The 144,179-nt window shown below is 42.3% G+C and overlaps 5 protein-coding genes and 3 long non-coding RNA genes across 11 annotated transcripts; 7 read left to right on the forward strand and 1 right to left on the reverse strand.

Moving 5' to 3' along the window:
* Positions 1-21,285: 21,285 nt before the first annotated feature.
* Positions 21,286-22,398, forward strand: LOC144932232 (uncharacterized). Its single transcript, XR_013636870.1, has 3 exons — positions 21,286-21,332; positions 22,017-22,129; positions 22,355-22,398. It is a non-coding gene; the product is annotated as an uncharacterized LOC144932232 (long non-coding RNA).
* A 719-nt stretch (positions 22,399-23,117) lies between these two features.
* LOC144932324 (uncharacterized) lies at positions 23,118-42,355 on the forward strand. The gene is made up of 12 exons (XM_078856264.1): positions 23,118-23,221; positions 23,846-23,939; positions 24,089-24,242; positions 26,878-27,055; positions 28,642-28,767; positions 29,697-29,765; positions 30,590-30,712; positions 31,794-31,949; positions 33,071-33,124; positions 34,949-35,121; positions 41,456-41,532; positions 42,194-42,355. The coding sequence occupies exons 1-12, from the start codon at positions 23,118-23,120 to the stop codon at positions 42,353-42,355; spliced, it is 1,470 nt and encodes a 489-aa protein (XP_078712390.1).
* A 1,593-nt stretch (positions 42,356-43,948) lies between these two features.
* Positions 43,949-47,437, forward strand: LOC144932234 (uncharacterized). Its single transcript, XR_013636871.1, has 3 exons — positions 43,949-44,027; positions 45,420-45,529; positions 47,323-47,437. It is a non-coding gene; the product is annotated as an uncharacterized LOC144932234 (long non-coding RNA).
* Positions 47,438-59,319: 11,882 nt separating this feature from the next.
* On the forward strand, positions 59,320-63,075 carry LOC144932571 (uncharacterized). Its single transcript, XR_013636918.1, has 3 exons — positions 59,320-59,574; positions 60,217-60,309; positions 60,424-63,075. It is a non-coding gene; the product is annotated as an uncharacterized LOC144932571 (long non-coding RNA).
* A 219-nt stretch (positions 63,076-63,294) lies between these two features.
* LOC144932570 (uncharacterized) lies at positions 63,295-77,677 on the reverse strand. The gene is made up of 5 exons (XM_078856778.1): positions 77,484-77,677; positions 69,078-69,211; positions 68,218-68,286; positions 67,710-67,853; positions 63,295-66,881 (listed from the first exon to the last, which is right to left on the reverse strand). The coding sequence occupies exons 1-5, from the start codon at positions 77,530-77,532 to the stop codon at positions 65,862-65,864; spliced, it is 1,416 nt and encodes a 471-aa protein (XP_078712904.1). The 5' UTR covers positions 77,533-77,677; the 3' UTR covers positions 63,295-65,861.
* Positions 77,678-94,482: 16,805 nt separating this feature from the next.
* NPLOC4 (NPL4 homolog, ubiquitin recognition factor) lies at positions 94,483-117,945 on the forward strand. The gene is made up of 17 exons (XM_078856779.1): positions 94,483-94,585; positions 96,799-96,879; positions 98,048-98,160; positions 100,490-100,756; positions 101,714-101,762; positions 103,421-103,515; positions 104,068-104,191; positions 104,427-104,606; positions 105,184-105,270; positions 107,971-108,042; positions 110,867-110,993; positions 111,687-111,847; positions 112,396-112,467; positions 112,989-113,084; positions 113,500-113,616; positions 115,534-115,636; positions 116,051-117,945. The coding sequence occupies exons 1-17, from the start codon at positions 94,574-94,576 to the stop codon at positions 116,212-116,214; spliced, it is 1,920 nt and encodes a 639-aa protein (XP_078712905.1). The 5' UTR covers positions 94,483-94,573; the 3' UTR covers positions 116,215-117,945.
* Positions 117,946-120,875: 2,930 nt separating this feature from the next.
* On the forward strand, positions 120,876-131,460 carry LOC144932235 (ras-related C3 botulinum toxin substrate 1-like). The gene is made up of 6 exons (XM_078856181.1): positions 120,876-121,111; positions 125,072-125,143; positions 125,757-125,874; positions 127,081-127,143; positions 129,518-129,677; positions 131,285-131,460. The coding sequence occupies exons 1-6, from the start codon at positions 121,077-121,079 to the stop codon at positions 131,416-131,418; spliced, it is 582 nt and encodes a 193-aa protein (XP_078712307.1). The 5' UTR covers positions 120,876-121,076; the 3' UTR covers positions 131,419-131,460.
* A 2,733-nt stretch (positions 131,461-134,193) lies between these two features.
* Positions 134,194-142,952, forward strand: LOC144932573 (small integral membrane protein 10-like protein 3). Of its 4 annotated transcripts, XR_013636920.1 has the most exons (4): positions 135,185-135,546; positions 138,386-140,418; positions 141,315-141,367; positions 142,922-142,952. XR_013636920.1 is itself a non-coding variant. In XM_078856780.1 (3 exons), the coding sequence occupies exons 2-3, from the start codon at positions 135,382-135,384 to the stop codon at positions 138,410-138,412; spliced, it is 192 nt and encodes a 63-aa protein (XP_078712906.1). In that variant the 5' UTR covers positions 134,194-134,544; positions 135,324-135,381; the 3' UTR covers positions 138,413-141,866. The 4 variants fall into 4 exon arrangements, 2 of the variants coding, with proteins under 2 accessions (XP_078712906.1, XP_078712907.1); XM_078856780.1 differs by lacking the exon at positions 142,922-142,952 and adding an exon at positions 134,194-134,544 and having other exon boundaries at positions 135,324-135,546; positions 138,386-141,866; XR_013636919.1 differs by lacking the exon at positions 142,922-142,952 and having other exon boundaries at positions 141,315-141,866.
* The last annotated feature ends 1,227 nt before the right edge of the window (positions 142,953-144,179 follow it).

A 144,179-nucleotide genomic window follows, 5' to 3' on the forward strand; every position in this document is an offset into this window, starting at 1 on the left:
CATTTGGCCAACGTGGAAGAGTAGGCCAAATAGCCTCTAGAGGGGCTCTCATGAGCTCCATTTAGTGCAGGCCCTTTCACCAGCATGTATGTTGAACCGTGCATAGCCAACTACGCTAACTGGAGGTGCGGGTAAAGGACAACAAACTAAACACAAAAAGCAGTCCTAAAGAAATTAGGTTTCAAACTAGATTTAAAAGTGCATAGCTCCAGTGTCTCCCTAATATTGGAACGAAGAGCATTCCAGACGGCCGCAGAAGCACATCTGAAAGGGCGCGATGCAGTGACCGTCTTTGTCCGATGGCTAGCCAAACGCCGCTGCGAGGATGAGCAGAGTTTGCGTGATGGTTTATGCTCCTTGACGAGATCAGCAAGGTATTGTGGTTCATTTGTGGCAAGCACTTTGTGTGGCACAAGCAAGTAATGGCAGTGCTGCACCTTTACCTTTGCCAATTATTGTGGGTGTCCTTGCAGCACTCAAACGAGCCCCCAGCACCATTCACTCAGAGCAGCCCCAGCACGAGACGCCGTCGGCGTGGGTTAAATTGAGCTATCCACCACCTTAATTTTCACAGTACAGTATTTTCTAATTTCGCATCAGACTGTAATTTTCTCTCGCTGCAGGGAAAGGTGGCTCTTGCCGTGAGTCATCATCGGTCGACAAAGCAGCCTACGCAAATGCAAATGTCTGAGTCTGTACCGATGAAACGATTTTCATTTCACTATAGTCAAATCGCCATCATCCGTCATGAGCAATCCACTGCTGAATGATGATGACCTCCTCAAGCTACCACCAATTCCTGAGATCCTGCAATGTTTTACTATCATAACAAAAGTGTAATATAAAAAAAATTAATGCTTTTGCCATGCTACTTTCAACTGCTATTGGATCTAGCAGCATGCGAGATACAGTAACATGTTGATGCATAACACACGATGAAGGCACTTGATTTTAGACAGCAGGAGATTGATCCATTTATCGACACCCCACTTATTTCTGACGCTCCTCTCAACAGGTAATTAGCTGCAGTCGACAACGCTTTCTCTATATCAAAGTATATAACAATACATCCTCTCTATTGAGATTAGATGATAGACATTGTAGAGACTTTGAAATACAACTTTGTTTCTTATTCTCTATACTGTACAGTAGTATCCCCCCCACACACACCATATTTCCTGAGTAGGATATCTATTAATGGATCGCCCTGCACAACGAGGACCCACTGAGACCACTGGGAAGGGGAGTGGCTCACTTGACAGGTGCCATGGTGCCTGGTATTTCTTCGGGGCCCAGTGGGATACTTTAGGGGCCTGGAATGGTGTTCTGGGGGGTGGTGGGGTGGACTGGAGGGTGGAGAAAGAGTCCCCTTTACATAATTTTTTTTGCCCCCCCCCCCCCACCAGGTCTGGTTTCTGTTCGCTGTGGGTCTGAGTGGTTCTGATGTTTGGAATGTTGTAAATACAATGGTAACCTACGTAGAAACGCAAAGACGAAACTCAACAACGGTAACACGTGTTGCTTTGCAGAGAGTAAATACGTAGCACGGTGCTGTGGGCTCCAGTGCATGCTCTTCTTGATTTCAGTTATTTAGAGGATAATAGCACACAAAGTACAGTTCGCGCAACGTACGCATTACAAGGGTAATTTTCTAGAACCAAAAGTGTACTGACCATCTTAAGTTAATTGTAAAGTAAAGGCTCAACGTTGTGTAATACTACTTTTATATGGAATAGGCCTACAAATATGCTCAGAAATCTATGTGAAATAAATAAAATATACAATCATGATTATCACAGTATAACATACACATCTTACAACTTTAGCATTTCATTTCTAGTCATTGCTATGATCTTGGGAGTTGTCTCTAATACACAAAAATATAGACTTAACCTTTTGTACTTAATGCACAGAGACCGATATATCGGCCTCACCTGGTATACAGGAGGGTCGTGGGTTCGATCCTGACCCTGATGCCTGTTGTATATTTGAAGTTTGCATTTTCTCCTCATGGTCGTGTGGATTTTTCTCCGGGGCCTCCGGTTTTTCCTCCACATTTAGAAGCATGAATTTAGAGTATTTGGCTGCTATAAATTTCCACATCATAAGCCACTTCGTTGAGCTATCATTTGTGGCTAGCTCACTTCTGAAAATAACTATATAGCTCAGTGGGCCTTACTTGGTCAAATAAAAAAATGTTTAGTTTAACATCGCTTTCTTAGGCAAGTTTTGCTGCTGATGAGCACCTTTACTTACGGATTGAACATTAAATGCCAGGACTGGAATAATCCGCGGCAATATGTGGGGGGGATCATATCATGGATCTTACAATCCACGTCACACCACGGTGGTTAGACTGGAAATCTGGAAATGTGTGTTTGCACTGGCGCAGTGTGCCACGGATTTCAGGAGGAAACGGCTGCACCGTTAGTCCACAAAAGATTGCGTGTTTCTACAGTATTTCCACACACATGTTAAAGATTTTCCTTCAGACAAAAGTGTATTGTGTGCACCTTCCATCTATTTTGTCTTATGTTCTCTCTTTCCACACACACACCTGTTAAAGGTTTATTTGCCTCCATTTCCATGTCACATAAAAGTATGTTGTGTTGTGTAACCGTGAAGCGGTTATTGGTATTGCGTCTCACTTATGGAACACAGGCCAACAGAAAACCTGCATTGGGCCTAAAACAGAATCCATGTGTGGGCCCCTAAGCTTCCTCAGAACAACCCCAATTCCCTGCCTCCTACCAACCCCCCTCAAAATCATCTACAATCCCCCAGGCCTCTACTTTCCACTCTTAAAACTCATTAAAGATTATTAAAAATCTGAGCCCACTCAGAAGGCCTGTCAACCTGGAACATACAGTTTCAGTTATTTTGCATGTATATAACATTCTCTACATTGTGTCACATGCATTGAATCACATTTAAAACTGTATTAAGTTAACTATTTTCGTAAAGATTTGGAAGGATTTACAGTAAATCATCTTCCAATTGCCTACTTACGGGCTTGTTATATTGTTTTGTGTTCCAAGTTCTCAATGCAACCGTGTAGAGTGTGTGTACCTCATTCAATAGTTAGCAGTGCATGTTTTGCAACAAATCTCAGAGTTGGAAATAAACATCTTGTCAATCAATGTTACTTTGTTGAAACAGGTTTAACATATTGCCAGTTAGTGAAGCTAATTTTAGATATTTTGAGGTGTTTTACAGCTTCGCCACGTAAATCATTTTCTTTCAATCTCTGATTCCATTGTGGAATTCTTTCTCAATCAGGTGTTCAACTAAAGGTAAGGCCCAATGAACTATATAGCTCTTTTTCAGAAGCAACCTGGCCATAAAGGATCGCTCAACAAAGTGGCTTATCATGTGGAAATGTATTGCAGCCAAATATTATAAACACATGTTTCTACATGTGCAGGGGGAAACCGGAGGACCCGGAGAAAAATCCATGTGACCACAGGTAAAACATGCAAACTGAAAATATACAGGCGTCAGGGTCGGGATCGAACCCACGATACATAGCGGACGAGATATTTAACATCTCACCACCGTGGCACCCCGATGTTTAATTATTTCACTGATTTTAAATTTTATCGACACTGTGCAAGATTGCGATTAAGTTGGGTTACATTATTTATGTACCTTGATGTGATCTGCTATTATTGCACCTCAATAATAGTATCTACCAATGGGGTGGAGCAGTGGCGCATTTGTTCTCACACTGCACTATAAACCTGGCAGTCATGGATTCAAGACCAAGACCCATAGGCCAAGACCGAGGCCTAAATACCTTTAGGTTGAGGCCCTTGTCAAGGTCAGGTCAAGGATGAGAGCTGAGGCAATGTCTCTGAGCTGGTCTCAAGGCCGAGGACTTGGCTCGAGAACCCGAGACTGGGACCTGGCAATTTGAGTTAAATTTGTGGTCACAGGTAACATGTGATATCTGAGTGATCCTCGGCGCCCCCTTTACTAATCTGCACTTACAAGTGTGGTGAAGTATGGTCAAGAAATCCCAACGACTGACATGGCATGTTGACCCCTCATGCAGCACTGTATTAACAAAGGGTTGTAAATAATTACAGTATTGCTATTATTATCTAAATTACAATACAGCATTACCTTCAAAGGAACATTAAATGGCAATTATCCATTTAGTGTAGTATCACTGTTAATTACTCTGCATCGGATATCTTCCTTTTTCTGAGCACTGCTAATTTCCTAGACGTATTTATTTAGAAGAATATTACTCTAGAGGCCATCTAATTTGTGCATAGAATAGAGGTCAACAAACCACTCTCTTCCCTTTTTAGCAACAGTCAACTGCACTGTAATAAAGTAGCATTTGTAAGCACTACTACAACACACTAGAACAATTCTTTGGAATTTATTTGACTATTTGGATGGAAATTGCCTATTGTTGAAGTAATTTTTACGTCCATAGTGCAGTTTAGTATATCCTCAAAGTACAATTAAAGCAACGTATCTCCTTACTCAAACGAAATGTAATACTGTGGTGCCACGGCCTCGAAGCCACTCTGCAAGCGCCACGACCCCCCCTGGCCCCCACACTGAGTACACACACGCAGCGTACACACGTAGTGTCCTGGTGGGGGATTGCTTGGCACAACGGGTTTTAATCCGAAGGGTCCCTATGAGGAATGTCCCACGGTTTCCCGGTACCAGAGGATTGGCTGACCCTCGCAGGACAATTTACATCGCGGGGCCCCTGAGTTGGCTTAATAGTGTGTGGGCGCAAAGATGTTTACCAGGCCAGCCGCGATGAGTCATTCACGAAAACGGGAGAAGCTGGAGTGGAATAAGCGAGAACGGCAGACCATGAGGTCAGGGGTGCGCAGCGCCACGACCCCCCCGACCCCCCTACCGACCCCCCCTACCAAATATATATTCGCAGGGTATATATTCACCAGTCGGGCGTTATTCCGAATTAACGAGGGTGAGCAATGCATTCCTGAGTACGGACGGGCAGACAATGGATCGCAGAAGTACCGGCCGCGACGCTCCATGTAAGGGCAAAAAAGGGGGAAAAGCGGAGCTGGTACCACAGGTCGGCACACGATTGGCCGCGCGGTACAACACGACCCCAGGCCTTTGAAGTCAGTGGGGATTAAAGGGGAACTCGGGACCGTTCGAACAGGGATCTTCAACATCTTGCCCCCCCCCCCTGCTGTCCTGCCTTCTCGAGCCGCTCGCAGCACCCGTGTGACGCCAGCGAGTATCGCTACGATGCAGTGATAGGCAAGGCGTTTTCGTCCTCTTCCCTCCGCCTCTCACAGCGTCCGTGTGACGCCGTGAGTACAGCTACGAGTTATGTGGTAGGGCGTTTGAGTGACTGGGGACTTAGGCAGCAGTATCCTCCCCCCCGAGTAGTGCGTGGTTTGTGCCGAGAATAAAAGTTAGCACAGAGCATAGGTGTGGTGTCTGTGATTTCTGTGTGGAGCGACTGCGTGGGGGAACGCGCGGCGAGAGTGATCGCGGAGCCGCAGTATGCGCGCGCGTTAAGAGGCAATAACTCGCAGGTGCGAGCGCGTTCGCGGCCCCCTTGTGTTAGTGATAGCTGCAGTGTGCACGGGCGTGTGGTATAACTCCATGTGGCTCCACAGCCAGCAGCACGAGTATGTCCCTCGGAGAGGGCACGAGCCCGGCGGGTGCCAACCGACGCGGTGGAGGAGGGATCGGAAAGGGGGCGGTCGTCACGCCCCACTTGCCGAGCGAGGGCGGTGGGGTGAACGTCGTGCCCCACATTACTGTGCAGTACTGTTTTGTAATTATTAGCACAGTGGGTAATGTATATGGTGGATGTCAAACTCGTCAAAATGTAAATAAACAAAGTCAGTTCGTGTTACTTCGCTGGAGTACAACCTCCCCATAGATCAACTAAGTGCCGGATTAAGCTAGTGCGGGACCTGTAGCATATGTTATGAAAGGGCCCTACATTTTTAAAAAACACATAAATATTAAAACACAAATTTTGTACTTGCATAGTAAAGTAATTGTATGTTTTCATTTGATATACAGCCAGATAATACGACAAATCTATAACCTTAAACACCCAGCCGTTCATAACAGTTGAAGGCAATATAGTATTTAGTGCGGGGCCCTTGAAAGTGCGGGGCCCGTAGCATATGCTACTTTTGCTACTAGGATAATCCGGCACTGGGTCAATTATTGGATCTCCATCAGGCAGACGTTGGGATGCTGCCAGGCTGTGTAATGGTTAGGACACTGAACTTGCAATCCCAGATGTCACCCGTTTTGATTCAGTCTTGTGGGATTGGCAGTTGAAACAGTGGTGCAAGTTTCTTAATAACTCTAGATTTGAAGCTTTCGTGACTGCAAGGATTCATACTCTTAGGTTTACTCAGTAAAGGCACGTAGGTAAAAAAATAATAGAAATAAAATAATAATAAATGAAAATAAATCAATTAAATCACGACGTTTCGGAGACAACACAAGTCTCCGTCTTCAGGTGGGACCGTAACAGCTAAATTTACTATTCACTTGATACAGAAAATTTGGCTGTGACAGTCCCACCTGAAGACGGAGACTTGTGTTGCCTCAGAAACGTCGTGATTTAATTGATTTATTTGCATTTATTATTATTTTATTTCTATTATTTTTTACATACATGACTTTACCGAAAAAACCTAAGAGTATTTCTTAATAACCTCCAACGAGAATATATGGATAGACCCTAGCAGATCGGTATAAGTTGCCTGTGGTGGGGTAATGTGTCGGTACCACTTCCAAGACGTCTGGCCAGTGTGAAAGTAGTGGTCGAAAAACCCGATGGAGGGGCTCTCTAGAACTCCCTCTTAGTGTAGGTCCTTCCGACAGCAATGCCGTGAGAAAGCAATTGCAGGGCTGTACTTATACCTTTTTCTTTTTTAGATTGTGAGTTTTCAGAACCTAGATTGATGACACTGTATATAGCTAAACATGAAAGAGACATCACTGTACCTTAGAGTACTTGTTTTATTGTTCGCTGCTAAGTTACACATTTACTCAAAGTGTACAACGTCAGCTTCACAATTTATGCCCTCACTTTTTCCACAGCACATCAGATGCTTCACACCTTGTACACTTTTCTCCACTTCATTCTCTGCCGTCCATATCTCGAATATCCATATATCCTACCAATGCCACCAACTTTTCACGTATTCATAAGCATTCTCTACACACACAGACATGCTTGCAATGCTCACTGTCCTGTCCACTTTCCTCACATGTCAAACATTAATTCCCTTAAGCCATCCAGTCCACTTTTCACACATTTGACTGTGTCACCACCCAAATCATTATACGCTCCACACACTACACTGCTCCCAACCAATTCACACCTTTCCCTCACTCGTGTCACAGGTTAAATGTTTTCAGTAGATTAAACTGGAATGTACATATTCTTTATGTATTGCACTGTACTGTATATGTTACGGCACAGAATACAATGTTCACATTTGAAATATCACATTTGGAATATCATTAAATCTGGAGGATTGCTTAATCTCGTTGCTATGCGATCAATGTCATCCTGGGAAGGAAGTATGCTGTCAGCATGGCCATCACGTATTTTATCTTTATGTCATGCGCCACAGATTATATATGATGTTAAAATTACAGCGGGAAGAGCGGTGCCACAGTGGTTAGAGCACTGCTATCACCCGAAGGCCTGTGTGCTTCCCCTTCACCAACTCGCACTGACCAGTGTGGTGATGTTTGGTCAAATAAACTCTCATGAACAACCGAGCAGTGGATTGTGAAAGGGCTGTAAATATAATAATAAACATAGATTAAGAATAATGTTACAATGTTACCACGTAAGCACTCTCACAGAGACACACGTTATAGGCAAGGTTACCCAGTGGTCAAGATAAAAACAAAGTACTTGGGTAAATAGACACGTTTGGCATTTTGTAGTGCAATGATAATTTGGTTGCCCAAATGGGAATCAGATGCCAATTATGTGCGTTTGCCTTGTTTACGTAAGATCACCCAAAAAAATACCGCATGGTTACAGCTGTTCATATGTGAATTTATAGATTCTCTACTCATATAAAGTGTGACAATGAAAGTAATGATGTACTGTATTATGTAAGTATCCCTAAGTATGTAATCAATGTATACAAGGCCAGCTAACCATTCAATAGCATTTACAACGCAAGTGCAGTAGCGTCAGTGCATGTTTGCTGCTTGTTATTGTGGTGCCACGGCCACGGAGCAACTCTGCAAGCGCCGTGACTCCCCCCTGCCCCCACCCTGAGCACACACACACACGCAGCACACACACGTAGTGTCTCGGCCGGGGATCGCCTGGCACAACAGGTTTTCATCCGAAGGGTCCCTAGGAGGGAAGTCCCGCGGTTTCCCGGTGCCAGCAGATTGGCCGACCCTCCCAGGAATAATCACATTGCGATGCCCCTAAATTGGCTTAAAATTGTATGGGCGCACAAAGGTTCACCGGGCCAGCCGCAATGAGTCACACACGACATCGGGGAAGGGGTTGGGGTGAAATATTAAGCAAACAGAGCAAACGATAAGGCCAGGGGATTCCAGCGCCACAGACCAAGTACACACTAGCCGGGTGTGTATTCGCTACGGACGGCCTTCCAGATTGAACAGGCTGAGTCAGGAATTAATGAGGACGGGTGCAGAGACAATGGGCCGCAAAAAAACGTAATGTAACGCTCCATGTAAGGGCAGAGAAATGTTTGAAATATCACAGGTAGGCGTACGATTGGCTGCGCCGAATAACGTAACCCTGGACTTTTTTTAAGTCAAGGGGCCTAAAAAGGGGAGCCAAAAACCGTTCAGGACAGATCTCATCTTCAACAGCTTGGTCGCCAAGACCCCCCCTGCCGTCCTGCCTCCTCGAGCCACTCACAGCATCCGCGTGATGCCAGCGAGTGCTGCTACGAGGCAGGCAGGGGCGGTTTCTTCATTAGGGCGATTGGGCGACGCACCACCAATGTAATTCAACCACAGAGCTATGCTAGCCGTTACTGTGCCTCTGGATATAGTCCAATCAGCGTCATGTCATGTTCTGTGGAGTACCGCCTCTTTTTGGGCGATTTCACTCCGGCTGAGAATCGCCCAGAGTGGTCCCATAGACTTACATTCAAAGATGTTTTTTTTCGAACGGGGGGCGCTGCAATGCATTCTCTATGGCTTCCGGGAGGGCTCGCACTAACGTGCTTACGTCATCATACGTAAGCCGCCACTGGAGGCAGGGATAGGCAAGGTTTTTTCGTCATCCTCCCTCCGACTCTCACAGCGTCCATGCGACGCCGTGAGGACAGCTGCGAGGTACGTAATAGGGCGTGTGAGTATCAGGGTTTTGCGCCGTGAATAAACGTTAGCACAGAGCATCGGTGCAGTGTGATTTGTGTTTGTGTGTAGAACGGCTGCGTGGGCGGACGCACGGCGAGAGTGAGGGCTAAGCCGCAGCACAAGCGCTCGTTAATATAATTGCCTGCAGGTGTGCGCGCGTTCGCACCGCCGCTGTAGTGTTAGCTGTGGTGTGTGCACATGTTCGGTGTGTGTGTTCGGATATAATCGCTCGCAGGTGTGGGCGCTGTCGGACTGCTGTGCGCTGCGTTAGCGTGAGTGGTGGTGTGCACACAAGAGTGATCACGGAGCCGCAGCGTGCGCGCGTGTTAGAATAAAATCGCCAGCAGAAGTGCGCACGTTCGCGCGACCGCGTTAGCGTTGGTGTGTGCGCGTGGTAGGACGTAATCGCCGGCAGGGGCGCGCGCGCATGCTCACCACCGCGTTAGCCTTAGGGGTGGTGTGTACGAGTGAGTGAGGACTAACCCTGTACGGCGGTAAGCCAGTGGTTCAGCCATGTCTCTCCGAGAGGGCGCTAGCGCAGGAGGGCCGATCACCCGATTGGCGGGAGCTGAGCAAGGTGGTGGAGGAGCAGAGCCGGCCCAGCCACTAAGCGACCCTTGCAATTGCAAAGGGCCCCGTGGCCAGCAGAGGGCCCCCTAGAGTCACTGCTAGCTAGTGGGTGAAAAAAATCATACATCATAGGGGCCTCCAACCAAATTTTGCTTAGGGCCCCCAAAGGTCTAGGGCCGGTTCTGTGGAGGAGGGAGTGGAGGGGGCCAATGTAGCGCCCCACCTGCCCAGCGAAGGCGGTGAGGCGGACGTCGACCCCCACATTATATTTAACATAAATGTAATTCACCATTGGAACCTCATTTGCCAGTAAAAAATATGATAATTGGTTTTTTACCCTTCTATCTGGCAACAAAACTGACACCTTTTTTTTTACAAGGAGTCATGTTTGCATAGACCACAATACCTGCAGTCATAATGCAAACAAAAAACATAACTCTGATCATGTATGCACTATAACAGAAGCATTATTTTTACGAAGTGTTTTGCACTTTTATTAGTAATTTATTACTGCCAGCCTTGTGTTTGGGATACAGTGTAACAGTTTTGGTGCTACTGTTCTGTAATGTTTTGCACACTGGACTTGCAATCCAGAGGTCACTAGTTTCATTCGATCACCCAGCAATATCAAACGAAGAGAAAGGTCCGACTGTTGGGGAAAGTGCTGTTAGCGAGCACTTATGAAGGTCGGCACGGCACACGAGGAGGTGGGTGGCTAACACTACGCCTGGCCACCTTTGTCTCTCTTCAGGCGATGTTTAAACACCGCACTACATACTCATTTGAAGCTGAGTAAACCTGGCGGAGGCCCAGCAATATCAATAGGTACACCACAGTCAATCTGTAGGTCGCATGTGGTATGTTAAAGTATGCATTCTCTCATATATTTAAAGTCGTCTGGGCAGTTTGGAAGAGTAAGAAAAATGCCATCCAGAGTGGCTCTCACGAGCACCCCACTCGTGAAGGCAGTGGTGTGAGCAAGTAAGTGCCTTTACCTGCAGTGTAGCTGTAAGGGTTTTAGAGTATTTGAGCATGCAGCACGTAAAGAACTACGTTGTATTAAATTAGTTCACGGACTCCCCTGCACTCACACTTTATATTGCTTCCTTATTGGCGTCAACGTGAACGCGTCCTTATTGTTACAGTGCAATCTCTGTTTGTGCAGTCTGTGTGCACATCTTACGGTGACTGCCACAGCTGTTTTCCGATCCACGGAACATCATTGAGGGCTGATGGCAGGCTACGTAGAGTGTGTCATGGGGTGGGGTGGGTTGTAACTGTGGAAGTCGTCATGCATGGTTCAAGCAGTTCAAATCACTCATTTAGAGCTGTAGACCAACGTCCATGGGTCACTGACCAAACACTGTTGATGTCACGTCATATACGGTAACTTGACAGTCTCTCTGGAATTAATTAGAATAACTCTGGTCTCGATGGGTGTAACTATTCACCCCTATACACCACCTCCCTGGCGATTCAATGCATTTTCACAATTCAGGGTTGCAATTAAATTTGTGGATTTTTTTTTTTACAATGTAGTGAATGGTCATCATGTGTAAGTGTACGGTATTCCCTCGTTATTCGAAAGGTATACGCTCTGGAGATGCATGTGAGTGGATAATGATATTGGCCTATGAAAACCTATTTTTGTAATGCATTATCTTTCTCTCTCACCACTTTATCTCGTCACTTTATCTCATCACTATATCGCTCATCACTTTTTCTCTCTCTCTCGATGCAGTCGTGTAGAGTTCCAGATGCGATTAGCGGATATCCAAAATCGCGGATATCAAATTCATGAATAACGAGGGAATACTGTAATGCGCCAGTGTAGCCCATTGACATTTCTTGTGAGCTCTCCAACCTTGTTAAATTTTTTAAGTATGTTTTACGACAACAAAACGTGCGCCCGATACAACGCGCTGAAAAATTAGGGACCTCGTTTCAAGGGCAAGATGAAGATTTTAATGGGGAGGGAAAACAGGCGGGGGGGGGGGGTGAGAAATAACCGGCGTACTAAGGGAAAACCGGGATAGGGGGGAAGAAGATGGGAGGAGCGTAGAACAAAGAAAAACCCTAAGAATCAAAGCAACATACAAGCTGCTCTTCCATCATTCCTAATTCCGCTCCCGCTTGATCCCTCAGGGGCTCTGTCCCTCTTTTTCCCATCCCTATTTCCTGACCTCGTCCGGCCTGGTTATTTAAGACTGTATAGGAAAGGAGATAGCCTGGCTTAGAACTCCCATTCCCTCCCTTTAAGATTGTGGCTTCAGTGCTCCATGCCCACCTGTGCTAGGAAGGTAATCATGCCACTGTTTTCATGAAGGGGATTGTTGGTCCTTCCAATTGACCAATATGGTCTCCCTGGCTATGATGAGTAAGGATTGGAGTCGGGCATGCTGATATCTCGTAAAGGTATCCGGGTTTCAGGCCCCACAGAGTCTCGTCGACCAACGGAAAGAGGTTAGTGCCACATATGTCGTTGAAAAACCCGTATAAAATGTATACAGTTTTGCAACTTCCAGACATAGCTAGTCAAGCGTGGAAGAAAGTTTGGACCATGTCCAGTTGGGCGCCTTGGACAGTCTGGGGAAACCTCCATAATTTTTTCTCCAACTTTTGTTGAACGCACAGGATGTTTTGGTTGGAGAGCTGAAGAGAAAGATTAATGGTTTGTATTGGCACATTACACCTACACAGGATGACCGTGTCATCTCCCAACTGCCAAACGACCAATACTCCAGCAAATGGATTTCAAGTTTAGTTCGCTAATCATGATACCACAGGGTATATTCGTTGAAAATAACTGATTCTTACACGTGCTTTGATGCATTTAGTGTGAACTTAATAATCAATATTAATCAATTCATTAATCAATTCATTGATTGATTAATCATTACAATCCTACTGATCTCCAATCATTTCCCATTTCATCCATTAGTCCATCACCCATAAAAAAAATTAAGATGTATTGTATTGACGTGAAGGACTGCCACATCATACATGAAGTCACTGACTCACTTAGTGTGCAGTTCTAAAGGTCACGTAATTCTCAGAATCAACAGGAGGTTGTGAATTTAAAATGAAAGAAGTGTTGTTGGTCAGTCACGTTTATAAGTGTTCAAATATATGCAACGACTGTGAAATGCTTTAAAGTGAATTCTGGACACAAATATAAACTGATGGTTACACGTGGTTTGGAGTTCTGAAACAATGTGTGTATTGTGTTGTAAAGCTATCTGTAAATAGAATAAAAGGGGCCGTCCATAAATGACGTCACGCGATTTTAGACGATTTTTGACCCCCCCCCCCCCATCGTCACACGGTGTCACAAAAAGTCAGACCCCCCCCTCTCAAATATGACGTCACAAAGCTCTGCCCCCCCGCCCCCCAAAATAAAACATGCTTCAAATCGCTTTAAACTATTGTCATTGTAGTGCGTATTTAATGTGGCTGTGACATCATATTTCTCACCCCCCCCTCGTCACACATCGTCACAATGTCTGACCCCCCCCCCCTAGGTGCGTGACGTCATTTATGGACGGATGGATCAATTCTGTGCGTGATAGATTCAAATTGTGGTGAGGTATACCTGATCTTATTCTTTGCCCCCGGTTTGTGAAATCTTGGCTGACTGCATAATTTTCCACCGAGTCGAATGCCTCTTCACTTGACATAATTTGAAAACAGTAGTGCATCAATAATTATCCGGTGGCTTCAGGGGGGAAGGGGTGGCGGACTTTCAAAAGCGCTGGATAATCACATCATTATTTAAAATAGCTTATTTTTGGACATTCTTGGATAACGTGTTTTAGGTGTTGTGTGTTTTTTTAGTGTTTTAGATTTGTTTACTTATGAAATTGGCATAAATAAGCATACAAATCGACACAAATAAATATCCCACTGTACAAAAGTACTGTATTTACTATACCGTACTTTACCACTCCAATCTCGAAGACTCTGCATGGGGTGATGATGTACATACTTGGCTCTTAGTTTAACAACCATGTATTTGATGATCGCTGGACTGATGTTTTTCCGGGTTCGCCGGATCGGCCTGGGATCACCGGATAATGTTGGAAAGCCGTATAATCAAGCCCCGGATAAATAATCTATGGTCTATTGTATATATGTGGTCAATGGTGGAAAATCCTTTCCTAAACCCATCTTACTCAAGTGGTTTGATGGCCTCCACACTGTCAATTACGTTTAATTCACCATCTTGAATAGATGGGTCTGTAATTGTTAAGGTCAAGTTTGTCTCCTTTTTGAATAGAAGAATTATTGATGCACCATTGCATGATTGAAGCATTTCATTTATGTGCAAACATTTAGTAAATAGGTCCACAAACATATTTAGAAATTCTAAATACCATTTACTAGGATTGAACAGCAACACTGAGATTACATGAAGAAATTAAAAAAACTTTATCAGAAGGGGCGTCAGACAACTAGACACACTTTGATCAAATTAATTCACAGTGAAATTACAAGATCTTTCCAAATAGTGTATATTGGAAAATAAAGTAATACATATAATGGAGAAAATCTTAACAATCTCAGATTTCCTTTAAACTTAGTCACTATGGCAACAGCTGGAAATAAATTACAGGCAAAGACTGATGATCTCAATAAAGAGGATTGCGAGGTTGTGCTCAAGATAAATGAGCAAAACAAAAGTCACATGCCAAACGCTCACGAACCAATTTTTTATTTTTTGAAGGGACACAATTGGTAAACACAGAGAGGATATAACTAACACAATTATTGAAGGTGGTTTGGGATCAAAATGATGAAATTATTGGACTGAGAGCAGGTGTTCGTGCACTCAGATAACTTAACTTAATTATAAAAAGCAAAATACCGTGTGACATGTGTCTGGAGAATAAAGTTTTCCATCAGTGCATATCACCTGCTATGACCTATGCGTTGGAAAAACAACAAAGGAACTGGAGAAACAAAAATCGCAACACTGTGCAAAGAACACTTGAGAGGCACGTGCTTGAATTCATACTCAAAGATAGTAAGAGGGAGCTTGTGGATTGGTTAAGAGGGAAATTTGAGACGTGATATTTATTCGCCACCACCCAACACAGCCAATTAGTAAGGTTTGTCAAGTTAACAAAACGTGCCAATTAGTTACTACTTCAGCACACTGCTGTGTTGGAGAGTAAACCCACAACAATTAAAATTATATTTTGGCGATCTAACCCAACAAAAAACGCTATTATGGATAATATTGGTTGCGAAAGCCTAGGCGTTATACTGATCATATTGACTGTTAAGAAAAGTAAGTGGCCTTAGGACACATTGCTAGAAGGAATGATGGCTAATATCTGAGAGTGGTTCATGCTGCCACATTGGAATGCATGCTGCATTCCTGGTTGTTTTTCGTTTTTGCTCTGTGAGATAAAGAGATTTTCTTTTTTTAAGTCTCCATGCACACATTTTTTAAATAACCCTTTTATATGGTATTTGCATCAAACACTTAAATAATAAAATACATAAATCTTGACTTAAAGATTCCGTGACTGCAGGAATTAATATTCTTTGGGTCTTTCGGTAAAGTCACGTAGATAGGTTCAAAGAAAATAATAAAAAAAATAACAAAATACTACGACGTTTCGATCGCAACACAAGCGTTAGTCATCTTCCTGATGACTTCCTGATGACGAACGCTTGTGTTGCGATCGAAACGTCGCAGCTTTATTTTATTATTTTTGTTATTTTCTTTGAACCTATCTACCTGACTTTACCGAAAGACCCAAAGAAGATAAATAAAATAAATGTAAGTACATTTCAGCAAAAATGTATATGTTTTAATGATTGCTATATTTTATCTGAACTGCTAGGTACTAGTGAATTTTGATCAAGCTCACCAAAGTTGAGAGTTTAATGTAACATGGAAAATATATAATGTACATTTGATGGGTGATGCGGTAAAATATGAACGACTACCAATGCCACTATAATTAGACACAAATCAGGAATCCAACTCACTTTTTTTATTTGAATAAGTGCTGTTTATTCATTTTAATTTTGTTTAAAATGTTATTACTACTAGTATGTCCTTTCAAATACACATTGTCTTTACAAAACAGCAAACCCTTTATGTTTTGTCAGGATGAAGTGAATAGATCTTAAGTAAAACAAAAGCTTCATGTTATTGTCCAATCAATTTCGGTTCTACTCAGGACTGTTAAAGATTTCGTTCATCAAAGTACACAATGCCAGTCGTGGATGTAAAAGAGAAAAACAATAATTTGTTAGTTACTCAGTTTATTCAAATAAAAACGGTAATTTTCATTCCAATAAGTTGAGGTATATCTCCTACTTCATATTAGAAACCCAACGATAGCAGTATCCAATTAAAGACCTCGTGGACCTCTGTGCACTTAGTCGTCTGCCCAAGGGCCTGCTCGATATTGCTGCAGTGTGGAAATTACACTGACCTTAATCAAGTTTGGATGTCTGGTCTATTTATGTAACGTTACTCTTCTGGTCCATGTTATAAAGTAATGCTTTAACATCGCTATTTAAACCAAGATTACCTGGCTGTAAATGTTATGTACATTTTATTTTACAGAAACAAGCAATGCAATGTTAATGTACTGAAATGTAAATCCACTGCGAGATGAAGTCCTCCACATGCCACGGTGGTCACTGTACTTCAGAAGGGGGGTGTCCAAAACCGGTTCACATATCGGCCACTGATGTTTGCCAAATTCATCACTGGTGTTACATTGCGCGAACCACGGCATCACCACTCCACTCCACATTATAATGCACTGGCCAAAAAGGACTGCCGATGCCTGTATCTGCCATCACCACTGCAGTTTTATTCAATTACATTGTCTAGAGTAGACTGTTTATTAAATTGTCCTCTTTTTTGAGCATTGCTTTAATCCTGCCTTATTTCCGCATTGTGTGCTATCCCACGGGCTGTGAAGGGGAGAGGCTCCTCTTTTCAGCTGTCACTTGTGGGTGAGAGGTGAGCTGCAATAGTAATTGGATGTCCGTGCAGTTGACCACCAAAACAAGCTTCTGAAGTACTATCACAAGAGGACAAACATGTCAGTGCAGAAAGTGGCTTGAAAAGCGGATGGGGATGGAAGGGTCCTCTGAGCCCAAGAGACCTGTTGGGGCTGTCTGCTCTATAACATGTAATTATATAAGATACGCAATCTACATGAGAAAATACGAGTAAAAATTGCACTGTTGGTGTGGTACTTACCACTGTATATACGGCATATATGGGTGTCTCGGTGGCAAGATGTTAACTACCTCGCCTGGTATACAGTAGGTTGTGGGTTTCTGTATATTTGGAGTTTGCATGTTTGCCTCATTGTCGTGTGAATTTTTTTTTATCCGGGTCCTCCAGTTTTTCCCTCCACATTTATAAACATGCGTTGAGAGTATTTGGCTGCTATCAATTTCCACATGATAAGCCTTCTTTGAGCTATCATTTGTGGCCAGGTCGCTTCTGAAAAAGAGCTCTATAGCTCAGTGGATTTTACCTGGTAAAATAAAAAAGTTTCATATGAAGCAGAACTATTATGTCGAGTATAATGACAAATATACAGCCATTGATCAGTCCGCTGCTGAATAAAGTCACTCACAGGGGTTGTTTGAACATACTTCAAGCTGGTCAGTACGGGTTGGTGAAGGCGGTGAGGGGATTCAGGCTCAGTTCAAATATCATACACTCGCCACTGCGAAGAACTGTGACTGGGAATCGACCTAAATTGGCCAGCTTCATCGTGAAGTGTGTTAACTACTATAAAAGCACTCCACCCTATAAAAAAAAATGTTGAACTCTTATAACTTTCCACGATACATTTCTAATACTTCTGTAAAATAATTAAACATCGTAAAGCCCTTTAATTTACATATTTATGAGATTAAAGTAGAAATAATGTTCTTACATTTGTAGTGAGTCATTCAGGGACACTATTTAGGAGGCAACAACGTTTATTCTACACTTTACGCAACACCGTTACACATGGGACTAAATACACCTATTCCCACTCTTGTTACTCATAGGACCACAATACACCTATTTCTCTTGCATTCGAGATAACTATAATCGGGTCAGAGATGCCACGTGCTGCCTGACCCACGATGTCAAAGACGGGGACGAAGACATAGCACTTGGGTTCCACTTCACCTGCAGACAGCCTGGATCTGTGATCAGGGCCTCCCTTTTTAAATCCTTTATATTAAGTTCACTTGCTTGCGCGCTTACGACCGTGCAAATCTTTTGGTCGTTTTTTAACCCACTTCCCGTGATCCAATCGAGCTGACATTTTGCACACAGACTCGTTGTGCTTGACAATTTATTTTCGTGAAAAAATTTTTCCATAACTTTACACTTTTTAAGAATTTTTTTAAATATTTAATTACCAATTGCTTAATGGTGGCAGGCAATCATCTGACCCATAGGTGGCAGCCATCTCAAGCCAGAGGACGATAGGACTCTAGCCGCCACGCATATAAAGGATGTATAGTGAAAAACTTTGTTTTTACGGGTTAATTTTTATCTCTCTCACCACGGCCTGGCTCCACCCTCGGCCACGCCCTCCGTCCAGAATATTCCCGACGGCTCCAGGCTACACCGCACCTGTTCCCTCTCTGGCTCCGTCCTTAACCACGCCTCTTTCGGGAACTCTCCAGACGTTCTCAGCTACTCCCCCCGTGCCCCCTCGTTCGCCTTTGGCCCACATTACTCACCCCGGCCCATCACGTGCTTAACCCGGTGCCGGGGTGACTCGTCCTCACATGGCCCCAACTACCAGCCGCCCCCCACCACACTCTCCCAGTGGCCCCCTCTGGTGATTCCCTGGGGCGCTGGTGGAGGCTGCAATCCCCTACTCTGTCGGTAGGACTCATCAGACAAGCACCCAGTACCATGCCCCTAGTGGCCCACTGAATGTGTTGGCCTTTGCGCCTGTTTCAACGGCACTTAGTGCTACGCGCCGTAGTGATCAATTCAACGTCACTACACATTTATAGAGAAAAACGCATTGAGGAAATACTGACACCTAATGGGCAATGTGTGTCAACAACATAAAACAAGCTGTCGTGGCAATGTGAAATTTACGAGTTCAAAGCGCAGTCAGGGTTCGACTCAGACTATCATTCCTTTCAGATACTTTATACATGTACGATTGTTTTTGGTAAACAGTGGTTATACTATGCAAACGCTGCTCCCTGTAAGTTGATAACAGAATTTCACAGTGAACGTTAACCATGATCTTTCCGACTCTTGATCCTGAGATGCAACAATATTTCTATCACTCCATCTTTTCAGTTTGCATCCTCTTGCACACGTTCCATTCCTTTGTAACTCTTTCACTTGATCATTGGCTATCAACCCTTCTCGTGACGCGTCCTACCCAACCCACTTGTCATAACAGTTTTAATGAGAGTTGGCAGTGCTCCGGCCATCTGGCTCTGGCTCCAGAATGGCTCCAATAGTTCAGCTCCGGGCTGGTTCCACAGCTGAGGAAGACCTCTCTGCTCCATCTGCAGCTCCAGGCTGGCTCCAGCAGCCCCTGCTCCAGCTCTGGAGCTACTCAATTCCAGCTACTTTTACCCGGCTCAAATTCTGGAGCCTTAGGAACCCATAGTCGGCCATATATTTTCTTGACAGTAACAGCATCGTCCTCTTGCAGTTTAAAAACAAAACATTGTACATAGTGTAACCATGTGATTGTTTAATTTAGAATCACGCAAGGGCGTCTTTGGGAGGTGTGTGCATGGCGTCTGACCTTCACGGTGGCCAGAAAGGCGTTTTCAACAGCGCAGTTGTTTATTGTCAAGGTGTTTTCTTTAATCAATTTGTAGTTTAAGTTGTTGAAAGCAAGTAGTTTAAGTTGTTGAAAGCAACACAACTTTACATGCAAATGTCCCTTATATTGGCGCCTCGGAATGTCCTGTTCAAGTTCAAATGGTGCCCGTTATAAATGAACCGTATTGATGAGACATTTGGCTTTGATTGAAAACTTGCGTGACTGCAGGAATTCATATTCTTTGGTTCTTTCGGTAAAGTCCAGCTCCAGGTATGAAAGCAACTCCTAAAATAATGGTGTTGTACTGCCCTCTGCTGCCGACCACGTAGCTCTGCAGCAAGAAACCCTGAAATATCCTGCGAGCAGGTTATCTTGCACAAACTATGAAACTATAAACAATTTTTATTTTTACCAGGTAAGTCCCACTGAGATATCTATCTTTTTTTCAGAAGCAACCTGGCCAACAAATGATAGCTCAACGAAGTGGCTTATCATGTGGAAGTCTGTAACAGCCAAATACTGTGAACGCTCGTTTCTAAATGTGGAGGGAAACCCGGAGGACCCGGAGAAAAATCCATGCGACCACGGGGAGAACATGCAAACTCCAAATATACAGCAGGCTTCAGGGTCGGGACTGACCCCACCACCTCCTGTATACCTGGCGAGGTAGTTAACATCTCGCCACCGTGTTTAGCTTCCGAAATTGAATGAGATCGGGAACATTCACACATGATTTGGTCACAGGCTAATAATAAATCATCATAATGTCCTTTAATTAAATTATGCTGAAGGGATTACAGAGCATTTTTTTTATGATGGAGGGTATTTTCTTGATCATTTTATCTTCTTCGTATAGCTGATGTTGACGTAGAGCAACAACTATAATTTTATATTGAGGTGGTTGAGCCGGATAACGTATCTCATCTTATATTGATTTATGTAGTGCCTTATTCCAAGGTGCTTTGCAACAATTATGGAAAAATAGTACATAAAATGATAGGGCTTGAAATAAAGAGTGGGGTCATTAAAGGTGATGGTGTAGTTATGGTGATAGAAGGAGGGGTTGGGGTATAAATTGTGGGGCTGGGTGGGGAGGGGAGGGTGGGGAGGGGCTGGGAGGGGAGGGTGGGGTGGGGAGGGGCTAGGTGGGGAGGGTGGGGGGTGGGAGAGGTGGGGCTGGGTGGGGAGGGGCTGGTCACCCCTTGGTGCTCTTATAAAACTCAACGTTGAACCTACTCACGCCTGACCCTGGCCATTGACCGAGCAACCCAACGTCCCTACCAGCTCCCTCCGCAGGAATGTGTTATATCTACGCGATCTAACCCAAACCCAACTTCAATAATGACGTTCAAGTTTGCTGTGCGTGACGTCCCCGCCCATTGACTTTCGTTCCCTTCCTCTCTCTGCCTCTCGGCGCGCCGATTGGTCAATAAACTAAAGCCCCGCCCCCCACCGGCGCTGCTTGCCCTCCGATTCGCCAGTGGAGAGCGACCGCGCGCTGATTGGCTGTCGCGCGCTTCCCGTTAAAATTCAAATCCCCCCCCCCCCGCACTCGCGTCTCGATCCGTAGAGAGCGAGGAATTGGGGCAACAAAATGAGCGCTGCGGGACAAGAGCGCGAGTAAGCGAGTTTCCCGCGACCAGCGTTTCGGTGTTTCTATCCCTTCCTCTGGTCTCTTCCCCCATCACGTTTACCCACCTCTCGTTGTTCATGGCGTGTGTAAAATGCTGTCTTTGCATTGTGCTGTGTAACGTTTGAATGGAATCGCTCGCCCGTGTTCACGGTGGGGGACGGGGGGTGATGCAAGATGACGCCATCTTAGGATGTTGTTTTTGGGAGCGAGGTTGCATTACTGATGTTAAAACATATCATGGTTGCTGATTCGTAATTGCGATTGTTCGTAAGTCTAGGACCGTGGTGAGCTGAGATCGATCTCGCCCGGGATGAGTTCGCGCGTTAGATCCCAAAAACCCTGACGTCCGATTTCCCCCTCCACATTTAGAATTAACATGCGTGTTTGACAAATGATCGGACACTTTTGTTGAGATATCATTTGTGGCCAGGTCGCTTCTGAAAAACTAGCTATATAGCTCAGTGGGCTTTACCTGGTAAATAAAAAAAAAGTGTTTCGTTTAGAGTTGAGATGCTATTTAAAGCCAAATTGCATCGTTTCGTTATTGTATGTTTGTGATGTATCAGTAGCTTTGCCTTAGATCCTACACAATACACATCCACATGTTGACTGCCACACAAAGCAAGAGTGTGCATGCTGATAGTTGTGGATGTCGTGATTTGTGTTCACAGAACTCTTACCAAAGCGGTGTCCTTGATGCCGAACAACTTGGGCGATGAGTCTGTGATCATAATCAGCGATGTTGATGATTTTAACCAAAGCAGCAACGACTTGTCCACACGGTGTAAGTTGCGGTGTGACTATAAGTGATGCTATCCGTGTAATTGGATGTGTCATTGTGTCTTGGGCACTTGCAGGATGGTATGATTGCTCTGGTTGCTGCATTATATTTCATGATGCGATATAATATTAAAGTTATAAAATGCTTAACTGTAAACGTTTGCAAGAACTTAAACATTGTTTCTTTATGAAGTATCGTTTTTTTCTTTTCTGAATTTTATATAAATAGAGAACTTAGAAGTTGGTAAACTGCAGTGAACGCAACAAGCTTTCCATAGGTATTTTAATCGTTACAGCTGACATCACTTATAATGCACATGCTACACAGGACATGATTATATAGTAAAATATAATGCATACAGTAACACCCCAATGTATGCCCTTTCACTTTACGTACTTTAGCTGAAACGTACTCAATGACTGGCGGACTATGCTGTTCAAAACTAACGTTAGACTTCGTATTTATTTTATTGCCGATTTTCAACTGAATTTTAAGTCAAAGGGGACATTAATTGCACCCCCCCCCCCCAATGTAAATAGTTTAAAGGCTCGGTTTAACACGGTAGGCTTTCGACCAATATCCATAATAGAGGGTTTTTTTGGATAGAGCACTGAAATATCAACGTGTCGTTAAACTTGTTCAGCACACTGGTGTGTTGGAGAGTAAACTTGAATTGTGAATGTTGTGGCTTTACTCTACAACACACCATTGTGCTGAACGAATTGGCATGTTTTGTTTACGTGGCAAATCTTACTAAATGGCTGTCGGGTAGTAGTGGGTTTAACGACATTTATATTTACGCGATCTAACCGGAAACGAACCTCTTATTGATAATTCAAAGCTTCTACCCCTGGCTTTTAAACAATGGAATATTGAACACAGTGCATTTTTAACACAGGTAATCAATGTCATAGCATTGACAAACCGCCAATAATTTCAACTATTGCTTAAAAGTTTTGTGAAATATACTGGTTTTTTTCTTGGTCTTCACATGTGTATATCAGCTGATGCAGACGACAGCATCATTGTCACCTTCAGCAAGAAGGCTGAAGTCTTGCCTCATGCCCGCAGCGACTGCACATCCAATATTTTCGGGTGCTCTACATACACTTTAATCCATTTTTGTCTTGAGTAACTCAAAATAAATAATAATTCGCGTCCGTTGTGGCGTATACAAATAACGTTTTCTTTTTTTAATAGGCAGACAATAGATATTTACGATATCTTGTCTCCATGTAAAAAATTGAAGACATATCTTACATAACCGATCAGCTGCAAAGCCTTCTGTTTCATCAGCTTGCATGGAGCAATGCTGGTTAACTGCTGATCATATTGGCAAGGACCCATCCCCCAGTTATAGTCAAAAAACATAACTAAAAATACAAACAACTTAAAATTAACATTCCTGTCATGGAGAATATTAAATAAAATAAAAATGCAGACCGTGTCTCATTTATTGCATATCCAGCTCTCAACATAAAAAAATGTCTTTCTGACAACCCATCAGCCGCACGGCTTTATGGGAGTGCATCATTTTAACAGCAAGAGCTGAATCGGACTTAAAACAATTAAATTTGAAAAATATTGGTGCATGGAAAAAAATTTGGTTTATGTAAAAAAAATTGCGTTCATCACGATTGTACCAGTGAAAAATTATGTGGAAATATTTTTGCTCTGAAATGCTGAACAATTATAGAACGTGTATTTTTGTATTTGCAGGCCTGCAGAAAATGAACTTTCTTGCCCATTGAGCATGAACAGTGCATTCTGTGAACAGTGTTACTGCTACGTTTGCGATGGCCTGGCTTCACAGGTATTTGGGCGTGCATTTGTTGGGCCTGCACTAACATAAGCAATTAAATGAGTTGCCTGCAAAATTGTATTATTTCCCATTTGTATCCCAGTCCACGTTGTTGGTGCACAGGTTGTGAAATTAATTATTACAAATTTGCCCTTTTTAAGTGCAAGTATTGGACAACACTTGGAATGTTCCACTGCAATGCACACAACAAGAGCAGTTTCTGGAAGAAAGCGCGGAATGCGGCTTCTAATGGCGGCATCCTTGCAATGTTCAACCTCAACTCCGAGCTGATTGATGCTGACATAAAAAATGCAGGTTTGTACTTGTAATACATCTAGGTAACACTTCACGTAACATTTTATTACTTCCCTAATTTGTGTTATACCAAACTTTACGCACACTCGTTTTGCCACTGAACTTGCTGCCTTGACTAGAGACTAGTGCAGCAGTTCTCTAACTGTCGATCATACCCCTGGGTAGGCCTCGGTAAGGTAATTTACCCTTTTTACCGGGTAAAAGGGTAAAGGGTAAAAATGTCGACATGCCAAGGGGTAAGGTAAAGGCTAGGGTAAAGGTAGCTCGGAAGAATTACCCGGTAGGGTAAAGGTAGCGCGAAGTATTACCCGGTAAATACAGTACCTAGTTTACCACTAAAACCTCCATGGCGCAGTCCGTGGCCTCCATTTAATGTGTAATATTAAAACAAACTTTATTAAAAACACGCTTTTATAAAATTTGCCAGTAATGACAGAACTCCACGACTCCAGGAAGTGGCCCCGAAGCTTGCCATAACTAAAGGGGCCGTGGACAATTACAGCCAACGTCAGTTGACCGTGGACAATTAGACCCAAGCCGAAACATAACATGTAAAAAAGGATTTTATAATTGAATATAGTGTTGTCATCAGTGACATAAGTATACCAAGTTTGCAGTCGATACCACATTAGGAAGTGGGTACAAATTTAGTTGCAAGATTTGAGGATACGACGACGACAACAAAGACGACAATGACAACGACGACAACAATGACAACAACAACAAGCTTGTAAAATTAGAATCCTCGAGAGTATTCTATATGAATAAAGCGTTCTACCTAACATTTACCGTTATAAACCTTGTTCATGTGTAGTTCCCTAGTAATTACCCTGTAATTGGGTAATTTATATGGGGTAAGGGTAAAAGGTAGGCTCGTTGCTTTTTACCTTACCTGCTAAAGGGTAAAAGGTAGGGTAGAGTGATTGTATTGTGGTAAGGTAAAAGGTAGGGTAAAAATAGGCTCGTTGTTTTTAACTTTTACCTTGCCTTGCCGAGGCCTACCCCTGGGTGCACTGGCGGAGCCAGGGGGGGGGGGTTGGGTGGCACCGTGCCTCGGGATTTCGATCAGATAATTGGGGTTTATTAGTAATAAATCGTTATTTTGCGTCCCCCACTGCCACTGTGTAGCATATTATTGTGTGCCAGGGACTCTGAGATGGTAGGACAATAGTCTCAGTCCAAAATTGACAATAAGTAATGGCAAAGCAAGTGATTCACAGAATTGTGCGCAGTTGCGTATACAGTACGCGACTTCCCTGAAGGCATAACTTCAGCGAGCGCGATGCCGATCACACACGGTTCGAATTCGACCCTCGATCAATGGTTGCGCTATCGCCGCACACGCGTCTAATAAAATGCAAGGGACAAGTCCTTACTTACTAACAACTCCTATCATTTTTCATTGCTGAAGGGGTTGCCCCCTCTACCTGAAAATCCTGGCTCTGCCATTGCCTGGGTGGCATTAAATTCTTGAGGGGGGAGGGGCATGCTGCAATATGGTTACTGTTAAATTGGGAGAAGTTTTACAATTATTTATTATCGAAGTTTAATTGAGCCTTCACTTAAAATGTTCAATCTGGTACTATGATTGGAGTCTCAATACAAAGGGTGTTTTGGTAGGGTAATACTGGTAGGAACGAAGTGGACCAGACCACCAATAGATTATATCGTCCGTCCATCCGTCCGTCCGTGTATCAACATCGCCCCCTACTGCAAACACTTGGCAGGACCCTACAAAAACCTTTTGACTCAGTGGGGCTTTCCTGGCTTAACAAGTGTAATAATACATTATGTTTATATTCTTTGGTTATTCGTTCCTACCAGCCCACCCCGCAGGGTCCTGTTTTTTATACATTTTCATGACTTTAGTAGTCAAATATTCAACAATGCCCATCCTATACGGTACATGGTTGCACACAATCTTTAGAATCTGTCACTTGATTCAGTCAGATCAGGTCAGATGAAGTAGCCCAATACATTTCGTTAAAATGAAATAAATCTAAATAACACATTTCCATATTTAATGCATTTGCAATAACACGAGCATAGTGTATTGCTTTTGATATTTTAAATACTCTGCCTGTTTATTACATACTAGCCTTTTCCCATCCAAGGATGGGTGTATTACAGTAAATCTGAAACTTGCAAGCGAAAATCAGACAGCGACGTGATATTCATTGCATCCATTCGTGTGCAATTTGTAATGCCCCGGTTACACTTATTTCATTTAAAGGTTATAATCCCTTGTTCATCATGACGTCCTTTTTACTTCTACGTCTCAATAGCGTTACGGAGATCGCGTGACGTGAGGGTTCTGCCTTTATTTGAGGGTTGTAAGTTGACGCTGAGGAGGGGGGAGGAGGTGCCTCGGCCCCCCATGTGGCATGACGTCACCCGCTAATTATTATTAATGGAGGGGGGGGGTCCATTGAGGACGTCACCTGCTCATGATTATTAATGGTGGGGTGGGGGGGTCTCCATGCGGAGTGACGAACACCCGCTCATGATTATTAATGATGGGGCTCTCAGCACAGTAGGAAATATTTTTTCCCCTTCTGAAAAGGGGATTTGGTCATGTTGGTACCGAGTTGGATTATTGTTACTGATCTGTGAGCGATATGTCTGGTGCATGCAGGAAAGCTCCTGGAGACGTTCCTCGTGATCTTGAAGCCTTTGTATTGCCAGTACTTTATCGGTACACGAGAGCCAGGAAATGCATGTACCTGCACTTGCCACGATGGTGAAGCCAGCAATCTTCCCGTATCACCCTGCCAATTCTGCAATTTGCACCACTTCACTGTCAAGGAGCATTTGTAAGATAATACACATTTAAAAAAATATGATTTAATGAGTTTAACCTTTGTAAAATTTAAAAGAGCATATGTATAACACTGCTAAAATATATTTTTGGAATATGCATGTACAGCTGGTTCGGAATTAATTTTAACCAGCATCCTCATCGGATGTATTATATTCTCCCCGTACTTTTAAAATGTCTCATGATTCTGTGATATGACAATCCATCTCACTCCTACATATAAACTGATCAAATAGCACCTTGGATTAGCACGGTTGGCTACGTACAGGGCGAAAGAACTTCAACATACATCACTCCATGGCTGTTGTCGTTTGAGGTGCATTCTACTTTTTGTCAAGCAGGCATCATCCCTTTTAGCAATATCTCATACCTGTTAACCCCTTATCAGTGCCTGTCTTATTCCAGACCAATTCGGTCCTTATTCGTCACCCCGTACCCTCATACATCTCAACGTTCATCCTACAAAGTCCCCATTACAAGAGAGAAACGCAAAAAAATGGACAAAAATTTGCTTTTAATCACGTTCCCGTACAAGAATACGTGTAAACCGTATGGGTTAGGTATGCAATATGGTCCGGTCTACTTTTATTCATAATCCGTATGGCGTCTGACTTGCATTTGTTCCAATATTTATGTGCCATTAGCCATTGGTATAATTAAGTCGTCCTTTTAACAGAACTAGAAGTATGTTTATCTAGGAATAGTTTACCTATATTCTGATTAGTTTTACATTCAATGTTTTTATATTTAACATTACAAGTGTACATACAACATTTATTTTATTCTACAGATCTTCCATACAAAAGGGATATGATTATTGTCTCTTACATGCTTAAATATAATTTTAAAAAATTGTTTCAAACAATAATAAAAATGGCAAAATTGATAATACCTTCAGAAAGTACATTTTATTTTAGAAGTCTGTTTGTCCAGGAACCGTTAACCTAATTTCTTATTAATTTAACATAATGTTTTTATATTTAGCTTTAAAAGCACGCATGAAACATTTATTTTCGTTCTATAGATCTTCCATGCAAAAGCAATATGAATAGTGTCTCTTCCATGCTTAAATCTAATTCTAATTATACTTTTTTTTAGAAACATTTTTTTAGATAAATGTATAAAATGTATAATAGATGCAAAATAGATGACACCCTTAAAAAAACACTTCATATTCATGTTTTAGAATAATGCAATTGTAGATGAGGAATGTCCTTAATTAGGTTTTTGTTTGGAAGTGTACATGTACAGCCTCTTTATCAATCCTCTGCTGGATGAGGGCCTCCCCCCGCTTAATGTGGACCAAGGAGCATTTTTTTAATACTTTTAGCCATGCTGGTCAGTGTGCGTTGACGAAGGCAGGGAGCAAAGACGTGGAAACACAGCAATGTTGCCTCACAACCGAGCCCCCACAGCCCAATGACAATCTGACAACCTGTTTTGTGCATATCAAGACTCAAACCCTGCTTACCTTCCGATAACTGATGAGATTAAGTGCATTCCGGGTGACTTGATTGTATCGGCTTGTCATATGTATACATTAATATATTTGTCAAAATATGCCTTGTTATCTGGCTGCAGTTACCAGCCTGTGTTTTCTGCAGTGGAGTCCTTCCTCAACGTCTTGGGTTCTCTCGGCCCCAGCGGGCAGCTGCTGGCCATGCTGGGGGTCGCAAAAGAGATCATGCTGCACACGGAAATGCCGATGTATGTAGCCTTGCTGCAGTCATGGACATTAACGTTTTTTTAAGTTTTCGAGCATGGAATAGATTACCCCCCCCCACAATTTAATAAATTGTCAAAGTGCGATTTAAAGAATAAAATTAGTTTTTAAACATTGTAGTGAATGTAACGCTTCCTGTGGCTGCATAATTTAAATAATGCAATTGCATGCAGTATTCAAATGGGATATAAGTGATCCTTAACCCGATTTGATGCATGCACCTTGAGCATAAGAATAATTTTTTTATAAATTAATCCATTGTTGCCTGCAAAGTGATGGAACATTAAATCCAGCTCTTAAAGGATAGGTTCACGAGTTAACACTTACTATTATTTCTGACTTCAATACTTTGGCTGCAATAAATGTATCGTAACCTAATGTTCTCTACATCTAAGATTATAAAAAATATATTTTAAGTATCAGGGATGTGGATTATCTCTTAATTGTCCCAAGACCTTATGAGTTGCTCATTAATATTAATGGTTTAATATGCTGGATGAAAAGTATGCTACAAAATTACTTGTAATAAATCATTTTGTGGTATCAATAATGAATAATATGGTTTGGTTGTAAATTCCAATCAATTGGTTTTGTATAATTTTGCACAATTGTCTGTTCATTTGTAAAATGGGTGAATTTCAACACTGTTTAGTCACTGGGAATGCGCTCTTCAAAAAACAACCAAGGAAGCCTCATGCGTCCCATCAAGTTGCTCAGTCTGTGACTAAAAAAAGAAATGGAAAAATGTAATGTGTAATCGGTGACAAATTAAGCAAAGATCGTTTCAGTTCATGTAAAAACGTGATCTATTTTATGTGTTGGTGCTCTACATGTGTACATCGGTAGCATTTGCGATGATGTATTTAATTTTACACGTATATTAAAATAATCATTGGCAGTATTGTTGCTCTAGGACTTCCTCTCGCATGGGGTTAAGCTGGAAAAATGTGTTAATACCAGCTGTCGTGCACTTGATGGAAATGTAAGTTTGATTATTTGCTTTCATTTTAAAGTCTACGTAACATAACTGGGGCCTTCACCAACACACACTGACCAGTAGTGAATTATAATCAAATAACCCCCACGACCTGTACGGTGTGCATAGGTCCTCTTCAGTATTTTCACCAGTGCTATTCAATTACATAATTCAATAAATATGTATTAAATTAACCTCCTTGGGTATATAATGATCTTGTCTATGACATACCTAAAATATGTATTCATTTTAAATGGTCTTACATAAGATACATAATAATACTGATATGGAAGTCGTTTGGGTTTTGTACTGTTATTTTGCATGCATTAAATAAGTCTGGCTTAATACAGTTTAAATATTTGCTTTTGGCTGTTTGCTTTAATGTTATGCAGGCCTTATTATTTTACAATACTGTATAATAAACAAATAAGTCACCTTAAATGTTTCAAGTGTTTCCTTTGGAATAAAAATGTACATCGATACCTTACCCACATATGCAATAAGCCCAATGTTTAAAATGGATCTGTTTAAACAACGATTTACCAGTGAGATGAATTGGCTCAATGAAATGCTTGTTCTTTTTGAATTAGAATGTCTGAACAGAGGTGAAATTTATTTGAAATATTAATGGACATTAACATATTTCTTCCGTAAACATATTTCATCCACTGACTATTATGTTTCATGTGTCGACGGTGAACTAGGAAATATTTGTCTATTCTACCTACATCTTTCCACAGGGAATTTATTCAAAATGACAAAAATTAGCTTAATAAAGTATTATCTGTACTAAAGCTCTGCATTGTAACAATTGTATTATTGTTAAATAGGATCCAGTTAAAGGCCCGCATGATACAGGTTGAGCATAAGCTGCCACCTGCGTTACTGAAGGGGCTGAAGATCTTCTTCTCTGGCCTGTTCTTCCCAATCCACTGTCTTCGCTTTTTGAACAGGTGAGATGGGTCAGCACTGCAATGAGACACACACTGGTCTCAGTCTAACATGGCAAACAATAACTGTTACCACCATGGCAGATACAACCCATTTTTATAATTCTAAATGTGTCAACCTGCCCAGTAGTTCGACATACCCATTTACAATCAGCTATATTATGAACAAAAGTATTTTTTTTCTTAAAACATTATCATTCAGATGTGACCTGATGCCTGAGATGGCTGAGACTGTCTGGGGCACATCTCATGCTCTGCTAGAATAATAGGTTAGAATCTTGACAACCATTTGTAATTAAACTGGTTTTATTTTCTCAACCAAGTTTTCACTTAATATGGATCACATTTCTATTTTGATTGAAATGTAAACAATACCTCTACAGCAGAGCATGGAGAAGGTTCAGAGAAAGAGGCACGTTCAGGGATTTTAGAGAGTGAGGGTTTTCAGTTTTTGTTATATAACCTTGGCTGTTCTCAACATTCGGTGATAAAAAAAATAACCTGGAGGAATTCTAAAGCTAAAATTGTATTCTTATGACATGACAACAATTTATAATGAGCCAAACTACTTTGATATCTCATCTGAAACAATTCTACCAGTGATCCAACGATATGTCATTTTGGATTTTTTTTGCTGGTCTGGTTGGGAGAATTAATATTTTGACTTAAATAGCTTTGATCCCTTTATCCATAAGCGTGCATAAGCAATATAATTTGTCTCGATTTCCGTGTCAAGTTTCATGGGTTTTCTGTTTTACCAAGTGAGAACTTGCCAAAACAAGATAGTTTTTTTGCAACAAGTTATGATATAGTAGGTCAAGTTAATATATTTTTGCTTTACGTGGGGCCTTTTTGGCAAAAATCTGCCACCCAAAGTACCATCACACCTATAAACATAAACAATGTTGTCCTGTTTATAGCTGTTCATAACTAAACTTCGATTGATACATTATTATATGAGTAGGACAAGTGAGGCAGTATGCTGACATTGCTTATTTTATCTATTTTATGTAATGTGCACATTTGTTAATTGCATGTGTCTTTGATTTGTGGCATAGAATTTTGACTCTTTTTCGCTTGCCAGCATGTTTATCATTGGCTGGGATGAACCCATGATCTCGTCTGTGATGAGGGGACAGAACATTTCTGGCATATTCTACATAAAAGGAAAGCGGCAACTCCTACATGAAGACTTTGACGTGGTGGTGGCTCGCAAAAATAAGCTGGTGCAGGAAGAAAAGTAAGTCGTTTTTGTTTCACTCAAATGCACACTACTGTAATTGTGTGTAATTATGAGACTTTTTCGATTTAAAGCTTTCGTGACTGCAGGGATTCATATTATTGGTTCTTTCGGTAAAGTCATGTAGAAGGGAAATAGTTAAATTAAAAAAATTAAACAATAAAATGATCACGACGTTTCGATTGCAACACAAGCAAGCATCATCAGGTGTGAAAACCCACAGCAAGAAATTTTTTGGAAAAAAAAAAGTCTTAAATTATTTTTTCTTAAAAATAGATATTTTTCTTTTAAAAAAATTCTTGCTGTGGTCTTCACACCTGATGATGATTGCTTCTGTTACAATCGAAACGTCGTGAGAATTTTATTGTTTATTTTTTTATTGCCCTTCTACGTGACTTTACCGAAAGAACCAATAATTATTGAGGCTGTCGAAAAACTACGTATTAAGTTTGAAGGCTGGTTGAATTCAATTTGGGGCAGTAGGATAACGCTGGCATGACCTGCACAAAGCACTTGGGATGACCTTTGCACCTGTTTATCTGAAGTAAACCTTAACCACAACAAACACGTTAAATTAAAGTAAATGCCTGTGTATATTACAATTGCTATTTAATAGCATAATAATATTTAATAGCCATTGTAAACAGTCAATGTATACATTTGTAATGCTTAAAATATGCTAATCCACATAATTTCCCAAAGAGTGAAAGCTAGTGAGTTCACGATGCACAATAAATGCCCATGGGCACAAGCCAGTGAATGTGGGTGCATTTTTGAATATGCTAACTTCATCCATGAGACTAATGTTAATTTGAACCTTTTGGGTCACATGCTTAATGGGGTCCTGTGCAGCCTGGTTCTTCATTGAACAGTCACTTGATTAAAATGGCTACTCTCAGCGATTTTAATAAAATAAGAGTATTTTTTTTCAATGATGTGAAATGTGACAAGTTTAGTTTACCGGTGTGTATACTTATCTATGTTTTTAACCTGGGTGAAATGTTATCATGTGCTTTTGGTTTCTTTGATTTCTCTTGCATCAAAAACGAATTTTTATTTTTAAGGTTAAATATGTTTGTGATATTTAAGAGAGCTAATTGCCTTTTTGATCCTGTGCCCAGGTACCAGGAACTCATTAGATACCTCAAGGTTGTGCTTACGAACAACATGAATGGGTAAGGGAATGCATTGAACAATAATTTGTATAAACATTCTAAGGTTCAATGTGTTTATACATTCTGTTCGTTTGTCTCAGGGCGTCACAATAACGTTTATAAACATGATCTACTGTGCATTTTAGATAAGTGCTGATTTTACATTCATTCTCTATACAAGACCAGTCAAATTGTTCCAAAAAAAGGGGCACAAAGCGAAACTTCTTGAGATGGCTGCCTCCCAGTAGCGCATAGAGTACAATAACACCTCTATTTCTGGAGCTACCTGCCTAGATTGAAACTTCCTATTTTGAATAACTTATAATATTTGTACTATAAGGATGTATTTCCAAACTTCGTAACTTACCATTTCACACTATAAACACTGCATAACTTTCCATACATATTATAAACAGACAATACATAAATATAATATACATGACATAAATCAAAGAAACGGTGTACTGTACAGGCATGTCTCCCTTATTGAGCACTCTTTATACAAGAATTCGCTATCACAAGCAATTTCATTTTAGACTCATTTGTTCGCAAAATGTTCGTTTTTCGAACATTATGGTCGTGTGGGGGGGGGGGGGCTCATGGTTGCCACTAATGAGTGGGTGGCAGAAGGGGGTGGATAGTTGAGTGGGGAGCGGTGATGTAACAACCACAGCCTGCAGCGTCCTCAAACAACCACAGCCTGCGGTGCCCCCCAACAACCACAGCGTGCGGCGGCCCCAAACAGACTGGTCAAGTAAATCTATACGATCCACTCGCACAGTGTGCGGTGGGCATTCATCCAGCAGTGGATTTAAGCACAAAAAAAACTGCAGTACTAATTCTAGATTTGAAGCTTTCGTGACTGCAAGGATTCATATTCTTAGGTTTTTTCGGTAAAGTCACGTAGGTAAAACATTAAAATTAATAAAAATAAAATAAAAATCACGACGTTTCGGAGGCAACACAAGCTTCCGTCTTCAGGTGGAACCGTCACAGCCACGACAGCTGTATCAAGTAAATGAGAGATTGCAAGAGCTACCACCTGAAGACGGAAGCTTGTGTTGCCTCCGAAACGTCGTGATTTTTATTTTATTTTACTTTTATTAATTTAAATGTTTTACCTACGTGACTTTGCCTCAGGGCAGCAGTGGATAGAGCGCGGCTCTCCCTCAGGGCAGCAGCGGACCGAGCACGGCTCTGCCTCAGGGCAGCAGTGGAGAGAGGTGCGTCTGGCTCCCTCACGGCAGCAGTGGAGAGCAGGGGGGTCCCTCAGGGCAGCAGTGGAGAGCAGGGGGGTCCCTCAGGGCAGCAGTGGACGGAGCACGGATCTGCCTCACTCTCACTCACCCGTCTCCTCACTCTCACACACCCGTCTGTTGCTCGCAGTCACGTGACACACTTCAAACAATTCGTGCCGCGTTAATCACAGGCACAGAATAAAATAAATAATGACAGATCTGGGTTATTATATATTAGGATGTTTTCGACAAGCATGGTGCAAATTAAAAAATAACCTGCTTGTAGGTAATTTTTTTGGTTAAATGTATTTGATGAGTATGCATGAATTTTTTTTTGAACTCTGGTTGTTTTTATGCCATTGATTGTCAACTAACTGGAATTAAAACTCGCAACTATACTTTATGATTGTACAGGTTTTAACAGTTAATAAAAACAGTTTTAATTGACGAGCATTTATACTCGTTGGAGTAACTAGACTAAAGTAAAAATTTGTTTAAAGGGGGAAAATGTTATTACTGTGTTAAGTGACCATGCGGGGGTGTACAAATGGATATATCTTCCTTATTTGCTTAACTCATCTCCTTGTACCCTCTGCCTGTGATGCAGATTGCATAAGCTACAGTATGAGATCCCAGTGTACCTTTGCAAAATTAACAAGATGTTTGATGCCTTGCGGTGGATGGCATCATCCCCAAAGTGCACCAGCAATCTTCCTCCCACTGTCATCAAGACAATGATCGTTAATGCCTCCGAACTCATCCATGACACAGCGGCTCCAGGTACCCTTGGTTAATGTTTGCTCCTTTGCACAATTGTATCGTTTCTGTATTAGCCGAGTTGCTATCACAAGTGAAGCATGAGCACACTGGGCTAGCAATCCAGAAGTCGCTGGTTCAGTCTTCAAGTGCGACCATTAAAATAATGGGGCAGGGTTTTATTATTGCGGTTTTGTGTGTGTGCGACAAATTAATTTGGAGTGCAATTTGAAATTCATGGGGTTGTATTTTTAATGTTTGCAGCCGTAGCACGCATGAGAGTGGCGCAGATTTTAAGACCGCGAAAGATCCCCACACGCACCTCTCCCTCATTCTGTCTTCGTCTGCCACTGTTTACACTCGTGCTTTCCTTTACAGTTTTTTGGACTTGCGTACTGTGCAGTATAATATTCCTTTATATATTGACTAGCAGAAGTACCCGGCGTTGCCCGGGTGAAAAATATATTTCTTAATAACCTTACATATATACACACCCTCACCACTCACCCTCACCATTCACCCTCACCACTCTACCTCACCACTCTCCCTGACCACTCATCCTCACCAATCACACCCTCACCAATCACCACTCACCCTCAACACTCACCCTCACCACTCACCCTCACCATTCACCCTCACCACTCTCCCTCACCACTTTCCCTCACCACTCATCCTCACCAATCACACCCTCACCAATCACCACTCACCACTCACCCTCACCACTCTCCCTCACCACTCATCCTCACCAATCACACCCTCACCAGTCTCCCTCACCACTCTCCCTCACCACTCATCCTCACCAATCACACCCTCACCAATCACCACTCACCCTCACCATTCACCCTCACCACTCTCCCTCACCACTCTCCCTCACCACTCATCCTCACCAATCACACCCTCACCAATCACACCCTCACCAATCACCACTCACCCTCAACACTCACCCTCACCACTCACCCTCACCACTCAACCTCCCTTCACCACTCACTAATCACCACTCACAATCGCCACTCACAACCGCCCTCACCATTATATTTTGCCCCAGTCAACGCCGGATATTTCCCATTCGTAGCAGTTTATATCAACTCTATAACCAACTTATATTAAACAGGAAGCGCGATCCTAAAGTAATTTACAACCTTCGATTAGTCCTTTGTGCGATTCAAAGAATCGATTCCTCGCATGTTGGGGTTTACATTTTGAATGATAGAGTTTCATTTTCATTGGTATGTTATGTTTTAATGTTTTCAGGAGTTTTTAATTACATTTTTGCCCCGGTCAACGCCGGATATTTCCCGTTCGTAGCAGTTTATATCGACTTTAACCAACTTATAGTAAACGGGAATCGTCCGAATCTAAAGGAATCTACAACCTTCGATTCCTTTGCACGATTCAGAGAATCGATTCTTGGCGCGTCGGGTTTAAAAGTAATTACACAGTTGTATTTTCATTGGTATGTAATGTTTTAAAGTTTTCAGAAGATTTTAAATGTATTTTCCCCCCGGGCAACGCCGGGTATATCGAGTTTATACCACAAAGTCGTCGCTTGACACGGGTGGGGTGTCGAGGCCTAGTACCGTGCAGAGCCTCCGGCCTTGCCTAGATTGCCTACCCAGCTGAGGCTGGGTACTGGGGCCGTTACCCCCCCCCCCCCCCGCGCTACAATAATACTGTCTAATCGCTATAATTTTTTTATCTACCGACCCTATAATAGTAATTGCACACATTGGGGTGGGGGGGGGGAGTGAAGAGGACGTGAAACTTTGATGAATTTACCTCAGAGTCGCGTGTTAATGCGTGCGCATATTTTTAACGGGAATTCAAAATGGCGTCCACCCCGCAGCGAAGGCGTCGCTACCCGTTGCCAGGGGCAACCGCCGTGGGCCGCGCCGGTCGTCGGCCAACGGGCCAATCGCAGCGCTAGGAAAACCAAACGTACCAATCGTGTCTCGCAAATCCCTCACATTTCGTCCAATGAAACTGCGTATGGTCCGGCGACACACAGACACACACACAGACAGACAGACAGATTTGCGATTTTATATATATAGATATTTGCATTTGACATGTATTTATGTTAATTCTTTTAAAAGGTTAATTTTATAACAATCATACTATATAATGGTGGTTTTCGACCTTTTTTGACTACTGTACCCATTATTGAATTTTGTTTCAACTGACTACTCCTTGCATGACCCAACATGGTTCTGAGAAATAAATGTATGAATAATGAATGTCAGTATTTTAACCAATTATCCATTTTGTGAGGCATCCTAACTAGCTATCAACTGCAAGTGAATAAAAAATGCAATGGACGCTCTGCATGCACAACGTAATTTGCTCGCACTTGCTGGTTACTCTTGGAAACCCAAATTGTCTATGATCAATCGGTCTAGAAAGGTATTTTATATCATTCTAGGTTACCATATGGATTAATATTTTATCGTCGTTTATCTTGGCGTATTCTTACATTATTATTTGCCAATGATTCTAATGTTACCAATATAGGTAATTTTTGGTCTGTCTGCGTGTCTGTCTATATGCGCGGGTACCTTGAGACGTTTTTAACTGACAAACTGTGGGGTTTACATATCAAAAAAGTACACTGATACCACGCCGTATGGCCCGGGACGAAAAAGCTCTTTGTATTTCACATCTGTCAAGTTTAAAGTAGTTAAATTAACAATGCATTCCCTTTTATAAGCACGGGGTGGTGCCAGAGCACGCATCTGCGCATGTGTAGTGGGTTTGTATGGAGACGGAGTCTTCTTAGGAGGCAACACGTATCCTAATATAAACACCCAGGTCTGTCATTCTGTCATTGTGACTAACACGGCACGGATTGGTTGAAGTGCGTCACGTGACCGGGACCAAGCAGCCAACCAGAGGTGTGCCCCTCACAAACATGTACGCCCCTGAACAGGCACGTGTGGGATGACGTCCCCGACGCGCATGTATGGGCGGTGACGTCAGCTCTCTTTCACAACGCCTCAGCCGCGTTCGTGTGTAAAGACGTCACGCCTCCAACCACGACACGCGCACAGCCTGCGGTGGGCCTTCATCCAGCAGTGCATTTGAACACAAAAAATTAACCCGTAAAAACAAAGTTTTTCACTATATATCCTTTATATGCGTGGCGGCTAGAGTCCTCTCGTCCTCTGGCTTGAGATGGCTGCCACCTATGGGTCAGATGATTGTCTGACAGCATTAAGCAATTGGTAATTAAATATTTTTAAAAAATTCCCTAAACAGTGTAAAATTTTGGAAAAAAAATTTCACGAAAATTAATTGTCACGCACAACGAGTCTGTGTGCAAAATGTCAGCTCGATTGGATCACGGGAAGTGGGTTAAAAAACGACCGAAAGATTTGCACGGTCCTAAGCAAGCACGCAAGCAAGCAAGTGAACTTAATATAAAGGATTTAAAAAGTACAGCACTCATGCACAGTGCTGACTTTTTCCATTATGAAAGTCAAATAATATAACAAACACACAGTTCTGTGTGTCATTCTGTCTGTCATTGTCACTAACGCGTAAACTTGCCAAAATATTTATATAGAAGAAACTAGGTTGTTTATAACAGTAATAACGGTAACACCAGGTCCCTAACACGAAGGGGTATTGGCCCCTTCTACCCACAACCTAAGGAGGTACAGCCTCCAGGCTAACGTGCCCTAACCACTGGGACTAACCACTCTTCGGCCTTCCGGCTAGCGGGACCGAGGGGAGGCTGACCCGACCCAGCCAAGGTCCTCGGGTCTCGACCGCTGGCCCACACAGACCTGGCCCTGAGAAGGACGTCGGGTCGGGGGATCCTCGGGGTCCTAGGCTATTGACCACTGGCCTCACTGAGCCCCGGCCCTTATAAGGGCGACGGGGCTTGGGGTCCAGGGTCCTATCTTCAGGTGGGCTTCTGGGTCCTTCGGTTTGAGACGGATTGACTCGAGCCGCTTTGGGGTCCGGCTTTTATGGGGCTCCCAGGGTCACTCCTCCCCTGGTCTCGCCCATCATCTGGAACCTCCTGGAGGGACCTGGATTGTTGCGCAATCCCCCCCAGCCCCCCACCCGGGGGCCTGGGGTGTCCTCCGGTTCACAACCGTCCCCCCAGGTTGCCTGACCCACGAGTCCTACTTGGCACAGGCCGAACTCGCTATTGCCCCCTGTTGGCCCCTGACTGGAGGGACCTGCTCAACCATAGTGGTGGCGGCGTACTACGCCCAACAATTACCCACCAAACATGCGCGAGAAAGCCGGGTCCGTGGTGGTCGTTGCCCTAGCAATGCATACACGCAATCGGTGTGGGGGGAATTCTCATTTGCGTAAAAAATACATAAGGCGGAGGTAAATAGTTGACAGTGTGATATCCTCGTCTCAATATGTGCACTTATAGTCCGTAGATAATATTATTGTAGGGCAGGGCGATGGTGGGGTGGGTAGCAGCCCAGCCTGCAAAGGTGCCACCTCGGCTAGCTGGACAATCTAGGCAAGGCCGGGGAGCTCTGCACGGGACTAGGCTTCACCACTACACTCTGTGAAGTTAGTGTTATAGAGTTGATATCTAGTATAGAGTCGGTTTCTATGACTAGAGTAGGTACATACTACTGTAGAGTTTGTAGTTACTGCTACTATAGAGCGGGCATGGGGGGGGGTATAGCAGCCCCACCCCAGCCAGCCAAGGTGCCACCTTGGCCGGCTGGGCAATCTAGGCAAGGCCAGGGGCTCTCCGCGGGACTAGGCCTCACCACGCCACTCTGTACTTATTATAGAGTCGATATATACTATTATAGAGTTGGTAGATACTACTGTAGAGTCAGGAGATGCTACTGCAGAGTCAGTAGATGCTACTGTAGAGTCAGTAGATGCTGCTATAAAGTAAGCAGATACTGCTATAGGGTTGGTCGTTACGACTATAGTCAGTGGATACTACTATAGTCATTAGATACTACTTTAGAGTCAGTATTCACTACTATAGAGTTAGTTGATACTACTATAGGGTCAGTAGATACTATTATAGAGTCAGAAGTTACTACTATAGAGTTAGTTACTACTGTAGTGTTCTTCACGGAGGTGCACACTTTGACTTGGAGGCAACACGTTTATTACAAGACCCCAACAGGGCTACTACATGAACGTACACACGCTAACTAGACCCCAACAGGGTCATTACAGTAGCATTCTTGTGACAGTGGCTGGCGCGAACACCATAGTGACACCATTAACGTCACTACGCTACTCTAGTCAGGGGATACTACTGTAGTGAGTTCAACTGAGTCGCACACTTAGACTTGAAGGCAGCGCATTTATTTAGTTCCAACACACGGGGTAAACCTTCCCCTTAAGACGATAACAACCTAGGGTGGTGACCACCTGGCTAACTACTCTAGTTAAGGTAACTGGTAACTACGGACCAGGGACCAACAGCATACTGCCCGGGTCCACGTGCTGGAATACTCGGAGGACGGAGATCGTAGACGAAGGGTTTCCTTACCGGGATGAACAACCTCGATCCCTCGCGGGACTTGACTTATATTCTTTGCGGTGAGGCCGTTTCTGCCCTTGGCCACGCCCTCCTTCCAGAACCATCGGGAAGAACCTGGGATCCAATCACGTGACCCTCCTAGCCCCCTCTTGGGGGCCCCCCTGTCATCTCAACCAGTTACGTGTCCTCCCGAGACAACCAGAGTGCCATGGCCTCACATGACCTTCCCCTTAGGTCGGCACACACACACCGTGCCCCTCTAGGGCCGGTACTGCACCCACAGCATGGTGAAATCCAGCGATGTCACTCCACTACTGTAGAGTTTGGTAGATACTGTTATGTAGTCAGATACTACTACAGTCAGTATATACTGCTGTTGAGTTGGTATATACTACTATAGAGTCAGCAGATATTACTTTAAAGTTAAAAGTTACTACTATAGTCAGTTGATACTACTATAGTTATTAGATACTACTGTAGAGTCGGTATATACTACTATAGAGTTGGTTGATTCCACTGTAATGTAGCTCTCAGACACCGTCTTGTCTTCTGTATATTTATTATGAATGAAGTCCACTGACAACTCAACAAGTAACCGCGAGTGACTCTGTACACTTGGGTAGTGAGACAACTCTATTCAGAGACAGCATAGCTTCTTGTCTCAAGACAACTCGCAGACGATGGAGACGACCTGATCCAAGGTGACGACGACGGTTTCCCACAGCAAACAGCCCACAGCTCCGGCTCGCGCTGGTTCTTATCCTCGCTCGGTCCGGCCACGCCCTTGTTCCCGAATTATCCTCGCCGCTCCTTACAACATTCGATGTCCTTCTGATTTTTTGTGTATGCCAGCAATCTGTTTTATCCATGCCTTCACAGCATCCCGTGAGAAGGCATCTTTGTTTCTCAGTCTCGCACTGAGAATAATTTTTCTCAATGAAGAACTCAAAAATGACGTGAGTCCTAAAATATACGTAATTTCTCTTCGCGGAACTGTTCATTCATTCATCAATGCCTATTCTGGATAGCAATTTCAATTCATACTTTAAATACAGCTTGACCTGATACAAACTTGAATATAAATATTTTATTTAAATTCAAATTTCATAACTAAGCCATGTTTTTCGACATGTTTCCAGGCATTATCGGTTTTTGCACGTTTATTATAGGTGGTGTGCATGTTTGGACATTCCTGCTGATTACATAAATGCAGTGATTTTTGTGAACAAGTTTAACGAAGTATCTTGAGATTCTCAAGCCAAACACATGCTGTTAGCGAGTAAGCTAAAGATCAGCTTTTACATCCAGAAATGTATTCCTTTTATTTAAGTGCTGTGAAGTTGCGCTGCCCCCCCCCCCCTCTGCTCACATAAACAGTGGTTTGTTGAATTACTCTTTGCCTTAGCAGGAGGCTGCCATTATAAGGCATTTATCTTATCACCTCACAGTGATATGTGAAGCTGTAAATATACAATGCATTACTGGGTTATGATGAAACACTGGCCAATGCAATATGACAGTTTTGTGTACAGAGCTTTGTTTCCCAGTTAAGTATATGACTAGCATTAACGTTACCTGTTGAGTGCTTTACTGCATGTCTCTATTTTCCCCATACAGATTAACTCCCTGGTAGTGCTGGTCAAGTTGCTGTGTACCCCTCCAACCCCAGCAGGTACTCAATGTGCACACATTCAAGCCCTCGGATGTCCACCACCAGAGCTGTTTGAGGCAAGTCACACCTATCCTTGTCAATTCGTACCCAAGCAAGGTCATGACTAATCGCGGTCACAGTTCCTTCTCACTCGTGTAGATTTTGAGTGGAATATGATTTCAGTAGTTTAGAAGATATGTCCAATCTGCCTGTTTACTGTGCCACTTTTCAATTATCCTGGCTGCTGACACTCACATGCCATAATAAATTCTACCTGCAGCTGTTGCACACTCGGCACCCAATCTCCTGAGTCTGCTTCTATAGTTTTTTCCCCCCATTGGTTGTATGTCATGTCAGTGTTGGCAATCCTCCAGGTGCGCACCCCAATGCCTTTCTGTTTGTCTCTTTCTATCTTCCTTTACATTATCTTGCATCATGGTTCTCCAACTATTTTCCAGCAAACCACAATAAATTGGCATGTGCTGGCAGTACATGCGGTGTCATTAATAAGGTCATGACATCCTAATGTCTACATTTTACCATGAACATGTACCTCCACTCCAAGTTCTTCATCTGTCTCTTATTTATCTTGCTTTTGTTTCCCTATATCTGTATCCCTTTGTCTCGGTGCGCTATATCTCCCGGCAGTCTACTTCAAAAGTTAAACACCCCTCAATTGTGCAATCTCTGCAGTGCCTTTCATTGTATTTTTGTTCACAAATGTGGTAGGGGTTTATGCAGCTGTTTTGTATGACTCCAGCTTGTCTTCCATGGCTTATCACCGATTTAGTAATGTACTCAATACCGCATTTTGTATACTGCCTGATCTCTGTTAACTCCGCATTATGGAAAAATCGCGTTATAATATATATAATAATATTGAGTAAAGCACAGCCCACAATAACACGTGAGATGCTTATGCAGGCTGAACAAAGACGGGCGCGTGGGTAGCATCCAGCAGCATCCCGCTTTGTGTGATAGTACGCCGAGGCAATTGTACAACCGCTTATTCCTACTCGCGCGACGTAGGTCTGTTCACTCCATCACGTTATATCCATTTCACATCCGCGTTATTAAAAACATTTTCCCTAATCTATTCATCGCGTTATATCCAATTCGCGATATGAAAACATGCTTTATAAAAGAACAGACTATTTATGTTCTCCTTATTGTTTTATCATAATTACGTGCAATTGATGCAAGTTTACTCTTTTACACTAAGCATGGTTGCTTCAGTTAAGAAGACCATGCAGATTTGCTGCAGAATTTTACAAAACTTATCATGCAAAATGGGGAGGGTATCCCCAATGCGGTTTGCCCAGAAAATGTATTACTATTTTATTTTGAAAGTCATTGCTGCATTCATGGTTAATCAGCATTTTAGCTCATTTAAGGTAATTTACCAGTGTGAATTGTAATGTACTGTTGTAAGTTTGATCTGCAATGGCAAGGGCAGTTGGTGAGTGAATTGTTCTGATGTTGTTCTCTCCCCTAATACATGCATGCAGAAGTCCCATGCTATTGAAGGCCTGAATGAAGGAAATACACACATCCCCTCCATCCCAAATGCCTTCTCATCACTGGTAGAAATTTTACCTTTACTTATACAGTTTCAGATTTTACTGCCCAAAAGTACATTTTCCTCCTGAATATATATTCTGCATTGATATTAATCACGTACATTCGATCCTCATTTGGCAGGCTGGCTGCGTTATCATCGCTACACACGTTATTGTCCAGAACTTCTCCTTGCAACTGTTGAGGCCTGACAACTTTTGGAACCTGTTGCTAGCCTATGGGGTATGTTTTTTCTGAATACTCTTGAGCATATTCATTGAGCCAAAGCACTGATAATGTTTCTTTTGAATAACCACAATCCTATTTTCATCATGCTATTTTGTTGATGTAATTTTGCTAAGATGGCAGCAGAATACTATTTGTATCTACAAGTTTATCTAGAAAGATTTGTTTGTTGCACACGGAGTAGAATCCTGGGTGACTCAGAATATTGAGGTCGAGCAATTACAGCAAAACATCAGCAGAAGTTTAACATTTCAGAAAACCAATGTTAGCCATTAAAGGCAAGAAATACTTGTGATTATATAAAAAAAATAGCAACTGTATTGATGGTAGAAACATCGGTGACAATCACTCGTCTCATAACTCGTTTTTTGGAGGGCACTGCCAAATGTTTACAGGGGGTGATAAATACTAACGTTTATTTAATTGTATAATTTACAGATCATTTTTAATATTTAGACTGCCAGCACACAACGGCCCTACAGTTGCAAACAACCTCGCGGGATCTTTAGCGTCCAGTGTAGAATAGACGGCGCATACTATTGTCATGGTCAATACGCCCACAGTATTGATCAGGGTTGCCTCTGAATTCAGACAGTGATCATCTGCAACAAGTTTCAATTGTGCTACCGCTAGGCCATGTCATTATAATGATGTAGTTTGGTGCTTTTGCTCACTTCTATAACATTGACAAGGATGTAAATAAATAAGTCAATTGTTTATTTTCAATTTAACCATTATGGTAATTGATATTATCGTTATACATAGCCTTTGTAGACTGAAAAATCATTAAACCTAAGTAGAAATTGATGTAGTTATCCAAGTGCTCACAAACCAAAGCCTTAGATAATAAGCAAGATATATTCTTGGAATTGCATTGAGATAAACACGGAGTAGAGAACATGTACTGTTCAATAACATCTAACGGTTAAAAAAAAGGTAGGCCTGGGCAGCACACGTCACTAGAAAGATTGATCGATCAAGAATAATAATGGAGTGGCAGCAAAGGAATTCAACTTGTCTGAGAGCACATCTATCGAGGAGATGTCACTTTAAAATCACCTTATGTGCAGGTGGTGGGTGGACTATTACATTGCAGGATAGTTATCGATGATGGCGGCTTGGGTACACCTTAATCCATGAAGCAGTGGATTGACCATGGTTGATGAAAATTATGGTGAAAAATTTAAACTTAGATGGGATTTCTAATAGCTTTCCTGGGAACATAAGCTACTTCGTTGCATGACCTAGAACTGGCATGCAGAATACCTATCAACTAAGAATTGTGTCTTTGGGATATAACTTAGAAAACCTGAGCTGGTTCTGAAATTGCAGTGTTGTGACTTGTAATAAGTAAAAAGAATAATGAAGAAACTTGTTATATTTCCACAGCCAAACATGTGGGCAGTGGAGTTTCTGCTTTCCTCCATCCGACATTGCCTCAAGTGGACCTTTGTTGATGATATGAAAAACTTCGCCTACCATGAGGGGATAGTCGAGAGGTGATGCTCATTCCATTGCACATTGGGCTGACTTTGTGCTGTTGTGGTGCTTTATGGATTAAAGCGTATATATATGCAGAGTGCTTATGTAAATATTGTCTCCACATGTAAATATAAACTATGATCGTTCTCCACAACAATGTAAATTACTTCGCATACAATATAGATTTTTTTTAAGTGAGCATGGCTCCATTATTTATATGGAGTGCTTTTGACAAAGCAGGTGTCCCCTACTATAACTTTACACATTGTTGTTTTCCGCATGTATGTTGCTGATGAATCAGGGAACATTTGTTTATAAGTTTAATGTTACGCATGTGCCTTTCTTGAAAAAAAATGATAAACATTTTTCATGCAATCTAGATTTTAAGCTTTCGTGACTGCAGGTTCTTTCGGTAAAGTCACGTAGGTAGGAAATTAAAATAAATTGCGACGTTTCGATTGCAACACAAGCAATCATCATCAGGTGGGAAAAAACACAGCAAGAACATTTTTTTGCTGTGATTTATTTTATACCTACGCGACTTTACCGAAAGAACCAAAGAGTTTTTTTCGTGCAATTTTAAACTCGGAATCCACGCGGTGGAAAGGTATTATATTGTGATGTAATACTGTATTGTACACGCGTAGCATTTCCCAGGAACGCATTTGTGCATCCATAATATATAGTGCGGGATTCCTGTAATATCCGTTTTACAACTTTGACTGACGATGAGACTGAGAAAGTCAAAACAAGTCCATAGTGCTGCTAGATTATTTTTGCCTGGAAAGCCAATAGGCCGATTGACTAAAACATGTTTTGACATTGCTTGAACTTGCTAATGTGCTTTTCTAACGTGCTCTGTTCTGTTTACCTGCAACCATTCTGGACCATGCTGGTTGAAGTCATAATTTGCCACATACAGTCCTGTAAATCATGCCAAATTAAGCTACGCAGAATTTTTTTTCACGTAAAATGTTATCGTCATTTTGTGTTTGTAAATGTGTCCAGCAGCTATAATTGTCAACCGAATACTATTCAAAAATACAATTATATTCATCTTCTTGGTTCTTTCGGTAAAGTCACCTAGAAGGGAAGTAATAAAATAATAAAAATAAAATAATTCTCACGACGTTTCGGCCACAACGCAAGCAGCCGTCCTCAGGTGAAGAACAGGTCTGTCGGAAAGACAGCGTATGAATGAACACCACCACGCTTGGCAGCGTATATTTTAAGCTGAGTTGGAGGGGAAAGAGCGCCTTGACAAAGGAATTTGCATATCAAGAGGAATTTAGCATATTTATGGAAAATGCAGATATGGGATTAGTCACTACTTTTGGAATGCGTAGGAGGTGGGCGGGGGGTTTCAAAGTCATATTATGCCCGTGCATTATGCAGTATGCAGGATTAGCAGCAACAAAGGGAGGGAGTAGGGTTAGCTTAATAAAGGGAGGGAATGTTAATAGTATGGAGCTGCAGCAGCTAAACCACCACGTAAAAAACTAAAATATAAACTACATCTGTGTCATAAAGATACTAAATATACTCTCCAATAAGCTGAGCTACTAACAGTACGTGACTTTACCGAAAGAACCAAGAAGATGAATCCCTGCAGTCACGAAAGCTTTAAATCGAAAAATGCAATTATATTGTACATCTATCCACATAATGATCCTGAAAGTGAATTATTTTGGACCAGTTTCTAAAAAGAAAAAAAGATTGGGTACATTTCTTCTGCTAAATAATTAATCTTTGGGGAAAAAGTCCAATGTTTCGCACCTGAACTCTGCTTCATCTGCTGGATTGCTGACAGGTTGGCTGTGCAGCACCGTCAACAAATTTGTGCTCTGACTGACTTGTTCAGGAAGGTCGACCATGCAGAGTTCAACCACCTTGGCATTTACTTTTCAAGCCTACTCTTCTTCTTCATAATGAGGTAAGTGGTACTGAAGCAGTTTTTTGCACAAAAACCGGTGGTGAGAAAGACAATGTTTTACTTGTACCATTGTCTTTCACGCCATCATGTATACGCTTATGAAAGAGCCTCTGCATGACGTCATATGTCGCCATCATGCGATGCATAAATTGCGTGAACTCCTGTTTATCAGTTGATTTTATTACACCGTCTCTGGTAGATACCTACTCAGGCGTGTTCCCTCTTCTGACTGCCACTCTTATGAGTCTTGACTTGTGGCCATCCATTCTAGGGACGTGTCCTACTCAAGCCCACTTAACTGTTCTCAAGTCAATGTGTTTTATTTTATTACCATGTGATCTCAAGTGTAATTCCAAGCATGCACTTCTCCACAATTGGGAAGTGTTCCTGATCCGTATGTCATAGCAGTGCACCAACTAAAAACATTCTACTGTAGGCATATAGGTATATGTTGTTTTTAAACACTTTATAACTGAGGTTGAATTATTACATTTGTTTACTCTTTCTCAAGATGATCTGGTAAAGTTGATTTAATATGAATTGCATTTTATTTTTAATTTTGCCCTCCTGTTAGAAATCCTCCTTTTAGATAACCAGGGTTGTGGTACTGCAGTCAGAGTGAACCTTATGGTGTGACCCTGGGGTCCCGAATAAACGGAAGTAAAAAATTTAATATATTTATTTTTGGCGACTCCGTCCCACCGCGCACATAAACGCCGCGACCCACCGGGCGCGGATCATTCTGTTGTCATGTCATCCAAGCGCAGCGAGGACAAATGCGCAGAAGAAACAAAACTTTGATTAGTGTATCATGTAGAGCTCGTCGAGAGGAATAGATTGCCGTATCGTTCGCCTTCAACAGACATGAAATTACGTCGCAATGCAGTTTTTGCGAGAGCCAGGGGCTTATGGGACCCGCCATAAGGTTCAAATGCTCGGTTAATCAAATCGTTATCAGAGGTTGACTCCACCAAATGTTCCATCCATGGTTCATGATTTTACATTGTAAACATTTATGCAAAGTGACAATGGAAATCCTATGGAGGTGTACTCCCCATCAAGCAGATTTTCCACTACTGGTTCAGGACCTCCCATGGAGAAGAGCACCACTTCACACTCATATCAGTAGGAGGATATTGGCTCTTTGAGTTTCACAGTAAATAACTGGTGGCCAAACCTCAACTCACAACCTGCATGGGCTGCTGAGCATTTCAAGTGCAGCTCGATGGAGATGCAGCATTTGTTTTGACTTTTCAATGCAACCTAATTAGAAACGGGAAGAATCTACATAAAGGGAGCGGCAACCTGAAGGCTTGCCCCTGGCAGTGAAGGCAAACATGAGATCTCCCATGGTACTGCCACATTTCTAAATTCAAAAACTACACAGCCAGCTTAGCCCCCAGTGAATTGGCCGTGTGGTCACCGTTTGGCTCTTGTAGCTCTCGGCTGTATGAAGATATGGTTTGCGATTCATAGTGTCAGAAAGTGTGGCCACCCGTTATGTATAAGATTAAAAATATTTAAATTGGACAATTGTTAAAATAATCAAAAGACATCACAAATTAAAATTCTCAAAAAGCAACTACAATACTTAAGCGTTTTTTTTATATTAAACTAGAAGTCAGTCCTCAAAATTATGGATTTTACAAAGCACATGATAGATTTAAGGTCCAGGTTTTGAATTTCACAATGCAAACAAGTACAGTTGTGAGATTTTTTCAATATTTGCAGATAAATATCTCTCATTCAGCCCTCATTCAATCATTTCTACATGTAATTGATTCTCATTATTACCTTAATTACTTATACTTATCAATCTTAATGTACTCAAACCTCTCATTCACTCCTCATTCATGCATTCATTTATTCTCATTCAATAATTCACATCTCATTCATTCTCATTCCTACCTCAATCACTCATTCCTCGCATTAATTCTTACCTCATTCAGGCACTCATTCCTATATTACCTTGTACAGTGTTTCTCATTCTTACCTTATTCAATCAATAATTTTTATCCAGTACCACCCACCAGGATTACTGAGGCTCTCCTATGACTTCCTGGCCCAGCTGTTGCTATGAACACCATTGCTAGGGACACCGTTGCTTGGGAAACTGTTGTTAGGGACGTTTGTCACGAGGCTGACTGTTGGTCCTCGCAGCCAGGACAGACATTTGCTTTCATAATACACAAGCTCGTTAGCATAGCGGGGTTTTCTGTTTTGTAGTCCACTTTGTGCTTTTGTTTTTGGTTCATAATTCGGCACGTGCAACCAACGGGGTTTCGAACGATACCAAATTTGGGGCCCGTAGCAGCTAAGAAAAAAAAGTGGATTTGTATCAAGTTTTAAAAGTTTGTACAAACTAACAAGGGGTGAGATTGTATTCACATAGAAGATAGTTACTCAGAATATATGCCTCGTATATAAATTGTTCTCCCCGTTATATCATAAGTTTCCATCACTCGTGTCCATTATCCACGTATCCATAACCCTTGTGCTCTCCATTACCTTATTCGCGCATTTTTTTACTAATTTTGGATATCATGTTTTCTTATCTTTTATAAAAAAAAATTCACGTCAATTTAACGCATCTTATCTGGATTTTGCCCAGTAAGTATCATCTATTTTTAATAGTCTGTGATTAAATGTTTATAATTGTTATAAATGTAAAGTTGCACATGTTAAATATGAAATATTAATCATAATACAGTTAAAATGGTTTTTATAACCCATCCATGAAATGTGTATGACGTCTTGGTGTTCATATTCTTTGGGTCTTTCCGTAAAGGCACGTAAATAGAAAAGATATATAAAAATAATAACAATATCACGCACGACGTTTCGATCGCATCACAAGCAATCGTCATCACGTGAAAAAATATAGCGGGAGAGCTGCAGGGGCAGGACGTTATAAACGGTTGATGGGTGTAGCCCAAGGGTAAGTGGGCAGAGCTAGAGATGAAATTTGCATATAAATGCAAGATCTGAGAGCTGAGCCATACCCACGACGACGAACCTGTGTGGGTGGCCATTGTATTGTGAGAGATTAGAATGTCAATGTAAGAAATTTGCATGTAAATGTAAAATCGGAGAGCTCGCCCAAGAGCCAGTCTTGATGTTACATTGCATTTCTGTTCCTGAATGTTTGGGGGCTTTCTAAAATGTTTTCTCTTTTAAAAGGAACACTTCCACTGAACTAGAAAAGGAAAATGTCAAAAAATGGATGGTGTCCACGGTAATATGCAAAAAAAATCACTGTTTTGCCTATTATATTTAAGAAAAACTAAGGAAATAAAAGCGGGGTTTTTTTGACAGTTAACAGAGAAGGGAAGGTTGTAAAATGCTTTAATTCCAATTACAAATTTACTGCATTGTCCATTTTAATTGTTAGGACTACATGTAATTCTGTTGATGATTGTGTTATTAGGAGCTCAATTCTTGCTACTTTGTACTTAACACATTTCAGGCCAGTAAATTATGAGTGGTGCATCTTTCACTTTTATGTGCCCTGTTACAATATAACAGAGTTTTAAACCAGTGCAGTACTTCCAACTCTCACTGCTGGCAGTGGGTGTCAAATATGATTTACAAATAGCCCTGGCTTGCCACATGAACACACCTTGTCACTGAAATAAAAGTCCGTTACAGAGAGATGTGGTTGCATTTAGTTAGATGCTTTATATAACCAACTTGTATTTGTATTAATTTTGTTTTGAGTCACGGCATAATCGTATAATATAACTCAATGGCCACAGTTGGAAGGTTGTCACAGTTCATATGGTTCAAGTGGCAATCCTTTCAGTGCTATTGAAATTGGAATATTTATTTCTGAAGCCAATTTCAGAGATGTCAAGCTTGGGTGGGGTCATGGGTAATTTTAGGCAAAATTTAGCTTGGTCCAGTTTGAGAATGGTACCGTATCTTATGATCCACACATAAACATCATTTATCTGACATGAGCAACATTCTACATAGTTTCTAAGTACATATTTATCACTAAAAGGCATGTAATGATTCAACCCTCTTCAAATGAGTTGTTACAATTCAGGATTGCCATTCATCCTAATAATCCATTGCTTTTAGTCTTGTATTATCTTTCTTATGTTATACCTTGTTTTGTACGTGGTCTAAGATGCAATTCACATATAATTTGAATTAAAAGTACAGTGAATAGTCTCATGCAGCAATCCCTCGCCAACCGCGGAAGTAGGTTTCCTGGAAAAGGTCACGGTAGGCATATCCTCGGTTGGTAAAGTATCATAATAAAATATAAACATTAAATTAACTTTCTATTCTTTAATATTGGGGGTAGAAGTTAATGATTATGACAATGAGATGATGGGGGAAGGGTGGTTAGAAGGAGGTGCTCAGTCCACAACAAATAGAAGCAAAATATGTGGTTGCGATAATCACAACAAATCGGATGGCTGATAAGCTACCACACAGCGCCACGGATTGCCCGGTGGCTCAGGGGAGAACCGCGGCCCCGCAAAATTTGTAGATGCATGTTGTGGATATTCAAAATTGCCAGGCCGCGTTTGGCGAGGGATTGCTGTACAGATAATGCACCGTGTGTACATGAATTCCGCAGTTGGCAAGTCCACAGTTGCCGAGGGATTGCTGTACACGCCATTCTATGAAAGTATCATGAGCATACGAATCTATTTAAATAAACAAATTGTTCCATACCTAAGCATTAGATTCTGCAGTGTAAAGACAAAATGTGTATTCAAATACAAAAAAGACAGGATTTTTTTTTATCCTGTGGGTAATTAATCGATAAGTAAGAGATGTGACTTGCCTTCCCTGCCGTTGAAATAATGGACTGTTTTGTGTCCCTGTGTGTCTGCATCCAGGTGATTCCAACGTTGGTTCGTTTAAATACGCAAGAGAGCATTGAGCTGCAAAAAGCAGTTTGGCATTTTTTAAACCAACCCAGCTAATGAACGAATAATGAATGCTGCACCAATCATCGCACTTCCAAACCATGTGAACATTTTGGTGTTTTGTTAGATTTTTGTATTGCAACAAATGGTTTGGTAAACAAACGTGGTATAGTTCCACCCAATGACTTGTTCGGTTGTAGTTTGCAGCACGTGATTTATTTTTATACTGTTGACTTTCACATGTTTGCCATCATTGTTACGTAACTTTAACAGTGTTTCTGTGGTTTACATGTTTCCCAGATGTTTGATTTTTTTTCCCCAAAAATTCTTAATTGTGACCACAATATTGTCAAGTTATTGGACTTCTGCTTTTCTTCTTTACTTTGGAGTATGTGCATTGCTTAGAATTAAGGTAAATGTGACATAACCAGCCACCCTCTCAGCCATATTCTGTGCTAACTGTGGTGGCTTATCTTGCCGAGGACGTGGCAAATAAAATAAATATTGAAGCTTCTGTTGAAGCGAAGCAACAATTCTTGATTTTAAAAAGGTTATATAATAAAGAGCGAAAAGATAATTAAATAACCCTGGTTTCACTTTTCTATTGCCATTTATTCTCCCGTTCATAACATGACAGGTTCAAGTTCATGGGTTTTTGTCATCGTGTTGCCATATCACGAAATAACCTTTCTCGAATTATGTATTCATTATGTACAGTGCTTATTAACAGAATGGCAAGTGTTATTTAAGGTTGCAATGATTATGTATGTTGAACTTTTGCACTACGTAGCCAACCGTGCTAATCGGAGGTTCGATTAGTGGACACCAGAAACGTTTTACACATGGCACACCACGGGAATGGGAGTACAGACAAGGAAAAAGATATAAAAATGTCATGCTCGTGTTCAATGGACTGCATTTGAATAACTTAAGTAATCATCCATATTGCAAATACTGAAAAGCATGAAAAATAACATTGCAAATTAGAAATATTTAGAAAAAATTTCGGAAACATTGCAATCATTGTAAAATGTATAACAATTTTATCGTGACAATTGCGTGGAAACCCGTCATGGATACTTGCCTACGATTTGGGCATACAAAATACGACCGACAAGCTGCCAAGACTGAATGTAGTGTACAGTGTGGGACCACAGCACAGGCACCTTCCCGTCTTGGTGCTGAGTGTTTATTTCACCATTGGTGGTGGGTGGGATCAGGGTGTTCAGGATTTGAGAGGCCTCCCTGACCTCACTGCAGAGTTCTTTAATTCCACTCAGAGTAAATGTCAACCGCAGCAGCGTCGTGTCACCATCGTGTACACTGGGCAAGTCTGTGTTGCTGCACGTGGGAGCCCCTCGCCATTGCTTCCCATGTTCCACGAATAGGTACTACCTTGCAAGCTCCCGTGAGCTTGCTATTGTGCATTTTTACTATACGCACTGCCCTAGCTTGTAAAATTGCCATTAATCGTGGCTCCGAAGCGTTCAATGAGAGAGGGGAGTACGTCTGCACTTTCCTTATTGCATCTCCCGAGGAGTCGACCTGAATTCCTCACCATTACCACCACCTCCATTGTCAAATCATCAAAGTTAATGGAAAAAAGGTATTTATTAGTCATTGTTATTAAACATTTATCATTCCCCCCATGTTTGTGGGGCTGACGTCCACCCCCACTTTCGTCGCGAGGCAGGTGGGGCACGACATTCGCCCCTTTCACTCCCTCCACCGCGTCAGTCGGCCACAGCTCACGCGGCGCACAGCGGTATGCCCACGCCCGACATCTGCGAGCGATTACCTGCCCGCTTGCCCGTGCCTCGGCTCCGCGTCCACTCTTGCAGCGTGTTTTCCCACGCAGTCGCTCTACACACAAATCAGACACCACACCGATGCTCTGTGCTAACTTTTATTGGCGGTGCAAATACACACTACCTCGGGGAATATTTTGCGAGAAGATCCTAGCCTCCTGCTACCTAAGTGCCCAGTCACTTAAACACCCTACCACGTACCTCGAAGCTGTACTCACGGCATCGCACGGACGCAGTGAGAGTCGGAGGGAGAAGGACGAGATAACGTTTTACCTATCACTGCCTCGTAGCAGCACTCGCTGGCATCACATGGATGCTGCAAGCAACTTGAGGAGGCAGGATAGCATGGAGCGAGTCTTGGTGGCCCAGAGGTTGAAGACAAGAGCAAGAGTTGTCCCGGGCTCTCCTTTTTATGCCCCTAACTTCAAAGGCCTGGGGTGATGTCGTACCGCGCGGCCAGTCGGGCACCTACCTGTGATTATCGTCCCCTACTATTTTCTCTTACATGGAGTGCCACAGGCCAATCGTGCGCCTACCTCTGATTACCACTCACTTGGACCTCGTGCCATGGGGAGTGGTGCTGCTCCACCCACCCATTGTTCTCCCGTGCTCATTAATTTTGACCTTGTCTGCCCTTCTTGCCTAATATTCCACCCTCAGCATCTCCCAATGTCGTGAATGACTCATTGCAGCTGGCCCAGTGAACCCTTTTGCACCCATACAATTTTAAGCCAACTCAGTGGCACCGCAATGTGATCTGTCTTGCGAAGGTCGGCCAATCTCCTGGCACTGGGAAACCGTGGGACTTTCCTCCTTGGTGCCCTTCGGATTAAAACCCGTCATGCCAGGCAATCCCCCACCAAGACACTGCGCTGCGGGTGTGTGCTCAGCGTGGGGGCTGGGGGGGGGGAGTCGCAGCGCTGCCGAGTTTCTTCGTGGCCGTGGCACCACATGTTCACCCGTACCAGGAACAGAACCACACTTTTTATCTGTGAAACAAGGATTCTGCATTTGCGAATCTTGCATTCCCAAACATTTTCAAGAACGTAACCCTGGCAAATAGAGGTTACTGTTTTGTTAATGTTGCACCATGAACCCTGCCACCTGAGTTTGATTTCTCGGCCACGGTTAACATCAGTGGCAAGTGCTGTAATATAAAAATCTGTTCTCATCCATTTGTGGTGGTGGGGGGGTTAAGGAGAATGTGCTAGAGTGTACTTGTTGCAATCATTCAGAACAGGTGGCCGGAAGGTACTGTTATAGTTTAAGACACGTGCCGTAGGGGTGTGCAGGGCACCGTCCGATCAGCGAGGGGACCGAGCGGGTATATTAGGGGAGTGAGGCCTGCGATCTGGGTGCTTGACTGGGGACCCCAATGACCAAATAAGGTGGACGACATTGGGGCTGACCGATCGTGTAGTAACAAGGTGGAAACCATCGGGGCTGACTGATAGCGGAGTAATTACTGGCAAAGTTGTAATTACGTTCGAAGTTGACACCGTACGTTATCTTTAGAAATAAACTTTACCTTTTTCGAAAATGGACGTCTCCAAGGAGCTTCTTTATACATTGATGTATTGAAAATGGCTGAATTTTGTTTTCATTTTAATAAAATAAAGTTACTTGTGGTTTCACTTGCTTGGTATATGAATGTGTTTTAGGGGTTAAACCACAATCGTGTGCTTATCAGTGCCCAGCATGTAAGACGTTTTCTTTCTGGATTTCCAACCACATTAAGGGGTCTTGATAGACTATACGTGCTTAACTGCTGCACTCGTCAATGCTAAATGGTAGTTCACCATCGTTTAACCTTTCTGCAGTGCATTCTGTGGTGAATACATTTTAAGATAAGTCTCGTGGATCTGAATGATTGGCACGCCTTGGAGAGGCCTTCAACTCGCAGTGGATTGACATGGTTATAAAGTACTACGTTAATTTGTGAATGGTGGATCGTGGCATTTGTACTTTATCTGCAGTCTCTGCAACAGAACACAGAGGTTTATGAATTTTACTGCCAAATAGGAAGCCCTGCAATACACCCAGTCAGGCCATTTTACGTCTGGTTTAGATTTTATTTTAGACTAGCGGGAAGTACCCGGCATTGCCCGGGTCTTAAAAAAATGTCAAAACTACTCTTAAAAATCTAACAGCAGTGCGTACTAACTGGTGGTACCTGCTATGATTACAGCAGTGCATAATGTGGTGGTACCTGCTTTCACTGCAGCAGTGCATACTTTGGTGGTATCTGCTAGGATGACAGCGGTGCATACTGTCTATGATGGTACTTTCTATGATTACAGCTGTGCATACTGACTGGTGGTACCTATTACAGCAGTGCATACCGACTGTGGTGGTACCTGCTATCACTACAGTAGTACATGCTGACTCTATAGCAGTATTTATCGACTATAGCATAAAGTACTCACCTGACAGTGGCGTGGTGAGGCCTAGTCCCGTGCAGAGCCTCCGGCCTCGCCTAGATTGTCCAGCCGGCCGAGGTGGCACCTTGGCAGGCGGGTTGGGCTGCTACCCCTGACCCCCCCCCCATCCACGATCTCCCCGGCCGCTCTGAAGTAATATCTACGGCCTATAGTGGTAGCATCTAGCGACTGTATATAGTAGTAACTGCACGCATCGGGGTGGGGGGGGACATCACAGTGAAGATTTAAGCTCAGCGTTGCGTATTTTATAACATTTTTTACGCGAAAGAAAATGTCCCCCTCACTCCCACCGAAGGCGTGCGACTTGGCATGGGCCGTTTTTCCCACAAAAAGCGTGTGAGTTGGTATGGTCGTGCACGCGTCATAAATAAATAAATAGATAGCACGCAAAAATCTCACTAAATCGCTAATGAAACTAATTTAAAGTTAACAGATGTGAAAACGGAATAGCGCTTGCTCACGGCGGGGCTTACGGTGTGGTACCTGGCAATTTTTATTTAACGTAAACCCCACCATTGGAGAGCCAAATCCTTCGCAAGTGCGCGAACACACACAAAGCCACACACACACCCACAAACAGACAATTTTTTGCTTTTATATACTGTAGATAGATTACACTACACCGTTTGCATCGATATTTCAGCCAAAGTATCAGACATTAAAAAAGCACGTTTGAATCATAAAAACAACCATATTCACAAAGCAGAATGGTGATTTGACCAGTTTTATGCAACAAAAATGTGGTTAAAATTGCCTTTCCGCGAACACATTAAGCTGTACCTTTAGTTTTGGTAGAATAAATAATTATGAGGAAATCTCCATGCATTTGATCACATTCCAAAGCACAATTCAGAGACTCATAGGTTTATGTATATCTTCCCATATATGGCTTGAGTAACATACCTCTATGCCATTTGGAAAAAAAACATGAATACAGTATGTACAACCGTAACCGTTACCTTAAAAAAAATTCATTCACATTACAAAGAAAATACATTCAAAGAACAATATAGGATGGTAAAGGCATTCTCATTACGACAAAACATTGTACCGTTTACATCATTAGACCTCCTTTGCCAGTACCAAAATATAATAATAGGGGTTTTCCCCTTTTTCTGGCAACACAACTGAAACCTTTTTACAAGGATTCATGGCTGCATTAACCACAATACTTGCAGTTCAAAATGCAAACAAAAAACATACTATGATAATATATGCATTGTCCTTGAAACTGATTGGTCCACACGAAGGGACGTCTTTCTTTTGAGCCTCGACCCAATTGGTGCACGACCAGAGGACGCCAAAAGGCGTACAGCTCAAAGACAATGCACTATCAAAGTAATGAGGGCTCGGGGTGAGCATCTAGATCATTAGACCTCCTTTGCCAGTACCAAAATATAATAATAGGGTTTTTTCCGCTTTTTTCTGGCAACAAAACTGAAACCTTTTTACAAGGATTCATATCTGCATTAACCACAATACTTGCCGTTTCAAGGACAATGCATATATTATCATAGTATATTTTTTTTTGCATTTTGACTGCAAGTATTATGGTTAATGCAGACATGAATCCTTGTAAAAAGGTTTCAGTTTTGTTGCCAGAAAAAATGGGAAAACCCCTATTATTGTACCGTTTGTAAATGATGATTACTGATTGTAAATAATGATCATTATTGATTGTAAATGATTGCTAATTTTAAATAATCACTGATATATAATTACTGATAATATATTATGATTCACGATTGCAAATGATTATTAGTGATTGTAAATGACAATGATTAATGATTGTAAATATCAGCAATGGCTGCAAGTGCTTGTTACGTATATAATTCATGACAAAGATTTTGGAATTATTTGCACTCTAAACTCATTTCACTCTTGGTGAGTTCAGAGAACATGGTGTAATTTCTGACAATGATGAAGCTCAACAAACAGGATAAAAAAATATTCAAGCATACATTTTAATAAATACACGGTGCTTAAAAAAATGTTAACACTTATGAGAATTTGCAACAATACCACAAATAAATGTGCCTCCAGGCTTTGGAGACCACCTGGAGAAGATTCCAGACGTGTTGACAACGATGGCGAACAAGTGGAGACTGACTTTTTTAAGCTATTAACATACATTTGTTATTATGTTACAGTGTACTATCTGTTCTTTTTCCATCAAAAACGATAGTTCCATCTAAGTGTTAACATTTTTTTGAAGCACCCTGTTTATCACTGGCACATTACAGGAGAAATGCTTAACTTTCATTATATTCACTTTTGTGATTGTATACGTTTAACGTCCCCCCCCCCCCCAGGTTTATCCCAAGTATGCTTTTGGAATTATGTCACGAAAGATAAAGTATTGTGTCCATTTTAATTACCAACAGTGCAACATTCACCCTGCCGTATTGGAGAAGTCCGAGAAAAGAGATCACAGAACTGCTTCTTAAATCTATTTAAACTAGCCTTTTGCCTGTCCAAGGACGGGTGTATGTCAGTAAATCTGAAATTTGCAAGCGAAAAGCAGACCGCGACGTGATATGAATTGCATCAATGCGCGTGCAATTTGTAAGGGCGCGGGGACACAGACCTATTTCATTTTAAGGTTATAATCCCTTGTTCACAGGGCCGGCCCGAGGCATAAGCGAACTAAGCGGCTGCTTGGGGCCCCCTGGCCACCAGGGGGCCCCCGAATCGTTTTTTTTTTTTTACAATTAAATAACTTAAACAAGTGATATAAATGAATTAATGAATGAATGAATAAATGATTCAAGACAAGAAAATTCTGTCGACAACTGCTGCTTTGTCACGGCTCACGGATGTCACGGCTCATTGACAATTCGCGTGGGCGCGGGCGCGGGCGCGGGCAGGTGCGCGCAATTGTACGTCACGATAATAAATACGCCTAAGCCATGTCACAAAAAAGGACGTATCCCTCTGGTGCCGAAAAAAGAAAAAAGAAAAGGACCGAGGAGGAGAAAAAAGAGCGAGATAAAGGTATGTTTGCATTATTATTTACAGTATGTTTTGTGCAGCAGCAGCACAAATTGTGCTCACGTCACTTGAGGAAGCAGCTAGCTAGTCATGACTCATGATATTTTTATAAGCCATAAAAGTGGTAATATAACGCACCAGAGCTAAATCCCCGCCACAACAGTGAAATGTTATTAATATACATTTATCTAGGTAGTAGGTGTGTATTTCACGTTGATAGATATCGGTTTAAGTTGGAGAAAACAGCGATGACAAGCTTAGCTAGCATTGCTGTTTGTGTTGAAGTGAATATTCCAGCTTCATAGGCAAAGCACGTGCGGTCTCTGCTTTAAGATCTTTGGCAAGCGATGGTATTGATCTTTATGAGAAAATATACCAAAGCCATGTTAGGTGGGGAGACTTCTGTAATGAAAATAGACTTCAATTTTATTAATATGGTGGCAACTGATGTAGCAGTGCTATCCTCATATTTATAGGCTGCAGTAGATCACCATGTTAATTTTTCACCATACTGCAATTATGCCTCATTTGCCAATAGAATATGAATTGTTAGGTGTGGTGTGGAATTGCTTAGTAATGATGGAAAAATAAACTCATTCTGCTCGATCAACTATGCATTTATGCAATGCTATTTTTTTTTTCCAGGAACACTGTTGAAGTACTTTGGAGCACAACCAATTTTACCTGCCCCTACTGACATATCGAGTGTCAGAGCCTCCACAGCTGATGATACAGCAGGTGAGGTTTTTCTTGATGGCAAATGGTTACATAGCCTGTTAATATGACATGACACATTTAGCTTTTTATTTATTTATGTATTTATTTGTTTGTTTGTTTATTTTATCATTGCAGGTTCATCCACTGCAGAGTTACAAGCGACTGAAAGCGAGGAGCAGTTACAAGCGACTGAAAGCGAGGAGCAGTTACAAGCGACTGAAAGCGAGGAGCAGTTACAAGCGACTGAAAGCGAGGAGCAGTTACAAGCGACTGAAAGCGAGGAGCAGTTACAAGCGACTGAAAGCGAGGAGCAGTTACAAGCGACTGAAAGCGAGGAGCAGTTACAAGCGACTGAAAGCGAGGAGCAGTTACAAGCACTTACATTCACTGATACATCGGTTTCAACCTCAGCCAGCATGACAGGTCAGTTAATCTAAAAGTTTTTGTTTTGTGTTGGCTTTACTATAAAATATTCTGTGTTATGTTATTTTATAATTCTATTTTTTATTTTTATCTAATGTCCCTACAGGTCCTTCTACATCTCCACCCACTGCAATAGATTTCCCATCTACTCCCTCAACAAGCTCCAGCTATCAAGATAGATCAACAGCTCCTCCAATTGACCCAGTTGAATGGTCAGCATTCCTGTCAGACTCAGAAAGGACTGATCTGGTAAGAAGAGGGCCAGTGCCAATAAGTGACACCTTTACCTTCCCCAAGAAATCAGATGGACAAAGCTTTCACTACCACTACACATACAGACAGTTAGTTAATGGGGAAAAAATCAAGCGAAGCTGGCTAATTTATTCAAAGCAAAAAGATGCGGTTTACTGCTTCTGTTGCAAATTATTCACAAGAAAGTCCACAAAACTGTCAACAGAGGGACAGCGTGATTGGGTAAATGTAGGTGCTTTGCTGAAACAGCATGAGAATAGTCAAGATCATTGCAGTAATATGGTGAAGTGGAAAGACTTTGCCCTCCGTCTTTCTAAGCAGAAGACTATTGATGCAACAGAAATGGCCCTTTTGGAGGCAGAAAGAAATCGTTGGAGAGATGTTCTCATTCGTTTGATTAGTATCATTCAGTCTTTGGCGGAGAGGAATCTTGCACTCAGGGGGTCTGTCGATACTTTGCATCAGGCCAACAATGGGAACTTCCTTAAAGAGGTGGAACTGATGGCAAAATTTGACCCGGTGTTAAAAGACCACATCAGACGAATTGATAGTGGAATGCAGCACAACACGTACCTGGGTAAGACTATCCAGAATGAGCTGATAGAGTGTGTCAGTGACAAAATAATTGAGGTAATGGTGGCAGAAATCAAGGACTGCAAATATTATTCAATTATTTTAGACTGTACACCTGATGTTAGTCACCATGAACAAATGTCTGTTGTGGTGCGCACAGTCACTCTGGGCAAAACACCAGAAATAAAAGAGCACTTTTTAGGATTTCTGATAGCTCCAGAATCCACTGGCCTGGGTTTGTCCAATCTAATCCTTAACAGGCTTGAGGAATTGAACATCCCTTTTCAGGATTGTCGGGGGCAGTCCTATGACAATGGGGCTAATATGAAGGGAAAAAACAAAGGTGTGCAGGCTAGGCTATTAGTTAAGAATCCAAGAGCTTTTTATGTGCCTTGCAGTTCTCATACACTAAATCTGACCGTTTCAGATGCGGCTAAAGCATCAACGGATGCTTCTTGTTTTTTTGGAAATGTGGAGAAGCTGTACAATTTGTTCGCTGGGTCCACTCAAAGGTGGGCCATCTTACGGAAGTTTGTTGACATCACCCTCAAGTCCTGGAGTGAGACACGCTGGGAAAGCCGGATAAAAAGTATTGAAGCTTTGCGCTACCAGTCAGAGAAGGTGAGGGAAGCCCTGCTAGAACTGAGAAGTAAAGCGACTGACCCTGTAGTGGCTGTTGAAGCCAACTCCCTTGCGGAAGAGATAGGTTCATTTAGGTTTCAGATTTGTTGTGTTGTCTGGTGTGACATTTTGTCTAAAATTAACATCACGAGCAAGCTTCTACAGTCAACCAACATGCAGCTTGATGTAGCGGTTAACCTTGTAAAAAAGAACAAAGGCGAACTTATCAGTTACCGAAAAACAGGCTTCTGTGATGCACAGACATCTGCTAAAGAAATTTGTGAGCGGATGAACACAGAAGCAGTGCTGAAAGAGAAGCGATTGCGTTCTACAAAAAGGCACTTTGCCTATGAGGCTGCAGATGAGCCGATAGTGGACGCTATGAAGAGGCTGGAAGTGTCATTTTTTAATGCTGTAGTGGACCGTAGTATTCTGTCATTGGAGGATAGATTTAAGTCTCTAAGTGAGGTTAAAGAGAACTTTGGAGTGCTGCTCAATTTTAGGGAGCTAGATCAAAAGGTCCGGAGGGAACAATGTGAGCTTCTTGGGGAAAAACTCTCTTGTGGAGAGGAGGCTGATATTGATGGTAGCGCACTGGCAGTAGAGATAGAGAGTCTTCCTGAACTTCCCCAAACTATGATGACTGCCTTTGAGCTTCTCACATACCTCTCACAAAATGAGATGTGTGAGCTTTACCCAAATCTTTGGGTAGCTCTCAGGATAGCCTGCACTCTGCCTGTGTCAGTTGCCTCAGCAGAGAGGAGCTTTTCCAAGCTCAAATTGATAAAAACATATTTGAGATCATCAATGGCCCAGGAAAGACTAAGTGGACTTGCAGTCATTAGTATTAATAACAAAGTTGGCCAAGCAATACCATACAATGATGTCATTAGTGACTTTGCCTCCAGAAAAGCTAGGAAGGAACGATTTTGAGGTCATTGTTGTACAGTTGACATTGTTGAACCCTTGCTGTTCTTATGTTTGCTTTCATTATTTAAGTATCTTTTTTTTTGTAACATTCTATTTTTGATTAGATTAATGTTTGTCTATTTTGGTTTTATTTAAAAGATTGCACATTTAATGCACATTTGCAAATAATTTATTTAATATGTTTTTTGTGACCGTTTGTATTCAGAAGTTTTAATAAAAGAGTGAAGTATTTTAAGTGTTGTTTTTATTTTTTATTAATACATAACCTCACTGTATTCGTTTATAATATTCGCTATAACATTATAGTGTGACATTTGTGTCAATAATCTTCTAGCACAGATGAGTCTGCGTGGTGGGAGGGGGGCCCCCAAATCAAATTCTGCTTAGGGCCCCCAAGAGGCTCGGGCCGGCACTGCTTGTTCATCACGATGTCCTTTTTACTTTGATGTCTCAATAGCGCAACAGCGTTACGGAGATCGCGTGACGTGTCTTTAGCGTTGTAAGTTGACGCCGAGGAGGGGGGAGGAGGCGCCTCGGCCCCCATGTGGAGTGACGTCATCGGCTAATTATTATGAATGGAGGGGGGTGTCCATTTGGAGGACGTCACCTTATAATGATTATTAATGAGGGGGTCCATTCGATGTGGAGTGACGTCACCTGCTCATGATTATTAATGACGGGGGAGGGTGCTCCATGTAGAGTCATGTGACTTGCTCATGATAATTAATGAGGGGGGGGGGGTCCATATGGCGGACGTAACCTGTTCATGATTCTAGATTTGAAGCTTTCGTGACTGCAAGGATTCATACTCTTAGGTTTTTTCGGTAAAGTCACGTAGGTAAAAATACAGCATTCGTGCTGTGACGGTTCCACCTGAAGACGGAAGCTTGTGTTGCCTCCGAAACCTCGTGATTTTTATTTTACTTTTATTAATTTTAATTTAATTTTTTACCTACGTGACTGTTCATGATTATTAATGAGGGGGGCTGGTCGACGTGGAGTGACGTCCCGAGTGTTAAGGACAGACATTCCTGGGTGATTCTAGTAGGTATGGCTGCTTATGAGGGGGCAGCACTTTCCCATCCACCTTGCGAGAGAGATATGCATCACAGTCAACCAGCATTTTATATGCTCACAGCTGGAATTTTTTGTTGTTGCCAAATTAGGTGCCGAACAACATCTGAAATGGGGTCGGTGTTATTGCGCAGTAATTGGTGACCAGGCTGAGAACATCAACTCAACACGTTATAGAACTCGAGATCATCATGGGCGGCTGCCCGGATTTGAACTCGGGAACTCAACAATGCCACTTTAACATTTACCTCCTGAGCCACCCGGGTGACCTCGCTGAAGACATGCATCATACAATCACTCTCAAACAAAGCTTGAGAATGATTTTTGAATATAACACGAAGCTATGATATCCAAGTGTTGTAATACATTCTACGGTGAGCATATACGGTATATAGCCAGTTGTCCACTTAAAGTAAAATGTAATTTACAGTTTACATTTTTCACAAACTGTTCTGCCCTTCGGCAAGCCGCTGCTGGATGACATCTTCCATTATTGATCGTGGAGGATGTTTGACGGCACACTGTTCGGTGCAGACCAGTTCAGATATATCACTCGTCACTGCTGATAGCTATGGCTGGGAATTTAACTCTGATCACCCGATTCATAGTACAGCATGCTAAACACTGCACTATCACTCCACCCCTTAAACTTATGGAACAAAGTGTCTTAATTTCAACTCTAAACTTAAGATGTGTCATTGCTCGCTAAATATTATTCTTATGGCATTGAATAGAGAATACAAGCTGTTCAGGTTATTACTTAGCAGAATGGCTGAGAAAATAATTTATAACTGCAATGTTTAAAAGACAGACTTAATGACTGGACACTTAAAATTGGCTGTGTAAAAAAATGATAAATAAAATATCTATCATGGATTTTTGGTAGTTTCCACGGAACAAGATATGTTACCTTAAGCTGAACTAAACAGTAGTATTATCATCTGTGGGACCCTTTGATAGTATCAAAACGATGAAAAAAGAACAGTTACCCTTGCCTGAAATAATGCATGTGTTAAGATGTTAAACACCAAATAGACACTTATGGCAAGGCATCAAGACCGCATTAATCACACGTTATATAACTGCTCAATCCGAGCCATCAATGCTTTGACATTTTCATTGCCTTTGTGCTGTTCGCCCTTTGGCCGGCCAATCTCTAGTCTAACACCGATGAGACAAGGCCACAAATGAGGCTCTCTCTGGTGTAGGCCAATCAGTTTCAAAGACAATGATTACATTTTATATCAAAGCATGTTTTTACCACAAGTATGTGTGGGTAATGCAGACTTTATGCCTTGCACAGGGTGTATATTTGGTATTTTAACATCTTAACACCTGTATTCATGCCAGAAAAGGGTAAAGGCTTTTTTTTCATCAGTAATATCACAATGCAACTTCACATATATTTCGATAACTGTACAATATAAAATATTAAAACGTATTAAACACACGACATTCGATTTTTGAATTTTTAAAAAATGTTGTAACTCCTAGTACATTCTGCAAACACCCCATATAAATCCCCATTATCAAAAATAAGACCGTGTCTGTGTGAACAGCGCGATTCGCTGCAGAGGTGGCACACTGATGACGCTGATTTGCTGGCTTAAGAGGATCGATCGGTGGCCCTTCTGCAATGGAAAAAATATGCACGTTTATTCACCCCTTTGTCCACTTCATCTCAATCAGTGTTGAACAATTTAGCCTGAAGGCGTATGTTTGCCACGATGCCTGTTTGCTTCCGTACCATTGTGGCGCTTTGCTGGACGACGATGATTCTCGGAACTTGTGGGTAGCTCGCGACCAATTGCCAAGGTGGGGACAGCATCTAATCGCTTGGCTTGGTGGTCTGTGGTCGTACCTCTGCTCGTGTGGCTCGTGCTTTCGGTGGGATGCGAAGAAATGTTTTTTGACGGCCTGGTGTTCGACTCTATTTGTTGGCTCTTTGTGCTCAACGATAATCTGGGTTCACTCGGACTTGCAGCCGAAAAGTTTCCAATAAAGTGTGGCGTGCCGGTAGCATTTACTTGCTTGTCGGGAGATGTGCTGAGATTGAGATCGCTGTCTGAAGTAGCTTTCGACGGTGCAACAGTTGCACCGCCTGTACCAGTCTGGGTAGAATCTACGGACCCGCTCACTGTCGTGCTGTCGAGGTGAATGCGTTCATTGTTTGTCGATGAAGTAACGTGAGTGACGAATGAGGTCAAGAGAGTCGAGTCAGAGGCATAGGAATCCGTGGAGTTTGTCTCCATGGGTGGGGTGGCCATCTCCCTGTGAGACACTGCGCTGGAGGTGATGATGGGTATGGGCTGGGCTGTCGCATTGGAAGCTGCGGTCGAATTTAAGATGGACACAGTTGTCGCGTTCACTTCGTCTAAGGCAATGGAAATGGTGGACATGTTGTGGACACGATTGAAAGTGCCAATAGTCACGCTCTGGTCTAAACCACGAGCAGCTGTGGTTTCGTGTTGATTGTCTAAATACATGGAGGTGTTGGTGGTCAAAGTCTCGTCTGAATACGTGGCAGTGGATAATGAAATATGTGTGTTACCTGTCACTGTCGGGTTTTCAGCATGATGTAGGAATATGCAAGACTCTAAATTATTTTGAAATGTTTTAAAATCGGCTATATATTTCTCCAAAGAGCCTAAAACCGATTGTAATTTGTCAATAAGTTCTGAAGGAAATATCTTTGTCTTGCTGTAACTCTTGGTGATTTTCTGAGGAACAAAAACATTGTTTAACCAAATATTCGCTCATAGTGTAATTGCAATATTTATTCTTTTCAACTCTATGACTGGCAGTTAAAAAAAAAACGAATTCACGTTTTTTGGCTGGGATTATTACAGCTCTTATGTACGCATGCATGCGTATTGAACTTTTTTTTCGCACTATATGTAGCCAACCATGCTAATCGGTTAGCTCATTAATCATAGCAGGTTGATATAGTTTGTTGTCCACCCCCGCACCTCTTATTAGCAACATACAGTAACAAGCAGCACACCCGTCCTTGACATGACTGTCAGTCCTACCCTGAAAAATCTCCCAAGCACATGGAGTGATACGTCGCACACAATTCCGAACACCATGCTGTATAACTAACCGGAAAGTATTAGGAGAGCGAATCAGCACAACCGCAAAAATACTGCAAAACCCTACGCAGAAGAAAATTGAGTTTGAGTTTGAAGTATATCTTGGATACTCTTTGATTGCGTTTGTCGCTATGCACATTTTGCAGTGACAAATGTTTAACGCGACCCAACAAGCGACCTCCGTATTGATTTATTTGGGTCCGGAGAGTGGGTGCGTTTGTTATATCATCACCACTTCATATTTATCCCGTGCCTCCCATTGAGGAGCCCCGTGGCAGGGAACCTCCCGATGACAGCTGTCCCCATCCAGCACTGGCCAGCAGGTGGGCATCAGGCTGCCAGCAGGGGGCGATGTTGCTTAGTGGTTTCTCTATTAAGTCGTTTTTGAGTAATTTGTGAAAGTTTCCAAATTTGGACGTGACACCGAACATAAACGGGCAAGTCTTAGCTTCTTACCTTTTCCTTTAATATGTCGAGGATGCGCATTTCTTCTAAAATATAGTTAATGTTCATCTTAACTGGATGGTCTTCATGCAGATGGCTGTTGAGATGTTTCAAATCGTTGTTCAGAAGGTGGAAAGACAATCCAGTGGTACATATCTGGTTATGACAAAAAAGAAACGTACAGTAATTATATGATACTCATGAATCAAAATAATTTTTCTTTTCCACACTGTAGTACTTTTGCAAAGTGTTCCCTCTGGGGTGTATGCCGGACAGCAAAGCAAACATTCCACACAGCCCTCATGATTCCACCGCCGACCTTCCAATATATGTTGCCTCATTAGCATATACATTACGTACTATTGGTATATTACAATGTTCATGGATGGACTACAGGCGAGTGGATAACATGAGAAAAGTAAACCTATATGAAGCGTGATAGGAATATTAAAATTTAGTTATCAAATATACGTGTAAGCAGCATACAAAATGTTCTGCTTTTATACACGGTGTAACTCACCTCATCCTCCGCCTTAATATCAGGCAACACGTTGGTCTCTACCTTGTAGTCCAGTGGAAATAATACCATCTAAAAGTACAAAATGTTTGTGGTTATATATTAAACAAAACCCATTTGAGTGTATACAATACCATTCTCAACACTGAACATCGTTCATATCCTGCACTACACTGGTGTTCGCGGTTGTGGTGTGCAGCTCTCCGTTGTGTTTTGCGTTGTTACCACGTGATGTTCAGCGTGATGTCCGACGTTTTTTTCTCCACATGCTGGGAGCTTCGGAAATTGAATTCAGCAGCTCAATAGAGTACACGAGTTACTAAATGTAATCCCTTTAAGAAGCTCTGAGCTCGTGGAACGAAACGTCGGACATAATGCTGAACAACATGCAGCGCAACCCAAATACACAATTATTAATAGGTACCGAGTGTCACTGTGGCTTAAGTTGCTATTGATATATCAGCCTATTATATCTTCTTCCAATATGAAGTACTTTACTGTTAATTTGTATTAAAAGACAGTGTAAATTGCATGTGTTTGGAGTGTGGGTTTTCAGTTATTCCTGCACACCATTGACAATTCAGTCTTAATATTTTCTCGAGTATCAACTATTATGCTTAAATCAAATGTGAATATTCATTTTGGAAGGAGATATTTATTTTATAAATCTGGATTGTTAAAGGAAAACTAATGGCCCTGACATTTCTTGCTCCACTAGGGAGAGCTTTAGAGAGCCATTCTCGGGAGTATTTTGCTTGCTGTTCCACGCTGGAATTATTTAACAAATACGTCAATAATCAATGTGAAGTAACTACACTATTGAGTGAAACGACTTGTGTAGTAGTGAGCTAAGCGATTCTTACCATGTTGTTTTTGAATTTGGCCACCGATACAATGTTCTTAATCATTTCCAGATTACCAGAAGCATCTTCATTGGCAGGATGAGCGTTCGTACCAGGCACTTGCCGGTACTGTAGTAGGAGGAGAGTGAAAAGTGCTGTGGGGAAAGAAAAATACAAATTATTAGATTACATGACGATAATATGTGATCTCTTTTTACCTATTCAACATTAAGTACATGGATTCGATGTTTTAATCTACAAAATATCTAAAGTTAAAACATGGCTTTTAAAAAACTTATTTTAATCGAGGTTATTTTTGTTAGGGTTAGAGTAAAAAATATGTTTTACCAATTGGTAAAAAATACTATTTTGTTAAACCATTGCTTCCACGTGCAACACAAACATGAAGGAATTTTTTTGTAATCCAATTATGTTATTTGTTACCTTTGGCCAATTTTTTGTCAGATAAATATTTAAAAGCACAAGTAAAAAAAGGAAAGCATTCTCCATCATTATTATAATCTTGAAATGTTTATCGATGCTGACGCCATCCCTCACGGCCCAGTGCTGCTGCCATCCTTTTCATACCCCGCACATGAACCGATCTCATCGCTGCATCTCTGTGGTGGTCGTCCTCTTGGACGCATTCTCTCCTTTGGCTTCCATTCGATCAACAGTCTCATGGGTCGGCCATCATCCCCATCCAGCCATGCATCCTGCCCAAGCCCATTCAATTTCTTCGTTGTCAAAATGAGCTCTGCTTTGTCTTTGCTTCAAAATCGGCATGCCAGTTGTCTGTCTCTCAGTGTAATAACAGGTATGCATGTCTTCAAGCTTCTTTACTGAATGCTAAACTTTTGTTCCATTTTTTTTGCCTCCATGTGTCTGATTAATGTCAAAGCCAGCAGTATGTACTGATTCAAAATGGTATTCTTCATATACATTAGTTTGCTTCTTTTCATTATCATGTTCCACTTCTCAAAGACACTCCACCCTGTTTTTTTTCCTCTGCTTTATTTCATAACGTTCATGTCTAGCTGCTTCAATAACAGCCCGAGGTACATATATAACGTCGTGTTTTTTTTTACATTGTGTCCCTTCAACGGTAATTGTTATTATATTGAGCAGGTACTTTTTAAAACATTAACAAAAATCAAGCTATAAAAAAGTTGACGTGGAAATTATCTTTAAGTATCAGCATTTATTTAGTCTCACATATCAGCTGATCGTGATGCCCACTGCTGCACACAAAAGTCCCAAAACTTCCCCGAAATTACAGTTACGCCCAAAAAGTATTTTTTTTAAATCACCTAAATTTTCTCTTTAGAACAGAAACGTACAAAGTCTGATTAATTATAGACTAGATAGGTAAGAAAGTATGTCACACCAACTTCATGTTACATCAGTTTGGAATCAATATCCTTAATACCATTCATCATACAGAGTGATACATTTATAGATGTCCTACTGATTTATAATGACCCTCTATATTTCTTCTTACTGGTAGGAACCTCCTGGTTACACCAGCCCACAGGGGATTATTGTGTCCGTCCGTCCGTCGTGCATCCAAAAATGGGAGGGGTGGGGCTGGGTGGAGAGGGGAGGGGTTGGGTGGGGAGGGGAGGGGAGGGTGGGGAGGGGCTGTGTGGGGAGGGGCTGGGTGGGGAGGGGCTGGGTGGGGAGAGAGGGGCTGGGTGGGGAGGGGAGGGTGGGGAGGGTGGGGCTGGGTGGGGAGGGGAGGGGAGGGTGGGGAGAGGCTGGGTGGGAGGGTGGGGAGGGGCTGGGTGGGGAGTGGCTGGGTGGGAGGGGAGGGTGGGGAGGGGCTGGGTAGGGCTGGGTGGGGGGTCGGAGGGGTGGGGCTGGTCACCCCGTGGTGCCCTTATAAAACTCAACGTTTAACCTACTCACGCCGGCTTGTGCCCGCCCTCACAGTCGGGCATATTTGCGGAATACACCACGCCGCCGTTGACCCTGGCCATTGACCGAGCAACCCAACTTTCCTACCAGCTCCCTCCACAGGAATGTGTTAACAGCTGACTGAATATTGAGTGTTCAAATGTTCAATTATTGTATTGAGTTTTGGTGGCAAATGTGTTGAGGCTTGAAATGCAATGTTTTCTCTATCATGATTCCCTATTATTGTAGTGGGGTATCTAAATTAATCACCCCCACAATACATTTTGGGATTTATATCGCATCTAAATGCAACCGCTTCTCAACACTATGATACTGTAGAATAGTACTTCTTGACACCAAGGGTAATTGTAGAACCAGACGAAGACGAATATTCTAACTTAAGGCTGCTTGCCGTTTATTCACTCATACACACTCTGGCCACCGTACACTCACTGCTTGATTATACTCTCTGCACTGGACACTTACACCCATTATGGCGCACGTCAGAACTCTGTCCTTTATGCGGACATCCCGTCAGCTATTTACGCCCGGGTACGACTCCCGTTTGTCTACTCCCCTCGTCTGCCCCGGGCGGGGGATCATCCAACACCACCCGGCGACGAGGTGAGACCTCTACATCTCGAGCCCTTCTTCTTCTGCGGCGGCTGGGATGTCGTCCACGCAGGCTCTCGTTCCTCCCTCTCCCAACGACGGCGATTTCACTCTCCCCAAGGCGACCCAGAACTCACGCACACTCCTGCTTATAGAGCCCCCCTCATTCTGAGTCCGCACGTGCTTCGATGGCGACAACCCCGTGTCCCCACGCGCCCAACTGCAGCCCCCAATTGCCCGCACTCACAGAGAGACTTGCGCAAGGTTGCATCATGCATGACCTTGCACGACCTTTCCACAACTCACACTTCCCCGTGCTCGTTCCTCGAGGCCCTTCTCTACAATACCACTGTCAAGCAAAAGATGGCCGGATTGAAAAACATAGACATGCAATGCAGTGTATTTATGCGTAGTATCATATTTTCACTTTTTTATATTCTGTGTATTTAAAGAAGCTCCAACAGCACATGCAGCGAAACATCAGACGTCATTAAGTCATTCAGAAAATTGTAAGCGCACTAATTGGACGTGCATAAAGAGAAAGGTCTTAAGACAATGACGCCGATATGCAGCGAAGTCCGGACGACTGGAGCTGCGACAGAGAATTGTCGTTCGCCTTGTCTGCTTCGAGAGGCCACGGGCTCGACAGGGAGGCCACTTGATTCAGATCGTGCCAAACAACACGTGGTACAACCCGCAAATAGCTACGCAGTCACTGCATTCATCACCCAAAGCCATCCGAACAAATCTGTCCGCCCACTGCTTGCTGTGGCAGGTTTTTGTGTGGAGCGTAGCATTACCTTCAGCATGTCTGGTTTTATAGCAGAAGAAGTCAGTCCGGATTTGGAGGGGGGGGGAATATCTAACTGTTTATCATCACATACAGTATTCAACTTTGTGCTTGAAAAGTCTGTGGAACATCGACAGTTGATTATACCAATCCATAACTACACTATCTGCCTTGGATGTTTGTAAAAAAAAAAGGCATTTTGCTTAATTCATGTAAAACGCATAAGCACTAATTTAAGGATGGGTTGTCCAGTGGTTGCAAACGCACGAGAGCGTCGCGTTCCTGCAGTTGGTAAAGACGATGTGAAAATGTGTGTCCTGTGGACAGCCAAAGGGCTTCACCAAGGAAATGTGCAATGTTGAGCCAACGTTGGTATGTGCTTGAAAACATTGGACTAACTTTGGCCCAACGTTCCGTGATTACTGGGATCCATTGTCTCACGGGTTAAGACATTCATTCAAATTTGGCATTCTAGGGATTTAAATACTCATCATTGCTGGGACCGTTTAGTTTGCTTCAATCTGTAGTAGCAGCAGCTTTCAATTGACTGCACTATTTTCTACTCTGCAATATGCAGTACTACTTTACAGTGTATGTAAAAAAAAACGTCTACAGGAATGTAGGCTGCAAGCAGCAATGGCAGAATGAAAACAGAATGTGTAGATGACTACGGCCAAACACCACACAATTGTCGCCTTATTTTTGCTCGTCAAGAGGAATTTCCCGTACAAATATACCAAAAATGAACCCGGGAAAATCCTGTGCAGCAGTGTGGCTGACTCAGCTCTCGCTAAGAACTTTCCAGAATGCGGCCACCATGACATCCAACGACAGAACCACTCCCAGAGATGACACTTGAATCGTTTGTTTGCATGTATTTTCCAACAAATGACAGGCTATTATTTATCTTACCAGGTAAGGCCCATGAAGCTATATAGATATTTTTCAGAAGCGACCTGGCCATAAATGATAGCTGAACGAAGTGGCCTTTGTGGACATTTATAGCAGCCAAATACCCGAAACGCCTGTTTTTAGTTTCTAAATGTGTGGTGAGGGGGGGGGACCGGACAACCTGGAGAACAATCTACGTGACCACGGAGAGAACATGCAGCAAGGTAGTCAACATCTCACCACCGTGGCACCCCAGGCTACATAAAAATGAAAGCAGAGTTTTGGTCGACTGGTCTAGTTATAGAAATATTTTCTGAAATATTTGTTTTCATCAAGAGTGTCCAGGGTGTTAACTGACACTTGTGTAGCTAACACGTAACGACATTTATAATCTATAAATTGTACAGTATGGATTTTTGCAATGACTATCACACCCAGTCAAGCACATAAACAAACACATACATAATTAAGTGGTGCACACCGCCGTTTCGGATTGAATGTAACCTAGCCATGACAAATGGTAAAAAAAAAATAGCCAGTGGGCGTTGGTCGAAGGGGGTGAAGGTTCCAATAGCACTTGCAAGTGGTGTTAGCTATGGATGGGCATCAAGCTAAACTCAACTTTTTATTTTACCAGGTAAGGCCCACTGAGCTATATAGTTTTTTTTTTCAGAAGCGACCTGGCCACAAATGATTGTGCAACAAAGTAAATGGCTTATCATGTGGAAATGTATAGCAGCCAAATGCTCTGAACGCATGTTTATAAATGTGGAGGGAAAAACCGGACGACCCGGAAAAAAATCCTCGTGACCACGGGGAAAATATGTAAACTCCAAATAATACGGGTGTCATGGTCAGCGATTGAACCTGCGACCTCCTGTATACCAGGCGAGGTAGTTAACATCTCGCCACCACGGCACAAACATAGGTGTCAAGGTTCACCGTACAACTCGATAACCCTCTAACTCTTATAAAAAAAAATACTGGGACAATTTTCATGAGCAGCAGAACACCAACGCAATTCGATTACAAATTGCGTTTGTGTTCTTTTGATTCTGTCAAAAAATTGACGAGGAAAATGGAAAGCTTTTCTCGCTGATGGCAACAATTTCCAGACTTCAAATAAATTTTACCCTTAGGAAATTGGTCCGATGTACAACGGTACTTTTTTAGTGTTTATGTTATAAGTTCTTCTTCTTAGTATTTATCTCATTAAGTGTAGTTTACTTTCTGAGTCGACTTTCTGCAGTCTTCGATCTATCGCCATCACCACAGTAACGCTACCCCCGTTGACAAATTCTCGTCATGTCTTCTTTGCTCTGCCATTCTCTCTCTTTTCCTAAACTTTCATGGTCTGAACTTTATTTAAAATGTAGTTTACTGACATCTTGGCCATGTGTTACAACCATATCTGTCTATCCTTACTCAACTTCTCCTCTCTCGACGATATTACTTTTACTCGTGCCACTTCTGTGTTGATGATATTTTCAACTGACTCCACAAATCTATCTCAGCAATATCATCTCTGTCACCCTTATGTGTTCCAGACCATTTTTCTTTCCCAGAACTCTGAGCCATACATGAACACTTGTGTGATCACCGTCACTGTGCACTACGCCTTTAAGTTTTATGTTATTACAGTACAGTATTATTAAATATCGGTATTGCATAAACACAAATATTCATATCACTTAAAAATTAATTGGAAGAATGTGTTTCCAACACTGTAATTATGCTTTTTAAAATGGTGTGCCCAACTATACTGCTGGGTGGACAGAGGCCAGATTTATTTAATAAATACTCTCTGGTTCTTTCGGTAAAGTCCCGTAGATAGAAAATAATAATAAAATAACACGACGTTTCTGTCGCAACACAAGTGTCCGTCATCAGGTGAGATTGATTTAAGAAACTTGCCCACCGAATTTAATCACTGGTTGATCAAACGACCTAACGTCAGTTTTTATTTCCTATCATTTGGATTCCGTGGGCATGTACGGCTAACATGACAAAACATGTTTCGCGCACAAACCCGCAAAAACAAAGTCATAGGAATATATCTGCTCAAGGTTAGATACAATAATTTTCCCATACACTGTCATGCTTGCACGTGCCAGATTGACGACGCAAAGGGGCCGTGATAAATGCATAGATAACCAAGGTACCCAACATTCTTTCTGTTCCAATTTCCATGCCCAGCCATTTAAAAATAAGAAAAAGCCTGTGTGCAGTTATAACGATGCCTTTTGTTGTGACCGTGTAATGGTTGGCAGGTTGAGTTGTCAATCCAGAAGTCGCCTGTTTATTCCCCTGGCATGGCAGTAAAGAAAAGTTAATGGTGCAAGCCACTGCCTGGCGCAGAAGCCACCACCACCACCATGAGGAGCTCTTGAGAGCCCCTCTCGGTGATATTTAGCCTACTCTTCCACGCTGGCCAGATGTCTTGGAAGAGATGGAGAGTTACCCACACTTTACTCCACTACATGTGAATTGCCGATCGACTAAATGACACTTGCTGGGTGGACTGAGGCGGGATCGAAATGCCAGCGTGCTAACCACCGCACATGACGGCAGTATTATATTTCCTACGAATATGCAATGCAACACGTTCTGCAAGGCAGCAGTGTCTGGACATAAATATATATTTCACTTGGCTACGTCTCGTTCCCTGGCGGATTCAAGCGAGATGACGCTGCAGTGAGAAGACAATCAGCAAACATCTGGCGAATAGATTTGACAACATACAAAGAAAGATGAGCATTGCGTGTACAGAAGCTCGTATCCAGACCACAGAGTTAAAAATAACTAAATGTGTATGGATATTTTGTTGTTTCGACCACCAACTCAAGGAGTTGAGAAAATGTGGTCATCCTTATCTCAATGTACACGATGAAGAGGCCCATAGTGTAAATGTGTAGTGTAAACTAGGATTTGATATGGGGAATGCATTTTGATGTTTTAGGAAGTTTAAATCTACTATTAAACAATTGGGCTTGTGTTATTACCTCATTATGTACTCTGTTGAATTGTAATAAAACACCTCTGTTATTTTTACAGCACAATAGAACCCCAGTTTCGTTATCATGCTTAAATAACACTAAAATAGAACACACAGAAGTATCGTTATCATGTTTACTTTTAAGATCTAATCTCCAAAAGTATATCCACCCCTCATAAACAACATTGATTACAATTTATAACGTAAACAAAAACGGCCTTTTAATTTGTAAGACTGTAAACTTCTGCAACTGATGCAAAAGTAGTTTTTTTATACAAATATCTGACCGAGGTAAAAGTTGTTTCAAAGTTTGATATTCGCATAAAATTCACAACTACTGTATATCACATTGACTTTTAAACCATAATGTGTATGAAGCTGGCCAAATGCGAATAGTATCACAACCTTTGCTTACGTACATTACTGAGTGTGCTCAGATTTTGTGTGTGCTGTTCGTCGTGTGTATATTCAATAGGTGCTTGCTAACAGCACTTGCCCCAAGTCTGCTATATGAGGGATTCATAATAAAGGTTTTTGGGTTAGATCGCGTTTCTATGATTGTGTCGTTAACCCACCACCACCCGACACACCCAACTCGTAAGATTTGTCACGTACATGAAACATGCCAATTAGTTACTACTTTAGAACACTCGTGTGTTGGAGAGTAAACCCACATTTTACAATTTGAGTACGACATTTCGCTGGCGGTGACTCGAACCAGCTTTACGTGACAACCCTTACTAATTGGCTGTGTCGTGTGGTCGTGGTGGGTTCACGCCATATTTATATTTACGCGATCTAACACAAAAAAACCTCTACTACGGCTCGCGAAAACTTACGTGTTGTATTGTGTTGAGAATGGTGTGTGAGTGTGTGAGTGAGTGTGTCGCGACTTGGTGTGGTGGTGGTGATGGGAGCCCCAAAGCGGAGTGGCTCACGCAACTCGCGTAACGAACCCACAACGACCTCAGTTCAATTCGACCAAGGTCAGTGGCAAAACAAATATCCGAAGCGCTCCGGTGCACGCATTTACCCTCGCCCGGTGCGGTGTGCATGACAGATCAAGGGCGACCCGGGGCGTGGTTGCTGACTGCACAATACAAGATGCGTGTTCGCTCACGGCAACTTTGCTCCAACACACTCAACAGGCGTTTACGGGTGATGGGGAGAGAATATTTCATCCCCGTGTGGTTTGTGCTCGTTTTCGTGAGCTGCGTGCGCTCAAAGTCGCGTTGGCACCTACCTGCAGGCAAGCGGGGACGTCTGCATCCAACTCGGCTCTTCAGCAGCATCGTAGCGGCAGTGACGGCGGTTGCGAAGTGAATTGCGGTGCGTTCTGTTGGTCGCCGTGTAATTGTTGCAACGTGCCACTACTTGACTCGCTTGCTTCTCTCTGGCTTGCTGCTCTTGTGCGCGGTCCTGTGTGCTGCTCCAGCCACGCACTTTCACTTCCTCCAGAGCCACCGCTCTCTCTCTCCACGTGCGCGCCCTTACGTAGTGGAGGGTGTCACATGATAATGGGGATTTCCCCCACAATGTCCATTAACTTTCCCACTCCTCCTTTTCCGGGGATAATTCATATTTTTATTCTTGCAGTGCGAGAGTATGGCAGCTGCGGATTAAGGGCACTCGGCGTCTCTTAAGCATGCCAGGGTTGTTCAAATCCGCGGTGGGTGTGTTTTGTTGTAATACTGGGAATGTTATGAGCTTTTTGTGTGTGTGGTTTGAGTTGTGACTGCGCTGTGAATTGTGTGTGTGTGTGATTTGAGTTGTGTGCGTGTCTGTGCTGTGAAGTGTGAGTGTGTGATTTGAGTTGTGTGTGATTTGAGTTGTGTGTGTGTTGTGAGAGAGTGCGATTTGAGTTGTGTGAAAGGATTGTACATCTTGGGCCCCCGGGGTGACGAGATGTGAACTACCTCGTCTGGTATACAGGAGGTCGTGGGTTCGATTCAGACCCTGATGCCTCTATATTTGGAGTTTGCGGTGTTTGATAATAGGTATTTTCCCCTTTTATCTGGCAACAAAACAGGTGTTAAGATGTTAAAACACCAAACTGAAACCTTTTTCAAGGAATCATGTCTGCATTAACCACAATGCTCGTGGTCAGAATGCAAACAAAAACATACTCTGATAATAAATGCATTGTCCTTGAAACTGATTGGTCCACACCAGAGACAGCTTTCTTTTGAGCCTCGTCTCAAACGCCTTTTGGCGCTTCTGGCTAGTCCAGAGGACGCCTTTTTGAGACGAGGCTCGAAAGAAAGCTGTCTCTGGTGTGGACCAATCAGTTTCAAGGACAATGCAGATATTATCAGTGTGTTTTTTGTTTGCATTCTGACCACCAGCATTGTGGTTAATGCAGACATGATTTCTTGAAAAAGATTTCAGTTTGGTGTTTTAACATCTTAAAACCTGTTTTGTTGCCTGAAAAAAGGGGCAACCCCTATTATCATATTTTGGTACTGGGAAAGGAGGTCCCATGATGTTTGCAGTGTTTCTCTCCCTGTGGTCGCATAGATTTTTCTCCAACTGTTCCGGGTTTTCCCTCCACATTTAGTATTTGGCTGCTATACATTTCCACGTGATAAGCCACTTCGTTGCGCTATCAATTGTGACCAGGTCGCTTCTGAAAAAGAGCTATACAGCTGAGTGGGGCTTAACTGGTAAAATAAAACATAGTTTAGTAGGACTGTGAGTTGATCCTTTTTCTAGGAGTGACCCTGGATGCGTGTGCATTGGAATCAGCTGAAATTAAGGAAACAATGCACATGTGAAATAGCCTTCTCAGCGGACCTAAGTTTAGGAAACACCACTGAAACAGCGAAAGTGACCACACTCAGCGTCCTGTGGTAAGAAATGTGGTTAACTAGTTGTGTTCCCGCAGTATGCTCGTACAATTTCACTTTCCTCTTATTTCACGTTATGTAGGCGTATTCGCAGCACACTGTCTTGTTCTATCTCCCGGCGTGTCAGTTGAAACAATGGGCGCTTTTCTTCAATCATATGACCTGTTTATCCAGCGGTATAATAGGGTCCGGTAAAGAATGTACACTGCAACGTATTCAGAGACGTCCAGCTAGCGTGGAAGAGAAGACCAAATACCCACGAGAGGGGCTCTCGAGAACTCTTTCTCGTGCCAGCAGTGGCGTGAGAAGGTAATTTCAGGTCTGCTCTTTAACCTTTATAAGTAAACGCATGACTGTTTCTGATAAAGTTCATTATGCAGCGTTTAATTAGTAAATTAATAATACACGAGTGCGTGAAAAGTGCTTAGCTACAGCCTGGTCAAACCTCGAAAATTTCCACACAGGGTAAACCACATCCTTCATACGTGTCTACTCCAATCTACCAGCGACCAGGACTGTTGTGTTGTTGTCCTTCCCCCCGCACCTACAATTGTTACGGTGAAATGTTGAGTTCGAAATTGTGCCGTGCTTGCAGTTTTCAAAGTCTCGTTTCCACGTTGCACCACACTTTGAAAGGCAATTGTAGAAAATGACACGTTTTTCCATTACGTGTTTTCAAATACGTGGAACACAATATGGCACAATGATGGAATACAGAACTCATCGTATCTATGGTATGCAGGAAGTCGTGGGTTTGATACAGACTCTTGTCACATGTTTTGAGGTGTGAAACACGACACGAAGGCAGACGTTATCGGGGCTGACGCCAAGTGGTTTATTAAGGGCATTCGCCTAGCTTTTGGGAAGGGCAAACACAGGTCACTTGGCTAAGCTCAATCTCCCCAGGGGAAAGGGTACTGGGAAATCCAGACGGGGGCTCTTCCCACAGCGCTGACCAACAGTTCATCCAACTCGGCCAGCCGGGTAAAGATGCCCCCCTAGCCTCGTGCTATTTCTCCCTTACCCTGGGTCCCCACTTCCCACCACTCACGTTCCCGATTCCCGGCAAAGACCTCGTCTACGTCACAGGTCCCCCCTCAAATACCCCGAGGGGACATGACGTCACTCCTCCCGAGGCGAGTGACATCCCGTCATCACTCTACTCCTCAACACATGCATGTATTTGGATTTTGCGCGGATTTTTCTCTCGGTCCTCCAGGGTTTTCCCTCCCCGTTTATAAACGTCTGTTTCGATTATGTGGCTGCTAATATAAATTCCCACATGATATAATCCACTTCATTGAGCTATGCTGTGTGGCCAGGTCGCCTCTGAAAAAGAGCTAATAGCTCAGTGGGCTTTACCTAATAAATACAAGTTTAGTTTAGTTACTCTTCTTATAATCAGAGTAACTAAACTCAACTTTTATTGCGGATAATTGCACTACATTATCCGTGGGAGCTGTAGTGTCCGTGAAAACGCATTATCCACAACCCTATTTTTCCTCTTATGTGCAATTATCCGTAAATTTCCCGTGGATGAATGGAGTAAATTCACAGACACCACCGTGGATAAGAGGAGTTAGGTATATGCATACAGTACATGCTTTAAGATATAGATAATACATAATGGTGTTCGAATATACATTAACTATTTGTACAACAAGTAATTAAGAAAACACTACACACATTTCCTGTAATTTACGTTTGTTGAATAAATATTACGTTATCAGTTCCGCATCAAAAGCGAATAATCCACTCCTACTGCGAATGAGCCTAATCCATACCTGGAGTCACATCTGCATTTGACAGTTGCATTCTCTACAAGTCACGACGATATTGTCTCTCGTCTGACCTCTTCACACCCACCCAAAAGACCAAAAGAGTATGAATTCCTGCAGTCACGAAAGCTTTAAGTCAAGATTTCGTCCATTACATTTAAAAGAGCCCATTGAGATGACGCCATCGATGCTCTTATAGAACTTCGATCATAAACAAAGACGTTCATAGTCTATAATCTCTTTTTAGCTCCATCGTAGACAAATTCATAATTTTAAGCCAAGGCTTCTCGAAAAGGTGCTTCTCAGCTTTTTTACCGAGTAACCCCCCCCCAACCAGGATATAAACTTTTGACCATTCGGTGTTTTTCTCAACGGCATAGTTAGCTCGGATGACTAGTGATTTCAGTTGTAGTGACGACTGAGAAACTTTATTGAATTTTAAAAGAAAACCCTATTTCTTAGGAATTCTCCTCTGTGAAATAAAAGGAAAAAACGTTGCAGCACTGCGATTCTCGCTTACCGCAGACTTGGAGGAAATGCCCCCACCATTTCATTCCACATGTGAGTGTTTAAAACAGTGACAATAGTATGAAAAGCGATGATAAATGATAGCATAATATTCTTTGGGTCGGTAAAGTCACGTAGAACAAATTTCTTTTTTTTACAAAATTTGTTCTACGTCACTTTACCGAAAGACCCAACGAATATGAACTCCTGCAGTCACGAAAGCTTTAGGTCAAGATTTATAGTAAAATAGTTTTTAATCCCAGGAATAGTTGAAGCTCTTGTTGTTTTCGAGTCTAAGCAATGTCTAAGGCTCTAAGCCATCTTAAAAAAAAATGACAGTGTGCTTCTCAGTACAGTACTGTAGTTGTTTTAGTTCATTCATATATCTAGTGATTTTTTTGTCCCATTAGCCTTTTCAAACAGCGTTATCAGGTGATTCATTCCACACCAGAACAGTACAGGGGTTATTTTGATCAGAGTTTGGGGCCTTGTTGAATGTAGTAGACACTCTTGGTGCAGTTTATGTCTATTACTATATAGTGAATTTGTTGTTGTTGATCCTTATCTTCCACTGGCATGTTTTGTTTTGGCAGGGTTGATCGTTATTTACCACCTCAAAAATAATAATACTGAATAACAATGCCATAACATGTATAAATACTAATACTTTCGCCAACATAATTCCGAATAATAATAATATTCTCAAGATAGTCAGGGTCAGCTCCCCGTCGTCAGCACGTTCTTGCCAGCACTGCATAGAACATGGCTGATTACTATGACTGTGAACAGTTAATAAGCGTGCGTATTCAGGATATTACTGCACATGACCCACACACATGACCCCAATTTGTACAGGATGTGTCCATTATGTGAAAAAATTATCAAAATAATAAACTGCAATTCAATGAGTGCTTGCTCAAATTATGATTGTCGAAATGGAGAAAAGTCGTCTGATTTGTGCTGAATAACAATACAATACAGTTTTAAGATTTTAAGAATTTGTTGTTATCATTTCTAGATTTGAAGCTTTCGTGACTGCAAGGATTCATATTCTTAGGTTTTTTCGGTAAAGTCACGTAGGTAAAACATTAAAATTAATGAAAGTAAAATAAAATAAAAATCACGACGTTTCGGAGGCAACACAAGTCTCCGTCATCAGGTGGGACCGTCACAGCCAGATTTGCTGCATCAAGTGAGGCAATGATTCAAGATGTAATCCCTTAAAAGCAAGTTGAGGGGGGAGGAGAGGGGGACGGAGCTCATCAGAATGTGGTAGCCAATGAATGGAACGTATCGGGAGGGAGGGGGGCGGGGCTCAAAGACAGCACGACGTGCCACGTAGAACGCATCGGGAGGGGGAGGGGGGGCAGGGCCAAAAGAATGCACGACGTGGTACACGTCGACGGCGTGGACGTGGTTGTGCGCAAGCAACTACTGCTGCACACGCCAACGCATTGTTGTTATCAGTGAACTTATCCATAGCGGAGGGGTTTTGCCATGGTGTAATGGTTAGCACACTGGACTTGCAACCCGGAGGTTGCCGGTTCAATGTCATAACTTAACATAACTTAACAACTGCAACAAGTTGTGTTGTTTTTCTAACCCCCCCCCCCCCCACCTCTGTCGACACAACAGTATAGATTGAGTACATCACAATCTGTGGGCAGGTGATGTGTGGTGGATTCATGATCTCTTCCCAGCGTGGAAGAGTCGACCAAAATATCCTTTAGGGTGGGCTCTCCAGAGCTCCCTCTTGTGAAGGCCCTTCCGCGAGTGTTAGTGTGAGCCAACAATGCCATTATTTTATTTTTATTAATTTTAATTTCATTTTTTTACCTACGTGACTTTACCGAAAAAACTAAGAGTAACAATGCCATGGTTGCACCTTTACATTTTATTGTGGTGAGTTGATCAACGGTGAAGCAAAGCGTTTTGTTAAACACAAAAATTGGGGCTCAGCAGGCTCCAAAAATGTGTGTAAACGCTTTGCAATAAAAAAAAATCAAAAAGGCAGCATCTGTTTATATAATAAAATTATAATATAATAACTGACTTTACCGAAAGAACCAAGAAGATGAATCCCTGCAGTCACGAAAGCTTTAAATCGAAAAATAAAAGCATCTGTTTATAATTTGACCTTGCTACTGCGGTCAAGACGCTCAATGTATGTCATGTGTTTTCCTGTTTACATAGAATATTCATGATATGATCATTCGAAGAAGTTGCTTGTTCAAAATGGTACGTTTTTATACAAGAAGTACCCGTCGCTAAGTGACGCACTTTCACCCCCACGTCACTTTCTGTCCATCACCCCTTCTAAAACTACAAAAAATGTCCCTGCCTGCCGTTCCCCTCCTCCCTGTCCCACTTTCTTCCCCTCCTTTTTCTATGTCCCCTATTTCCTCAGCCCGCAGCCTTCGTGTTACCTTCGACTCTTCCTTCTACCTCTCTGATCACATTCCCGCCACCACGCGTGCCTGGCGGTTTAATTTGTTCAACATTCGTAAAAAAATCCGACCGCTTATTTCCACCTCTGCTGCAAAACTCCTCCATCCATTCTCTTATCCATACTCGTCTGGACTACTGCAACTCTCTTATGCCTGGTCTCTCCATTTCATCAGGTCCTATGTTGTAGCTGCTCACCCCGAGCTATAAATTCTCTGATAGTGGCGTTGTCTTTGTGCTGTACGCCTTTTGGCGTTCTCTGGTCTGACACTGGTGAGACGAGACCTTAAAGAAGGCTGTCTCTGGTGTAGGCCAATCAGTTTCAAAGACAATGCCATATATAATTACACTGGTCAACACACTTTTTCCGGCATAAGGTATTCCAACGGTTTTAAGGTAATTTTGGGGTGCTGATTCCAAATCTGGCAGCAGTTTTTGTCTATCCCATCAGGTTTTTGAGATATCAAATATTGCATTTTCAATGAAAACTGCAGAAGAAAAATATTAAATAAATGTGGATATCTACATAAAATTATATTATAAACACACTATCCTAAAAATACAGCACCATATTTTAACACAAAAAGCAGTAACTGATTCGCAACAACTTGCAATCATAAGTGACAGAGTTAATTTCGGGTAAAATCAATGAAAATGGGGTATACCGATCGCATAAAAATGAAATATGATAGAGCAAATCTGAAATCAGATTTGGAATCAGCACCCTGAAATTAGTCTAAAACAGCTGCAAAAGTCCAGGCCAGAAAAAAATGTTTTTTTTTATTGACCAGTGTTATCAGAGCATGTTCGTTTGCATGTTCACCACAAGTACGTGTGGTTAATGCAGACTTGAATCCTTGCAAAAGGTTTTTCTTTGGTCTCTGAACATCTTACCACCTCCTGTTTGATTGCCAGAAAGGGTAAAGCCGACTCTCCTTTTCCATATCCAACCTTCCCGACAATTCCCATACCTCGGACCCACGTGCAACTGCATTGGTTCCATGCGCATACCGTTGCCTGTTCAAATTCCTTCATGGGCTTTGCCCCACCATATCTTTCCCCTCTTGAATCTCTCCTCGCCCCCTTCACTGGAACAAATTTCCCCTCCACATTACACAGTCTCATCTTAGCTCATTATTTTCCACTCCTCAAAACTCACTCATTTCCACAAGCTCACGACCCCTTAATCTCCAGCCTCATAATCACCACCGTTACTGTTTCCCTCTTCATATTCTCAGGGCTATCATTAATTCCCCACTCATTCAATCCATGCATCATCATAATGTACTGTCATCATTCTCGCTTTCACCGAAATCACCACAAATTCCCCAATTGCTTCCCTCTCATCTCCATGATTCACCTCATTTCCACTATTACATTCATATGTTCCGTTCTTAATTCTCTGTAAAGTGCCTTGGTGAAGGCGCTCTATAAACTACGGGAAGATAAAATAAGATCGGGTGCCCTCCTCTCGTGCCCCTCATCCTTTAGCGCCCCCCCCCCCCAGCGCCCCCTACCCGCGCTGCAGCAGACCCCCACCCCTTCTACCCCCCCTTCTCCTGCAGCCCCCCCCCCCCATAGCCGCCCCCCCAACCCTTCTACCCCCCCTTCTCCTGCAACCCCCCCCCCCCATAGCCGCCCCCAACCCTTCTACCCCCCCCTTCTCCTGCAGCCCTCCCCCATAGCCCTCCCCCGCCTCCCTCGAGCCCCCCACCCACGCGCTGGGCACCCGTACCCCCCACCTACCTCCCCACGGGGCCCCTCCCCACTGATGTCATGAGTCAATGAGAAAGCACGGTGGGCGGGGGGTGCGTAGCCTCCAGCCGATGAGAACACTGGGGGACGAATGTAAGTGAAGTGCACTGTAGATGGAGAAGATGAGACGGAGTTCTGTATTTGAGCGTGAATAATGGACTGTGTGTACTTAGGCCAGCGACTGACAGTGGACCGCAATGAAATTTGTTGAAATACAAGAGAACAATTTGGAGGTTTTTTTGTTAGCCGAACTTGATATGGAAATATGAGGTACAAATGTGCCAATACTGGATATGAAAGTGTTGAATAAGTGCATTTGTGGCCGTCCATAAATGACGTCACGCGATTTTGGACGATTTTTGACCCCCCCCCCCTCGTCAAACGGCGTCACAAAAAGTCAGACCCCCCCTCAAACATGACGTCACAAAGCTCTGCCCCCACCCCCAAACCATATTTCCATTTTGAAAATAAAACATGCTTCAAATCGCTTGAAACTAGGAGGTCTAATGATGTCGATGCTTACCCCGAGCCCTCATTACTTTGATAGTCCATTGTCTTTGAGCTGTACGCCTTTTGGCGTCCTCTGGTCTAGCACCAATTGAGACGAGGCTCAAAAGAAAGCCGTCTCTGGTGTGGACCAATCAGTTTCAAGGACAATGCATGTATTATCAGTGTGTTTTTGTTTGCATTATGACCACAAGTATTGTGCTCTTTGGTTCTTTCGGTAAAGTCATGTAGGTATAAAATACAATAAATTAAATCACGACGTTTCGGGCGCAACACAAGCGTCCGTCATCTGGTGGGACAACCACAGCAAGAAACAATTGCTGAAGTGGGAAAAAAGGCTGCTGTAACAAGAGGCTATATAGGTAAGCGAGGGGGGAGGAGCAAGGGGGGAGATATAAAGAGGGGGGGGGGGGTGGTAGGGGGAGGGGGTGCTGCAAGAACGTTTAGAGGACGAGCAGACAAAATGCGGGGGGGGGGGGGGGGGAGATTCCAATCTGAAACCTGATTCCCACCACCATCCAGCACAGAAGAATTCCCTCATCAAAACATTACACCATAGGGCTGTGGTTGTCCCACCTGATGACAGACGCTTGTGTTGTGCCCGAAACATCGTGATTTAATTTATTTTTATTTTATACCTACGTGACTTTACCGAAAGAACCAAAGAGTATGGATCCCTGCAGTCAAGAAAACTTCAAATCTTGATTCACAAGTATTGTGGTTAATGCATACATGATTCCTTGTAAAAAGGTTTCAGTTTTGTTGCCAGAAAAAAATGGGAAAACCCCTATTATTATATTTTGGTTCTGGCAAAGGAGGTCCTGTGTAATGTTGTTTGGAACTACCGAGTCTGTCGCTCCACACGAAGCTTCGGGTCTTCTTGGCCAAAGTCATGCCTTCTCTTCTCTTTGTTTGAAAAAGGTCGAACCCTCAAATGGAATATCGACGCCAGTGTGAAATTTTCAGGTTTACCTGCTTACGATACATCCTTGGTTTTAACCAGGTTGGATTGTGTGAGGCGCTCACAAATCCTTGAAAGATCTGGACACATTTCCCATCAGTGAGCTCCTCCAGCGTGCGAGACTCCGTTGGCTGGGTCATGTAGCCCTGCATGTCCAGCCACCGCATGCCCAAGCAGCTTCTGTTTGGCCAGATTGAGGGGGATAAATTGGCGCATTACGGGCTAGAGAAGATATGGAATGAAGCGGTACAGGAGGATGTGGAGCTGAATGGACTTGCCAAACACTGGTACCAGTACTGTCAATATCGGCCTCTATGGAGAAGGCTCATTAAGGACCCAATTGGGCAGTTGAAGGCAGTCGGCTTCCAACAACAGAGGAGGGCAGAGAAGTGTCAGGTGGCTAAATGCGCAAGTTGCGGCGCACAGGTGGTGCATCTACCGGTCATCTCAGTCAATTAACCCATGGCACCTGGGTCTATCCCGTGACCTCCTGTCAGTGATCCTGTCAGTGAGCCTTCGACACAAGCACCGTGGTGACATCACTGTCACTTAGTGGCGAATGGTGCCTGTCGTTGTTGTGATTGTATTGAAAACACCATTGGACATATTGCAAATTTAAATTCTGGTGGGTGGGTGGGTGGTTGGCACAGCTCATTATTTTTTTGTGGTCGGTAAAACAAGCATAGCATCAACAATGATTGTCAAATTGTATAACTGTCTTCTGCGATAGGAATGTAGTGCTTCCGGTAATAATTGAGTAACCAACTACTGATTTGAGCTGGGCACACTTGTTGACTTTAGAGGGCCTTACACTTGCCTATTTTACGTTATGTCTGTATAGTGACCCCTACTGAGAACATTGTGTCATAAATCTTAAAGTCCACAGTTTGTATAACATGTTTCAACAAACCAAGTTGACACGGTTGGCGGTTCGATCTTTTTTATCCGTTTGAAATACAAAGTCGTTTTTGAAATAGTGAACCCTCAAAACTCCTACTCGCACATAACATATTTTAAATAATAAAGTGTCTTAAATCTAAGCCCCAAGACGACAATAAACAGATGTTCACTCTCTCCCGCCTGCACATGCGATAGTCGAGCAGCCTCCCCTGCTCACCGTGCCAACCCCACCTCTCCCTAACTGTTGGGATAAAGAATGATAAAACAAAATAACGCAGTTTTACTCGCTTGGCAGGTGTGCCGAACAGTGCACTTTTGCATTCAGCAGTGTGTGTTTTATGTCAGAAGTTAATGCCGTACATAATATCTATCAAATATCAAACACTGTTATCCACGCATAATTTGCCAGCAAAGCATCAAAGGAATGAATCCATAACACATTAAGCACAGTAATGTCTGTTAGAATTTGTATGGCAGGCTGCTTTGTCAACTTATTTCAGACGTTGCCAAATAAAGGGGTGCAGTGGTCCTGGCTGTTGTATGCAGCACTGTTTTGTAATGGCACTCTATGTTATAGGTTTACCTCGCTTTATGCGGTAGATGCGTTCCAAAAAAATGGTGCACAAAGCGAAACCGCACGGGACAGCTGCCTGCCGAGTAGCGCATACAGTACACACAAAGTTGTTCCACGTTCGACCGTTTAGCCACAAACGAGTGAATTCAAACCGCATATAGCAAAATTTTGGTATAGTTTAGCCACATAAAGTATACGTGAAATCGCACAAACTGAACCCGAATTAAGCGAGGGAATCCTGAACCTTAATCTCAAAAGAGGATTCAGTGTTGTCAGCGTTGACTCTATAACTCACAAAAGTGTCTTACAATAAACACAAATTTTGTGCTATGAAGAAGGGCTATTGTCCAAAGCGTTGCCTATTATATACTGTACATTTTCTTTTTAATGCAGTGATACTGACAAATGTCTGGAGTGTTTTTGTTATATTTGCTTGTGCCAACGCCGCATCATAACCAAACATTTTGTTAAAATAAAAAAAAATGGAATGGCCTATTATGGGAGATATTTAGAGGTTTTCTCAATAAAGAACCAAAGATCTACAGTCCTCTGCTCAACAACACCCTGAATAACAGACCTGAATTCTTCAGCTCAAATTACCGTGTGTCCTCCCTCTCTGTAAAGAAACTCTGACTCCCCCAGTTTTTCCACTCACTTCATGATTAAAGTCCCTGACGAGACATCCCTTTTCCCTCCCCCATCCTCTTTAGAACGCTAATCTGCACCCTCTTTGCCTAGGTATTTGACTCACTCTGGCTTAAGTGTGCATTTAGAAACGTGCGTTTAGAGTACTGTATCTGGTTGCTATTAAATTTCACGTGATAAGCCACTTCGTTGAGCTACCATTTGTGGCTAGAGCTTTCTAGTTTAATCATCATCAGCCATGTCAATCCACTGCGAGACAAAGGCATTCCCAAGCCGCCACCATCCTCCGATTATGCAATGTAATATTATGATTCCCCTCGCATTTGCACACGAGATAATTCAATTGCTTAATCTCTTCGGTGGAAGTTCTCTCTGACGCGTTCCATCCCTTGGCTGCAATGCCGTTATTATTCTTGACCAGCGGCTATTATCCATCTCATCAAGCAGCGTGTCTTAACCAAGCTGACTTACTTTCTTAAAGGTTTGAATGATGTATTTAACCTACGTATGTTCTCTCATCCATATGTACCTCTGTGTTTCAATGTAAATGCAAGCACGCACTTTCTCCATGCTCCTTTACGTGCTTTCAGATTTCGTTGCATTTTATTCGTGTATTTTATTCTTGCGGATGGCAATATGTTCAGGAGCTGAATGTGAATGTCTAAATATAAGAAAGGGTAAAACCTATTATTATATTTTGAGACTGGCCAGGGAGGTCCCATGATGTACCTGCTCACCCCAAGCCCTCAATGTCCTGATAGTGACATTGTCTTTGTGCTGTTCGCCTTTTGGTGTCCTCTGGTTTACCACCGTTTGAGACGAGGCTCTAAAGAAAGCTGTCTCTGGTGTGGACCAATCAGTTTCAAAGACAATGCATCATATACATTCTTGGTTCTTTCGGTGAAGTCACGTAGATAGAAAACAAAAATCTAAATTCAAAGCAAAAAACCGACAATGTTTCGATCGCAACACGAGCGGTCTTCATCAGGCGGAGAGAAAAGAGGGGGCAAGCCTCTAAATGCAACTGCTTATAAGGGCTTCCAAAGTTGTGATTGGGCGGAGGACGAGAGTTGCGAGGCAGCAGCAAAGCGCAAGAAGTAGGAGTAAAGCGCGAGAAAGAGGTGGAGCTGATGGCGAGGGGCGCAGTCCAAGTGTGTTCGACAACGGGGGGGAGGAAGGGGGTAGAGATAGGGGGAGAGAGAGGGGGGTAGAGATAGGGGGAGAGAGAGGGGAGGGGGTAGATATAGGGGGCGAGAAAGGGGGGGAGAGAGGGGAGGGGGGTAGAGATAGGGGGAGAGAGGGGGGGAGAAAGGGGAGGGGGTAGAGATAGAGGGAGAGAGGGGGGTAGAGATGATGGGGGCGGGGGGCATTGCACCTCGCTACACCCATCCACACTGCTGACGGTAGAGGTTGACAAGAAAACACAAATCATGACCCAAAGTGGTTGATGACATCTTTCCAATGATTGCTGAGTTTATAACCATCCTCTCGGTTGAAGTTGTGTCTGTGTCTGTATATATGGATGGCTTCGTGAACGAATCTTTGTTGATAACCAGTAGGCTTGCAAAGTACCACCGAAAGACCCAAATAATTTGTGTTTTCCTTTTCGTGTTCGTTTCTGTTTAAAATAAACCTTCCTTAACATTACGTGTTCGAGAATCAAAACTCCCCAGCGTGCGCTGTGATGATTAATCCTACGTTTCTCTAAATTGGTAATGATTAACGGCGTTATATATTATTAAATAGGGGAATTTCACAAATTCGAGCCCTTCTATAACACGCGCTGCTGGATGAGGTCATAATCCCATGCAGAAGTTCACCGTCGTTAACATCTAACGCTCTATCATCTGATTGCGTTTCTCTTTCAACCCCTTGCTTAACATTTCGAAATCTTGCGCTGCCTTAAACAAACCAAGAAGGGGGGGGGGGAACTCCACCCAAGGCGTTTCCACAGCCAACAAGAGAAGACAACTGTGCTGGCACGAGCTCTAATGCCACGAGGAAGCACCAGCCAGTGCATTGGTTTCACACTTGTTCGGAATCACCAGCCGCCGCCGGGAGCAGTAGGCTGGATTGAAACATCATCATCATCAATGATAATAACATGCCATTTTATTGAGGGGGCTTACTGCGTGTTATCTTGGTGTGGTCTGGGACTGTTTTTGCTGCCTTGCCCAATCTCGATAAATCGGAATGATGAAAGGAAACAGCCAATTACTTATTTAATTTTCGTGACTTGCTTACCATTTTCTCTCTTTTGCACTCCTATCGCTTTTTTATTGTTTGCTGATGTAACCTGCTGACCTGCCGCTCGCTCCTGGACATCTGTGAAAGAAGAGCTTCGTTGTTCATCGGATTCATCCAATCTAAATAAGATTCTGATGATGAAGGTAATAATGATTCTGATGCAATGACGTCTGGGACCTTTCTTGCCAGTATCAAAATATAAGAATAGGTTGTACCCTTCCTGGCAATAAAACAGTTGTGTTAAGATATTAAAACACGAATCAGAAACCTTTTGCAAGGAATCCTGTCTGCATTAACCACACGTACTTGTGGTGAACATGCAAAAAAAAAACATGCTCTGGTGCAAGGCCAATATTCAAATATGCTCAAAATGTCCCCCCCCCCCCAATATATTGCTATAAAAAATATGCTATGCTATGGAAAAAAAATTTGCTATACCTTGGCCACAATACCTGAACTTGTCTTCATAGAAATCAACGCATAGATTTTTGTTTATATGATTGTGGTTATGGTTGTACTTTATTAATCCCTAATCTCTGCCATTACATACAATGAAACAAGAAATGGTAAAAAAAAAAGTAAAAACAGAGCAATGTAATACAATACCCTATTCGACATTATTGTAAAAAAAAAATCCATCCCATGTGTTAGTGAATTTTAAAATATTTTAGGCAGGAAATTAGTTTTCAAAGTTATATATTTTTCTGCGTTGGGACCCCCAGACACCCTGGCAGATTTGGTCCCTCCCAATGTTGACACCATTGCTACGGCCTTGCTCTGGTGGTATATGCATTGTCTTTGAAACGGATCGGCCCACACCAGAGACAGCTTTCTTTAGAGCCCAGTCTCAAACAGTGTTAGACCAGAGAACGCCAATAGGTGAACAAGCAGAACATTTTAAAAATGTTTTTAGCTTGCTGTTTTAACATCTTAACACGTGTTTTTTTGCCAGGAAGGGTACAGCCTATTCGTATATGCAATTATGTCCATAATACCTGCAAATTGACGTTATAACTCCCCGTTTGTGACGCCATAATCACGCTTTGCAAATGTCATTAAAATCAAATAACGTTTTACGTCACCAAACGTCATTTTCCCACTTCGCGACGTCACAGCGAGAGCGCTCTGCTAATGACGTCACAGACTACCGCCGTCGTCTCGTTTGCACGAAACGTCCCAATCGACTTGGTGCGTGGTGCTCATTGACCGCTGCCTTGGAATATATCAGAGTCAGAATCTTTATTTAGACTGCAAGAGAAATCCGATCAGCTACAAAGCTCTTTTCTTTTCACAGATTTGACAGCAGGGGCGGGTCGGAACGTTACGACAACAAGCACTATAAAAACACGATAGAAGTTGCAGTGTATAGGAAAGGTAAACAAATCACTTAAAAAGTATACAAATAAAACTAAGCTATATATATTTTTTATATTTACCGGGTAAAGACCCATTATGCTATTAGCTTCTTTTTCAGAAGCGACCTGGCCACAAATTATAACTCAACAAAGTGGCTCATCACGTGGAAATCTAAATGGGGGTTACTTGTAAATGATGGCGAAGCATCAGAATCTTTCTTTATCCTGGAGAAATCCGATGAGCTTTCAAGCTCTTTTTCACAGAAGTCCAGTTGAGACGAGTCAGAAAGTTACATCAATAAACAATATAAAAACACGATAGGAGTACAAAGTATAGGAAATGTAAGCAAATCACTATGAATCAAAATAAATAAAATCGATCAAGTATATAAGTTGTCCTGGTGCACCGGCCAAGAAGGGTTCTTCATTAACACAAACCACTCTAAGAATGAGTGATACATTAAAAAAATCAAATCAAGATTGAATGATACATTACTTTGACGGGTCCATTTACAGTTAAAGAAACATTCCAATCTTCTCGTTTGACATGTGATTAATCATCTAAGGGTTTCTCACCTCATGATTTTCAAACAAATTTACAGGATTGTTTTGTTTTGTTTTTCAGTATCAATTATTGGCTTTAAAATTCGTGCTTAGCAATAGTAACACTAAATGTGTTTTTTTCCTCCACGGAAAAATTGTGGCGCTTCCCTTCCAATCTCGATTGTGGCATTGAAAGGTCTAATTAATGGACAGACTGATAATTACAAACAAGCATTGTCTTCCAATTCGTCGTCTTATTATTGAAGCTACAACCACCCCGGTATACGTCGAGTGTGACGTCGCATATCGTGTCTTTTTATTGTTTTTACTATGTAAGTGTGGATCGTTTTGATGTCTGCCAGTCGAGTCGCCCTGGAAGAAAAAAATATCTTCTTAACTCACTGAGCCCTTTAACTTGGTAAATCAACTTCCGAGTCTGATGGTTTAAAATCACAACCCTGCGGTCGTTACGCACACAGAGGCGATTATTCCGCCAGTGCGCTTGCGCAGTGTGGCGCCCTCGCGCGCGACGCACGACGGGAGGACGATGCGAAGAATCGATTTGAGAGGGAATCGATTTGAGAGGGAATCGATTTGAGAGGGAATCGATTTGAGAGGGAATCGACCAGCGGCGAGTTTTTAAATCGAACCAGAACCGAAATCGGTGTGATGATTATTCCCCCTTTAAGGAATTAAAATGATCGGCGAGCAGCCGCAACGGTCATGAATAAATGAAACGCGCAATTTTGAAAGCGACCCCCGTATATTGCCTAACGATTGATAAAACGTGCGCATACGTTTTAAATTGCTACACGAGTAAGAATCGCAAAATCGTCGCATCCTAAGCCAACGGTTAATGGCGGGGGGGTCAGGGGGGTTTGTTGAAGGGGTTGTTGAGGGGGGGATTGAGGGAGGGGGGTTGAGGGGGGGGGTTGAGAGGGGGGGTTGAGGGGGGGGGGATTGAGGGGGGGGGCTTGAGGGGGGGATTGTTGTGGGGGGGGTTGTTGGGGGGGGATTGAGGGAGGGGTGTTGAGGTGGGGTTGTTATGGGGGGGGGGGGTTGTTGGGGGGGGGGTTGAAGGGGGGGTGTTAAGGGGGTAGTTGGGGGGGTTGTTGAAGGGGGGGGGGGATTGGGGGAGGGGTGTTGAGAGAGGGGAGGGGGGGGTAAGAGAATCTGGAATCGAACCGGCAGCGGAATCGATCGCCGTGGAGGAGTCGCCGGGCTGAGCCGCCGAGAGGCCGCGAGTGGAGAGGCCGCGCCGCTGGCGACGATGGGCGACTTGGTGAGGAGCCGATCGGGGCGAGGGGGGCGAGGGGGCGAGGGGGGCGAGGGGGCGAGGGGGGCGAGGGGGCGAGGGGGGCGAGGGGGCGAGGGGCGAGAGGGGACGGCGGCGGAGGCAGCCGCGGCGGTGGTTGACGTTGGCGGTGATGGTGGTGGTTGTTGTGGTCCTTGTTATCGTCGGCTACGTGGGCCCGAGGCAGCGATGATCTGGCAGAATTTAGCCACTCGGCGGACGCAGTCGTCTCCTCCTACTCCTGGCGTCCACCTCGCGTCCACCTCGCGTCCACCGACGTGTGGCCCACCACCTGTTGTGTCTCCTCCTACTCGTCTGTCCACGACCTCCCCGTGTCCTCTCACTCCCCGCCTCGTCCGCGGTGTTTTCCCCGTGACCACCCCCCCCTCCTCCTCGTCCACCACCAAGTCCTCCTCCCGTGTTGTCCACCTTGTTGCCACTTGTGTCAGGGGAGTCGTAAGTTTTGTCTCGCCTGATGAGTAAGACGCATGGTCTTATTTGACGCTTACATTTGGCCTCTTACATGAGGCCATCAGTCTATTCCAGGCATCATCAGCACCCAGGTTAACCAACTCCAATTTCCGTGACAAGTGCTGTCTGCTTGGTACAGCTGCAACTATGTACAGATCATTTCGGAAGAGAAATGATCTGTACATTGTGTATTCGGCTACGTTTTCTGCATTCTGCTGGCCAGATACACAGCGAATACCATTGTATAATAACATACATTCCTGAGATGTCATATGTTTCCTACTCAATTTAACTATTTGAATTGTATCAAATCATTATTGCGTGTCTTGATGCTATCTCAAAGGCGCTATGTTTCACAGGCGGGTATAGTCTGCCCTGTGCTCATAGTAGAGGTGGGGGGGGGTGGTCGCTGTTGCTGTTTATTTTGTTACAAGTTGGGTAGATGGTCACATTTGTAACCGCGACACCGGCACATATGCCCTACTTTGTCGATTGGAGCGGTGGTACAACGTATTGGTTAAGTGCCCTATTGCTAAGCTATCAACCTGGTGTCTCGAGTTCGATTTTCGGCCACGGCAGCGGAAAGTGATGATGTGACCCCCCCCACCACCTTCGCCAACCCCACAATGATGGACCTGGTGAAGTATGGCACGAAAATATGAAATCGCGTGACCCAACATGGCTGGAAATTATTTGACAATGTACTGTATAACAAAAACCACGCATACAACTCTTTGAGCACGATGTCTGAGCAGCTGTAAAGGTTATTTCGATTTTCCACAGAGGGGAAATTTGCCGTTCATCTTCACAATCCTAAGTGGGTTTTTTTTGGTAAAACGGCATATATCGTGCTTTTTATATATAAACGATACAGTATGTGCTTTCATAGGGACAATCCATTCAGAATTAATGGTTGCTGATGCTTGTCTTGTAACCCTCGACATCAAAAAAACAGGCAGTACCGCAGATGTGCATCATGATTGATAAAGTTCGTAATTCATCATGAATATGTTAAGCTTGTGGACAATAGTGTTGTACTTGAGCCTCTGTGCGGTTAGTTTTTCCATTGCATGCAATCAGTGTCTCTGATTGCTGGGCATGCCAACTTCCTTTATGCCTGGTGACATGAGAAACCCAGTTCTGTACTTCTATGTTGTTGAGGGAGCATGCTCTTGTTAAAAAAAACTGAATTATTTATTATTTCCTTATGCATAGACAATTATTAAAGTAAGAATGCAAAGCACATACGTTAGGTCTCATTCGACTGTAAATAATGTATGTGTGGGTGGTGGGTATAAGGTAGTATTGTGGTGTAAACTTACATGCAGCTTAACCTAAGCTGTGCTGAAATTTAATAAGCTGTTGACAATGCAGACCTGCAGGCAGGCAACACGAGGAGATGTGTACGAGGGATATGAAACTGCTTCATATTTGATTGATTCTGAAGCTCTCAGATTTGGTGCTATATTTTCTTTGTCAATAAGTGGAATTAATATAGGGCAACAGTTTACATGCGAATTGATGTTTATCAAAGTGCTGCACATTACAACTTTCTTGTTTAGATCCACCCCCTAAAGCCATGCTTATTTTTGAACACCACATTCTATTTATACCAGTCTTACCATGAGGTGCATGTTCGGTAAATGCTTAACCTTGTAACGTTGTTGGATGGCATGAAACAACTTCTGTACATCTTTAAAAGGACTTGTATTTTTGTAACTTTTTCTTAGATCATTCGTGTCCAGTCTCCAGATGGAACCAGGCGCGTTCCGGTAACTCGAAGGGAGACGGCTGCAGATTTTCTAAAAAAGGTAAAACATGATTATAAATCAATTCTTCATGCATGCGTTGCATTGAGTGGTCTGGAAATGTGAATGTAGCTAGCCATATTTTGCATGGGCTCTTGTGTTATTGTAATAGGTGCTTTAAAAGTTTCATATAAAATTTAAAACAGTACGGTAAGGCATTGTTCCCTTAAATGTCCGTGTATAAATGGTCGTTAACTCTGAGTGTACGCCACATCTGCATGGATGGTGCTCGAATCTTTACAGTTTTCGACAGCCTGCCAAATCACTTAAAGCCTGCGAATATAAAATATACATACTGAAATATTATCCCTGGTATATCTGAATGCACTTAGGTTTGGTACAATTAAGGTTTGTGGAACGGCTTTGGTTGCTCAAAAGTATACAGTACATCCAAAATTACACAGTACACTCAGTCCACATATGTAGATCAAATGCGTTGTACATGATCTGGGATGAAAGGGAGACCTGGGTACAATACACAGTGGTACGCAAAGGCGGATGTCCACAGTGAACAATATCCTCACGGGGGTGCACAATAACGCATGCTTCTTGGATTGCATCACCATGTAATGTAGGTATTTCACACGGATAAGTAAGGTAATGTTTTACTTAGCTAGCCATGTAGTATCACTTATACATCCTCAGATTGAACCAGTTGTAGGGCAGTAAATGAAACTTTGTTATCTTCATGTCATGGTGGTCATCATTATTACTTAACCAGGCATTCTAGAAGTTTGCCCTCAAACATTTGAGGACCATGTACGGCTCGGATGCCTCTTTGCGTGGGAATTCGAAAATAAGTCTTCGCAATGCCAGAACCACCAGCCCAACGTGCCTGAATGAGGCTGCTGTCAATCTATAGTTATTTCTTTAATGATAGCTTCCACTATTGAAGGTCACAAACTGCATGATTAGGCAATTCTGAGGTAATTTGTACAAATACTATACTGATCACCAAGTGCCAGCGTATTCCTTTTGTGCTGTACTGGAGTGAGGTAATAGCATTGTATTCATATGTAGTGGCTGTGAAATGTGTGTGTAGTTTTCACTTGCTAAGGTCTCTCTTTAATATTAAGATGTCATCCAATCAGTTTAATAATACGGTCATTTGGGCTTTAACAGTATTTCCACAGTTGCCTAAAATCAAATACATTTTGTATGTTCTCTGCAGGTGTCATCAGAGTTTGGATTCTCTGAAAATGGATTTGTCATATGCAAGAACCGAGACAAGAGCGGCGAGATCAACCGGAAGTCCCGACAGTCTCTAATTGCACTGAATATTAAGTAAGCGGAATGTCCTTCTTGTTGTTGCGGTCTTCAGCTCTGATTCATATCATAGCAGGTCGTATCCACTTTTTAAAATGTATTTTATAGGCACATTGGCATGTTTATTTCCATTATCAAATGTCGTTTTCAGGAATCAGTTCAACATGCTCTCACTTACCTCTTTATTCTTGAATTCATCAATTGTCACAGGTATACATATTTTGTTCTCTTTTTCAACTGTGTCCCTCCCAACAATTACTTTTGCTTTTGTTTATGAAAAATGGGAAAACATGTAAAATAAAACAATGCAAAGAAGCTAAGAGAAATACGTTCCGGGACTTGCACTGAGAAAGAGAACTAACATGTTATAGATGTCATTGACTTAAGAAAAGTAAGCGAGCTTGAACAGGACATCTTGCTATAAGATCTGATGGCCAATTGAAAAGCTGTTGATGGAATGGCAGTTAAAGCCGAGAACACACCTAAGAGGTGAATCAACGCGATGGAGTGATGAGATCAATTCACATGCATAAGTAAGATGGATTGTGACATCGCAAGACCACATGCGATTATAGTGTATTGAGGCCTTCATCCATTAGTGGATAGATCATAGCTGGTGATGTTGGTTATAACAACATAGCTTTACTTTGTTCAGAAATTATTTGAAATACATCTAATACATAACCCTTTAAATAGTCTTAGAGTTAAATACGTATAATGTTGGCATAAATATTCTATATTCTTTTGTGTTTTTGAATAATAGTACCTTCTTAGATGGGCGTAGGACTCACCTTCCCATTCTATAAATGTATTAACCTGTGATCATGGGTTATGTATTTCTCGGCTTTAAGGACCATTGCTATCTTTTTTCGTAGTTTTAAAGTTTTTTTTAATATTCTGCCTGGAATAAAATTAAATGCCGTTAGTAAGTGTCGTTTTACTTGAGATTCTGTTGTGAGAAGTTAATTTCAAATAATACATTAATGCACCGACAGAGCAATGAAAAGTATCTGCCTAATTACAGAAAGCTCTTGCAAGGAATGCAGTTTAATTCTAGACTCAATCACATAGTAATAACTGACAAATCTGCCACGGAAAGGGCTGTTTGAAATTAGGAAATACGCTACTATGTCGATGCATATAAAGTCTTTAACATATTGGAGATTTTCAACCCAATTGCTAATAATATCCTGATGAACCCATCGAAAGAATTGAGGAATACAGACTGTTGTGGTCTGGTCATGTCAAAAGCATTGGCAACACTCGTGGAAGGTGACGGGCAGAGGGTGACTGAGAAACAGATTAACTGATGGAGTGGAGGAGTAGGCATGAGAACAGACAGGATTGACATGAAAACAATACTGATAGATGGTGTCGGCATACCCTGGATTACACCCAAGATGCGATCCTGAAAACCAGAATGTAAATAAAAAGTACTTAAATCGAAGGATTTCCGGTGGATTGTAATGTGGTACTATACCTAAACATAGGATGCTAAGTAACCCATTGCGCATCTATAAATTTAGTACACATTAAAGAGACTAGCCAGTCAGGGATGCTGACGCTTGGGCACTTGAGGATATTTGGCGCTTGAATGTTCACCGTGGAATGTACATAATTTGGGGCTTAATGGTTAAGTTTGTAAGTCTTCAGTACATTTTGACGAGGTACACAGTACAGTGATCCCTCGTTTATCGCGGTTAATGGGGACCGGAACCCCTCGCGATAGGTGAAAATCCGCGAAATAGGATTGGCCCCCTAGGAATTTCCGTATGTGTGTGTGGGTACCAGAATGTTTAAAATATGTATATTTATACTTTATATATATATTTTACTTAAATCTATTTAATTATAAAACCTTAATATTATACATTCTCTCTCTCTCATACGATACGTATTATGGTGTTCTACACTCACCAATGACAGTAGTATCTTGAGACTTGACTCCAGTAATGATGACGACGATGACAATGACGATGACAATGACGACGATGACAGACCTGTGCAGTTCGATGAATGTGATGATGAATGATGATGATGATGGTGTTACTGCACAGGTATAATGAGGCCTTCAAATCAGTTTGAAAAATCCGCGATGCACTGAGGCCGCGAAACTTGAACCGCGAAGTGGCGAGGGATTACTGTACGTAAAATGGAATTCGGTCTCAATAAGTTGAGTGTATTATTGCGAAAGTGCGTAAATCGGAAGTGCGTAAAAATCGGGGTGTTACTGTATACAGTTAACTGCTGTCGGAAGTTTATGGGGCCTTCGGCATCGGTGAAAAGGCTGGGCGGGAAAATAATAACTCATTGGAAATCTCCATTTGGCTGTCCTTTGTGCGAACAGGCATGGAGATATGCTTTACCTATTTCCGGACTCAGCCATGCCCTCCACGTCCGCCGAAGCCATGGACACAGGGGCAGCGGTGGGGTCGGTGCGTGGCTCTGTGTCGTTGCTGGCCCAAGCGGGCCCCAGCACAAGCACGACACTTGTAGCCAAGCGACAAGGTTTTCCCAATGCCCAGGCTTCAACACAGGGCATCGTGGAGGAAGAGATTGACCAGTACCTGTCGAAGCAGGAGGGAAAGATCTATCGCAACCGCGACACTCAGCTGTGAGTCTGCATCCCTTACTGCTGCGAGTGGTGTTGTTGGTAATGCTGCACCATTACCTGCCTGATTGTTAGTTGTATTCATATGCTTGTTAATCAGTATAGCACTCTTGGCAGTTCAAAGCCCATCACGTCCACTGAGCTATGAAGTGAACATTACGGGCACCTTAGCTATCTCTGGCTAGCATAGGAAATGTTCTGCCAATTTGAATGACTAATTTGGAAATTGCCCTTCATGAAACTAAATTGTGTAATGCACTTTTATTGCCGCGTAAGAAATGCATGAGCAGACCTGGTCAGTTTTAGCATTGTCATCCTTTCGGCATGCAGTAATTGGAGTGCCATCTTAAATAATTTAGCTATTATCATTTATTTGTAGATCTGTTTATAAAGTGATATCTTTATGAATGCATCCAAATAATAGAGCTGTCATAAATTTAACGTCAATTTAGCTGTCTGAAATTTGTTCAAATGGGAAATGTCCTTTGATTGTCTTTAGAGCATTACTAAAATTAACAATGAATACAAACAGCTGAGTCAACCTTCTGTGTGACATGTGTTGATGCTATTCCTGGAAAATACTGCTGTGTACTGCGGCATGTATGACGTGTTTATTTCTGTGTTTGCGTCGAAAGTAGTTTTAAAAATTGCTTATAGCACTGACTTTCAAACTACAAAAGCTAGTCCCAATATAGCCTCGTTTTCCTTGAGTGAGGGCTATCTGCATTTGAATACTGTACGACATTTAGTTTTTGTATTGCGCATTGAATGTTGAATCCTGAGGCTTTAGATGTATGACTGTTAAAATAGTTTTGAAATCTGAGATGTTTTTGTTATGAAAAACTTTGCTGTTGTTGCTACTTTGTTTTACATTGATTATTATAAAATACCTATTAGTAGAGGTTGCACTTTGATTACAGATTTTGGGATTCTTATCTTCGTGTTTCATTTCTTTCTCAGTTGCCGCCATGGACCGATGGGAAAGTGTGTGCACTGTGTTCCCTTGGAGGTAAAGCTTTTGACCTGCACGTGTCAGATTTACATGATTCAAATTAAATTCCACTATGTGGTTGAGGGATCGAACATTGGCATGTGTGGTTAGTGCAATGTGCTATGAATCAAGTAACCTGAATAAATTGTAACACGTAGGCTTTTGCGTGTTATATCTGAGCCAGTCCTACGATGCCTCTTCACCAACCCACAATTAGCAGCATGGTAAATTATGGTAAAACAACCTCCTTTACCAACACGGCAGAACGAGACCTTCATTCAACAGTGGCTGTAAGTTAGTATTATGGGATTAAGGGAAGATCATATTGTGTTTTAAAAAACATCCCATTAGGTTTTCAGATTTGTCGAATTTGTTAAATTCACAAACAATCTAAAGGTCACCACTAAAGTTAAAACCAGTTTTGCTCCTTGTTATTAAATGTGGTGTGTATATTTTTCCTCTGTTAGCTAACGTTGTGCAACAGTAGTTTATGTGCACTGCACCGTGAACAAAGTGATGTATGAAACCAGTCCTGAGCTTCCTTTAAAACCGCACTGACCAGCATGGTTAGGTATGGTAACAAAAAATTCATGACCCTACATGGCAATGTGAGGCCATGTAGCAGTAGAATGACAATGTAAATTAGTATCTGTTTATTGACTTATTTGATTGGTTAAGTAGGATTACACTAATAAACTATATCTTCGACAAACTAGTTTTATTTTTGAAATGATTGAGCCCACTCACACTTGACTTTTAAAAAATTGTCTCATTCACTTGTTCAAGTTTACAGGAGTTGTTTGCAAAATGTCAGCCAATATATGTATTTGTATGTCCTCAGGGGTGGTATACACAGGCATCTAACCCTTCACCTGTCAGTCCAGTTATACAACCACTTACCATCTGTGGTATTTAGACATTGTCAACATTCTTAAATATGCTGTGTCGTGCCTTCCTAATTTGTATTTATACCCATTTAGAATTTTGCTGTCCTTTCCAATACAGAAGGAATCATATATTTACATTTGCTATGTTGATGGTGCGTAGCGGGTATTAAAATAGTATGAGGTTAATTAAAAGTTAAGTTCACAACTGTAATGTGCACGTACCTGGAGTGTGCCAACATATCCTAAAATCATCAACTGTTCTTCGGAGCAGTTTTAGACCAAAATGTACCATTGTCACCCGACATACTTGTTAAACGAAACTATATACACATATAGTCATAAGTGCATATTTTAAATGGTTAAAGTGGTTTTTGTAATTACGTTTCCCACAGGTGTTATCTGGGGTGGAACAATGGCATCATTGGTTTGGGGGAATCAATTATGAAGTAGGTGACCTGACCTAGATTCCAAGCCATGACTATCATCGGTGGCGAGTGATATTGGAACCAGTCCTGTTTCACCCCTTCACCAACCCTAAATAATGAGCGTAGTGAAGTATGGTCATACAACCCCATGACCGACATGGCGTGGTTGAGGCCTTCATCTCGAAGTGGATTGACAAAAGGTCAAATGGCCTGATAATACACATTTTGAGATATGATCTGGTGTATAAAGACCCTGTACAGGGGGTTAGGTGGACCATTACACTCTGTGTTGAGTGCTGCATTATTGGATAACATAGATTGATCACTGACTCTCACAGTTTCCCTTGCTGTCTCCTCCTCACAGCCATTTGATGAAGACTACTTGAACCACCTGGATCCCCCAGTCAAGCACATGCCCTTCCATGCTTACATTCGCAAGCTGACGGGTGGTGCCGACAAGTGAGTGTTAAAGGCAGAGACATGAACCGATTCCTGGTACACCACAACCACTCCAGTCCGCTTTTGCATTTCAAATTTTCAGTTGAGACATTATGCTTGTGTCCTGCTTCAACGAGTAATTTCAATGTTCTGCATTAACAAAGTGTGTTCAAACAGAGCAAGCTTGTTTTGCTTATCTAAAATGGAGTATGTGTCTCTTTTAAGAGAGTCCTTAATTGAGCTGTTGCATGTGGAAATAAATCCAAGCACAGGTAGTTGTTGAAACACTAAAGGTCTGAACCCACCTTCTTTATAGCCATCTCCCCGTCACGCCACAGCACAGCAGATTTGGAATGTTTGTACCTACGTGACAGGCCAATACTTCCCTGCAAGTTCTGGATTACAGGCATGAACTACCATGCCATAAATGTTTTGCCTTTGTCGAACAATTGCTTATTCTGCTTGTTCCAGCCAGTGCACGCATGTCTGTTGTGTTGTTCTGTCATCATGCAGATTCCACAGCTGGCGCACTGTTTACGACATTGACCTTTTCTTTTGTGCCACTCGTGCCAGGGGGAAGTTTGTTGCACTGGAGAACATCAGCTGCAAGATCAAGTCTGGGTGTGAGGGCCACCCGCCATGGCCTGATGGTATCTGCACGAAGTGCCAGCCGAGTGCGATCACCCTCAACAGACAGGTACTAGGGTAGTTGTTTAAAATGATCTGCGCAAGAGCTTGCAATGCTTGAACTGGGTGGATGTCATACTTTTTCAGAAGTTACCCGAGTATAACCCATTGAGCAATGAAGCTCTTTTTTTCAAAGGCAACTCGGCAGACAACGGTAGCAGCAACGCATCCATCTTAAAGATGTGTATGTTTTTTATCTTTTGATATCTTTAGCGAATTATCTTGTGCATGTACATCGTGTGTAGAAATACCGCCATGTGGACAACATCATGTTTGAGAATAACACGATTGCCGACTGCTTCCTCAACTGCTGGCGGAATACGGGGCAGCAGCGCGTGGGTTTCCTGTACGGCCGCTACGTGGAGCACAAAGATATCCCCCTGGCCATACGGGCAGAAGTCGCCGCCATATATGAGCCTCCGCAGGTGAGGACTCACTACTCTACCAAGTGTTTGGATGGGGTATTACGTCAAAAGTTTGCCTTTAGGAATTTCGGTTAAACAATAAAGTATTCGGTCACAATTAAGCAAGCAATCACTGGAATTTGTAATGCCGGGAGGCCTGTGGCAATCTCATTGGCCTCCCCTACTCACCAGGAACCCCTATATATAGGACCTGGTATTTGGTGTCAACCACACATTCACACCACGTGTCCAAAATGTAGGTGGCAAACCTTCATGATAAACAAGGAATATGAGGCAAGAAATACGTAATGCAGTAATTATGAATGTGTTCATCAGTGAAATTAATTGTGTGTTAAGTAGTCATTCGCTTGTTCTGAACCAGCAGCCATTCGAATAGATTTTTTTTTTGTTCTTAGCAGTATTCTACTGATTCACAGTATCTATGTAGAGAAGAAAATTACCTTAAAACATTAGGGATTTTAAAAATAAATGAAATGTAGGTTTGCAGTGAATATGTGTAGAAAATATATATCATGTTGTGTTGCCCACCACTGATTGTTGGGTTTTTTTATACCTATTCAACCTCCATTAAGCACAGAAGGGCTCGGAGAACAGCTTGGAACTCTTACCTGACCCACGTGCTGATGTGGTCGATGAGATTGCAGGAAAGCTGGGTCTGAGAAAGGTAAGTGCCGCATCATTATAACCACCACCAACACTGGCTACATTCTTAATTTTTGGAGCTTTCGTGACTGCAGGAATTATTCTTTGGTTCTTTCGGTTAAGTCACGTCTAAAGATAAAATAATAAATTAAAATAATAGCGACGTTTCGATTGCAACACAAGCAATCATCATCAGGCATAAGAGAAATAGCAACAAAAATCTAATTAGAAAACTATAGACAGACATACAAGCAGACAGACATCACAAGGACACACAGAGAGAGGACACATATCGGCACAGAGAGAGGGGTCGTTTCTGTAAACGGTCCCTTAAATATAGGGAGGGGGGGCGGGGACGGAGAGAGAGAGGGGGCAGAGAAAATTAGCATATCAATGAGTGGACGGCAACGTGTTGCTGCTGCGCAAGTAAGATGACGACGTGGCACGGCACGCAAGCTTGAAAATTAGGAGAAAGACACACTAAAATTAAATAACCTCGCAAAATGTCGAAATGTGATGTAATGCAACACAGAGAGTCGGTCAACACACAATTAACGCATAGCCTGGTTGATTACGTATTTCAAAGATTGCTAAGTTAGAATTTAAGTGTGAACATTCCAAAGAGAGGACACAGGCAGAGAGAACAAATAGCCAGAGAGAGAAAAAGATAAGCTTAAAACTTCCCCGTAGAAGTGGTTCAATCTTAATTTTTGGAGCTTTCGTGACTGCAGGAATTATTCTTTGGTTCTTTCGGTTAAGTCACGTCTAAAGATAAAATAATAAATTAAAATAATAGCGACGTTTCGATATTTTGCGAGGTTATTTAATTTTAGTGTGTCTTTCTCCTAATTTTCAAGCTTGCGTGCTGTGCCACGTCGTCATCTTACTTGCGCAGCAGCAACACGTTGCCGTCCACTCATTGATATGCAAATTTTCTCTGCCCCCTCCCTCTCTCCGTCCCCGCCCCCCCTCCCTATATTTAAGGGACCGTTTACAGAAACGACCCCTCTCTCTGTGCCGATATGTGTCCTCTCTCTGTGTCCTTGTGATGTCTGTCTGCTTGTATGTCTGTCTATAGTTTTCTAGTTAGATTTTTGTTGCTATTTCTCTTATGCCTGATGATGATTGCTTGTGTTGCAATCGAAACGTCGCTATTATTTTAATTTATTATTTTATCTTTAGACGTGACTTAACCGAAAGAACCAAAGAATAATTCCTGCAGTCACGAAAGTTCCAAAAATTAAGATTGAACCACTTCTACGGGGAAGTTTTAAGCTTATCTTTTTTCTCTCTCTGGCTATTTGTTCTCTCTGCCTGTGTCCTCTCTTTGGAATGTTCACACTTAAATTCTAACTTAGCAATCTTTGAAATACGTAATCAACCAGGCTATGTGTTAATTGTGTGTTGACCGACTCTCTGTGTTGCATTACATCACATTTCGATATTTTGCGAGGTTATTTAATTTTAGTGTGTCTTTCTCCTAATTTTCAAGCTTGCGTGCCGTGCCACGTCATCATCTTACTTGCGCAGCAGCAACACGTTGCCGTCCACTCATTGATATGCTAATTTTCTCTGCCCCCTCCCTCTCTCCGTCCCTGCCCCCCCTCCCTATATTTAAGGGACCGTTTACAGAAACGACCCCTCTCTCTGTGCCGATATGTGTCCTCTCTCTGTGTGTCCTTGTGATGTCTGTCTGCTTGTATGTCTGTCTATAGTTTTCAATTTAGATTTTTGTTGCTATTTCTCTTATGCCTGATGATGATTGCTTGTGTTGCAATCGAAACGTCGCTATTATTTTAATTTATTATTTTATCTTTAGACGTGACTTAACCGAAAGAACCAAAGAATAATTCCTGCAGTCACGAAAGTTCCAAAAATTAAGATTGAACCACTTCTACGGGGAAGTTTTAAGCTTATCTTTTTTCTCTCTCTGGCTATTTGTTCTCTCTGCCTGTGTCCTCTCTTTGGAATGTTCACACTTAAATTCTAACTTAGCAATCTTTGAAATACGTAATCAACCAGGCTATGTGTTAATTGTGTGTTGACCGACTCTCTGTGTTGCATTACATCACATTTCGATATTTTGCGAGGTTATTTAATTTTAGTGTGTCTTTCTCCTAATTTTCAAGCTTGCGTGCCGTGCCACGTCATCATCTTACTTGCGCAGCAGCAACACGTTGCCGTCCACTCATTGATATGCTAATTTTCTCTGCCCCCTCCCTCTCTCCGTCCCTGCCCCCCCTCCCTATATTTAAGGGACCGTTTACAGAAACGACCCCTCTCTCTGTGCCGATATGTGTCCTCTCTCTGTGTGTCCTTGTGATGTCTGTCTGCTTGTATGTCTGTCTATAGTTTTCAATTTAGATTTTTGTTGCTATTTCTCTTATGCCTGATGATGATTGCTTGTGTTGCAATCGAAACGTCGCTATTATTTTAATTTATTATTTTATCTTTAGACGTGACTTAACCGAAAGAACCAAAGAATACTGGCTACATTAACATTGTAGCACCCATGCCAGATAATGTGGATGAAGGGACAGACGAGGCTTGTCACGCACACATGCTTTGTTATCTGTCCAACTAAGGGATACATGTGAAAATAAAAATGTGTAAAGTTATTGTTTGTGCAATAGACTTGGAAGAATCCAATTATTTTGGTTGTGAGCGAGACTGAATAAATGCTCATCAATACGTCTATAACTCCTGCTTGTACATTTTGCAGGTCGGTTGGATTTTTACTGACTTGCTACCAGAAGACACAAGAAAAGGCACTGTAAAATATATTCGGCACAAGGTAATTTTCCTTCATTTGGATGCCTCGCTTTGCCACTTGTTTAGTTACATTCTCTCGCAAGCCCATTACCAAAACCGGTTGGTGGGTGTGTGATGCCTGTTGGGTGCCTTTATTGCCTGAGTGGGTCATAATCCAGGTACCTGGGCTGGAGTGATTGGAAGACATGGGCCAGATCAACTCAATAACAATAGGAGGCTGCTAGACTTCTATGCAGCCCATTGGCTTGTAATTGGCAATGCGCTGTTCTGGCATAGGCGAATCCATACAGCGTCATTGATGCATGCTGGGTCCAAGCACGAACATCTGCTAGACTATATACTGACGGAACACCGGATGCGGGCCCATGTCCTTGACATCAGCTTGTCGTCTGTAAAATGTACCTACCAATCTTCCACTGTGGATGTGTGTGTCCACCTAGAAACCCATTCAAATCTGCACTGACTTAATCTCAGCGAGATGATGATTAATGATTTCTGTGAGGTCTTGGGGGAGGGGAAATCCCTCATCTCAAAAAACATAATAGGGCAAGGTAGGGATGACCCTGCTGGGGCTGCGATGCCTCAAATATTAATCACCCCCTGTGAGTGGCTGGCAGAGTTGCCATCTGTTGAGGATGTATGGAAGGTGATCCAGAGTCTGAGACCAGCAAAAATGCAGGGCAAAAATAATCTCCCAAGCGATCTGCTGAAAGAGGGTGGTGTTTGTTTTGAGACTGACCTATATGACATCTCTAGCTTTACTACCCGGCTTCGCCCGGGACTTGGATTCTTGTCTTGGATTTATACACGGCACGGCCTACACGGAGGGTTGGGGGGGTATGCGTGACGTCAGCAGGCACACATTGCGTAACGCTGCCGCATACAAAAGTCTATTTTTATACTTGTTGCATTGTGTACAGTCTGGAAACTACCTACATGCCAAATTTCAAGTTTGTTGCGTGTCGGGAAGTATGCTAAACATTTTGAACAGACACACATATTCACAAATTTCCCTTTTTATATATATGGAAGATTACAACAGTCTGGACCACAGGACGAGTTCCACACAATTTGAAGAATGCCCTGGTGGTCCCTTATTTAAGAAGGGGGAATGCACAGACTAACAACTATAGGGGTATCTCCCTCCTCAGTGCGATGGGAAAGGTCTTAACCAAGATTGCTCAATCACCTTGGCAGGTACACTGAGAAGAGGCTTGTTGAGCGCCAATATGTTTTCAGGCCAGGGCAGTCCTGCACAGATGTCATATCCTCTGTTTGCTACAGCAGAGGTATAGGGAATTCCAACAGCATCTACATCTCTGCTTTATTGACCTAGTCAATGTATGTATGTATGTTGAACTTCTTTCACACCATACGTAGCCAACCGTGCTAATCGGAGGTACGGAGGAAGGACAACAAACGCATATGATGCCATCAATAGGCCAGGGCTCTGGGTTGTTCTTTGTGCTTTTGGAGTCCCTAACTCTCTGCTCACGCTCATTCAGGACCTTCATGATGGTTGGCAGGTCCCGGTAAAGCTATGTGAGTGGGAGTCAGAACAATTCCCTGTTCACCTTGGGGTGCGACAGGGATTTACCCTGGCTCCTACATTATTTAACATCTTTTTAGACCACGTAGTTTGAGAAGCCTTCCATGGCTGTACCGGAGGAATTTCCATCTGGTACAAATACAATTGGAGGCAAATAAATTCCAGAGTGCAGTCGAGGGATGGTTCCCGATTGGTAAATAATAATGATTATAATCTGATGATTGCTGCTGACTCGGTGAAGGAGTTGGAGGTGCTGCTGCTGAACCTGGAATGTGCTACTAAGAGGTGGGGCCTTACCATCAGCCCCACCAAAACTAAGCACCTGCCTGGGTATTTTGTGTCATTCAACACTCCACCTCAATTCCCCATTGGTGATGGATCAGTTGTGGAGAGATGGGAGAGGTTACCAAATCTGGGCAGTGTGCTTATGACCACCTCTGGTTTTGACAGCAGAGGTCTCGCTCAGAATCAGTCGAACGGGGGATTATCTTTTCATCGGCTGCATAACGCTGTGTGGAAGCGACCTGGTCTGTCGCTCTACACAAAGCTTCGGGTCTTCTCGGCGACCGTCATGTCCTCTCCACTATACTTGCAAAACTTGGATCCCCCCTAATGGAACCTATCTGCTGGTTAGAAACATTCAGGTTGGCCAGCCTACAATCCATCCTGGGTTTAACCAGACTGAAATGTGTGAGGAGCTCACTAATCCTTGAAATATCTGAACACAGTGCCATTGGTGAGTGCCTCTGGTCGGCAATGCTGCGGTGGATTTGTCATGTAGCTTGCATGCCGAGCCACTGCATAACCAAACAGCTTTTGTTTGGCCGGATAGAATGGGGCTAAACGGGCATGGCACAGGATAGAGAAGAGATTAACTGATTTGGTACATGAGGATATGGAGCTGAATGGACTTGCTGATGACTGGAACCAGTAGTATCAAGATTGGCCTCTGTGGAAGAGGCTCGTAAAGGACACTACTGGGCAGTTGGAGGCAGTCGTTCTCCAACAGCATATGGCAGAGGAGTGATGCTCGCAACAACGAGCTGAGCGCCGGACAGCTAAAACACAGCAAGTTACGTGGCCGCAAAGTGCACATAGCCTGGCACAAACGCCGTGGTGATGTCACCTCCACTTAGTGGCAAATGATGGTTGTTGTTGATCTGTTTACCAATTGCATTGCACTTCAAAGGGGAGAATCATTTTCATGCATGTTTTCTCTTACCACAAATATCATTACAGGAAGTATTGAAAAACTAAGGGAACTTGTTACTGTTGTTGTTGTGTGCATTGGGAACAGGACTCTCATTTTATGAGCGCAGAAGAGTGCATCATGGCTGGAGAATTTCAGAACGCAAATCCCAACCCCTGCCGACTCTCACCGGACGGACACTTTGGCTCCAAGTTTGTGACAGTCGTAGCTACTGGTACCTGATTTATTATTTTTTCCCCAATTTTAAGATTGATTAATTTAATAGCTGTGATATTTTGCATAAGTGTATTGGGTTAATTTAAAGCAATACTGTTCAAACCAGACATGTTTAATGGACTTCTGTCGGGTAAGTCACAAAGTCTCCGATTTGTGTATGATGTAAACAGGTTTATTGTGTTTTTCCAAACTTGTATTTCAGAATGAACGCTTTCCCATTCCGTTGACATACATGTACATCATCAATTTTATCTGAATCCTTTCCGATGACATGTGTACGTAAAGTTTTTTTTGCTTTTGTGTGCTCATGAGACGCAATATCTATTTGGATCTTTCTAAGAGCATTACAAAGATGGTTACCGCATCGCGCGCTTTCAGATGCCCTTCTGTGGCCGTCTGGAACACTTAATTACAATATTAAGAAGCCACTGGAGCTATGCACTTGTAAATCTAGATTGAAAACTAGTTTCTTTAGAATTGCTTTTTTGTGTTTAGCTTGTTTTCCTTCCCCGCACCTCCGATTAGCACTTTTGGCTATGTACCGTGCGAAAAAAGTTAAACATACGTACAACCTGAAACTGTCAACTCGCGATACCTGAGAACCTGGCTTAATTAGAAATCCAGATTTGAACTGCAAATCAATCCCAGCGGTGCCTGCTCGGTGTTCATATGATTGGGTTTTTTTTAACAGGGGGCCCAGACAATCAGGTGCACTTTGAAGGCTACCAGGTAACAAACCAGTGCATGGCGTTGGTGCGAGACGACTGCCTCCTACCCACGCGCGACGCTGCCGAGCTTGGCTTCGTCAAGGAGTCGTCCAGTGAGCAATACGTCCCGGACGTGTTTTACAAGGTCGGTTCTGCACGCCAGTTCCCCTGCAGCTTTATTCCCACACTGCGAGGTTTTTTTAATGATAAAGTTCTGATGGTACAGTGGCAGTTTTTTGGAAGGTCAAGTGATATGGACATCTCCTTGTTTATATTCTGTTACCTGTTCAGGACCCTCACCAGTGTAGTGAAATATTATTAAATGTTCCTCATGGCCCGCAAGGTGTGGGGAAGCCCTTATCCAGCAGTGGTTTGACAAAAACGGGTTGTACATGTGCCGTATTTGTTTCGCAGATTGGTGAAGATAACCTACACAAGTAACAGAACAAACCGACTTGCATTATGAAGCATGGTCAAATAACTCACAAACTGCCTCTATTTTAAAATGCCTGCCGATGAATATAATTGACAATCGATGTATTATGAATCTTTTCAGCTGTACGAAAAACACATTTTTTACATTTTACAGTGAGCATACATATTTATTGTACAAAGTAATTGCTACCTTAATGTTGCTCAGCTTGAAGTGTATGGAAAAAAAAGTTGTGCCCACTTTTTTTCACTTGCGATCAGGACATAGACAAGTTTGGCAATGAGATCACACAGCTGGCTCGGCCACTTCCCTTGGAATACCTGATCATCGACGTAAGTGTTCACTGCTGTTGCTTTGTGCCGATATAAAGCGCACACCAGCACTAATTAATGAGGGATCAATATGAAGAGACCTCAGAAATGTATTATGAGAGCAAAGATTAATTTGCATGGACAAAAAACGGGTTAGGATTGTGGCTGCATCTAAATCACCTGGAATGTACCCGATTTCGTCAGATCTCGGGAGCTTAGCATGGTTCAGCTTGGATAGTGCTTGGAGGGGTGTAGGTTTGTGAGCTGCAGAATGTAGTACAGCTAAATCCATTGTTGTACTGTACTTATATTCTCCCACTTTGATGCGTCTCGCCTTCACCAACCTATAATGAGCAGTGTAGAGCAGTCTGGTCAAATAACCCCCATGACCCACAATGGGGTAGGCAGACCCTGATCCAGCAGTAAGTTAACAAAAAGTTAATTAATTTAAACTTCATTTAATTTTGCTTATTTAATGAGTGTGAGACTTTTATGATCGGTTAGAATGCACCATTGACGTGTGTTCCCTCTTCACTGTTCAGATCCCCACAACGTTCCCGAGGGAGCCACAGTACACATTCAGCACAATTACAACACAGTTTCCGATTGAGAACCGGGAGATCACTGGCGAGACACAGGTAAAATCGCCCTGGCATTTACCGTGAAGAGTGGACACTTCACAGGCACCCCTCAAGTGCTGTTTTTATAATGCACTATACAATATATCTTCTAGAACATTTGGGCAAACTGCTTTTCATCATAAAATATTTATCTTGTACATTAGCCTTTTCTTATACCGATAAGGGTTGAGCATTACATACATTCTACGTGTAACCATTTCTAAGATTGCATTGTTTTTTAATAGAATGCTTTTGCGATGTGTTTGTACGATATGAAAAATCTACCTTTGTGATTGCTTTAAAGCTAGCACATTGATGCCAATGAAGTATGTCAATATCAGATGATTGGATTTAGGCATTTAGGCAAAGCAAAATATGCCTGCCTATGTGCATTTAATAACCTGATTGTGTCCACCACCATGTTTTGTTACAGGATTTCAGCAGCCTCGCAGATTACCTCGCACAGCCAGGCAGCAAGAGCCTTCTGGAGACACTGGCCAATTTCCATCTGCTCATCTTTCTTGCCACAAACGATGTCATGCCTCTCAGGGTGAGTCATGGAAACACATCGTGCAGGTGCAGCAAGGAGGAGCTAACAGCATTTAATCGAGGGGCAGTGGTTGTGGCTGCCTTCGTGTAGTTATTTTGGAATACTGGCAAACTACTACTCTGCTGGCATCGTGTCAATCAGCCAACACATTAGCAACTGTCCATATACGCTGCAGTGAATGTTCGGGTAGTAAGATGAATTCTATTAGACCAAAACTGCTGATGATTAAGTGCAAAAGATTAAATTATATCTATATTATGAGCAAGTATGTGTTTTTTGTTATCAAACTTAAATAATTGTGGATGGGTTTGTGCATTTTTGGGTACATAATCAGCAGCACAGTGAATACGTTTGCATTCATTGTTTGGAAAACATTGAAATAGCTTTTCAAAAAGTACCAACTTTTCTAATTGACAACACGACTCGTACATTGTAAGACAAATTTGACTTTGGTAAACTGTACCAGATGATTGACTGATGATGGAATTACATAAATAACAGACGGTATTATGCAATGTTGAACCCAGCAAACTGAGTTTGATTCCCAGTGATATCTAACGTCAGCGGTGAGTGATATCTTAATCAATACTTCTTTTACGTGCGAATTTGGCCCTCAATAAAGTAGGCATCAGTGCACATTACAGCAGAACGGTACAGGGGGCATAGAACGGGAATGAAAAAAGAAACCCATCACCGGGTGAGCAAAATAAATTGAAACCGCGTGGAAAATGAAGTGCAAACTTGTGCGACGAATAGCATAAGAAAGGAAAGTAGTGAATGAAATAAATAAGTAAATAGGGGGTTTTTCCCACTTAAAATTTAGAATTTATGGGAAGGCAAGTCTGAACAGATGTCTTGTACAGACTCCAAAATTGAAAGACACTTGGAGCGTTTCAGATGTCCGGGGGCAGGGTCTTCCAGATTTTTGGAGCTGCACTCGAAGTCTCGTCACCTCAGTGTCAGGTGAAAAATCCTGGCCTGTGCAAGTCTTGCCGATCCTGTGGAACGGAGTGTGTATATGTCCGAGGATTGGAGGGAGATGCGGTTTTGCAAGTAGATAGAGACCAAGCCATGCATATCTACATTAGTACAGCAGTGAACTGTTATACAGTCAACCCTTTCCACGAGGGTTACTTTCTTAAAAATGCTCGCGAACACTGAATTCGCGAACGCAGAAACCTTGTTCCAATGGGAAAAATAGGATTACGTTCCAGGTACGAGTGAACATAGTGGGGAAATAGTAAATGTTTATTAACAGTGACTACAATAAATAATACGTTATAAAGAAGAAGACGATGATTTGATGACAAAAGATGGTGATAAATTCAGGAGGATGACTTATCCAGAGACGCAGTTATTTGATCATGCACGGTTGTCATTCTAGTACTCTGGGGAGTGCTAGCTACATTACTTTCCCTGATTGTATTGGCATTCTTTTTAATGGACCTCAATCGACTCATTTATTCTAAAATGTATAAACGAGTCAACTGTAGCACATATAAAGTAAAAATACACAATAGCGAGTTCAGAGCGGGATTACTGCAAGACTTGAGGATTACGCGGGCAGAAGAGGGGGTGTGCCCAATCTTCGCAAACAGTTTCAAATGTAAAATGCTGTGCGCACCTCCCCGGTATCTGGTCTGGCACGATGTACACTTGCGAAGACTGGAGTCCAACGGATCGTGAATAGGACATTAGTATACATTTATTAACTCGGAAATATGCAAAACTCGCGAATCCAGAACTCGTGCATAGCGAGGGTTTACCGTACTTATTTCCATAAACAACCGAAGCACTTAAGCTAGACAAATTTTTTAATTGTTGGTAATGAGATTTTGGCACATTTTTTCCAAAAATACAGGTGAAAGGGAACATTTGTTGACATGTGAATTGTGTCTGATGTATTTGGGTGTGCAGGATCATATGGATCTGCTACTAGATGCTGTTAAAATGAATGATGAAACGCTGGCTCATCACTTTTCTGAATCGGAGCACTGGGCGACACTTGATCAGCTCTGCAGTAAGTATAAAACTAATTTGGCTGTAAATAAGTACGAATATGAAGAATTTTAGGTCTCGTAAACATACTCTTTATTATGCTTGATTATGCCATAACTACTTACATCGATTCAAAGCATCCGTGCATTCTGTACCATCAAACATGAAATCTAAAGCATTTTGAGAGTCAAAACATGAAGGTTCCCATAAAATGTGCAGTACCATTAAGCAGACTGATCTGTGTGGTGTAATTAATCCCATTGTTTAATTTCGCTTTACATTATAGGGGGCAAATGTTTTTTTCTTATGTACTAGGCTAATATAACAAGTGTTCACGCCTCAGTTTACTTACTCATCAGTCCAACGTGCCCCTGTGGATTCGTGGAAGGTTGCTGATTGCGTGTGTGTCCCACGTGTGCGCACGCTGTGATTGTAGAGAACGTGATTGTGCAGCCGCGCGGTGGCGAGTTTGAATCCATGGGTGCTGCCGGAGGTTTCTCACAGTCCTCGTCAGCAGCAGTGTGGGCCTGCAAGCACTGCACATTCAACAACCCACCTGGCATGGCACAGTGTGAAGTGTGCAGCCTGCCCCGCTCTTGAGAGAGACTTTGCCAGGCACACGAATGCCATTGTAAAGGCCAATGCAGGCACAGGCTTGGCCGACAAAGAACCCACGTGCAACTGCTGTGGCTGCTGAAAGCATGCGTGTCCTTTCTGCATTCAATCTGCCACACACAGGATAGTCGTTGCTTTCACGAAGTTTTTCTTTTGACGTATGTTCCCTGGAACATCAAAGCTACAGGATGCAAAAAAAAGACAAATCATCGTGTTGCCCGGTTTTCCTCCTAATTATGTTTTGACGGACATTCACAGCTGCAGCTCTTTAGTTTATCATATTTTTCCCAGACATTAGCAATTAAATGTCAACTGTATCAATTGGAAAAAAAACAACAGCATTTTATAACAATTTCAAGCAAAGAATGTTACATGATTAGTGTTGGTATTAGTTACAGACAGCTATAATCGAATTTTAAATTATTTACTTTACACGTTTAAGGCTTATTTACCAGCAGCTGTTATTTTGCAAGTGAAAAATACCTATTATTGAAAGACTCATTAATTCAGCAGTATCTCGACAGGGTGAGGTCATAGTGCTGCTGTAACCTCAATGTCTGGCTGAAACGCTGCCGTACATAAGTGAAAATTGGTGTATAGTAAGAGATTTGGCAAAAACGACGGTAACATTGCAACTTTATCATTGAACAAAAATATCACCTTAATTTGTTACTTCAGTGTTACATTTTAAAGATGTGCGTTTGTTTTATAGATTTCCTGTCAAACTAGTAATTCCTCCACCAGAAATAGTGGCAAGATGCGTGGGTTTGGTTGAAATATTTGATTTTTTTCGCTCTGTCATTCCAGTGGTTTATATGCGCTGGAGGGGCTATACTTCACAGCATTTGCACTTCCAGTAGTAGAGCTAGACCTGCGATGAAGTGCTGGGGATGCCTTGCTTATTGCGCCTAAGCCCATGTGACAATAGTAGAGAATAATTAACGAATACATCAGCGCTGTACATCGATACAAATTACACCAATACTACAGATCCACTTTTGTGGCAAGTTGAGGGGACTTTTTTGAAATTAATATCAACAATTCATTGTACGATTTCAAGAATATGTATATTTAATTTATGATAATGAAAAACTAGTTGATTTTTATTTTACATTTCGGTGTGTTATGCAGGAGACATTCTGTAAATGTAATTTTTGATGTTAAATTTGACATTTCTGAGTACCTTATCTCCTTGGCAATGTGGAAGTCACCGGTGTTTTGGATGTTAAAATGTCCATGTTTGTAGCAGTTTGTCAGTGCATTATCGCACCTCGGATTAGCATGGTTGGCTACGTACGTTGCGAAAGAAGGTTCAACCTCCATACATTCACCAGCATGTGACAATGACTAGCATGCACCATCAAAGTGATGTCTAATAACCAGTTGAGTTTGTGATGCATAAGATCAAGCTTAAGACACCAGCTGCACGGTCCACCGAAGGAATTAGAACAAAGAATAAATCGACCCCATTGTGTTACAAATGAGAATTTCAATAAGAGACTTTGTAAAAACTAAGTTGACGTCTAAATTTGACACCTTAAATATATTCATCGCTATGAATTCTCCATCCATTGTACTGCTTTATTTATGTATCCCTAAAGTGGTCTTTTGGGCGAATTCCGTAAGTGAATGCTTGTTTTTTTTCTGCTAAAGAGTGTCTAGCTCTGCTACTGTGCATTTCCTTCAGGTTGCTGAATAAAGAATCCTTTAAATGAGTGCATCTTTCTTTCCTGAAAATAATAAACATCGAGTGTAATGGTTGTAGGAATATGAATTCCATAAGGTGGAATTATAGGTTAACCTCTGGTGTCTCAGATGATGAATACTTCCTCTTTGGTTCTTTCGGTAAATTCACGTTGGTATAAAATAAAATAAATCACGACGTTTCGGGCGCAACACAAGCGTCCGTCATCAGGTGGGAAAGCATGGCCTGCTGCTGATGCAGACTTTTAAAACATGGCCTGCTGCTGATGCAGTGCTGTTGATGCAGACTGTTTTAAAACAGTTTGCATCAGCAGCAGACCATGCTTTCCCACCTGATTGACGCTTGTGTTGCGCCTGAAACGTGATGTATTTCCTTTTATACCTACGTGACTTTACCGAAAGAACCTGCAGTTACGAAAGCTTCAAATCAAGATTGATGAATACTTGTAGGAAAAGTTCAATTGTTTGACAGCATTTTACGAAAATAACTCTCCGTGATTTTCTGCTAAAATGACCATTGAGACGGTGCTCCTTGACAGTCCTGGGTCAGTGTGGAAATTACACATAGCTATGGTGTGGGCCAGTTTCCTGCTTAGACAACCACTGATGATTTACCCGAAAAGTGGTACGTATTTCATCGACCCCAAAAGGATGATGGGCTGAGTCAACCCCATCCAGGATTTGAGCTTGCAACTTTTTGATCGTGAGCCACTTCCATCACGGAGCTACCTAATGGACTGTTTTACAGTACAGTGCACTGTAATACAATGTTTCTTATCCATTCAGTAAATGGTATCAACGAGACTCGAGATGTTGATATTTTACAATGTTGAAAAGGAAGTTCTCTTGTGCAAATGTGTTCAGGTGTAACTGCAATACAAGCACTTTCCAGTGGGGACAACCCAGAGATTTATGTTCCCACTCGCCCCTTGTTAGCATGTTTAGATTGCTCTTGTTGGTCTAGGCATGAGTGGCATTTGGTAGAAACCGTTTGATCTTTATTTAAAACATTAGAGTGCTACTTTTTAAAGTGACATTAATGTCAATTCGATTTTTTTCATCCAAGCTATTTTATTAATATTTTTCTTTATATGACTTGCATTTTATCATGAGTACAATGTTATTTTGTCCGAAAAATGTCATTAATTAAAGTGGATAGACCAGTATTTGAGAAAAAGACTTGGCATCCGCAACTTATAAGTGTAACATATTGTGCATTTGATTTGCCTGTTGTGTTCACAGTACAATATTTATAATTATTTACAATAACTTGCCATTACACTTGAACACTTTAGGTTTATGCCTGTTGAACATTGCATCCTAAAGTGTACACATTCCATACGTCCTCATTTTCATGTCTAAGCTATTAGAGCGCACATGCTATGCAAGTTGTAACCAATGTGACAATCTGTAGCCAGTATTGTATCCTAACTAATGCAGCCTTTACCGCTGTTATAAGATAGGGTCGTATTCACAAATGGCTCAGAAAATATCTGCGTAAATGTTTATATAATGAAGGCAGGTTTGTGCTCCACAGTATACATTGCTAAACCGATGTAGTGATTGAAACCTACTGCATGTTGGCTCCGTGTGTAGTTACGGGAGGCATATTTTTTAAAAAACGAACGTCGTTCATTTTTAAATCCTTTATATTAAGTTCGCTTGCTTGCTTGCTTGCGTGCTTGCTTGCTTGCTTGCGTGCTTGCTTGCTTGCTTACAACCGTGCAAATCTTTCGGTCGTTTTTAACCCACTTCCCGTGATCCAATCGAGCTGACATTTTCCACACAGACTCGTTGTGCGAGACAATTAATGTTCGTGAAAAAAAATTCCCAAAATTTTACACTTTTTAGGCAAAAAAAATATTTTACATATATTCAAATAGAACTCATTCATGGCGTAACCCCTCCACAGGCCGTGGCGGAGTAGCGCAGTTGGTAGCGCCCTCGCTTCCCATGCCAAAGGTCGCGGGATCGATCCCCGCGTCCTCCACAGGCGAATATATTTTTAAATCCTTTATATTAAGTTCGCTGCCACGCATATAAAGGTTTTATAGTGAAAAACTTTGTTTTTACGGGTTATACTTATTCTATTAATTTATTACAGCATTGTTACCCGGATTACATTAAGCCCTTAAAACCAATAATATCCCATATGTTTGTGTTATATTCTCATGCACGGTAGAAGGTTTGTAGGTTTTATATTGGAGATACCGTAACAATGCGGCTTCCTGTATTGATAGTTGTGCAGTAAAGGCACTGAATAGGTCCAAAACTCAGTGCTGTCCGATTCACTGCGGTACCATTTCACATTAAACTACTACCGTTAAAGCGTTCAACACGACCTTATCACTATGAGATCTCTTTATCATTAGCGTCGTTGTGGAGAAGATAAGTAACACAAATTAGCAAGATAATTCACCTTCCATAATTTTGTCTTATTGCATTTTTACAGAGTACTATATATAATTGTGCGTCGATCTTGGACACACCATATCTGGTGTATTCGGTAAGGTCCTTGCCAATGAACATCTGGCAGTTTTCCAGCAATAGTTGAGGCAAGCATGACTGCTTATGATACACCGAATGTCGAACTCGGTCCAGAGTTTACTTGTCTTGAATCAACGCTGCTGAAACGTGGCTTCCGAGTGACCGATAGAACGTGTTTAAAAACAAATACTTTTATTACGGCTATGGGAATGGGGCAAATTGTCTGGGCGTTTGCGTTGTCACGGCCGCGCGTGCACGGAGAAGGTTGCCCGGCACCACGCCAGTGAAGAGCGGCAGGAACCAACAAGTTTGCGTCGCGCTCTGTAAGGCAAGAGGAAGTTTTTTTGTTGTTTTTCGCATACAGGTGGTATTTGCCCCGGCCAGGTGAACGCCTACTGCATACTTGTACAAACCCCCACTCCAACACACACGCCCCTTTCTTTCGTCCCCTCTCTCTCGAGTGCTCTCTTCCCATTTCTTCCCCGTCGTTATATGTGAACAAGAGTTTTAAAGATACATACGCAGTTGACTCTGCGACTACTACGCAGGCTTGGTTGCTTGGTTCCTTGGTTTTCCCCCCACCCCACCACGTTCTCTACCACCCCCTCCCCACGGGCTTGGCAAGCGCACGCCAGGCGTGAGCGCTTGTGCCAGGCATGCAGGCAATCAAGTGTGTGGTGGTCGGGGATGGGTACGTCTTCTCCACCGTCTCACACACATCTCTCTCTCTCTCGCTGTGCGCGTGTGGAGGTCGACTCAGCCTCTGTCTAATGATGTCCTTAAAAGTGTGTAGCCAACAACCGTCGGTTTATTACTTGAGTGAAGTTGAAGGTCGTAATGGGTGGTGCTGTCGGTCGATGTGTCTATGATGTACGTCGATGTTGAACTTCGTTCGCGACGTACGTCGCCAACTGTGCGCGGGGCAGGACGACATACTGAAAGATGAAAAGCAGTTCTAACGAAATGCGTTTTCAATTTAGAAGATGGTATTCCAGCGTACGTAGTTTTAATAAAAATGCATGCGAGTGTGTCGCCGCATTCGTACGGTTCGCTGACGGCACTTGCCCCACACGTCTGTGACGGCTGTACGTGGTGGTGGTGTGGGGGGGGGTCTTTCTTCCTTTGTACGGTTGAGCGTAGCGGAGAAGTCGCTCGTCACAAAGTGGAGCGAACAGCTGATGCGTGAAACCCGCTTGCGCTGAGAGCGCGTAACGACCGGTCGGCTCCTATGTTTCGTCTACAAGATATTCAAGTTCAAGTTTATTTATTAGATATAGCCCTGTGAGCCATTCGGCTCTTGAATCGGGAATCAGACAAAAAAACAAAAACATGAACAATAAAACAACTTAAAGTGAATATGTGACTTAAGTGCAAACAGAAAATCCAAGAAAATCAAAGTGTGAATGGGAAGGTCGTGGCGAGTTTGAAAGTCTCGCGTCCGGCCGAGTGTGGGTAGCCTCTTCCACCCTTTCGCGAAATCCACACGGTGGGGAGGTTGGACATCTCTGCCTCTTATCCTTACACTCATAACGCTCTTTGGGGTTTACTCCAGTTGCAGATTATATTGTGGGATCTCAGAGCCACCCGTAATTCGTTTCAGGTCCCATAGCTTTAAGCACGAGATTAAATGTCAAGTGATTATATATATTTTGACATTTTTCAGAAATGTTTCACATTTTGTGAACTGAATCCGTTGCATACATTGTGTAGATACCGTTTATGCTGTCAGGGTGTATTGGTAACGGATCGTCATTGTAGAGGCTTCATGAGATATTTCAAAAAGAGACACGTTTATACCTGCTCTGTTCGCATCTACCCCATGGAGTGACAGACCTTGTGGTAACCATGTACTGACCACAGCGTGCTATTACAGGTAGTCCTCTACTTACGATGGAGATGCGTTACGACGACCCCATCGTAAGTTGAAAATATCGTAAGTTGAAGATGGCCAAGCCTACCCAGGAGTCTTAAAGAATGGTGATAATTTAGCAAAACAGAGCAATTTACAGTACCGTACTGTATAAACTATATACCTTATGTATTTATTAATTACAATACTGTATTGCACAGTAAAATGTAAAGTAAAAAAACAAGGTAAATTCTTAGCCTACCTATATGAACTGCAATTTAATAGAACGTTTTTTTCAGGGAACAATCCTATCTGCTATAAAAACAATTTTAACATGCATTGAACGTATCGTATCGTGGTAACCTTAAAATGAAATCGCTAAAGCTACGTATCATACATGCATTGAACGTATCGTAACGTATATTGTACTGGACTCACCAAGATTATGTCCGTCGTCTGCATACTTGAACGATGTTAGGTTGTTGATGGCAATTTTGTCGTATCGCCATCGTAAGATCGAAATATCGTAAGTCGGACCATCGTAACTCGGGGACTACCTGTAATTGGACATCTGAAACCTACATATGTGGGGCATAGACAAATCACTCCAAAACCTGATCTGCCACTCCAACGCCAATCTAGCTGAAGGATATTACAGTGGAATTCAGGGTAAAGCAGTGTTTCTGCTTTCAACGTCAGTTCGTGCCGGCTGGGTACAGCTCACACATCACTTGCTGCTAAAGCATACATTTCTTGTTTATACGCATACTGTAGCGGTGGTCTTTGTTCAAATCCAGGTTACAATGCGTATGGAATTTACTTCTCATGACCAGTGATGGAACAAGAATGAGCAAGGTTTTTTTTACTTGATCGGCTTTTTTAAAATAACTGCTGTGCTGCACATTATATAGGCCTCGTTAAGGTTAAAGGTAAAAAGCAACGAGCCGACCTTTACCCTACCTTTTACCCTTACCCCATACAAATTACCCGATTACAGGGTAATTACTGGGGTACTACACATGAAAAAGGTGTATAACAGGTAAATGCTAGGTAGAGCGCTTTAGTCATATAGAATACTCTCGATGATTTCAATTTTACACGCTTGTATCCTCAAATCGACTGCAAACTTGGTATAGTTATGTCATACTGATGACAATACTATATTCTATCATAAAAATATATATATTTTTAAACATTATTTTGTAAATGTTGTTTCGGCTTGGGTCTAATTGTCCACGGTCAACTCACGTTGGTTGTAAATCACTACGGCACCCTGACGTTATGGAAAGCTTCGGGGCCACTTCCTGGAGTCGTGGAGTTCTGCCATTACTAGTACATTTAATAAAAGCGTGTTTAAAAAAAAAAGTATTTTTTAAATATTACTTAGTAAATGTAAGCCACGGACTGCGCCACGGAGCTTTTAGCGGTAAACAAGTTACCATATTTACCGGGTAATACTTCGCGCTACCTTTACCCTACCGGGTAATTCTTTCGAGCTACCTTTACCCTATCCTTTACCTTACTCCTTGGCATGTCGACACATTTACTCTTTACCTTTATCCTTTTACCCGGTAAAAAGGGTAACTTACCTTACCTTGCCGAGGCCTATGCACATATGTATGCCATGTAAATATAGTGATACGCCATTTCATTATGGGGAATTGTGACCATCCCTACAAGCTTATACTTGGAGAAAATCACCTCAAAGGCAGGGAATTTGAGAGTAATGGACCTCGTGGTGGAAGGACTGCTAGTTGCACTTAGAACAGTGCATTTGACACAAGGAAAGAGAATCGGGAGCAAAGCCCTCTGTATGCCAGGCACACAGACGATAGCAAATGACTCATGTTCAGTCAAGCCGCACTGCCATTTTACAGCAAGATTGGCATCATGATCACAACACGAGTTCCATTTTAAGATTTTTTTTTGGCTTCTGATTAGGTCTGCGTATGTGCTAGTTCATATGTAAGACGATGTCTCCATGTGTTATTTCCAAGTTTTGTCAGGATGCTTTGGCAACAGCTTTGCTGTTCAGTTGTGTTTGGGAAAAGGCGTTCGCGTGACATCGAAGTCGCTCATTTAAACGGCTGCACTGATCTAAGCTGAGGAATTGTAGCAAAACCAATTTGTGCTGCATATTACAGAGCATAGCGCGTAACGACTGTACTTGAAGTCTATTTGTAAAACGAATTTTGTCCTGTACACAGCAGTTCGGTTTAACAGTGGAAATCAACTGTGAAGTATATCTGGGTGAGAAAACAAATGACAATGCTTCTTCAAAGACAACGAACTAACAACATGCGTTATATGCAGGGCCGACATGTTCGTAGACCAGGACTTCTAAAGTGCACTGTCAATTTGTCTGACAATGTTACATTTCAATAGCTTTACACAGATCCTAAGAGGTGTACAGAAAAAAAGCAAATACATTTAAATGCAATTTTCTTGATTCAATTAAACAATACAATTTCTTTTAAAACATTTACAATAACAAACATTATCTCGGTTCACCATATGTGGCGTAATGTGGAAAACCTTTGAATTGTTGCATGCCCTCATGCTTTCAGCTGACCTTCATCAGAGGTCCTGGCAGTTTGAATTGATTTCACATCAAGTCAACCGAGCAGAGCACGGAAGCATGGGAGCTGATTGAATCGTGGGTGTGGGAGGCTGCTTGAGGTCGTGGAAGCGTGGATCCACCAGGATGGAAATGGAACGTGCAGTTCATTAACAATTATGCCAGGGCTCACAAGTAAACATCTACACAGGAGTTGACGGTGGTGTTTGTGCACTTTGTGTCAGTGCGGTGGGAAAGACGTGCATGCTGATCAGCTTCAGCAACAACACCTTCCCCGGGGAGTACATTCCGACAGTGTGAGTTATCCCTTTGTTTGCCAATGGCAGCAAAAAAATATTTAAAACACCTTTTACATGTAAACGTTTTGTTTCAGTGGAAGTATGCGTTATTGTAGACCAAAATGTGAAGAAAATGCATTGTCTACATTATTCATATTGTTAGCCGTGTTTTATTATGCATTGAGAATAAGGTTACCACCAACTGTCCTGGTAATCCCAGGTTCATCTTTTTTGGGGGGGTAGTTGTCCTGAGAAATTTGTAAGTATTCCCGGAACATGAAATGGGCTGCTTATTTGTCATTTGTGTAATAATTTACCACTTAAGGCAACACATTTACCAACAGTTCTCGCTTCTTTTGGTATAATGAGACATTCCTCTCCCCATGATATCCTGTTTTTTGTGTACCTCAGGCGGCAGTGCTACTTGAGTCCAATGCCAATTCGTGAAGCATGGCTGTTTCGCGTAAAAGTAATTTACACACTCGCGTATTGTGTAGCATGCTCTAAATGCCAAAGCACATGGCATTTTTTCGTGAATAAAGGAGGCGCATGAGTGAGAGACTGCATCTCCATGCTGTACACGCCGTAGAAGTGAGGTTGTGTGTACATGTGGCGTGCTTGCATCAAACAGGTTCGACAACTATGCCGTCAATCTTATGGTTGATGGAAAATACGTGAACCTGGGGCTCTGGGACACTGCAGGTCAGGAAGACTACGATCGGCTGAGGCCGCTCTCTTACCCACAGACGGTACGGTGTACACGTCCACACTCGTGGATACATCCTCACCCATGTTCTTGCACACACGCTTATGTAAGGGATTGTTTACATCCGTGTTAAGCTGTCTCCCTGCTGTAACACGTCGTGACTTGGCACTCGCCTCCATGCGCAGCAATCAGCCAATGCTGCCAATGACACATGCCATAGCAGGCACCAATCGTCTCTGGATATATGGTTTCTGAGGCAGTGGTTATGATTGTATTGGCTCTGGAGAGATGATGACAGATTTGAACTTGCAGCCTGCCAAATATACGTCGAATGCTCTGGTCACATTGCTCCCAAGCTGGCTTACATCAGTATCTATGCATATATGTACAGTGTTGGGAATACTTTTACCTGTGTACTGAAGAGAGACAAACCATGAGCTCTCCCAGTGTTATTCTAAGCTTGCTATCAGCTTCATTACATGAGACGAAGTGTCAATTCAGAACTCTTGTAGTGAAATGCATCACCCAATTTGTTAGAGAATGGTTTGTGGAAGGGATATCAGAGCTACAGTAGTGAGATTCTTTCAAGTGACCGATTTCATCCATACTCGTAGGCACTGCACTTGTCCACACACCATGCACAGAGAAATATATGTTGCATGGCAGTCCAACCAATATATTTTATTATTTATAAAAGCTGGAATGTAGCCGAATTAAGTGAAAACCCTAATTTATTATTGTGATGGATTTTTTTCGCGTATTGATAACCACGAGGAGACCCATCAACTCTGCACTTTAGAACCCAGTTTAATCACCCAGATTCAAAGCCAGGATCTCATTGGTGTCGGCTCATTGGTCTCAATCTTGACCCACCCAGCCACCTTCCTGGCTCCTTGTGTGTCCTTTCTTACATCATCAGAGTGAGAAATGAGACTTGGCCTGTAGGCAAAGGTCGCCTCATGGGTGATACGATGTGTTTGAAAAGGTGTACTTTTTTCTATTTGCCGTACATTTATAAAGGTCTCATAGATGACCTGGACACCGTGCATATGGCATTCACTACAAAAATTATATTAAATTTGCCTCAATATATAACATACATATTTTTCACTGTGGATACGCTTAAGCATTGAAGTGTTTTCAGTGTACTGGTTCGTTGTAGTATATGCATGATTGCACTTGCTGACGCAGTAAGGATTATTATTTGATCGGTAAAACTATGCAGCTAACTCTCTCTTTGCTTCTTTAGGACATTTTTCTCATTTGCTTCTCGGTCGTGAGCCCATCTTCCTTTGACAACGTACGCGTAAAGGTACGGCAACAGCATATTTTTTATATATTAAATTTTTGGAATTTATTATCCCAAATGTCATCACAATTGTGCTTTTGGTGTCATATGAGATGAAAAATTCATTCGCATCTCTCTAGGAACAGTTTAACTCTTTAATTTTGAAAGTTAAGTTAATTATTTAACCAGGAAGTCACACTGTGTCATAGTACTCTTTTTCAGGAGGATCCTGCATTGGCATTTAAATTTTTGATATTTTCACCCAGTTAATGCGTGTTCATACATGAAATTGGCAACTCATGGAATAGGATGTCACAGAAATACGTCTGATATCCCATACAGTGACCTCCATCTGGCCCACGCGGTAGAAGGGAGCACTTCCCCATCTGCTCTGCTTACGGGGCAATGTTTGTCGCTTTGCTACAGATTTTTAAAAATTGCACAGTGCTGTATTTAAGTGTTCTGGATGCGCTAGCTTTGATTTTTACATTTATCTTGCTTTTCGCTATTACATTCCAATTGTTTGAAAACTACGTCATCAATCTTACGGTTGATGGTAATCATGTGAACATGGGGATGTGGGACACGGCTGGGCAGGTAAGATTATGATCGGCTGAGGCCGCTCTCATACCCACAGACAGTACGGTGTACATGTCTGCACACGTGTGTTCATCTTTACATATAGGTATCCACGTCATGAGATAAAGGAATGTCCATTCACAACATGCAGATTGGGGTGTACCACCCCAACCTATAATATTACCTCTGGAAGGTGATATGATAAACATACTTCTAAGACCCCTTTTTTTCTGATCCAAGTGGTGACGCACCTTCTGACATCCGGTGCTTCATCGATCCCCACTGTGAATCTCCTGCCAACTACATTTGTCTGTAAAACATAGCACCTTTGTGATGGCTTTGCACTGTAAGAATGGTTTAAATACCAATTGGCTTAATGTATTATATGCCTCGCAATTTTGTGCACAAACCAAGAATAGATGATTATTTTTCTCACCTACACAACCCTGTATATTTGCATCAATTAGCAAGAATTTTACTTATATCCTAAAAGACAGAAGTTGTAGACAAATTATTTCATTATTACAGTGTTACAGTTCTTCCATGCAACATGTGATATTGTTTCAATCATTACATACACAAAATCACAACAAAGCATAGCAGAGAATATCAAAAATTGTAAATGTTGTGGAATCACTTATCAACACACCGATGGGCTAAAGTCGTGAACTATTTGTCTTTTGTCAACGTGACACTTTTTGTTTTACCGATTGGCCGTGTCGGGTGGTGGAGGGTCACGACACATTTATAAATAACGCGATCTAACCCAAAAGCGTTTATTATGAAGAGAATATCCTGCGCATCCCTCAAATGTATCCTCATGTCCATATACAGCCTTCATTCCATGAAGTTCACCGAGTGTTTCCGGTTTAATCTGTGTGCTTAGGATGAGGTATGATTAATGTGTGTGTGTGCGGAAATATATCTGGCGCACCCTGATTCGGCATTGGAACAGCATCAGTTACAAGTATCCTCAGGCAAAATACAGGATCGAGCAACTGAATGCAGACGCAAGTGCTAACATGCTAACCCATAACCGCTAAGTTTAGCCAACACATGTTTCTGTTTTACGAGTTTTCCTGCTTCATTAAAAAAAACACCCAATACAACAGAAAATTGGATGTACAATATATAGCGACTAAATGTGACTGTATTTAAAGACGCTATACAGAAACAGTAGATGTACAGCACTTGTATGTAGTTCGTGACCATACTTCATCACATTCGTCAGTGCGGGTTGGTGAATGCGTAGAACACAGACGAGGGGACATTGTCAAATTATTTTTCTGCATCATCCTCTGCTGCTAACAACATCGCCCAAGGGGCCGTCCATAAATGACGTCACGCACCTATTGGGGGGGGTGGGTCAGACATTTGTGACGATGTGTGACGAGGGGTGTTTGAGAAATGTGACGTCACATCGAAATGCGCAACTTTAAATGAATATAGACAACACCTTCTACTTAATTAGATAGACTTTTTAATAAATGTTTTCTCTTACAACATCAGAGCGCAGCGGCACATTAAATACGCACTACAATGACAATAGTTTAAAGCGATTTGAAGCATGTTTTTTTTTGGGGGGGGGGGGGCAGACCTTTGTGACGTCATATTTGAGGGGGGGGGTCTGACTTTTGTGACGCCGTGTGACGATGGGGGGGGGGGGCAAAAATCGTCCAAAATTGCGTGACGTCATTTATGGACGGCCTTCAAGTAGAGCTATATAAGCAGTTGACATTTTTCTTAACACCAGCAGCAGTCAGTCACAGGCAGAGGAAAGGTAAAATGATAAACGTTCGGCTGTTGGCTGTGTACCCAGTGGTTCAAGGAAGTGCGGCACCACTGCCCAGAGACCCCTATCATCCTGGTGGGTACCAAGCAGGACCAGCGTGAAGACAAGGACATTCTCAAGCACCTCGAGGAGAAAAGCATGCAGCCTGTGACCAATGCTCAGGGACTGTGTCTGGCCAAGGAGATAGGTGAGCAATGGGAAAGGATGTCCGCACCCACTTCTTAACACGTACGTGTTCACCGCCAATATTACGATTCATGATTCACTTTTGGCTTGGACCACGTTAATGATCTGCCAAGACATTTGTCACAAGAGCTACAGTTTAATGTAAGCGTGCCATTTTTTATTTGAGGCTACATCGGGTGGTGGAGGGTCTTGTGATAGGAATTTTTCCAGATCATTATGTGGTCCAATTCAAAAAATGAATTGTGGACCACATGTATACTTTGTTACTATGAGCCATAGTACGTACAGTATTTTTCCCTCATTATTGGTGAGGGATACATTCTAGAGATTCTCGTGAATAGCACATTTTGCGGGTAATGATTTCGCCTACGAAAAACCTATCTTTTTAACGAATTACCATAAGTAAATACATAAATAAGCAATTAAATGCATACACATTATCATAACACAACAACATTGGTGGTAATAAACATGAATATAAAAAAATGGTTTGCCTCCTATCTCCCCCACCACCCAGTTCCAATGTGTTTTTAAATCACTTGAGCTAGCTGCCACTTCACTTTGGCCAAGAGCTAGATTTCTCCTGGACAATGTTCTTCTTGAGTTGGCCAGAATTCCCCATGTCAGAAGTTAGGCCAAGCAGAAATGTAAAGACCTGTTCAGCTTTCGTGAATAACTCCCGAAATCAGAGAAATTTTACTTTTTCATCAACTTGAGTTCATCATCAACTTGATATTTGGGAGAATTGAGGTCAACTCACATTCACACGAGTTGAGTCGAGTTAGCTGTTCATGGAAACAAGGTATTTCGCACCTCCGATTGCATGGTTGGCTATGTACGGTGCGAAAGAACTTCAATATACATACATTACACTAACTAAACCAGCCAAGTAAATATCCACCCCCTGAACAACCTGTACCTCGTTAAATTGCCACAATTAAGGAGTTATCGTTTAATTCATGAATGGTTAATTTTTGTTTCATCTGTATAATTTCGTGTGTGCCAATTTGTTCTGTTCCATGTGCAATAACTGGCTTGTTAAATTGGCCTAAATATTATTAGCATATCATCACGATGAGTAATTGTCTATCCATGGCTGGGTGGCCTTCCCATTCCATCGCCACCCTCCCGGTCCTGCAATCTCACGTGAACAGATCCTATCGTCCCATTTCCACGGTGGTCGCACCCTCTGATGTATTCCCTCCTTTGGCTGCCATTCTATCACTGTCCTCGTCCATTGGCCATCAACCCTTTTCGTCAAGCTGTGTTCTGCCCAAGCCCACTTTTCTTAGCATTTGAATGGTTATCTCTATGTCTTATTCGTTTTTTATCCTCCCCCCTTGATCTAGGATATATTATTTAGTGATTCACGGCATCTTGTTTACTTTTTTAAAAGGTGCTTTATAAATATAATGTATTACTATGAATCCATGTGTTCAAGTTCCTGTCACCCCGTGTCATTCCAAGCATGCACCTCTGCACGCTTCTCTGCACACGCTTCATTTATCGTTTTTTTGCACGATACAGATCACGTTTGTAAACAGCACTGCTTCACAGGCTCTCGTGGTTGTCGGTACAGTGTAGGAATTCACTTGTTTGTTCATTCAGGTGCAATCAAGTACTTGGAGTGCTCAGCCCTGACACAGCGTGGCCTCAAGAATGTGTTTGATGAAACAGTTCGGGCTGTCATCTCTCCAGAACCAAAGATAGAGAGGAAGAAAAAGATGTGTGCTCTTTTATAACACCCAGGCTTGCATACAATGGACATCTCTTGCACTCTGCCAAGCAAGCCCCCACAACCAATGTGGGATCCTAACCCCGAAAATGCATTTTGTCAACAGTGTCAACAATGTATCATATTTAATTTCCTACAAAATAACAAGTTAAATGCAGTTAATGCTTGTAAAAATGCACACAGAGTACACGACAATAACTGTATATGTATAAGCCTCTGTCTTCATTCTATTTTGGAAATGTGGGATTTTTTATCATTACTGTATAGCCATGTATTTACGAGCAGTCGTGCAAGTGACATGCTCATCTGCTTGCTGTTTACAATTTCTGTGGCTTGGCCCATTCTAAGCTACTGCACTTGGGCAAACAAAATTGGGAACAATTCAGTATTCTCCACATTTATACAGCATTGCGCCCTTGTTGAATGTATTCTGCACTTGCATAAAATGTCTATTTTGTATTCAGATCTGTTTATTTTTAAAAAATTATTTGGTTAAAAATAGTGATGTGCTTATTTTGAACACTACAGGGATTACTCAAATACGTTACTTGCATTTATCTTAGAATGTTCCATCCTATTTACTCTCACACTGTTATCTTGGTTGAGCTTTTATTCTTTTTTTTGTAATGCTTGCATGCACCGTTTTATATATATATAAAATATCAAAAATAACCTTGCAAATAAACTCAATGGGGCGGACTGCATTCAGGGCTTTTGCCCATGGTTGTGCTACGCATTACATCGGGCACGAGGTGGCTGGATGGTTCAGGGAGCCCGTGTCATTGTACCGAGATTCCACGTGCGTTTCGTTTGATGGTTTAACAGAATGTCTCGATTTTATTTTCTTTCTCATTTACTGGATCCACGTGGATCTATTGGAAAATATATAAATACTCCATGTATGAATGCTTATTTTGGTTGTGAGAGGTTTTTTAAGAGGACACTATTTTACCCATCTGAACAATATTGCAAACTGTCTTACTGAATAGACGGCACATACAGTATCCAAACTAAAGACAACATATTCATTATTACGTGGCCACCCGTGCCGATTAGCAGTTGGTTACGTACGGCGCGAAGGAAGTTCAACATACATACATATGGACCGTATGGCGGGACCTCGGGGTCCCGAATAAACGGAAGCAATTAATTAGTTTATTTTTGGCGACTCCGTCTCACCGCGCACATAAACGCGGCGACCCATGTGGTGCGGATCATTCTGTTGTGATGTCGTGTCCAAGCACAACAGCGAGGATGAATGCACAGAAGAGCTGAACAAGCGAATGCACTCCATGCTCGGGTATGGCCAGGATTATGAGTCTTATCCAAAGCTGCTCAAACTGCCTGCACGACTTAGGTCCTTTATTTGTCATAACGGTATGCATAATACAGTGAAACTGCTCTCTTCATTATTATTTGTGACCTACCAATGTCTGCAGCCAGGATCAATCGATGACAATCCTATTACCTTGTCCGTATGCATCTGTGCAGATCGGTTTTTTTGCGGTTAAGCCATAGTCCCCACATACCGCTCGTATCAATGCGGATAAGAGGAGCGGCTACCCACTACTCTGTAGAGTGACATTGGTATAAACGCTTGTTACAATATGAACAGCGCATTGAAAACGCGGACTATTTTATTTACCGTTTACAAAGTTTGTTCACAAATCCACACTTGAGAAACACGATGATTGACAGAGGGGTCAAAACAAATTCGATAGTGTATTTAAATAGAGGTACTGCAGGTAAGTAGTTTTCAGTTTTAAAGGCATAGTCTAACAAGACAACACTTGCCACCATCCTTCAAACCCACTGGTGAAAAAGAGCAAAGTTTTTGTTTACATTATAATGTTTATGCTAGAGCCGGGGGCTTATGGGACGCCGGGGTCCCGCCATAAGGTTCATATATTGACCAGGTCAATACATCAGAGATGTAGGTCCTGTTGGCATACAAAACAAAAAGTTACTGTAGTTGGAAACCCAGTTTGTCAAGTTTGTGAAGAGAAAAAGCCATCAGAGCAGAATTGGTGGAAGCCTCCCAACAATGAGTTTCAAACAACGTGCGTTATGGAACAAACTATCAGCACTTCCAGAAGAACGACAGTGGTCCTCTCGTCTAAAGCCACCATCGCAATGAGGAAATGTGACCAGTTGACAGCAGCAGTGATAAGACACAATTGTGGACCGGTTTCGTCTTAATTTGAATACGCCGGCACGACAGTCACCACAACGCTCACTGCTGTTGACTTTGCTGTTGACTTCATGAGGTCAGAGCCATTCCGCAGTTGTGTATCCCCTGCGTTGTGTGAAACCCACTCCTATTAACTTGCACTCCAATCACGTTTTTTGTACTGCTTGTTGTTGTAACGTCCTGACTCGCCCCTAGCTCATCGGATTCCGACTGCAGTCGAAATAAAAATTCGGATTATGAAACCTCCCCCCAACCCCACCCCCACGTGGGGGCAACGAAGCCCCGCCCCCTTGCCCGCAAGTACCGCCCTCTTGTCCACAAGCCCCGCCCCTTGTCCGCAAGTACCGCCCTCTTGTCCACAAGCCCCGCCTCTCCGCGGCAGAACCCCTCCCCCCTGCGTCCCATTGGCTACCATCTCTGTAGACCCCGCCCCTTTATCGGAGAGGTCACCCCCCCTCCCCATGACCGGCCCCAGTTGAATGCCCTCGAGTCTGATTGGTGGCGCTTCGCGACTGCTGAACCAATGAGGGGCGACGACACGAGGCGGCTGCAATCAGCTGGGTCGGGTCAAGGGTCGCGACGGCCGCGCCACGTGTGGCGTAGGTGGGGGGGGGACATAGCAGGGACGCATCCATCCATCACTACTCACCAATCCACACAGTCCACTCATAGCATCAGCTCACCACTTCACACTGTCCACTTAAAGCAAGCTCACCCCTTCACACAGTCGTGCATAGCAGCTGCTCACCACTGCACGCGGCCGAGCACCACCCAAATTGGGCACACACCACACGCTGCAAACTCTGCAGACGAGGCGAAGAGAGAGAGAGACGCTGCGGAGACCCCCGCAGGCCGACATCTGGAGGACTTTGACGGCCACTCTGAGCTTCAGAACTGGAAAAGAAAAACATAACAAAAAGTGACCCTACGGAAACTTGAGAGGTGGGATTGTGGTTAGGCTCAATAAGAGTGCCACGTGAAAGAGTTGGCTAGGGTTGGGGATACTGCAAGTGCCTGGTTCGCACTAGGTTCGGGATATGTGCGAGTATTAGTATTTGGTAGGCTAGTCTCATTAGCGGTGGGACCAGTACTAGTGGTGAGGTTGGATAGGGGTTAGATTTGGGTCCGTTAGGGTGGTGTTTGTGGTTGGTTGGGGTCGGTGTGGGTGGAGCAATGTTCGTGGCTGGTTAGCAATGTAGTTATGGGTTTTGGTTAGTGGGATATTTTACTCGTGGCCGATTAGCTAGTTGGTCAAGGGTAGGATTAGGGGATCGATCGTACAAGTTGCTGTTTGCATAGTTGGTTAGTGTCAGGTCTCGAGTTTCTCGTGTGTGTGCAGTGCGCTCCGCTATAAAACTGCTCGCCTGTGCCTCCCATATTCACTGCAGCCACGCGCGGCCTATTTCATTGTTCGGCCGCGCTTCTCGCTACGTCGGCGGTCACGGCTGTCAACATCGCAAAACGCACAGCGGCAAAAACTTAAAACGCTCATTCATCGGGTGGGGAGGAGGGGGGCAAACCCGTGTTTTGGACGGATCGCGGCTTGGCCAACCAATCTCTCGCCCTCGAACAAGCCAACAAGCCAACAAGCCAACCAGCGACCACCAAACTCCACTCCCCCCCCCTCACCACCAGCAGCGCTTCAACCAGATACCATCCTTCATCCGCTTGTGTTCGCGTTTCACTTTTGGTGGCCATAACGCGACCGCTGCTCGTTCCAGTTCGCTGCCTCTCGAGCCGGGAAGTCTTCGCCGGGTTCATCGCCGGAGGGCCGTGGCCATGGTCGGGTTGACGGACGCCGCGGCTTTCGGCCACTTCTACACGTTCTTCTCGAAGAACATGACGCGGTCGCTGCTGCTGCTCTTCGACCTGGCGTGGAAGTTCCGCCACAGGTTCCCCTACATGTACTTCGTGGCGTCCATGGTGATGAACGTGCGGCTGCAGGTGCGCTGATTAAAAAACCATCCTTCCCAGCCTTGTCGTCACCAACCACCCAACACCATTTGCCAGGCCCGCGCGGTGGCTTTGTTAGGTAAATGCCGTGTGTGTGTGTTTTTGTGTGCTGACATGCCAGTCAAGTGTTACTTGTGTGTGTGTGCGCGCACTTTGTAATGGTGATGGTCTTGTGTTGGTTGTTGCGATTGTTGTGGTGCTTATGATGGTGATGGCATTCATGATGGTGGAGGTTATGCTATTTGTTGTGGATGTGGTAATGTGATTATGTGGTGGTTTGGTGGTACAGTACTGTATGGGACTCGACAATGATGGTGAAGTGTGCTGGACGAAGCGGCGTAGGCTGTGATAACCTCGTGGTGCGGTGCTTTAAGCCAGGCCCACATTGCAGCGATGTGTTGAAATCGCGTTTTACACGGCGCGACAAAGCCACTGTCGCCCAGCGAATCGAGTGATCTGTTATTACGAAGAGCTGTTAGATATTTTAGTGATCCGGAAATTTCAGAGCAACACTCTTGGAGATATTTGTATTGGATTAATTCAATGTTTTGACACATCGGTTTAGCCTGATTTTAGATTAATTTGTTTCGTCAAATCGGTTGGACTTAACCAGGCATTTTTATCTACCTGTAAAAATGGCTAATAAAATTACCTGTTTGTCACATCTTGACAAATGTAAAATGTGTTTCATTTTTGGCAGCTCCGTCACCAGCAATGGCGATGATCGCCAAGGCAGTGCGTTTCAAAATCTAAATATGGCTCAAATCGCTCTAACGTGGCATTTAAAAATCGCCACATCTAGAGGATTAAATGTCGCTCGTAATGGCGACTTTTAAATCGCACGCATGTAAGTGGTGAAGTGCTGACTGACGAACTCTTTAGAGCACAGGTGCTGCAGTACTCTCGACTTCCGCTTGTTAACAAACAGACTGGAGTTAAAATAATGTCTATTACAAGTGCCACAAGGTCATCATCATGTTAGGCTGTGGGCGGGCAACCTTTCGGGGTTTCGGTGAACCCACACAGGACAGGTTGAATCCAGCTGTTGGGGAGGTGCAGCCATATTGACAGGCACGTTAATTTTTCAAATATTAATTACACATACGTCCAAATACGCTATTCGCTAGATTGTGTGGGTAGGCAAGGAAAAGGTTTAAACTTTGCACCACTGGACTGATGCCATTTGAAAGAAGAGCTGTACATTGTGTGCCAGAGTTCATCTTTAATTTCACATTGCTGCCCCACGCCGCTGTCATTTATCCCAAAATAAATTACGGGCCTCTTTGTTTTTCCATGTTTTGTAGTTGCTGTATTAAAACCTAATTCATCCACGTTTTGCTCAGCTATTTATCCGTAAAAGAAAAGCAGGCTTTCTCTTTATAACATGCCTCTGTTCTTAATATCATCACCACTTCTTCTCTGCATTACTGTACATTGACTCGTGACTTAGGCGTTTTAGAATTACAAATACCCATAATGTGCTTTTAACCAAAGCTTAGCAGCACAGCTAACTAAGTACACCATAATCTTGTACTTTAAATAATAATTTGGCTTCTACACGTGTTTATGATTGTCTAGCTTTCAATTTAATTTGAAATTGTCGTACATCAGAGCTCTTTTGCCAACACTTTGCCATTGCAACCTGCAGATAGAATTAGTATAATGTTAAGCAAATATATTAAGTTGAAATGGACAACGGAGGTTATTACATTATTGTTGTCTGGAAGAAGTATATTGTGCCTAAACTAATAAACAATGGGTCTATGCTGCTAGAATAATTCATTATTGATTTTCTTGTGCCACGGTAACTCATGCCATATGGTTACTTACACTTGGCATCCCATGGTACCTGGTAGTACAGTTGCTTATGTATGGGACTGATACTGAATATGTTACAGCAATATATACAAACAGTGCTATAAGGACTGTGTAGCCTGGGTAAATCTCTGCAACGGTCAGTAGAATGGATAACAGAGACCAGTCAAAAATGTCTAGAGCTCGCAAATCTAATTATTTAAGTAATTTAGATTATTAAACCAAATATCGGTTTGATTAATCGGCTAATCTGATGCAATTAAAGTAGTTGCGAAAAAAAAGTATCCTCTGTTCCCACGTGTGCCTGTGGATGGGAGATGATGAGTGGGATTTGGTGACATTGGTATCTTCAACGTGTCACGCTGTGGGTGATGCTTGTTGGGGGTTTCCTTCAGAAGACACGATGTAGAGGCCAGCACCGTTTTGAAAGTGGCCGAGTAATCACATGCAAAATAAGTAACCACTTAAATGTTTTTGATTCATCTACTTAATAGAGCCGTAATTTTAAATAAGGCATCCTTAGATGAATTTGGGACATAAAGTGTCGTTTGACCTTGAAAGTAAATAAGTTTTTCTAATGTAAACTACAGCATGTATTGGTATGGCTAAAGTCCATAACCCAATTGTTGTAACTGTATGCCAACACTTGAATGGTAAATAATCAAGGGTTCAGTAATTCAATAATAATATTATGGCCGAGTGGTTATAACCATTTAAATACGTTTTAGCTTGTGATTTATTTGTACCTTTGTCAATCCACTGCTGAACAAAGGCTTCCCCATAGATGGTGTAGAGGTGGAACAAGACTGGTAAGTTTGTGATTAGAATAAATAAATAGTGTCTACATTTCACTTTTGTGCATTGTTGTTGCTTTTATAATGCCTTGTAAATGAACCTAAAATTTCGATTTAAAGCTTAATGTTTGTTCTTGTGAGGTTTTGCATTTTGTATGAAAGTTGAACACTGTTGTGTGTTTCTGTCATTGTGAATCATGTTGTATTTTCTCTGCTTGCAGGTACACATTGAAATCAACCCACATTAAAGAAAACCTTGGAGTTGAAGATGTTTTATGTAAACTGGACAAAAACACTCGTCATAAGATGCTCCGTTTCGGATTTAGTTCAGGACCTTCATAGGCAAGACGTTTGATATAAGAAGAATTACCTACAATGCAATCCGTTCTGCAAACAATGCAATTGCAAAACACAAACAGTCATATTTAAAACAATGATTGTACCAAACCAACTGTTATAAGCTATGACTGGTTTGGTTTTTGCACATCAAATATAAATAAACTGTTTACACTCAAAACAGCAGGGCAGTTATTATTATTTGGAGCCTTGTATTGCTCACAAAATGCATTTGTGCCCAAATTGGTATGCGAAGGAGTTATTTTGGCACGCAATCTTTCGTGATTTTTGAAACTTAAGACACTGCTGTTGCTGTCATCAGTACCTGCCTCATTTTAGTATATTGGGAAATTATTGGATTTCTCGGTACAGAAATTGGTAACACGTTACACTGTTTACGTTTCACACCAGTAAAACATTGTGAGGTATGTGGTCTTCTCTGTAAGTTGACCCATTCAGGGTAGCATATTTTACGAGTAGGATAAGTTAAGTTGTGTAATGTCTGTAAAGTGAATGCACTTGTACAAAAGGACATGTTATGGGATAGAATGATGGTGCTATTGCATTGTTGCATTTATTGCTAAAGGTGTTATTTATAGGAATGTATAGAAATATAAATAACTATTATTTAGCATCTCCCTGTCCATCGTGTCCTTCAACATTTGGATTATAATCAACATTACATTGCCTGACATACACACTTAAAATGTTTTGTTCAGAATTTCGCAAAACACCTGTTTTAAATTCTGTAAAAGCAAGCCTTTTTATGACTTAGAGAATTTCGAAACGTCTGTCAGAGTTTAGATTTTCACGTGCTACAGCATGCCCCTTATGCATAAAAAAAATTAGGAATGTCGTTTTTCAAAAATGTTTTATTGGTAATTGAATAACCAAATGAATAGTGCCACCCCCCGTGATATGTGGATCAAAGAAACTACCGTACTCGAGATGCTGGTATGGCAGCAAGAGAAGTTTATGTGAATGCTGTTGCAAGAGGTCACACGTTTGGCCCAACGGTCCTGTGCTGATGATGCATGATGAATGAATGTGATTTATAAAAGTAAAAAACGTTGCATTGTTTTGTAACGTGTTGATATGAGTCACGTGATAAACACAATTTTGTAAGATAAAATGTAATGTCTGCAGTGTTTACAGCCTTTAAATTCATTACCTGTGTTATAGACTAGGTACGGTGTAACAAAAATCTACATAATGTATAATGAATATTTATGACTTAAAGCTCAAAGTAGCTTTGGCTTAGACCAACAATGTAAGTAATGATTAATTATAGCTGCTGTGATTTGGAAGGTACTGGAAAAATTATATTGGGGATGTTTGTGACGTCTCAGAATTATTAAGTCAGCCAGTGTTATATTGTCATCATTCTCTTGGGTTCTTTCGGTTAAGTCATGTAGATATAAAATGAATAGATCACGACGTTTCGATCGCAACACAAGCAATCGTTATCAGGTGAGGCAGTTCTCCTGCTGTTTGGAAAGCTTCATATCAAGATTGTCATTGTATGCGAAATGGTCTTCCCATGCCATCTCATTTTCTTGTACATAAGGAACATAAAAATGTGCATATGTACATGGACATTTAAAAAGTCCAACTGCTTGCACTCTGATGCTTGCACTCTGTTTTCTGTTATATTTTTTGTCCACATTGCCAGTCCTTTTTTTGCAGTGTCATGATTCGTGCTATTTTTGGCAACTTGTAACAACTCGGCCAAGTTGTTATATGACTTGTTAATTGAATACAATAACAAACATGAAATATAATTAATTGCAATGCTTTGTCAAGCCCCTGCTGGACGATGGGCTCTCCATCTCGTGTCAGTTGTTTTGGTCATACTTCACAGGTCAGTCCAGGTTGGTGACACGGTAGCTGTGGCTGAGAAGTGAAATCCAGTTGCTAGGTCAGTTGTGGAATATGCTGACCGCAGTGCCATGATCACTCAACAATAATTAACTGATGCATTTGGCAACTGTGCTTTGGTCCAGGAATAGATTTGGACCACTTTTATTCCCATTGAGTACCGTCATCTTTTAACACAGGTGATATCAAGACATGTATTTTAAACCAATGTAAGCCAACTCATTTGTACAACAGCACAAGTTAAACATGACACGATTTTGTAGAAATGTCTGCCTTAATATTAACTTGTGTACATTTAAGTTTAAGAATTTTTTTCATAAATGTACACTTCCCTGGTCTCCATCTCGATATGATTGTGTTGAGCTGATGTATTCAATGGCTATCCACTTGGCAGATTGATACTGCAACTCATCTGAACTTTTTTTTTTACACAACTGAAGGGCATTTGGTTGAGTTGATCCTTCCTAAGTTATGATAATCAGCTTGAGCTTTAAGCTCAGTAGCAAAGTAGATACATGTGTCTCTGATATTGTAGGAGTGGATAAAATGTAAGCTTTTTTTGGAGGTGGTTCCACCTCAATTTATCTGCAAAATATATAGTCTGTATTTTGTTTGTAATTGTCCATTATTAAAATATTCATCTGCATAATCCATTAAGATGGAACATTTCATTTGTAAGCATGTCAAGTGATGACTGCTTGCATGAATATTGAGATTTTGATGTGTATGGATTTGGTAGCAAATACAAATCCTGGGAATGTTCAAGAAAACCAATTTATGCACGTGTTATCTTGAAATGTTTGCTTTTTCAGAGCTATTTTACAGAGCTCTGAACTTGACTGGATTTTAAACGTGTGTTTTACGTAAGAACCTATGTGGTGGTACGGTACTATGGGATATTCATGCAGATGAATGGTCCATCTGGTTTCTCAACAGCTTGCTGCTCCTGGTTGGTTAATTCTGCTAAACCTAAAGTGATGAAGTGTGAGGTACAGTATATATATGTTTCCCTCACGATACATTGGGCTACGAGCACTTGCTTGACTTAAATGAAAAGTAAACTATTTCCATTACATTGCAGGGGAAAACATTTGAAATGGCTTTGTTTTGTAAGGTATATTTATGATTTTTTTGGTTTAGTGTTTTGTACGATAGTATTACTGTGTTTGAAAACAAGTTCTAGCTTCCTAAAAAATTAAGCTAACTCATGTTGTACAAGACTTCTGATCATCTGCTCTCCATGGTTAAATTGATTCCGTGCTGAGAAAATTAAACTTCTAACTCCACTGTATCAAAAGTAGTGGCATAAAGGATAATGTCTTTTTTACACTTGTCAATTTCAGCTACTTACTAGTAACATCTGTAACTCGTGAGCTCTGTACTGTTAACCGTAAATGTACTGTTTTTTTTAAGTCTTGCCTTACTGGCTGCAACATGCAGTGACTGCAAATGTCATGTTTGTCATCGTGGCATTGAATTGTCAATAAAGCCTCCAATGAGCCCAGTGACGTTTTCGTAAATGTAGTAGACTTACATCTTCGAATGCATTACATAATGAGCAGACATGGGACATTACTAGGAATGTTTATTAATTAATGATTAGACTCGAGCATGTGGAAATATATTTTGTTCGATTGCAGATCATTCTAGAGCCAGTTAAATATCAAGGTTTAATAATGACTTGTCAACTTATTAAATTACTTTTGGGATATGAGGACATTATTATTTAAATACCAAATTTCTGTGTAAAAAAAATAATCGCACTGCAAACTTAAGAAAGCCAATTGGGACAAGTTAGATTGGAAAAGCAAGCTGTGTCGATTGCCTGTGTTGTGGCAATGCATGTTTTAGCTATGCATGACGGTCACATGGTTTAGATTATTCAGTGGAAACCGCCACAATGGCGTTTCCAGCAAGATCGTTGGCCTGCAATTGCTCCAGAAAGCCCTGTGTCCTCAGTTGCCCCCTGGTGGAGGTTCTATGTCAAAATTACTGTACATGGTGTGGACAATCCCATTACATTTTCCCCATCGAAAGAAGTGTGGAAGTGTTCACACAAATGGTTTTCAGAGGCAGACTTTGAAGCAATGAGCATTGGTGACTGCTGTGCCGATGAGTCTTTTTGATGAAATCGGTCCACAGTAGTCGATCACTGCTTCATTGCTGCTGTTGTCAGTCGGTCACATTTGTTCAAATGTACCACTGATGGTGACTTTAGTGGACACGAAGATGCCAGTCCTTAAGATACTGTTGATGTTTTTTGCAAAAACGCACAGAGGATGAACTCTTATTCCGTTATGGGATTTTCTCGTAAATTACAGATTCATTCGGTCAATAGGGTCGCCGCGATAATCACTTTTTCGCGATAGGATAGAAAATATCACGATATGACGATTATCGCGAAATAATTTACCCGTTACGTATTTCACATTATCGACCTGTTTTTTGGTGGTTCACTCAAAAAGCCTTGCCACAAGTCTTCTCGTCGCTGATGAATTATTGTTTACTCAGGAAAGCCTCACTCGGTATCATCACTCTTTCAGGAGGGTCCTGCCAAGTTTTCACAGAAGTGGGCGGTGATTACTCTGTGTACGTGCACAGTATTCCAATGAATACATTTGCGGGTAATGAATGGGCAATGGTTCTCTTTCTTGTTGTACTATTAGAATCGGAGTCTTTATCCTGAAGGAATTTGACGAGCTACTTGGCTCTTTTTGCACATGTCCAGTCGGGGTGGGTCATCGAGTTACAACAACAAACAATACAAACCAACGATTGAAGTGCTAAGTAGAGAAAAGATAAGCAAGTCACTAAAATACATTTAATAGAAACAAATAAGGTATATAAGTACAAATTGTATAATGGGACCAGGATTGGTTTCAACACCCGTCCGAGATTTCGATTTAAAGCTTTCGTGACTGCAGGGATTCATCTTCTAGGTTCTTTCGGTAAAGTCACGTAGAAGGGAAGTAATAAAATAATAAAAATAAAACATAATAAAATAATTCTCACGACGTTTCGGCCACAACTCTACGTGACTTTACCGAAAGAACCAAGAAGATGAAACCCGTCCGAGATGTTAACTCCCTCGCCTGTAATGGACGAGGTTGTGGGTTCGATCCCGACCCTGACGCCTGCTGAATATTTGGAGTTTGTGGTGTCTCTCCCCGTGGTCGCGTGGATTCTTCTCCGGGTCCTCCGGTTTTTTCCCTACACATTTAGAATCAACATCACTCGTTTCCAGTGTTTGGCTACTGATATAAATGTCCACATGACTAAGCCACTTTGCCGAAAGAACCAAGAAGATGAATCCCTGCAGTCACGAAAGCTTTTAATCGAAATCTAAGCCACTTAGTTGCGCCATCCTTTCTGGTCAGGTCGCTTCTGAGAAAGAGCCACATAGCGAGCTCAGTGGGCCTTACCTGGTAAAATAACAAAAACATGAAAAATAAGAATAGGTTTTACCCTTTCTGGCAATAAAACAGCTGTTCAGACGTTAAATACCAAATACTGTAGATACCTTTTGCAAGGAATCATGTCTGCATTAACCACATGTACTTGCAGTGAATGTATTGTCTTTGAAACTGGCCTACACCAAGACATACCTGTCAACCCCTTATAGTGCCGACCTTATTACAGACATTCAGACCTTATTGGTCACCCCGTGCCCTTATACATTTCAACGTTCATCCTATAAAGTCCCATCACAAAGGAGAAACATAAATAGACAAACTTTTTTTTTGCCCGTATTGAAACGGCTGTACGCCGTATGGACCTATAACTACATTTCCCTGTACATGG

This window comes from Lampetra fluviatilis, chromosome 5, assembly GCF_964198595.1.
Source record: "Lampetra fluviatilis chromosome 5, kcLamFluv1.1, whole genome shotgun sequence".
Classification (NCBI taxonomy): Eukaryota; Metazoa; Chordata; class Hyperoartia; order Petromyzontiformes; family Petromyzontidae; genus Lampetra; species Lampetra fluviatilis.

Bases quoted from the DNA above. Each gene is read 5' to 3' on its own strand.
- NPLOC4 (XM_078856779.1), top strand. The intron at 104,192-104,426 runs GTACTAGGGTAG...CATCGTGTGTAG, and splicing joins CGATCACCCTCAACAGACAG to AAATACCGCCATGTGGACAA. The intron at 105,271-107,970 runs GTAAGTGCCGCA...TACATTTTGCAG, and splicing joins GAAAGCTGGGTCTGAGAAAG to GTCGGTTGGATTTTTACTGA.
- LOC144932573 (XM_078856780.1), top strand. From the start codon at position 135,382: ATGGTCGGGTTGACGGACGCCGCGGCTTTCGGCCACTTCTACACGTTC. The intron at 135,547-138,385 runs GTGCGCTGATTA...CTCTGCTTGCAG, and splicing joins TGATGAACGTGCGGCTGCAG to GTACACATTGAAATCAACCC.
- LOC144932235 (XM_078856181.1), top strand. From the start codon at position 121,077: ATGCAGGCAATCAAGTGTGTGGTGGTCGGGGATGG. The intron at 121,112-125,071 runs GTACGTCTTCTC...ACTTTGTGTCAG, and splicing joins TGTGTGGTGGTCGGGGATGG to TGCGGTGGGAAAGACGTGCA. The intron at 127,144-129,517 runs GTACGGCAACAG...CTGTGTACCCAG, and splicing joins TTGACAACGTACGCGTAAAG to TGGTTCAAGGAAGTGCGGCA.
- LOC144932324 (XM_078856264.1), top strand. From the start codon at position 23,118: ATGTGTATATCAGCTGATGCAGACGACAGCATCATTGTCACCTTCAGC. The intron at 24,243-26,877 runs GTTTGTACTTGT...TGGTGCATGCAG, and splicing joins TGCTGACATAAAAAATGCAG to GAAAGCTCCTGGAGACGTTC. The intron at 28,768-29,696 runs GTATGTAGCCTT...TTGTTGCTCTAG, and splicing joins CTGCACACGGAAATGCCGAT to GACTTCCTCTCGCATGGGGT.
- LOC144932570 (XM_078856778.1), bottom strand. From the start codon at position 77,532: ATGCTGCTGAAGAGCCGAGTTGGATGCAGACGTCCCCGCTTGCCTGCA. The intron at 68,287-69,077 runs GTAAGAATCGCT...TTGTACTTTTAG, and splicing joins CCAAATTCAAAAACAACATG to ATGGTATTATTTCCACTGGA. The intron at 66,882-67,709 runs GTAAGAAGCTAA...TTTGTTCCTCAG, and splicing joins TCGACATATTAAAGGAAAAG to AAAATCACCAAGAGTTACAG.